Source organism: Oncorhynchus mykiss, chromosome 16 (genome assembly GCF_013265735.2).
Source record: "Oncorhynchus mykiss isolate Arlee chromosome 16, USDA_OmykA_1.1, whole genome shotgun sequence".
NCBI lineage: Eukaryota > Metazoa > Chordata > Actinopteri > Salmoniformes > Salmonidae > Oncorhynchus > Oncorhynchus mykiss.
In genome coordinates this window covers 62,920,560-63,064,738 of record NC_048580.1, presented here as the reverse complement: position 1 = coordinate 63,064,738, position 144,179 = coordinate 62,920,560, and the positions used below count along the sequence as shown (strand labels likewise).

Genomic DNA, 144,179 nt, shown 5'->3' with positions numbered 1-144,179 from the left:
GATATTACTGCATGGTCGGAACTAGAAGCACAATGACTTCGCTACACTCGCATTAACATCTGCTAACCATGTGTATGTGACCAATATAATTTGATTTGGCTAATGTTAGCTAGTCAGCTAACTTGCTAAATAGCAAGTTTTGTAAATTAACTTTGTGATGAAAAAAATGCACAATCGTTTGTCTCTACAGTACTAACATATTACTCTCAATTGATTATGATGTTATATTTACTTACATTTGCTTCCCCGTAATGTTTTGTCAGCCATCTTTGCTGAAGAATGTCACCAGGGACGGATGGCTCGCGTCAAATTCGTCATTGGACCCACTTGATATGATTGGACATGTAAAAACCTTGGGACCCAAATGCATAATGAGTGCTCTAACTCCCCCTTGCGGTGGTCTGGAGCAATGAAGCCATGACGCTGGATACCTCTAAGTCCCGCGGTGTAAGCTCGCAACTTTTAAAGGAGGAACCACTGTACTTGTCAAATTCAGTGTTACCAAAACGTCCTAACAAGGGGTGAGACACTATATTTAAATCCTCTAGTAGTTTAAGAATTTCATTATCTAGCTCTCTCTCTATAAGACGTGGGACATCTGGAATCAGGTACAAAAAGAGACCCAGCAGTCCTGTGAGTTGGATTTTCAGAACCCATGATTAAGAGAGACCATAGAGACGTGTGGGTGGTGAGGTTACTTAGTTAGTCTTATCTACTGCACTGTATGATTTTCATACACTTTGGAAAAGTGAAGTTTTTGAACAGTTCTCTAAAACCGGTTCCTTGCAGTTTGTCCAGGCAGGCTGTATGGTGGGTCTGCTCTCCTGGTGAATTTATGATCCTAATCAATGACACAGCCAGAGGGGAATCTATATTGGCATCTTGTCCCCTAGAAAAATATCACATTTGAGTGGCTAATTTATAACCAGCTGCCAACATCGCACACCGGAGTCCTAATTTTCCCAAACAAACCCAGCCAGATAGCATCCACTCAGGTGGCAAGTCACACAGCTCTGCTCTGCAGTCAATCTGCATTGGACCACAACCCCATTCCCCTCCCCCCGAATCAAGTGTGTTAGCCGTGGGCAGGACCAACAGCCTGCTATTACCTACCCCTGCAGGCAGGCAGGCAGGCAGGCAGGCAGGCAGGCAGGCAGGCAGGCAGGCAGGCAGGCATAGTTTTAAAAAAAAATGTTTTATTTATTTACAGAGTAGATCAGCTTTAATACTGCAGAAAGATTGTAGCTTCCATCAATGTAATTTTATGCATAATTTCCAAACCCCATGTATATTTTTGCAAATATATATAAACTCAGCAAAAAAGAAACATCCTCTCACTGTCAACTGTGTTTATTTTCAGCAAACTTAACATGTGTAAATATTTGTATGCACATAACAAGATTCAACAACTGAGACATAAACTGAACAAGTTCCACAGACATGTGACTAACAGAAATGGAATAATGTGTCCCTGAACAAAGGGGGGTAACAGTCAGTATCTGGTGTGGCCACCAGCTGCATTAAGTACTGCAATGCAACTCCTCCTCATGGACTGCACCAGATTTGCCAGTTTTTGCTGTGAGATGTTACCCCACTCTTCCTCCAAGGCACCTGCAAGTTCCCGGACATTTCTGGGAGGGAATGGCCCTAGCCCTCACACTCCGATCCAACAGGTCCTAGACATGCTCAATGGGATTGAGATCCGGGATCTTAGCTGGCCATGGCAGAACACTGAATTTCTTGTCCTGCAGGAAATCACGCACAGAACAAGCAGTATGGCTGGTGGCATTGTCATGCTGGAGGGTCATGTCAGGATGAGCCTGCAGGAAGGGTACCACGTGAGGGAGGAGGATGTCTTCCCTGTAACGCACAGCATTGAGATTGCCTGCAATGACAACAAGCTCAGTCCTCCAAATCGATCCCGCCTCGGTGTAACGCGTATTCCCTCGACGATAAACGCAAATTCGACCATCACCCCTGGTGAGACAAAACCATGACTCGTCAGTGAAGAGCACTTTTTGCCAGTCCTGTCTGGTCCAGCGATGGTGGGTTTGTGCCCATAGGCGACGTTGTTGCCGGTGATGTCTGGTTAGGACCTGCCTTACAACAGGCCTACAAGCCCTAAGTCCAGCCTCTCTCAGCCTATTGCGGACGGTCTGAGCACTGATGGATGGAATGTGCGTTCCTGGTGTAACTCGGGCAGTTGTTGTTGCCATCCTGTACCTGTCCCACTGGTGTGATGTTCAGATGTACCAATCCTGTGCAGGTGTTATTACACATGGTCTGCCACTGCGAGGATGATATGCTGTCCGTCCTGTCTTAGACGTCTCACAGTACGGACATTGCAATGTATTGCCCTGGACACATTTGCAGTCCTCACGCCTCCTTGCATCATGCCTAAGGCAAGTTCACGCAGATGAGCAGGGACCCTGGACATCTTTCTTTTGGTGTTTTTCAAAGTCAGTAGAAAGACCTCTTTAGTGTCCTAAGTTTTCATAACTGTGACCTTATTTGCCTAACGTCTGTAAGCTGTTAGTGTTTTAACGACCGTTCCACAGGTGCTTGTACAATAATTGTTTATGGTTCATTGAACAAACGTGGGAAGCAGTGTTTCAAACCTTTACAATGAAGATCTGTGAAGTTATTTGGATTTTAACTAATTATCTTTGAAAGACAGTGTCCTGAAAAAGGGATGTTTATTTTTTTGCTCTGTTTACACACACATAAATATATATAGTCGGAAGTCGGAAGTTTACATACAGCGTAGACAAACACATTTAAACTCAGTTTTTCACAATTCCTGACATTTAATCCTAGCATAATGTTCATGTCTTAGGTCAGTTTGGATCACCACTTTATTTTAAGAATGTCAAAAATACTTATTTTCCACCATAATTTGCAAATAAATTCAGTAAAAATCCTACAATGTGATTTTCTGGATTTTTTTTCTCATTTAGTCTGTCATAGTACACAACTCCGAGATCGCATAGCAGTTCAGACGTCTTTTGTCCTCGTCTTGTCGTGTCCTGTATATATATATATTTACAACTTTTTTTCACATACATTTTATTTTTCATCAACTCATCTTCAAAACACTCTCCTGCAACCCGCCTCACCAATTTATATTTATAAAAAAGTATTATTTACCTCAGATCTGTAATCCTCCAAGAAGCTAGCCAGAAACTCCAAGAAGCTAGCCAGAAACTAGCCAGAAGCTAGCCAGGAGCTAGCCCAGAAGCTAATCCAGAAGCTAATCAGAAGCTAGTTAGCTTCTTTACTGGCAAATCGTTAGTATTCAGCTAACCACGGTTTGTGGTCATCAGCTATCCTTTAGCTCGAAAATCTATCGAAAATCTATCGCCAGTTTTGTACGGCGCAGCGCGGCTCAGAACGGAACATACCGGACCAATTTTTCTCTCCATGTCCCTGGATTTCAACTGCTCTCTGGACATTCATACCCGGATCTCACAGCTAGCTAGCTGCTATCCGTGTGACAATCGGCTTTCGTCGATTCCGGAGCAAACATCAATTATTCCGGTGCTAGCCAGCTCCGTCAATCACTCCTGAGTTCCATCATTCACTCCTGGGCTGCAGTCACCTATCCGGACCCGTTTTACTGCCTACGCGGAGCCCCACCGGGCCTTCACAACTGGACTGCCGACGTTATCTACCTGAAGGAGATCCGGCTGGCTCCTCTGTCGCGACGTTACCTGAACGCCCATCTGCGGCCCGCTAACCGTTAGCTGTCTTACCGGCTGCTATCTGAATAGACAATCGGACAATTTATTTATTTTTATTATTATTATGTTTTCTTCTCGGGCCTCTATAACTATATCTATTGTTCTTATTTTTGTTGTTGTTGTGTGATTTGGATTAATCCCCTCTACCACACGGAACCCCACTAATCTACTGACCGAACGCAAGAGGTGGCTAACAACATACCTCCATCCTATGCTAGCTTGCTACCGATGGCCTGGCTAGCTGTCTAAATCGCCGTGACCCTCAACCAACCTCTCCACTCACTGGACCCTTTTGATCACTCGACTAAGCATGCCTCTCCTTAATGTCAATATGTCTTGTCCATTGCTGTTCTGGTTAGTGTTTATTGGCTTATTTCACTGTAGAGCCTCTAGTCCTGCTCACTATACCTTATCCAACCTATTAGTTCCACCACCCACACATGCAATGACATCTCCTGGTTTCAATGATGTTTCTAGAGACAATATCTCTCTCTTCATCACTCAATACCTAGGTTTACCCCCACTGTATTCACATCCTACCTTACCTTTGTCTGTACATTATACCTTGATGCTATTTTACGAACCAGAAGGAGAAAGTTGAAATGGAAGAAGTCAACAGCTCCAATGGACACGTTGTTATCTGTGTTCTATGAGAAATGGAAATAAGATTGTGTATGGTGTGATCATAGAACAGAGGCCATGTGTCTCTGAGTTTGTAAACCTCACTGTGAATGTTAATTATGTTTATTTTTTGTTCATGTTTTATTATCATTGTTTGTCCATTTACAAGTAATTTACAAGTTTATGTAATGTTGAAAAGTATGGTATCAGTTGTTCAAAAAGGGGGGACTGATAGGTTTATTATTTCTGAACTTTAAATGTTATTAATCAATTAGTTGTAATAGAGACCTGAGGGGTGCCATAACCGAGGGGCTACACCAGAGGTTAATGGTTATCTGTAGGAAGAAGGTACACTACCGTACAAAACTTTGGGGTCACTTAGAAAAGTCCTTGTTTTTGGGAGAAAACCTCATTTTTTTGTCCATTAAAATAACATCAAATCGATCAGAAACACAGTGTAGACATTGTTAATGTTGTAAATTACTATTGTAGCTGGAAACGGCTGATTGTTTATGGAAAACCTACATAGGCGTACAGAGGCCCATTATCATCAACCATCAGTCCTGTGTTCCAATGGCACGTTGTGTTAGCTAATCCAAGTTAATAATTTTAAAAGGCTAATTGATCATTAGAAAACCCTTTTGCAATTATGTTAGTACAGCAATAAAACTGGCCTTCTTTAGACTAGTTGAGTATCTGGAGCATCAGCATTTGTGGGTTCGATTACAGGCTCAAAATGGGCAGAAACAAATACCTTTCTTCTGAAACTCATCAGTCTATTCTTGTTCTGAGAAATGAGGGCTATTCCATGCGAGAAATTGGCAAGAAACTGATGATCACCTACAACGCTGTGAACTACTCCCTTCACAGAACAGCGCAAACTGTCTCTAACCAGAATAGAAAGAGGAGTGGGAGGCCCCGGTGCACAACTGAGCAAGAAGACAAGTACATTAGAGTGTCTAGTTTGAGAAACAGACACCTCACAAGTCCTCAATTGGCAGCTTTATTAAATAGTACTCGCAAAACACCAGTCTCAACATCAAACAGGCAACTGGGAGAGTTGGCAGAGTTGCAAAGAAAAAGCCATATCCCAGACAGGCCAATAAAAAGAAAAGATTAAGTAGGGCAAAATTGTCACGTTCTGACCTTAGTTCCTTTGTTATGTCTTTGTTTTAGTTGGTCAGGGCGTGAGTTGGGGTGGGTAGTCTATGTTCTTTTTTCTATGTTGTGTTTATGTGTTTGGCCTGGTATGGTTCTCAATCAGAGGCAGGTGTCGTTCGTTGTCTCTGATTGAGAATCATACTTAGGCAGCCTGTTTTCCCCATTTTAGGTGTGGATGATTATTTTCTGTTTAGTGTTTTCTGCACCTTACAGGACTGTTTTTTTTTTTTTTTTTCGTTTATTCACGTTGTTATTTTGTATTTCAGTGTTAAGTAAATAAAAAATCATGAACACGTACGAAGCTGCGGTCCACACCTTCTTCATACGACGACCATTTCAAAAATAACACAGACACTGGACAGAGGAAGATTGAAAAAAAGTGTTATGGACAGACAAATCTAAGTTTAAGGTGTTTGGATCCCAAAGCAGAACATTCATGAGACGCAAAAAAAAATGAAAAGATGCTGGAGGAGTGCTTGATGCCATCTGTCAAGCATGGTGGAGGCAATGTGATGGTCTGGGGGTGCTTTGGTGATTTAAAGTGGGAGATTTGTACAGGCTAAAAGGGAAGAAGCAGTCAGCTGGTATTCTGTCTATAATGAAGTGGCCATCAACCCTTTTGAGCTGTTGTGGGAGCAGCTTGACCGTATGGTACTAAAGAAGTGCCCATCAAGCCAATCCAACTTGTGGGAGGTGCTTCAGGAAGCATGGAATGAAATCTCTTCAGATTACCTCAACAAATTGACAGCTAGAATGCCAAAGGTCTGCAAGGCTGTAATTGCTGCTAATGGAGGATTCTTTGACGAAAGCAAAGTTTAAGGACACAATTATTATTTCAATTAAAAATCATTATTCATAACCTTGTCAACGTCTTGACTATATTTCCAATTCATGTTGCAACTCATTTCATATATGTTCTCATGGAAACCAAAGAAATGTCTAAATGACCCCAAACTTTTGAATGGTAGTGTATATGGTGGGTGCAATTAAGCTTGGAATGTACTGTGTGTAGGGAAAGTGATCACATGTGGCAGGCATTGATAAGGGGAGAGAGCAATGGATTAGTGATGAAGGGGGTCAAGGATAGGTCAGGTCACATTAAGGGAGAAGAAACGTTTATTACCTGTGTTCTGCCTAGCAATAAATACAATGTTTAGAGAGAAGGAGGAGACTCCACCCAAAGTGGGGTACATATACCGCAACTATTGTAAAAATGCATTTGTTTAATGCAGCTGTATTTATCCTCTGGGCAGAATTAACTTGGTTTGAGCTTTCATAGTGTCCGGTGAGTTTTTATTCTGAGAATTACAACCTAACCGTTTGAATGTGCAGACTGGAACAGCGGGAACGTTTCCCTTGTCAGCGTCATTATTAGTCCCGTGTCCCTTAAAGTATTGCTCTGTGCTACCCAGTGGGGCGAGGTAGCACAGAGCAATACTGAACCCCTCCCCCTTTCTCCTCCTCCCTTCCCCATGGGCTAGGCCGGTCTTCTGTGCCTTGAACCTCACGCGCCCACTGCTGTTTCTGGAGATACAGCTGGAGAACTGCAAGGCAATCCCATTGTGCACCACTCGGGTGCCATGACCAATATGACCAAAATATATTGTCCTGCTAATAACAGGGTTAATAATATGTCTGTGAGAATATCCAACGGGCTTTTATATAATTAAGAATAATAATAACTTGAAAAAAATATTATAAACATTTTGGACATGATTTCGTTTTCAAATAACTTAAACTGAGCGAGAAAAAGGCCATTCTTGAAAATGGGGTGAGACATTCTTAATTATTTGTAAATAATGCCAGGTTGTTATATTGAGTTATTTATTTATTTTCTTAGAGGGAGCAAAACAATGTAATGGGTCTCACAGTCAAGGGTATAGTACCAACCACTATACCATCACTGTGAGCTACCAAACCTTGCTTGTAGATGGTATTCATGTTGGCACAGTGATGTGTACAAGCTGGCTAAACGCTAGAGCTGCTAGCCAGTTCAGCTTTACTCAGTTGGTACGTTTCAATTCATTCAAAAAGGGCCCTTTTTCCGTGACATTGGAATATCTCAATTGCAGGCTCCTCACGTCTTCTCTCCACTTGCCACGCCTACTTCTCAAAACCCCTTGGATGAGAAAAATAGAGGACTCTATCCCTCCAACGGTTACATTGAAGGTACTGCTGAGATTTAATCTCAGGATTTGCCTGTTTCTTAGACAAGTGATTTAACTGAAAAAGCCACAGCACAAAAATATGTAAATCCTTGTCAGTGCCATGACCAGGATTTTAAGGATTTTAAGACAACTAACCACTATACAGTCACAGCTTGCTTGTGGAGTCTATTCATGTTGGCACAGTGATGTGTACAAGCTGGCTAAACGCTGGAATGGTTAGCCAGTTCAGCTTTACTCAGTTGGTACGTTTCAATCCATTCAAAAATTGCAATTTTTACTTGACATTGGATAATCTTAATTGCATGCTTCTCATGTCTTCTCCCCACTGGCTTCGCTTACTTATCAAAACAGAAAAACAGAGAGCCCTCTCATCATACTTTCTCCGCCAATGACTACACTGAAGTACTTGGAAAGGCACGGCTGGGATTTGAACTCAGGATCTCCTGTTTGCAAGACAGGTACTTCAACTATGCCACAGCACCCACAGATGTAATCACACACTATTTCTTATTCATTTGGGTATTTTGAGGACAGTAACAGTATCAACTAAGTGTCATACTGAAAATTCGTAAGAATCTCTGAAACAGCAGATGAACCAGTTAATGTAACTCACTAATGTACCATGAGCTGGGGGATTTTGTCAAATGCCAGAGTTTGTGTATCTCAGCTTACACAGTAAGTTTTAAGTAGTTAAAAATACAAACCTATTGCCATGTCTTTGTTCATTTCAGTGCCGTGAACAGGATTCAAACCTGGGTTTCTGCTGCCACAAGGTAGAGTACTAACCACTATACGATCACTTCACGCTACAAAATGATAGAGGTCCCTCCGACATTCTCCACCAATTGGTACAATGAAGTGCTTGTAAAGGTTTGCAGAGATTCAAACTCCGGATGTCCTGTTTGCTAGACAGGTACTTTAACCAACTAAGCACAACACTAATAGATGTCATTTCTATTGCGGATATTGAAATCTAAACCTACAGTGCCTTGCGAAAGTATTCGGCCCCCTTGAACTTTGCGACCTTTTGCCACATTTCAGGCTTCAAACATAAAGATATAAAACTGTATTTTTTTGTGAAGAATCAACAACAAGTGGGACACAATCATGAAGTGGAACGACATTTATTGGATATTTCAAACTTTTTTAACAAATCAAAAACTGAAAGATTGGGCATGCAAAATTATTCAGCCCCCTTAAGTTGTAGCGCCACCTTTTGCTGCGATTACAGCTGTAAGTCGCTTGGGGTATGTCTCTATCAGTTTTGCCCATCGAGAGACTGACATTTTTTCCCATTCCTCCTTGCAAAACAGCTCAAGCTCAGTGAGGTTGGATGGAGAGCATGTGGCGAAATCTGCACAGAGCCTTCACCGTGCACTGCCACTTTAAGAGCGCATGAGCAGTAAGGAAGAAGAATATAAAGAGAGCTCGTTCAGCTCTTTGGGGAGGGGCTCTTTGGTGGCGCGACAGTTTGATTGTGTGTGCTGTGCTGCAGAAGTTTTGTTTGTTTTCAGCGTGTGTAGTTTATAGAGTATTTAACTCAATCATCGGTGTAATCGCTCTAGGTCGTGGTTGTTTTTGTTTGGGACCACGCCCGTTATGGATCGCATGGATTAGTAGCAACATTGTTGCGAAGCTTTAACATACAAACCATCGGACAGTCAGACAGTACACCTGCACGCCTGAAGACCACAGCTAAGACCTCTCTTGTTCTCTTTCTCTTTTTCTCTTCCCTCTATCGTTCCAGTGCTTTACCCTGAAACAGACTCTCTATTTTTCCAATGCACTTCCCATTGAAGTGCATTAGAGCTGGACTATTATTGCCCTGCCTGAAGTATTTGGACATTTTAGTTAAAAGGGAGGTTGCTTGCCAATTGTGTATTGTTATGTGAACTGTATTGAGATGTACTAATGACATGTGGCCGAGAAGACTGGACATTTTTAAGGCCTTTGTTGTGTCGATGAACACCCCCCACATTCATACCCTCTGCACTCATCTACTAGAAAATAATACAGATTATTGCAAATCCTATGTTGATGACTGGGTTCGTTCTTGTATGAAGTTGCTGTTGAATTGCTCTGCCATTATTAGTATTAGTATTATTGTATGAGGTATTCTTGTTTGGGTTACCCCTGTGCTGTGATGTGGGTTTTATATGGTGTGTATTCTCTTTTCTCTCCACTGGCTATCTGGTAAACAGGCTACACTCTAGGCAGTCTCTTCTGCTGATGTGTGTGGGTCTGGTAGTGGTTCTCTCTATTCTACTCTTTTCCTTTCGGCATGGTTAATACCTGCCTGGCGCCCGAACAAAAGCTTTCTTTACCCCTCTCTAATAAATACCGCTACAGAATTGGCGCCCAAACAGGGACTTGAAGAGAAACACCCATGACACCATCCACACAAGGTTGAATCATGTCTTTTGTTGGAACCCCATACTGTGTCAATGTGGACACACCTGATGGTAATCATGTTCGGGATTCTTTCATTGTGGAAGGACTTAATGAACTAATGGAGTTGGATAGCACTGACCCTAATCCCCAGGTTTCTGGCTCACCTATAACATCTCCACCATTACCCTCCCCTCAAACCCTTCCGGTTACCCTGTCCAGAGAGACTGGGAGAGGTGTCTCTGTGATCCCTGGACAACTGGAACATCAATGGACACACACCAATCATAGTTTGACATTGCAGGAGAATGCCATTCGCAAACTCAGTGAATGTGTGGAGGCTCATCAGACAGATATGCAGAGGAGGTTGGATTACCTTCCCTGTCAAATGGAGGAAAACTAACAACAAATTGTTCAGAGACAGAAATATTTACAAGATTCTCTGAAGCAGGATATTCAAGGAAAACTGCACCGGTTCAAAACACAAATGGAAACTAACCATCATCAAGTCATACTCTTTCTTGAGGACGAACAAAAACGGAGAGCAGAGGAGTCAGCCTCTGTTGTGAAGGGAGTGTGTTCTTATCTGAAGGAAGTTATGGAGGACATGAAGAACTCTCTCACAGGGGAACTACGATTTTTGATTGAACAGACTCAAAAGGACATCGTTAATGAGATGGAAAAAGCACAGAAGGCCACAGACCTTCAACTGGAAGGGCTGCACCAGGAGGTAATGCAGTGCTTTTCCCTTCTGGACAAATCTTCTGCACCGCCCTCAGGTTTTACCTCTGCCACTGGCTTGGCCAGTAAGGTAATAGGAACAGGTAGTACTACAAAAACCCCTCTGAAGGTACTGTTAAACAACAGAACTCCCGCTGCCACTGTCATGCCTCCTCTAGAGCGCTCCCTCCCTATCAAACTACTTTTCCCCACTTTTGGCAGCCCAGAAGATGATGTTGATCCACTGTTTTTCTTATCTAAGTGTAATGATTTTCTTTCTATCCGGCCCCTTACTGACTTGGAGGTTCTGGCCACCCTCCGCAGTGTTCTCCATGGTACAGCAAGAGACTGGTGGGAGATAGCCTGTGAACATGTGTCAACCTGGGAGGAGTTTCAAAAAATATTCCTCTTAGCCTTCCTCTCAGAGGACTATGGGGATGAACTGGCGGAACGTGTTCGTAACAGAGTCCAGGGTGAAGCAGAGCCAATACGGGACTTTGCCTTCTCCTATCGAGTTCTATGTAGAAGATGGAAGGCTGACATTACTGAGCAGGAGATGGTCAAACTCCTTCTTAAGAACATGGTTCCCCGCCTTGCTAGTCAACTTCGAGAACGTGTGCAAAATGTGGATGATCTGGTGCGGCTTGGGACTCAGTTTGAGAAGGACTGGAAGCGCCACCTCCAAACTAAAAACCCGGTTCCCTCATCCCAGTATACCAATAACTCTCCTGGGGCTAAACCGTCTCAGATATTTGTACCCAAGATCCAGGACAAAAGTCCAGTTATGTGTTGGAGGTGTAAAGTCCAACATCCTCCAGATTCTTGCCCGCTCTATGTCCAGCGTCAGGATTCAGGAAAAGGTCGGAAAGGACCGAAGACTGAAAGTCTAGACAGGCGTGGTGGCTTGCATACAATTGGGTCAGCCTTAATGCCCACCATGAAGCCTTTAGACAGCACAGCTAGCGGTCTTATTCCTATTCCGCAACAACTATTGATTCCTCTGACTGTTAGGAACTGGAGAGGGAAGGCCATAATCGACACAGGGGCATCTTACACCCTGATGCAAGAGGCCCTGTGGCAGAACATGGCATTACCTCATGAGGAGCTACGAACATGGGAGGAGGGACCATTGTACTTGGCCAATGGAGAACCTACCACTCCCTTGGGCTGGATTAGTATAATAATACAACTGCATGGTGAGACTATTAACCTTCCTGTGGCAATTCTTGCAGATTCAAGCCTTGCATTTGCTGTAGTCCTTGGCCTAGACTTCCTGTTCTTCAGTGGACTGACCATCTCGATGTCCGAACCCTCCTATCGGCTGCACTCTGACTATTCTCAGCCTCATCCATTTCAACCTGGTAATGCACTGATTTCAGGTTGGAGCCTGCTACATTATGCAGAGTCCGGACAAGGTCAAGTCAGAGACAGAGAAAATATAAAGAGACAAAGACAAAAACATGTTCCATCAGTGAAGTCTGAGAACCCAACTATCACCCTGATTACCGCCGTACCCCCCCTTCTATCAGAGAGCAAAAGCAAACCTGATGCTGATTTCTACATCAAACAAGCGGTGCAACAGGCATGTCTGTCGGATGATGAAAGGTGGCAGCTATCCCAGATGTTGGACGTGAACAGTGAGGTCTGTACTCTTACACTCGGCCGTACAACCGTCTTCAAACACAAAATCTATACCCGGCATGAGGTCCCTATTAAGCAGCGTCCCTACAGGCTGTCCCCCGCCAAACTGGCCATTCTCAATGAACAGCTCAAAAACATGTTGGAGAATGGAATTGTGGAACCTTCTTTTTCCGGATGGGCTTCTCCGGTTGTCCTGATTCCTAAGAAAGATGGTGGATATCGATTCTGTGTGGACTACAGGAAGCCGAATGCCATAACAGAAAGTGATGCCTACCCTCTACCAAACATATATGACATACTGGAATCTCTGGCAGGAGCATCCATCTTTAGTAATCTGGATCTGAACAGTGGCTATTGGCAGGTGTCAATGGATCCCGCTAGTCAGGACAAGACTGCCTTTGTCACCCCTGCTGGTTTGTACTCCTTCAAAGTCATGCCTTTTGGTTTGAAGAATGCTCCAGCAACCTTCCAAAGGTTGATGGAGACTGTCCTGGGAGATCTGAGGGGTAGAAATTGTCTTGTGTATCTGGATGACATCATAATCTACTCCTCCTCTGTCGCGGAACATCTGCAAGACATTCAGTCCGTCTTCGACAGACTAAAGGCTGCAGGTTTGACCTTGAACTTGAAGAAGTGTCGTTTTTGTCTGCCAGAACTCAAGTTCCTTGGTCATGTGGTTAATGCTGAAGGTATCCATGCAGATCCAGACAAAGTTGCAGCCGTGCAGGAATTCCCAATTCTCACATCCCTCAAGGCTGTTCAGCGGTTTCTGGGTATGGCTGGATGGTACCACAGGTTTGTGCCTGACTTTTCAAAGGTAGCCGAACCCCTCAATCACCTTAAGAAGAAAGGTGTGAAATTCCAATGGACCCCTGCATGCCAAGGTGCATTTGAAGCACTCAAAAACAGTCTAATTACTCCTCCAGTGCTTGGACATCCTAACCTGAATGCTCATTTCATTGTGTACACGGATGCAAGTCAAACAGGACTTGGAGCAGTCTTGGCTCAACAAACAGGACTTGGAACAGAAGAAGTTCTTGCCTATGCAAGTTGCACCCTTAATTCAGCCGAGAGGAATTATTCAACGACTGAAAGGGAATGCCTCGCTGTGGTCTGGGCTTTGGAGAAATGGAGCTACTACTTGGAGGCAAAGATCTTCACCGTTGTCACAGACCACGCTGCTCTGCAGTGGGTTCTGGCATCAGGCAAGACCAACAGCCGTCTTATTCGCTGGTCTATCAGACTGCAGAAGTTTGACTTCATCATTGAGTATCGCAAAGGAAAACTGAACGTTGTACCAGATGCCCTTTCTCGGATTACAGAGACTGCCAATGTTTGTCCTCCCTTGTGCAGTACCTATACTACCGCTAAATGTCTGGATGATTCCTTTCCTCTGGATGATGAGAGTGTATGGAGAGCACAGCAGAAGGATGCTGCCATCATGGCGATCCACAAGAGTCTGTCTGAAGAAGACTCCAAGAGTCGCTTCAATGATAAGTATAGCATAATTCAGGATAAAGTGTATCGAAAAACTCCAAGAGGAGATGGAATACACAGCACCCATTATCGCGTCTTCATTCCCTCTACATTGTGTGACCAGATAATCCAAGCTTATCATGCCAATCCCATGAGTGGCCATCTTGGAGTTTTTAAAACTTATCGAAGACTACAAGATGTGGTTTACTGGCCAGGCATGTGGGTTGATACCTGGAAGTTTGTACAGCAGTGTGAAGTCTGCCAGAAATACAAACCAGACATTGGCAGACCTGCTGGGAAAATGCAGCAGACCTTGGTGAACCATCCAAATGAAATGTTGGGAATTGACCTCATGGGACCTTTTCCTCCCAGCCGGGGGACACGGAATGAATTTTTATTGGTGGTAGTGGACTACTACACACACTGGGTGGAGTTGTTTCCCCTCCGCAAAGCCACTGCATCAGCCATTGCTCTAATTCTGCGAAGGGCGGTTTTTACCAGATTCGGAATTCCGGACCAAATCCTCTCTGACCGAGGTCCGCAGTTCATATCAGGAATATACAAAGAGCTCTGTACCTACTGGGGTGTAATTGCCAAGCTGACCACAGCCTACCATCCTCAGACCAACCTGACCGAGAGGGTAAACCGAACCCTGAAGGGGATGATTGCTTCATTCGTGGGGGATCAGCACACAAGGTGGGATCAGCATCTTCCAGAATTTCGCTTTGCACTGAACTCTGCCGTGCAGGAGACTTCTGGGGTCACTCCCGCCGAACTCCACCTGGGAAGACCACTAAAAGGACCGATGGACAGGGTCTTGCAAAGTTCGAATGTTTCACCTGACTGCCCAGCGTTTGATGCCGTACAACACCACCACACCTTGCTAGCCAGAGTGGAGGCCAGCAAAACCAAAGCCAAACAACGACAGCTGAGAAACTATGACAAACATAGACGAGACGTGTGTTTTCCACCCCAGTCTCGTGTCTGGGTACGTTCACATCATCTGTCAAAGGCATCTAAGAAGTTCACTGCCAAGCTAGCTTCGAGATGGAAAGGTCCATACCGTGTAGTGCAGCAGTTGGGACCAGTGAACTACTTGGTCTGTTTGGAGGACACTGGGGAAGATGTCAGGACAGTGCATGTTGTTGACCTAAAGCCCTGCTACCCTACGGCAGAAGAGCTGGATCGCAGGCAAAAGCAACACCTGCAGGACCTCTTCGTGGAGGACTCTGATGAGGAGGACTTCCCTGGTTTTGTGTAGCAGGAACATGAACCTGTCAAAGCCTGCATCCTCTGTTTCTACAGGCATTGTTTTTTCATGGGGGGAGGAGTGTGGCGAAATCTGCACAGAGCCTTCACCGTGCACTGCCACTTTAAGAGCGCATGAGCAGTAAGGAAGAAGAATATAAAGAGAGCTCGTTCAGCTCTTTGGGGAGGGGCTTTTTGGTGGCGCGACAGTTTGATTGTGTGTGCTGTGCTGCAGAAGTTTTGTTTGTTTTCAGCGTGTGTAGTTTATAGAGTATTTAACTCAATCATCGGTGTAATCGCTCTAGGTCGTGGTTGTTTTTGTTTGGAACCACGCCCGTTATGGATCGCATGGATTCGTAGCAACATTGTTGCGAAGCTTTAACATACAAACCATCGGACAGTCAGACAGTACACCTGCACGCCTGAAGACCACAGCTAAGACCTCTCTTGTTCTCTTTCTCTTTTTCTCTTCCCTCTATCGTTCCAGTGCTTTACCCTGAAACAGACTCTATTTTTCCAATGCACTTCCCATTGAAGTGCATTAGAGCTGGACTATTATTGCCCTGCCTGAAGTATTTGGACATTTTAGTTAAAAGGGAGGTTGCTTGCCAATTGTGTATTGTTATGTGAACTGTATTGAGATGTACTAATGACATGTGGCCGAGAAGACTGGACATTTTTAAGGCCTTTGTTGTGTCGATGAACACCCCCCACATTCATACCCTCTGCACTCATCTACTAGAAAATAATACAGATTATTGCAAATCCTATGTTGATGACTGGGTTCGTTCTTGTATGAAGTTGCTGTTGAATTGCTCTGCCATTATTAGTATTATTGTATGAGGTATTCTTGTTTGGGTTACCCCTGTGCTGTGATGTGGGTTTTATATGGTGTGTATTCTCTTTTCTCTCCACTGGCTATCTGGTAAACAGGCTACACTCTAGGCAGTCTCTTCTGCTGATGTGTGTGGGTCTGGTAGTGGTTCTCTCTATTCTACTCTTTTCCTTTCGGCATGGTTAATACCTGCCTGGCGCCCGAACAAAAGCTTTCTTTACCCCTCTCTAATAAATACCGCTACAAGCATTTGTGAACAACAGTTTTCAGTTCTTTCCACAGATTCTCGATTGGATTCAGGTCTGGACTTTGACTTGGCCATTCTAACACCTGGATATGTTTATTTTTGAACCATTCCATTGTAGATTTTGCTTTATGTTTTGAATCATTGTCTTGTTGGAAGACAAATCTCCGTCCCAGTCTCAGGTCGTTTGCAGACTCATCAGGTTTTCTTCCAGAATGGTCCTGTATTTGGCTCCATCCATCTTCCCATCAATTTTAACCATCTCCCCTGTCCCTGCTGAAGAAAAGCAGGCCCAAACCATGATGCTGCCACCACCATGTTTGACAGTGGGGATGGTGTGTTGCTTTTACGCCAAACATAACGTTTTGTATTGTTGCCAAAAAGTTCAATTTTGGTTTCATCTGACCAGAGCACCTTCTTCCACATGTTTGGTGTGTCTCCCAGGTGGCTTGTGGCAAACTTTAACCAACACTTTTTATGGATATCTTTAAGAAATGGCTTTCTTCTTGCCACTCTTCCATAAAGGCCAGATTTGTGCAATATACGACTGATTGTTGTCCTATGGACAGAGTCTCCCACCTCAGCTGTAGATCTCTGCAGTTCATCCAGAGTGATCATGGGCCTCTTGGCTGCATCTCTGATCAGTCTTCTCCTTGTATGAGCTGAAAGTTTAGAGGGACGGCCAGGTCTTGGTAGATTTGCAGTGGTCAGATACTCCTTCCATTTCAATGTATCGCTTGCACAGTGCTCCTTGGGATGTTTAAAGCTTGGGAAATCTTTTTGTATCCAAATCCGGCTTTGAACTTCTTCACAACAGTATCTCGGACCTGCCTGGTGTGTTCCTTGTTCTTCATGATGCTCTCTGCGCTTTTAACGGACCTCTGAGACTATCACAGTGCAGGTGCATTTATACAGAGACTTGATTACACACAGGTGGGTTGTATTTATCATCATTAGTCATTTAGGTCAACTTTGGATCATTCAGAGATCCTCACTGAACTTCTGGAGAGAGTTTGCTGCACTGAAAGTAAAGGGGCTGAATAATTTTGCACGTCCAATTTTTCAGTTTATTTGTTAAAAAAAAGTTTGAAATATCCAATAAATGTCGTTCCACTTCATGATTGTGTCCCACTTGTTGTCGATTCTTCACAAAAAAATACACTTTTGTATCTTTATGTTTGAAGCCTGAAATGTGGCAAAAGGTCGCAAAGTTCAAGGGGGCCGAATACTTTCGCAAGGCACTGTACCTTAGCCAAAAATTCCCTGTCTTACGTCTCAGTTAGGATCACCACTTTATTTTAAGAATGTGAAATATCAGAATAATAGTAGAGAGAATGATTTGTTTCAGCTTTTATTTATTTCATCACATTCCCAGTGGGTCAGATATTTACATACACTGAATTAGTTTTTAGTAGCATTGCCTTTAAATTGTTTAACTTGTGTCAAATGTTTTGGGTAGCCTTCCACAAGCTTCCCACAATAAGGAGGGTGAATTTTGGCCCATTCCTCCTGGCAGAGCTGCCGTGACTGAGTCAGGTTTGTAGCCATCCTTGCTCGCACACGCTTTTTCAGTTCTGCCCCCAAATTTTCTATGGGATTGAGGTCAGGGCTTTGTGATGGCCACTCCAATGCCTTGACTTTGTTGTCTTTAAGCCATTTTGCCACAACTTTGGAAGTATGCTTGGGGTCATTGTCCATTTGGAAGACCCATTTGCGACCAAGCTTTAACTTCTTGACTGATGTCTTGATGTTGCTTCAATATATCCACATAATTTTCCTACCTCATGATGCCCTCTATTTTGTGAAGTGCACCAGTTCCTCCTGCAGCAAAGCACCCCCACAACATGATGCTGCCACCCCTGTGCTTCACGGTTGGGATGGTGTTTTTATTTATTTATTTTATTTCACCTTTATTTAACCAGGTAGGCTAGTTGAGAAGAAGTTCTCATTTACAACTGCGACCTGGCCAAGATAAAGCATAGCAATTCGACACATACAACAACACAGAGTTTCACGTGGAATAAACAAAACATACAGTCAATAACACAGTAGAACAAAAGAAAACGAAAAGTCTATATACAGTGAGTGCAAATGAGGTAACTTAAGGAAATAAATAGGCCATGGTGGCGAAGTACTAACAATATAGCAATTAAACACTGGAATGGCAGATCTGCAGAAGATTAATGTGCAAGTAGAGATACTGGGGTGCAAAGGAGCAAGATAAATAAATAAATACAGTGTGGGGATGAGGTAGATAGATGGGCTGTTTACAGATGGGCTATGTACAGGTGCAGTGATCTGTGAGCTGCTCTGACAGCTGGTGCTTAAAGCTAGTGAGGGAGATGCGAGTCTCCAGCTTCAGAGATTTTTGCAGTTCGTTCCAGTCATGGGCAGCAGAGAACTGGAAGGAATGACAACCAAAGGAGGAATTGGCTTTGGGGATGACCAGTGAGATATACCTGCTGGAGCGCGTGCTACGAGTGGGTGCTGCTATGGTGACCAGTGGGCTGAGATAAGGCGGGGCTTTACCTAGCAGAGACTTGTAGATAACCTGTAGCCAGTGGGTTTGGCGACGAGTATGAAGCAAGGGCCAACCAACGAGAGTGTACAGGTCGCAATGGTGGGTAGTGTATGGGGCTTTGGTGACAAAAAGGATGTCACTGTGATAGACTGCATCCAGTTTGTTGGGTAGAGTGTTTGAGGCTATTTTATAGATGACATCACCGAAGTCGAGGATCGGTAGGATGGTCAGTTTTACGAGGGTATGTTTGGCAGCATGAGTGAAGGATGCTTTGTTGCGATATAGGAAGCCGATTCTAGATTTAATTTTGGATTGGAGATGCTTAATGAGTCTGGAAGGAGAGTTTAGTCTAACCAGACACCCAGGTATTTGTAGTTGTCCACGTATTCTAAGTCAGAGCCATCCAGAGTAGTGATGTTGGATGGGCGAGCAGGTGCGGGCAGTGATCGATTGAATAGCATGCATTTAGTTTTACTTGCGTTTAAGAGCAGTTGGAGGCCACGGGAGGAGAGTTGTATGGCATTGAAGCTCGTCTGGAGGTTAGTTAATACAGTGTCCAAAGAGGGGCCAGATGTATACAGAATGGTGTCGTCTGCGTAGAGGTGGATCAGTGAATCACCAGCAGCAAGAGCAACATCATTGATGTATACAGAAAAGAGAGTCGGCCCAAGAATTGAACCCTGTGGCACACCCATAGAGACTGCCAGACGTCCAGACAACAGGCCCTCTGATTTGACACACTGAACTCTATCAGAGAAGTAGTTGGTAAACCAGGTGAGGCAATCATTTGAGAAACCAAGGCTGTTGAGTCTGCCAATAAGAATGTTGTGATTGACAGAGTCGAAAGCCTTGGCCAGGTCGATGAATACGGCTGCACAGTAATGTCTCTTATTGATGGCGGTTATGATGTCGTTTAGGACCTTGAGTCCAGATTATGCAGCTCTTTCAGAACATCAGCTGTCTGGTGGTTCTTCGGCTTTCAAGCCGCCCCCTTTTTCCTCCAAACATAACGATACTCATTATGGCCAATCTGTTCCATTATTGTTTCATCAAATCAGAGGACATTTCTCCAAAAAGTACGGTCTTTGTCCCCATGTGCAGTTGCAAACTGTAGTCTGGCTTTTTTATGGCAGTTCTGGAGCTGTGGCTTCTTCCTTGCTGAGCGGCCTTTCAGGTTATGTCAATATAGGACTCGTTTTACTGTGGATATAGATACTTTTGTACCCGTTTCCTCCAGCATCTTCACAAGGTCCTTTGGTGTTTTTCTGGGATTATTTTGCACTTTTCGCACCAAAGTACATTCATCTCTTGGAGACAAAACACATCTCCTTCCTGAGTGGTATGATGGCTGCGTGGTCCCATGGTGCTTATACTTGCATACTATTGTTTGTACAGGTGAACATTGTACCTTCAGATGTTTGGAAATTGCTCCCAATGATGAACCAGACTTGTGGTCTACAATTTATTTTCTGAGATATTGGCTTTTTTGTTTTGAGTTTCCCATGATGTCAAGCAAAGTGGCACTGAGTTTGAAGGTAGGCCTTGAAATCCATCTACAGATACACCTCCAATAGGCTAATTGACATCATTTGAGTCAATCAGAAGCTTCTAAAGCCATGACATAATTTTCTGGAATTTTCCAAGCTGTTTAAAATGCACAGTCAATTTAGTGTTTGTAAACTTCTGACTCACTGGAATTGTGATGCAGTGAATTATAAGTGAAATAATCTGTCTGTAAACAATTGTTGGAAAAATGACTTGTGTCGTTCAAAAAGTAGATGTCCTAACCGAACTATAGTTTGTTAACAAACATTTGTGGAGTGGTTTAAAAACAAGTTTTAATGACTCCAACCTAAGTGTATGTAAACTTCCGACTTCAACTGTACATTTGACCAACTCTGTATGTTTTACATTTGTTATCTTGTTGTTACTAGTCCCACCCTTCAGCTCCATGCAACCCCTCCCATCTACGTATTAACACCATCCATATTGGATATCTAATTGCCATATATTTTTCAACTGTGCTGTGATGCTTTCTATTCTCATAGTTTCTACAGATTGTAAATTAAAGATAAAAATCTTTGCTAAAATCAATTGACTATGACTTTTCAAATCACCCAGTATTACTATCTGCAGCGTTAGCTCTAGGTAAATGTTGCAATTCTTCAGCCATTCCTGGACCTGTGACCAAAAATGAGCTACATATGGTCAGTACCAAAATAAATTATCTAATGACTCTGCCTCATCGCAGCAAAATCTGCAGACCTGGGAAGATTCTATGCCCCATATCCCCCATATATATACTTGTGTGTATATATATATCATTCTATTGGTTGTAATCATTTCAATTGAAAAATTAAAACTTTTGAATCCGGCGTTGTTTTGCGTGTCAATTCATAAACCATGTGACATGGAATTGGAATACATCGAAAATCTCTTCCCAACTATTTTGCAATTTATATTGTGCAGCTGTCAATTTTTGGTAATTAAATTAAACTGATATATATTTTTATTTATCACAATTTTCTTTCACCAAATTTGGTCTTTAATGCAGGGCCGAAAGACAAGTTCCTTACACCCCTTATTAATTAGTATATTTGAGTTTAACCACAATATTTGTTGTATTATTTGTTCTGTCTTTTCAGGTAGAATAAACTGAAATTGCAACTAACTTTCTATCGCTTGTTTAAAAAAATAACGATATGTTGGAGATTATTTTGTTTTCAAATAACCAAAGTGAGCGGTTGTAATCTGAATAAAGGAAAAAAAGGCAGTTCTTGAACATGGGGTGAGAAATCCTTACTAATTTATGAGAGAACCATTTTGGATTTAAGTATAACTTTTGTATGACTGATGCCTTTAGTGAGAGGTCTAATGCTTTAATATTTAATCATTTCTGACCTCCGAATTCATATTCATTATAAAAATAGGCCCTTCTGATTTTGTCTGGCTTGCCATTCCAAATAAAATGTCATATTTTTTGCTCATATAATTTAAAAAGCAGGTCGCTGGCTGTAGGCAAAGAAACAGGGTGATTTCTTCACAAAGACAGGTATTTTCCATTCAATGGTAGCAAGATTTTAACTAACTTTGTTAACTTTCTATAAAAATGTATTTGAGTGAGATCATTTCTTACTTTCTGGATATGAATACCGAGTATGTCCACATCTCCATCTGACCCTTTTATTGGTAAACTACACAGTAATGTAAAAGTAGCATTTTTTTGTGATCCAATATGTAATATAGCACAGTTATCATAATTTTGTTTTTAATCCAGAGAGGTTAGAAAATGTATCTAGATCACCTTTGAGGCTGCGAAGGGATTTTAATTGTGAATTTAAAAGAAAACATGAATCATCAGCGTACAATGACACCTTTGTTTTAAACCATGGATTTCTAATATCTTAATATTATTGTTGGATCTCATTTTAACAGCTAACATTTCAATGACAATAAATAGATATGCCGATAGTGGACAACCTTGTTTTACTCCTCGACAATTTAAAACTTTCTGAGATATAGCCATTATTTACAGTTTTACACCTAGAGCTACTATACATAACTTTAACCCATTGTATAAAAGATCATCCAAAATTGAAATATTCCAGGCATTTATATATAAACTCAAGTCGTACTTCATCAAAAGCCTTTTCAAAGTCAGCTATGAAAACCAGGCCAGGTTTCCCTGATATTTCATAGTGTTCTATTGTTTCCAGTACTTGTTTTATATTATCTCCAAAGTATCGTCCATGTAAAAAAAATCTGATTAGGATGAATAATATCTGACAAAACTGTTTTAATTCTATGCGCTAAGTATTTAGCTAGAATTTAAGGCCTCCAATTCTTTTAAATGGACTGGATCTTTATATATACACCACTTGGATCCTGTTTCAGTAATAATGAAATCAGACTATCTTGTTGAGTGTCCAATAATCTACCATTTATACAGGAGTGGTTAAAACATGCTAATAATGGTCTTCCACTGGTATGCCATCCAGCCCTGGAGTTCCCCGGACTTAAAGGCTTTAATTGCAAGCAGTTCCTCTGTAAATAGAAGGCCAGCATCCCAGAGTCGCCTCTTCACTGTTGATGTTGAGACTGGTGTTTTGCGGGTACTATTTAATGAAGCTGCCAGTAAAGGACTTGTGAGGCGTCTGTTTCTCAAACTACACACTAATGTACTTGTCCTCTTGCTCAGTTGTCCACTCCGGTTAAATCCAGTTGGCACTGTTCTGTGAAGGGAGTAATTTCTCAGAACATGAATAGAGTGACGAGTTTCAGAAGAAAGGTAATTGTTTCTGGCCATTTTGAGCCTGTAATCAAACCCACTAATGCTGATACTCCAGATACTCAGCTAGTTTAAAGAAGGCCAATTGTATTGATTATTTTTTTCTGCTGTGATAACATAATTTCAAAAGGTTTTTTAATGATCAATTAGCCTTTTAAAATGATTAACTTGGATTAGCTAACACAACATGCCATTGGACACAGGAGTGATGGTTGCTGATAAATGGGCCTCTGTAGATATTCCATAAAACAAGTCTGTTTCCAGCTACAATAGTCATTTACAACAATAACAATGTCTACACTGTATTTGTGATCAATTTGATGCCATTTTAAAATGGACCAAAAAAAGTGATTTTCTTTCAAATACAAGGACATTTCTAAGTGACCCCAAACTTTTGAACGGTAGTGTATTACCTAAACTAACCTGTACCCCTGCACATTGACTCTGTACCGGTACCCCCTGTATATAGCATCCTTATTGTTATTTTGTTGCTTTTTTATTTTTTACTTTCGTTTATTTAGTAAATATTTTTCTAAACTCTTATTTTTCTTAAAACTGCATTGTTGGTTAAGGGCTTCTATGTAAGCATTTCACGGTAAGGGTTGTATTCGGCACGTGACAAATAAAATTTGATTTGGATTTGGTTACTCTCTAGGTTTTTTCCTTGGTTCCGGCCTGCCTATTGAGTTTTTCCTAGCCACCGTGCTTCTATATCTGCATTGATTGCTGTTCGGGGTTTTAAGCTGGGTTTCTGAATAGCACTTTGTGACATCTGCTGATGTAAAAAGTGCTTCATAAAGAGTGGATTCTGAAAGTATTCAGACCCCTTGACTTTATCCATTTTGTTACGTTACAGCCTTATTCTAAAATGGATTACATCGTGATCAATCTACACCCAATACCCCATAATTACAAATAAAACGAATGTGAGAATAAATAAACATCACATTTACCTCAGTATTTAGATCCTTTATTCAGTACTTTGTTGAAGCACCTTTGGCAGCGATTAGAGCCTTGAGTCTTGTGTATGACTCTACAAGCATAGCATACCTGTATTTTGGGAGTTTCTCCCATTCTTCTCAGTAGATCCTCTCAAGCTCTGTCAGGTTGGAAGGAGGCATTGCTGCACAGCTACTGTCAGGTCTCTCCAGAGATGTTCAATAGGGTTCTGGCTGGGCCACTCAAGGACATTGAGACTTGTCCCGAAGCCACTCCTGCATTATCTTGCCTGTGTACTTAGGGTCGTTGTCCTGTTGGAAGGGGAACCCTTCACCCAGTCTGAGGTCTTGAGTGCTCTGGAGCAGGTTATCATCAAGTATCTCTCTGTACTTTGCTCCGTTCATCTTACCCTTGATCCTGACTAGTCTCCCAGTAACTGCCACTCAAAAACACCCCCACAGCATGATGCTGCCACTACCATGCTTCACCGTAGATGGTACCAGGTTGGCATTCAGTCTAAACAAGCTCAATCTTGCTTCTCATGGTCTGAGAGTCATTTTAGGTGCCTTTTGGCAAACTCCAAGCTGGCTGTCATGTTTCTTTAACTGAGGAGTGAATTCTGTCTGGCCACTCTACCATAAAGGCCTAATGGTTGTCCTTCTGGAAGGTTATCCCATCTTCACAAAGGAACTTTGAGTGACCATGGGGTTTTTGGTCACCTCCCTGACCAATGGTCAGAATGCTCTAGGAAGAGTGTTGGTGATTCCAAACTTCTATTTAAGAATGATGGTGGCCACGGTGTTCTTGGGGACCTTCAATGCTGCAGACATTTTTTGGTACCCTTCCCCAGATCTGTGCCTCGACACAATCGTGTCTCGGAGCGCTACAGGTAATTCCTTTGACCTCATTGCTTGGTTTTTGCTCTGACGTGCACTATCAACTGGGGGACCTTATATAGACAGGTGTGTGCTTTTTCAAATCATGTCCACCACAGGTGGACTCCAATCAAGTTGTAGAAACAGGATACACATAAGCTCAATTTCAAGTCTCATTGAAAAGGGTCTGAATACTTATGTAAGATTTTTCAAAAATCATGTTTCACTTTTTAATTATGAGGTAGTGTGTGTAGATTGATAAGGGGAAACACTTATTTAATCCATTATAGAATAAGGCTGTAACGTAAGAAAATGTGGAAAAAGTCAAGGGGTCTGAATACTTTCCTTAGGCACTGTACATTTGATTGACTAATCTTACACAGTTTAAACAGCACCTCTGAAAGTACAGTGAAAGCCTTGAAAGAAGCTTTACAGATTGTCTTTACTTGACTACTGTAACACCACACTTCAAAACCCAATGTTGGGACATAAACTGTGGACATAGCTCCCCCTACCGGTCAGAACTGATTACTACAACTACTGATCATCCCAGTGTGGGACTAAATGGGATGTTCAGATCTTTGAATAATGTGATTAAGCACATTTTCTGGATGTGGAAGCTGCTCAAAATAACCTGAGAAGAGGTTTGACCTGACCGGTGGTGTGTGCCATTTCCTATAATCTGGTCAGGCTTAGAAGCACACAGCATGACCACACTCTCACCTATTTCAGTAGTCTAACGATCTTGTGCTTCGTTAGGGTGTCAAGCGAAACCCCCTGTTATCCTGTCAAAATACTCTTTAACCTTCTATGGAGAGACTGGGGATAATTGGCTCATGCTGCTGTACTGTACATGCTGCTGTATGGAGAAAACAAGATAACGACAGAGAAACATCCACTACCTTAAACTGTCAATAAATCATATGGACGTCTTGTACTAAAAGCCAGCTTACATCAGTATTAATAGCATGTCATCTGTCAGGTTGAGATGGAGCGAGAAGGGACGTGTTCATTATTGCTCCCATGTTGCAACACACCTCAGGCAAACTAGTAGCTAACTAAGACAACCTGGCCTGGGAATGGAGGGAGAGCAGACAACTCAACCTAACATGTCTAGTCATTAGGCAGCATCTAGATAATATGTTTAGTCATTAAGCAGCATCTAGATAACATGTGGTCATTAAGCAGCATGTAGATAACATGTGGTCATTAAGCAGCATCTAGATAACATGTGTAGTCATTAAGCAGCATCTAGATAACATGTGTAGTCATTAAGCAGAATCTAGATAACATGTGTAGTCATTAAGCAGCATCTAGATAACATGCATAGACCCAGCATCTACAGGCATAACCGGTCTGGGGCAATTTTAGAAAATCTAGAATTGCAACATACAGAGTAGGTAGGGTTTTTTATATTCCTTTGCAGGAAACTGACAAAAACATATCTGAACATAAAACAACTTCTGCCTTCCATAAATATTATCAAAGAAACTGGATTTATGCCAATCCCAGAGTAATGCCTGGGGTTGTCCTCTTAAAAGCAATCATATCATTGGTCGGATTATGTGACTTGGGTCACAGGATAGGAAACTTTAGCAGTTTAAGATTGCTCAGAGAGAGAGAGCGAGCGTGTGTGTGTACAATCAAAGTCAAATGTATCATGTTAACTTTCAGAAAGTGATGTATCTTTGAACATTAAACATCTTTGAACAAACCTGCATTATACATTACTACCAGACTCCAAATCGACCCCTCACCCCTATTGCTAGGCACTTCACGTTGATCTGAGAGGGTTGGATAGGAATAACTAAAGCCAAGAATGAATCACATGACAAGCCATGTTTGTATTATGTATAACTCCAAGCCAATTTCTTTCAAATAAAAAATACCACATTACCACCATCGTGTTATTCAGCAATGCCCAGTGTAACACGAGTTTACAGAAAAGCCTTCATCCCAGCAACAAATAAAATGAAATTTAAACTCAACAAGACCTCAACCCCCCCCGCCACCCAGACATTCATTGGTGCCTTGCCTCCATCATAAAGTGATTCACATGAAGAAGAAAAAAATACTCTGATATCACCTTATTAAAGATCCTGCTTATAAACTGTTTTCAACTACTATCACAATTATAATTCAATAATCAGAACTACATATTGTTATAATATTACCTGCTATAATACAAAAAAAATAAAATCTTGCAATAATGCTTATAAGTAGTTTATAAAGCAAACATTCAAATTGTGTTACCAGAACATCAGTTATCAGCATATGTGAAAGCACATTGAAAGGTGAACTAAACAGTAACTCCAATATTGCTTTGCTAGAGGCTACTCTCTTCACAGGAGTTCCTTTCAACCTGCTTTTCTATCCCTAGTCCTCAAAACCTCTCAAATAAAATGCAGTTACATGGAATCTGTTTTCTTGGAAAAAAGTAAATGTAACTACATAGACACACAAGGGCCAGAATTTGTCCACTATCCTTTAGCCACGACTCAATGTTCCATGTACCTTATCTGTAGTTACTGTGTAGAGCTGAGGAGGAACATGTTGGCATATGGAAAAGCCTCATTGTCAAAACAATTTCAGTATCATTACATGGTATAATGGCAAATTCATGTGTGATCGCCAGTTCCCAGTTTCACCCGGTTTGTCAGACATCACAGACACTGCATTTTGGATTGGCTCAAATCAAATAGTGTGCTCCAGTGTAGAGGAGTGGTAGTGGTGTGAAGAGGGAGGGGGGTCTGCAGAGTGGTGTCGTCCACAGAGAATGGAATTAGTCATTAGTGGTCAAGAACACACAGGTGACACATGCAAGGAAGAAACAGAAACGAGTGGTTTTCCTCCACAAGCGTTCCTCTCTGCAGTCTCCTGTCCTTTCATACGCTCTGAATCCAGGACACACGCTCTGTTCATCTTCCTGCCCATTCACCAACACTCAGGAGCGTGTGTGTTGGGTTCAGAGTAGCTCATTCTCGTCTTCAATGTCCTCAGAACCAGATGGGCCCTGTCGGACCTCCTCGTACCACTTATTGGTCAGAGTTTTCATCTGGATCCGACCATGCAGGAGGTCCTGGAACACACACAGAAAACAAACTCAAACTCACAGCAACAGAATACATCTGAGAAAGTCAAGGGAGATATAGGCATCTTTCAAACTAATATGACTGGGTGCTTATGAATCCAATATGAACGTGTGCATGCACGTGTATACACCAATTCAACATGGTGTCAGGGAGAGTGGCACAGCTAAAACCAAGGTGGGATTACATGTCTCACACACTTGCTGTTGAAATGGCCGTTACCTCCTGTGTGAGTCGTCGTGTGAAGAATGGGTTGAGGTATTTAGCGTCCAGCCACATGAAGCCCTTCAGGTCCCGTCTCTGGAAGATCTGAGCCTCATACTCCTCCTCTGTCAACTCAGACAGGTGCTCCAACTCTAAGGCATTACCCTGGGGACAGGGGGAGGGAAGAGAAGGGAGGGGGGGGGGGCAAGAAAGAGGGGGAAAGCAGATGGATGAATGAACTAGTGAGAAAGAGATTGAGGGAAGAAGAAAGGCTGACGAAATCGTCCTCTGGTCTGTGACTGATGCTTGCGTGAGTAAGGACTTTGAAGTGTTCCTCTCACTGAGACAACAGGAAGGGACTGAGGCCATATTAAGAGGCAGCACCACAACACAGACAACAGGAATGGACTGACGCCATATTAAGAGGCAGCACCACAACACAGACAACAGGAAGGGACTGACGCCATATTAAGAGGCAGCACCACAACACAGACAACAGGAAGGGACTGACGCCATATTAAGAGGCAGCACCACAACACAGACAACAGGAATGGACTGACGCCATATTAAGAGGCAGCACCACAACACAGACAACAGGAAGGGACTGACGCCATATTAAGAGGCAGCACCACAACACAGACAACAGGAAGGGACTGACGCCATATTAAGAGGCAGCACCACAACACAGACAACAGTAATGGACTGACGCCATATTAAGAGGCAGCACCACAACACAGACAACAGGAAGGGACTGAGGCCATATTAAGAGGCAGCACCACAACACAGACAACAGGAATGGACTGACGCCATATTAAGAGGCAGCACCACAACACAGACAACAGGAAGGGACTGACGCCATATTAAGCGGCAGCACCACAACACAGACAACAGGAAGGGACTGACGCCATATGAGAGGAGAGGCAACACCAGAACACTGAAATGACAGGACTCTACACACTCACGCTCCAACACATCATGCTGAAACAGGAAAGGGCCTTCCCCAAACTGTTGCCACAAAGTTGGAAACACAGAATCGTCTGTAATGTCATTGTATGCTGTAGTGTTACGATTTCCTTTCACTGGAACTAAGAGGCCTAGCCCAAACCATGAAAAATAGCACCAGAACATTATTCCTCCTCCACCAAACTTTACAGTTGGCACTATGCAGTCGGGCAGGTAGCGTTCTCCTGGCATTCGCCAAACCTAGACTCCTCTATCGGACTGCCAGATGGTGAAGTGCGAGTCATCACTCCAGAGAAAGCGTTTCCATTCCTACAGTCTAATGGCAGCGAGCTTTACACCAATCCAGATGAAGCTTTGGATTGCGCACGGTGATCTTAGGCTTGTGTGTGGCTGCTCAGACATGGAAATCCATTTCATGATGCTCCCGACGAACAGTTCTTGTGCTGACGTTGCTTCCAGAGGCAGTTTGGAACTCGGTAGTGAGTGTTGCAACCAAGGACAGAATTTTTATGCGCTTCAACACTCTGCAGTCCCGTTCTGTCAGCTTGTGTGGCCTACCAGTTCGTTGCTGAGCCGTTGTTGCTCCTAGATGTTTCCACTTCACAATAACAGCACTTACAGTTGACCGGGGCAGCTCAAGCAGGGCAGAAAGTTTTCAAACTGACTTGTTGGAAAGGTGGCATCCACTGACTGTGTCACGTTGAAAATCACTGAGCTCTTTAGTAAGGGGATTCAACTGCCAATGTTTGTCTTTGGAGGTTGTACGGCTGAGTGCTCGGTTTTATACACGGGTGTGGCTGAAATAGCCGACGCCACTAATTTGAAGGTGTGTCCACATACACTATATGTACAACAGTATCTACCTCTACCACTCCAGTATCCCTGCACATTGTAAATATGATACTGGAACTGACCCTGTAGATAGCTTCTTACTTTCTCCTGTTCTTATTTGTGTTTTTGTTTTACCTTATGTTATTTTTAGTATTACATTGGTACTGATTACTGTATTGTTGGGTTTATAATTAGAAAGAAAGTAATACAGAGGCAACACCACAAGATACCTCTTTACCAGAAAGAGATTGCTGGTGTGTTCATTAACATCTGTCTACTTGTGTATGTCTACATGAACTAGGGTAAATCACTGCCAGGATCTTTTTTTTTACCATTTTCTCAGTCTTGCTGAGGTTGATGTCCTTCTTGCTCTTGCGTCGGGATTGGCTCTCCTCGTTGTCCATGATGCGAATGAGGGGCATGGTCCCACTGCCGAGGAGGAGGATGGTGAAGAGGACAATGATGATGGTGGTGGTGCCAATCAACTGGCGCTTCTCTATTGGCTCTAGACCAAGATGAAGGCTCAGGGCATAGGGGATGGCACCTCTCAGACCTAACAGAGGAAAGGAGTGAGGGATGGAGCGAGACAAGGGGAGGGAGGGACAGTAGAGCCAAACCGAGGGAGGTGTATTAGAGTAGTGAAGAAATGCTCTACTTACCACTAAACCACATGATGAACATCATCTTGGGCGTGATCTTGTGATCTCTGAAGAAGTTGAGCAGGTAGGAGAGAGGGAAAATGTTCACGGCCCGACCTACTAATACCAACACCTGGAAAGAGGTAGAATACAAAGCTCAGCACAAACAGTAACCTTTGCCCCTCACCCTACCGTCTACCCCACATCCTGGTTAAACCCCTAACCTCTACCCCTAGTTTCATGTCCTCATCCTGGATCAACCCTAGCTTCATGTCCACATCCTGGATCAACCCTAGCTTCATGTCCACATCCTGGATCAACCCTAGCTTCATGTCCTCATCCTGGTTAAAACCCTAACCTCTACCCCTAGCTTCATGTCCTCATCCTGGATCAACCCTAGCTTCATGTCCACATCCTGGATCAACCCTAGCTTCATGTCCTCATCCTGGTTAAAACCCTAACCTCTACCCCTAGCTTCATGTCCTCATCCTGGTTAAACCCCTAACCTCTACCCCTAGCTTCATGTCCTCATCCTGGATCAACCCTAGCTTCATGTCCACATCCTGGATCAACCCTAGCTTCATGTCCTCATCCTGGTTAAAACCCTAACCTCTACCCCTAGCTTAATGTCCTCATCCTGGTTAAACCCCTAACCTCTACCCCTAGCTTCATGTCCTCATCCTGGTTAAAACCCTAACCTCTACCCCTAGCTTCATGTCCTCATCCTGGATCAACCCTAGCTTCATGTCCACATCCTGGTTCAACCCTAGCTTCATGTCCTCATCCTGGTTAAACCCCAACCCTACCCTTATGTCCACATCTCGGCTCAACCCGTTGTAGTATAGAATGCTAACACTAGGTGGAAATGTTCCCTCATCACTGAGCGAATTTCAGGTCTGCTGAGTGCAAACTTGAAAGTTGTGAAAATTCTGTTGTGTGTTTACTGTGAACACTGAGGCTGTACCCGCTTTAAATTTATTTTAACAGTGGCCAAGTAGGCTTCTGTAGCCATTTGATCATAATGTAGGTCTACCAGAGTGGCCAACCATCAAAAACAACAGAAAATGCATCCCATAACATTTTAACATGGAAATAGCTGTTCAGCCTACAGTAGCAGCCAATTTGTGCAGTTCAATGTAGGCCTACACTCCATGAGACTTAAATGCAGGGCTTGACATTAACCCGTTAACCTTCAGACAAGCAGGTGACTGAAAATGTTGTGTTTGATGCAAGAAACCACTTTACAAAATAAAATACATCATTATTCCCATACCATTATTACAGAGAATCATTATGCTACCCTCTGACCATTGGCTACTTAGCTTATTCAAGCCTCTCAAAATATAACACTGCCCCTTTAAGACAAAAAAAAGCTTTTTTACCTAAGTCACTTTTCAAAGAGGTCTAGAAATGCACACGTTTTGTGCTCTTGTAGGAAGCAATAACTCCCCCATTGCTGACAACAAATTACCCATAACTGGGTTAATAACCCACTAACGAGCAAAGGATATGAACAAATGTACATATGTTCACATGTCCCAACATGAGGCTCTCGCTTGGATCTCAAAACAAGCGCATCTACTCACGACCGCTCATGCTGTAAAAAAACAGTCTAGTTCAAAGTGAATGGCACAGAAACATATATGGCAACGGTGAATTTGCATATAGGCCTACTGCAGCTCTGATTGGTTATGGCGCACCGGGCCTGACGTGTGCCTGTCAATGCAATAAAATCCTACTCTGATGAGTTCTGTCAACAACAATATCTCTTGCATAGTTATTTTTGCACACTAAGTATTGCATAGTCAGTTTCGGTATGTTGCATTGAAAGTGGCTAATATTGTGTTGATTCGATCACAATTCCCACAGTAAAGGGAAACGTTGATAGTGTTAACGGGGAAAAGTTACATTTTGTGTTTCTCTGTGTGGGAACATTGCTAGCTATACCTGGTCACTACAGGTTGGTAGTAATGCCTGGTCACTACAGGTTGGTAGTAATGCCTGGTCACTACAGGTTGGTAGTAATGCCTGGTCACTACAGGTTGGTAGTAATGCTAGGCTATACCTGGTCACTACAGGTTGGTAGTAATGCCTGGTCACTACAGGTTGGTAGTAATGCTAGGCTATACCTGGTCACTACAGGTTGGTAGTAATGCTAGGCTATACCTGGTCACTACAGGTTGGTAGTAATGCCTGGTCACTACAGGTTGGTAGTAATGCTAGGCTATACCTGGTCACTACAGGTTGGTAGTAATGCTAGGCTATACCTGGTCACTACAGGCTGGGAGTACTTACGATACACCAGATGACGAAGGAAAGCTCAAACTTGTGAGGGAAGCTGAAGATGGAGAGACCCAGGAAAGCAAACACACAAGTCTCTGTGGAGAAGAAAACAAACTTGTGACACTGTCTTGTGTGTGTATTTCGTATTTGTAATATTTTATGTACACGCTGCTATTTCCCTGTTTTGCCTTCTTGCCAGGCTGCCCTCGAAAAATAGTTTAACCTCAATGGGTCTTACCTGGTTAAAAATAAATAACACAAGTCATTGTTTTTTACAACAGGATATGGGGGAAAGGACTTGTGAGGCAGAAAGACAAGTGCTAACCACACATGAAGGCCACCGAGCGGAGGGTCTGCTGCATTAGGATCTGAGTGACAGGGGACAGGTTGTGATGGGTGTAGTGTGACATCACGATCCCCGAAAACAGGATAGACATGATACCTGCACAGAGAGATAGAGGGGTGAACGAGAAGGTAGCAAATGCATATAAAGATTCATGACATTCCATTGTGTGCTTGATATTACATTGACATGAGAGGACTCACCAGAGAGTTTAATGCCCTCTGCCAGGCCGTAGGGCAGGTAGGCAAAGATGATCATCATGCCAAACTCTAAAGACGGAGTCTTCCTCAGGTCAAAGTGTTTCAGGAACTGGCACAGGGGTCAAGGGTAAAACAGTAACAGGCTCGTGTTTACAAGGTGTATGAATATGTTAAATGGGAATATTATCAACATACTACACAAAACACTCAATCACACACAGAGAAGATACAATGGCAGATATGAGTCCGGTGAGGGTTCCGAGGGCAGCGGAACCGAAGAACATCTTGAGGAAGTATCCCAACGCCTGGAGGAATGTCTCCCAGCCCGTTACCATGGAGTTATCATCCCGGGCAAAGCCCTCGGCCGTACTGAACGACACAATGACATAAAGAGGGAAAAGAATACATCAAGGTGATGTTAGGTATAGAGCGTTTCATTTGGTTTAGTTAGTCAATAATTACTTGGGAAATATAATACATTATAATAGATTACCTTGGGGAGGGAATACGTAACCCATTTGACCTAAAAGACTCAGGCTGCAAGTGTATATGATTTTTATTTTGCAGTTTTTTTTTCCACTCCATATGCGATTCGCAATGCAGATAACACCGGCAGAATTGTTTTTATTTAATTACCATAGTGAATTGTTTTAATGTTTGCTTATGTGTCAATTAAATACCATAAGGGATGGGTTGCCAATTGGCGATTTGACACGAAAATAAAAAATGTCATTCATTCATTCATGCACTAATATGATGTCACCCAAGAGGGCAGTCACGTTGCATCACCAAAACAAAATGTTTAACCTTCTCTCAATCTACAATGTGCACAAGTATGTGTGTCTTCCTGCCCGTCTGTGTGAGAACCTGTTCTCCCAACACAGGGTTATCAGATTGCTCTGTACACATCGGAGACGTGACAAGTATTTTCCTGTGACCTAGCCAGTCAAAGATGACACAAGGAACACAGTAGATCTGATGTATGAATTCAAACAAGGTCATTCTCTGAGAACTCTAAAACTAACCTGTAGTACTGAGTGATTAGTGCTTTTGGAGGTCGGTTCGGTTTTAGTTCCATCATTAAAAAATACATAGATTTTATTTATTTATTTTTACATGAAATGCACTCCGCATTATATGGGTTGAACGTTGTAACACAGAATTTAAAAACTGAATACAAGGCCCATGATGGTAGTGACAGCCCATTACTGCTTATCACTTATTGACATTACCTTACCAAAATATTTCAGGTTTTTATTTCATTTGTTTTATTTGATGACTTTATTATTTAATTCCAAGTCATCTCATCTCTACAGAGCTGCTGCCTACGCTGTATGACAAAATCACTATTTTGTAGTTCTTCAAAGTAAATAAGGCATATTTTTATGACTGCTGGATACCAACTATCACTCACTCTTAGATCATGCATTTTCAGGTAGAGATACAGTAGCAACTGCTCTCTATCCCTCTTATGTCTCATCACTCTCAGTGTCTGCAACACCCGAAGCTACAACCTAGTGTAGTAGGCATAAAAGAAACAAAGACCATACAAAGTTGGTCATTGTAGTCAATTACCACATTTTCTACACTAAACTACATAGAATATTGGCCTGTTGGAAACTACAACACCCTACTACATCGCACAGTTCAGGCTTGATCAGATTTAACTCTAAAGAAACAGTGCAAAGTGCACATTGAACTGCAAACGTCAAGCAGTAGGGCATTCAAGGAGTTCATCTGATGTTAATCCGTGATGTCATCGTCCTCCCAAGTCAAGGCGTGGTCTGCTGCGCTCTAGGAAGGTGTTCCCATAAGTGGGTAACACCCGCTATCAGTGGCCAACTGTGCATGGGTTCATTTAATGTATACAGGCGAGGCAACACGCGAGAGCACCATGACAGAGAGATTGTCAGTAGAATAGCCTTACTGAAGAGCTCAGTGACTTTCAACATGGCACCGTCATAGGAAGCCAGCTTTCCAATAAGTCAGTTCGTCAAATTTCTGCCCTGCTAGAGCTGCCCTGGTCAACTGTAAGCAATGTTATTGTGAAGTGGAATATCTAGGAGCAACAGCTGCTCAGCCGCAAAGTTGTAGGCCACAAAAGCTAACAGAACAGGACCACTGAGGGCTGAAGCATAACTACCTTCGGAAGCAACGTCAGCACACAAAATGTTCTTCGGGACCTTCATGAAATGGGTTTCCATGGCCGAGCAGCCTCACACAAGCCTCAGATCACCATGCGCAATGAAAAGCGTTAGCTGGTGTAAAGCTCGCTGCCATGGGACTCTGTAGGAGTGGAAACGCTTTCTCTGGAGTGATGATTCACACCTCAATATCTGGCAGTCCGATAGAGGAATCTGGGTTTGGCGGATGCCAGGAGAAAGCTACCTGCCCCAATCCATTGTGCCAACTGTAAAGCTTGGTGGAGGAAAGGCTGTTTTTCATGGTTCGGGCTAGGCCCCTTAGTTCCAGTAAAGAGACAACTTAACGCTACAGCATTCCATGACATTCTAGATTATTCTGTGTTTCCAACTTAGTGGCAACAGTTTGGGGAGGGCCCTTTCCTGTTTCAGCATGACAATGCCCCAGTGCACAAAGCAAAGTTCATACAGAAATGGTTTGTTGAGATCGGTGTGGAAAAACCTGACTGGCCTGCACAGAGCCCTGACCTCAAACCCGTCGCACACTTTTGGGACGAATTTGAACGCTGGCTGCGAGTCAGGCCTAATCACCCAATATCAGTGGCCGACCTCACTAATGCTTTAGTGGCTGAATAGAAGCAAGTCCCTGCAATAATGTTCCAACATCTAGTGTAAATCCTTCCCAGAACAGAAGAGGCTGTTATAGCCGCAAAAGGGGGGTACCAACTCCAAGGCATGGTAGCTCAACTGACATTTAGAATTACAACAAAGGGACAAAGGGCGAGTGCACGGACTAAGAAATACACACATTATACTGGCGTTCACCAGAAGATGTACATGTAGTGCCTTGATAAAATCTAGTGCCTTGATAAAATCTAGTGCCTTGATAAAATCTAGTGCCTTGATAAAACAGTATGAGGAGGAAGAGGAAAGAGGGGGTGAGGAGGAGGAGTACGTACTTGGTGAGTACGATAGAGACAGCATCGTTGAGGATGCTCTCTCCAAACACCAGCATGTTGAGGACAGGGTCCACGTTGAGGGCATTGAAGATGGCGATGGTTGCTACGGGGTCCACAGCCGAGATCAGAGAACCAAAAGCAAAGCTTTAGGAGGGAGAGGGACAAGAATTTGTTGGACAAAGCTTTGGACTTGCAATTATTTTACAGGCTGTTTAAATCATGGTTAAAAACAGTAGGAAAAGGGTAGATAACACAGTCAGTGAAAACATATAGATAGAAAGGCAGAGAGTGACTCACGAAAACAGACTGACTACTGAAAATACACACACTCCACAGCATGTGACTACAGAGACATTGGGTGAACCTTCAAACACACCACTTCCTCATTCTAAAGCTGACGCCCTCCTTTGGAAATATGCTCAATCCATATGCTCAGCCCAGGCTTCTCAAAATGTCTGCTTCACCTGTTTCACCAACTACTTCTCAGACAGAGTTCAGTGTGTCATATCGTGCCTGTTGTCTGGACTTCTGGCATTCTCTATGGGGGTGCCACAGGGCTCAATTCTCGGGCCGACTCTTTTCTCTGTGTGTGTGTGTGTGTGTGTGTGTGTGTATATATATATATTCTATATATATGGTGTTCTCTGGCAAATGCCAAACGTCCTGCACTGTGTTGGGCTGTAAGCACAACCCCCACCTGTGGACGTCGGGCCCTCATACCACCCTCATGGAGTCTGTTTCTGACCGTTTGAGCAGACACATGCACATTTGTGGCCTGCTGGAGGTCATTTTGCAGGGCTCTGGCAGTGCTCCTCCTTGCACAAAGACGGAGGTAGCGGTCCTGCTGCTGGGTTGTTGCCCTCCTACACGTCTCCTGATGTACTGGCCTGTCTCCTGGTAGCGCCTCCATGCTCTGGACACTACGCTGACAGACACAGCAAACCTTCTTGCCACAGCTCGCATTGATGTGCCATCCTGGATGAGCTGCACTACCTGAGCCACTTGTGTGGGTTGTAGACTGCGTCTCATGCTACCACACTAGAGTGAAAGCACCGCCAGCATTCAAAAGTGACCAAAACATCAGCCAGGAAGCATAGGAACTGAGAAGTGGTCTGTGGTCACCACCTGCAGAACCACTCCTTTATTGGGGGTGTCTTGCTAAATGCCTATAATTTCCACCTGTTGTCTATTCCATTTGCACAACAGCATGTGAAATGTATTGTCAATCAGTGTTGCTTCCTAAGTGGACAGTTTGATTTCACAGAAGTGTGATTGACTTGGAGTTACATTGAGTTGTTTAACCTGTTAGAGCTCTAGGGGCGCTATTTCATTTTTGGATAAAAAACGTTCCCGTTTTAAGCGCGATATTTTGTCACGAAAAGATGCTCGACTATGCATTCTTGACAGTTTTGGAAAGAAAACACTCTGAAGTTTCAGAATCTGCAAAGATTTTGTCTGTAAGTGCCCCAGAACTCATTCTACAGGCAAAACCAAGATGATGCATCACCCAGGAATTAGCAGAATTTCTGAAGCTCTGTTTTCCATTCTCTCCTTATATGGCTGTGATTGCGCAACGAATGAGCCTACACTTTCTGTCGTTCGCCCAAGGTCTTAGCAGCATTGTGACGTATTTGTAGGCATATCATTGGAAGATTGACCATAAGAGACTACATTTTCCAAGTGTCCGCCTGGTGTCCTGCGTCGAATTCGGTGCGCAATTGCCAGCTGCTTCTACTTTACCATTTGATTCAGGGGAGAAAGCATGTGTCCAAGAACGATGTATCAATGAAGAGATATGTGAAAAACACCTTGATGATTGATTCTAAACAACGTTTGCCATGTTTTCAGTCGATATTATGGAGTTAATTTGGAAAAAAGTTCGCGTTTTGAGGACTGAATTTTCGGATTTTTTTTGGTAGCCAAATGTGATGTATAAAACGGAGCTATTTCTAATACACAAGGAATCTTTTTGGAAAAACTGAGCATCTGCTATCTAACTGAGAGTATCCTCATTGAAAACATCAGAAGTTCTTCAAAGGTAAATGATTTTATTTGAAGGCTTTTATGTTTTTGTTAATGTTGCTTGCTGGATGCTAACGCTAATGCTAACGCTAAATGCTAACGCGAAATGCTAACGCTAGCTAGCTACTTTTACACAAATGATTGTTTTCCTATGGTTGAGAAGCATATTTTGAAAATCTGAGATGACAGTGTTGTTTACAAAAGGCTAAGCTTGAGAGATGGCATATTTATTTCATTTCATTTGCGATTTTCATAAATAGTTAACGTTGTGTTATGCTAATGAGCTTGCTGATAGATTTACACAATCCTGGATACAGGGGTTTTTTCATAGCTAAACGTGACGCAGAAAACGGAGCGATTTGTCCTAAACAAATAATCTTTCAGGAAAAACTGAACATTTGCTATCTGAGAGTCTCCTCATTGAAAACATCTGAAGTTCTTCAAAGGTAAATGATTTTATTTGAATGCTTTTCTGTTTTTTTGTGTAAATGTTGCCAGCTGAATGCTAATGCTAAATGCTACGTTAGCCATCAATACTGTTACACAAATGCTTGTTTTGCAATGGTTGAGAAGCATATTTTGAAAATCTGAGATGACAGTGTTGTTAACAAAAGGCTAAGCTTGAGAGCTAGCATATTTATTTCATTTCAATTGCGATTTTCATGAATAGTTAACGTTGCGTTATGGTAATGAGCTTGAGTCTGTATTCACGATCCCGGATCCGGGATGGGGAGATCAGAAAGGTTAAGTGTTCCCTTTATTTTTTGAGCAGTGAGATAGATATATATATGGTATGAAACTATAAAATCAGGATAACACCCAACCCTAGTAGCTACACAGGTAAACTCCCCACCTGTCTGTCAGTCAGTCATGCTGATCTCCTCACCAGTCAGTCATGCTGATCTCCTCACCAGTCAGTCATGCTGATCTCCCCACCAGTCAGTCATGCTGATCTCCCCACCAGTCAGTCATGCTGATCTCCCCACCAGTCAGTCATGCTGATCTCCCCACCAGTCAGTCATGCTGATCTCCCCACCAGTCAGTCATGCTGATCTCCCCACCAGTCAGTCATGCTGATCTCCCCACCAGTCAGTCATGCTGATCTCCCCACCAGTCAGTCATGCTGATCTCCCCACCAGTCAGTCATGCTGATCTCCCCACCAGTCAGTCATGCTGATCTCCCCACCAGTCAGTCATGCTGATCTCCCCACCAGTCAGTCATGCTGATCTCCCCACCAGTCAGTCATGCTGATCTCCTCACCTGTCAGTCATACTCATCTTGTAGATCACATCAGCCTGTGAGAAAGACAGGACACATCACACATTTACAATAGAAACCATTTTGTGGGATTTTTTCAGTGTTGCAGCATTGCACAACAGTTTGCAACACTGAGGACTTCATGTCTCAAGTGATTGCTCACATGCCCTACTGTTTCGTGGTTATTTTGTAAAAGGTTTGTCAGTTTCTCACACATATTCCTAGACTGACAATGCAATCGCACTTGTGTCAATGCCAGTGAAATGTTTGGTAACATATGAAAAATGTTACCAAAACCATGTTACTATTGAGGACACCTTTGGAAACATGTGTTCTAATTCATACTTTTAAGTGCCATCTCCTCTGGGAATACATTGTACATCTTGAATGTGTGTGTGTTTTTTTTTTTACACAAATCAATTCATTGCAAATCAATTTAATTCTTGAACAGCGATTTCCAAGCCGGTCTCCCCAAGCCATTCTATAACAGTGATTTCCAAGACATTCTACATTAAAGTCCAAAACTAGACAACTAACTAAACTAACTACTCATCAGTAAAGCCCTGGTGGTGGATTAGCTAAAACAGATGTGGAATGGGGAAATAGAGAGTTCTAGAAGCCCATCGGTCCCAGGAATTGCAGGGGACCCAACAACCCTAGAGAGTTCCAGAAGCCTCACCTGTCCCAGGAATGGTGGGGGACTCCACAACCCTATAGAGTGCTAGAAGCCTCACCTGTCCTAGGAAGTAGATCCCTCCACCTACGATGAAGGCAGAGATGGCTGTCCCAATGACAGCAAACAGTGTGATGGAACCAATGTTCTGGAAGAAGTTACCCTGGCAACCAGAACACATGGAGGTGGAAAGATGAGCACCAAATATCCCAATACACCAAGAGGAAACACACGTAGACACACGCTCGTAAACACACAGAAACACACACGTACGCAAGTACACACAAACCTTATGTAGAGAGTATCCTGATTCGAAGATGATGGGCGGCAGAAGCAGCAGGAAGAACATGTTGGGACGAAACATCTCCTCTTCCTATCAGGAGACATGGTGGTTAACAACCTCGTTTCATCTTTAGCAATGATTTTTTGCAACAAAATAATTCAGGTGACTGCAGTCAGTGGGAGCGAGGAGTGGAAAGGATGAGAGAAAATGAAAAGAGAAGGAGAGATGAGACAGGAAAGAGGGCCTACATAAGTTAGCAACAGACCTCGATTTGTCAAAACACATCTTTCACTTCAACTTCAAGAGAGCTTCACACACACACACACACACTAATGAATCATAGTGAGGCTCCCCTTAGAGGCACAAGACTGAGTTTGACCTAGCCTAGCACCACCATGACGCACATGATAAGCCCCTCAGGGGCACACACGTCTATAAACCTACTCATGCATACATAACGTACATACTCAGATTTATGGTACTTTATCTGACTCACACTGTACCCTGACCTGTGACCTCTTTCTCATCATTTATGCGGGGGGGAAACATCCGGTTTTCCAGGGATACAGCATCTTCAACCAAGCTTCCGTTTCCCCTGAAAACCGGATGTGGGGATTCCGCTCAGGCGTTTCTTGTACACCTGCTACGTTAGGTTAATGGGATATAATGAAATCATTGTTGGCTCTCAGCTAAATTGTCTGGGCTCCTGGATCAGGAGTAGGCGTCATGTGCTGTTGCATTACGTTGTGTGTGGGGATTGTAAATCGCCCCACTATATCGATGCCGACTATGAATATCAACATGCGTGACAGTAAGTGATTCAGGTGTAACTAAGTGTGTACAATCATATTATTGTTATGCATAGTCAACCTAAATACCATATCCAGTGGGGCACAGAAGTTTAAAATAAATGATACAAATACTGAGCTATATTGCTTGCTAAAAAAATCAAATACAAATTATAATACAAATCACTCAGAGAGAAACTAAGAAGTAGGATCCCCTGTTTTCAATACTCCAGAACCCTCCCCTTGTGAGGATAACGATACAGAGTTTCTATCATGTTTTATGAGATTGGAGAAAACTTTGGGAGGGATATTAGACCATTCAACCATACAGAATCTTTCCAGATCCTTGATAATCTTCATCTGTACTTATGGACTGCCCTCTTCAAACCACAGGTTTTCAATAGGGTTCAAGTCCGGAGATGGAGATCGCAAAATGTTGATTTTGTGGTTAATTAACTATTTCTTTGTGGATTTTGACGTGTGCTTAGGGTTATTATCTTGCTGGAAGATAACTTGAGGCCAAGTTTCAGCCTCCTGGCAGAGGCAACCAGGTTTTGGGATAAAAATGTCCTGGTACTTGGTAAATTTCATGATGCCATTGACCTTAACAAGGAACCCAGGCCCAGTGGAAGCAAAACAGCCCCATAAAGATCCACCACCATATTTTACAGTAGGGATGAGGTATTTTCTGCCAAACAGCTCTTTTTCCTGTCATCTGAACATAAACTCCAGGCGGTGCGAAACGTCATTGGCACTTGGATTGGAAACAGTGCTAATGGTCATATGACAAGAAATTAGAGATATACTCAAACCCACCGCACACCAGAGGAGGGCTTGGCCTCAAAAGAACAATGCATATGCAGAAAATAGCTCATCCCTACTGTAAAATCTGGTGGTGGATCTTTGACGTTGTAATTTGTTTTTACTAGGCTAACCTGTCTGCTTTGTGCTGACAGGGCAGTTTGGACATGCAAAGCAGATTTCTGAGCAAACAGGTCTATCTAATCCCGACCATAGAGCAGGTTGATTAGTCATAAGGCTTGACTACTAAGGTACATTGTGTCACCACTCTACATAAGAGGAAGTAGATAGACTGACGCTTTATATTCTTATCCAGAATATAAAGCGTCAGTCTTAGGAACTGTTTCTAGTTCAGTTAATTAGTTAAATCTTCTAATGCAATTTTAGTTTCACATTTTTAATGTCACATGCACAAGTACAGTGAAATGCCTTCCTTGCAAACTCAGCAAGGAAGGCATTTTTTTTGTCAGCAATGCTAAAAAAAATGTTTTATATATATATATATATAAAACATTTTTTTTTATATATATATATATTAGACACACACACACAAAGTAAGCATACTATATACAGGAAATATTTTAAAAGTCAGTTCCAATACCATATTACATGTGCAGGGATACTGGAGTGATGGAGGTAGGTATGTATAGGGGGTAAGGTGACGAGAAAACAGGATATAAGATAAACAGAGTAGAAGCAGCTTGTATGCGAGTGGGTGTGCAGAGTCCGTATAAAATGTACAGTGCCTTTGGAAAGTATTCAGACCCCTTGACTTTTTCCACTTTGTTACGTTACAGCCTCATTCTAAAATGGATTACATTTAAAAAATCTCAATCTACACACAATACCCCATAATGACAAAGCTAAACCAGGTTTTTAGAAACATTTGCAAATTTATAATAAATAAAAAAACGGAAATATTCAGACCCTTTACTCTGTACATTGTTGAAGCACTTTTGGCAGCGTATACAGCCTCGAGTCTTCTCAGGTATGACACAAGCTTGGTACACCTGTATTTGGGGAGTTTCTCCCATTCTTCTCTGCAGATCCTCTCAAGATCTGTCACGTTGGATGGGGAGCATTGCTGCACAAATATTTAAACAGATCTCTCCAGAGATGTTAGATCGGGTTCAAGTCCGGGCTCTGGCTGGGCCTCTCAAGGACATTGAGACTTGCTCCAAAGCCACTCCTGCATTGTCTTGGATGTGTGCTCTGTCAGAGTGACCATCGGGTTCTTGGTCACCTCCCTGACCAAGGCCCTTCTCCCCCGATTGCTCACTTTGGCCGGGCAGCCAGCTCTCGGAAGAGTCTTGGTGGTTCCAAACTTCCTCCATTTAAGAATAATGGAGGCCACTGTGTTCTTGTGGACATTCAATGCTGTAGACATTTTTTGGTACCCTTCCCCAGACCTGTGCCGACACAATCCTTCCTCCGACCTCATGGCTTGGTTCTTGCACTGTCAACTGTGGGTTCTTTTATAGACAGGTACGTGCCTTTCCAAATCATATCCAATTAATGGAATTTACCACAGTTGGACTCAAATCAAGTTGTAGAAACATCTCAAGGATGATCAATGGAAACAGGATGCAGCTATGAGTCTCATAGGATCTGAATACTTAGGTAAATAAGGAATTTCTGTTATTTATTTTTAATACATTTAATAACATTTCTAAAAATCTGTTTTCGATTTGTCATTAAGGGGTATTGTGTAGACTGAAAATATTTAATCAATTTTAGAATAAGGCAACAAAATGTGAAAAAGGGAAGGGGTCTGAATACTTTCCAAATGCACTGTGTGCATAGAGACAGCGCAAATACTGAAATAAAAGGTCAATGAAGTTACAAGTTAAACTCAGTCTGTGTAGCCATTTTGTTATCTATTTATCAGTCGTATTGCTTATGAATAGAAGCTGTTCAAGAGCCGGTTGGTGTCAGACTTGATACACCGGTTTCTGAAAAACAAAGAATATTGCAATTCCGAGAGTCCCGTTGGTAGCAAATCCACGATATGAGGTCATCCATCTTATTATTACATGACTATAAGTACATTTTCTCTTGGGTAGCCCAGAAATTGGGTTGGAATTGCAGAGAGCCCAGGGCAGATGAGTCGAAGTAGAAGGCAGAATTGGGCTAGGTAACATCCGATCTGATGGTCAAGAGTTCTTGTCCTACCGAGTGGAGCAGCTGTCTAAGGCAGTGCATGTCGGTGCAAGAGGCATCATTACAGTCCCTGGTTCGAATCCAAACTGTGTCACATCCGGCCGAGATTGGGAGTCCCATAGGGCGGCGCACAATTGGCTCAGCGTTGTCCGGGTTTGGCCGCCATTGTAAATAAGGGAGGAGGAAAGGACATAAGGGAAGAGACAACATGTTGGAGTGGAGGAGGAAAGGACATAAGGGAAGAGACAATATGTTGGAGTGGAGGAGGAAAGGACATAAGGGAAGAGACAACATGTTGGAGTGGAGGAGGAAAGGACATAAGGGAAGAGACAACATGTTGGAGTGGAGGAGGAAAGGACATAAGGGAAGAGACAACATGTTGGAGTGGAGGAGGAAAGGACATAAGGGAAGAGACAACATGTTGGAGTGGAGGAGGAAAGGACATAAGGGAAGAGACAACATGTTGGAGTGGAGGAGGAAAGGACATAAGGGAAGAGACAACATGTTGGAGTGGAGGAGGAAAGGACATAAGGGAAGAGACAACATGTTGGAGTGGAGGAGGAAAGGATGCGGTAAAAAAAGGACTGCCGGGCAGAAGAAACGACATGGGAGGAGCAGTAGAAATGGGAGGAGCAGTAGAAATGGGAGGAGCAGTAGAAATGGGAGAGGAGGCAGCGAGTGAAAGGATAATAGGAAGGAAGCACATAAGGGAAAAGTAGACATGTTGGAGAAGAGAGATAGAGGGATGAATGGAAAAGGATGAGAGCATAGCCAGGGAAGACAGGATGTCATTGCTTGAGGGGTTGGTAGAGTGTGGCCTTGGCAGTTAGCAGCATGGTCCTGGGGGGGGTAGTGCCAAAGAAACAGCTCAGTGTGAGGTTAGCACTGTGGATATGGGGATTTGAACCAGTACGCATGGATCACAACTACAGTAAGTGAGAAACGGCATCCCAAAGACCCCTATCTGGCAATCAAATCCACGCAAAGTCTGCCACCAGTACCAGCTCTGGAGGACCAGGAGCCACATGGGGAAAGAGAAAGAGGAGGAAAGACAGAAGAGGGACAGAGATGAGCAGGAACAGCAAATAGAGGGGCCAGGGAGTGAGAGGGCAGACAGAGAAAAGAGAGGTGAATAAAAAGATAGAGAGCGTGAGAGACTCATGAAATAACTCTCAGATACTGAAGGTTGAGTCACCGTCACACAGTAAACAACAAGACCGTGCGTATATCAGACATGGAATGGTTTAGGTTGGCTCCAGATTGGGTTAAACAAATTGAGGGGCTGTCTTGAAGCATGAATCACTTTTTATGACACACGGGTACTGGGAACCTGGGGCAGGCGCACGGGTACTGGGAACCTGGGGCAGACGCACGGGTACTGGGAACCTGGGGCACGGGTACTGGGAACCTGGGGCACGGGTACTGGGAACCTGGGGCACGGGTACTGGGAACCTGGGGCAGACACACGGGTACTGGGAACCTGGGGCAGACACACGGGTACTGGGAACCTGGGGCAGACACACGGGTACTGGGAACCTGGGCTAGACACACGGGTACTGGGAACCTGGGGCAGACACACGGGTACTGGGAACCTGGGGCAGACACACGGGTACTGGGAACCTGGGGCAGACACACGGGTACTGGGAACCTGGGGCAGACACACGGGTACTGGGAACCTGGGGCAGACACAGATTCATACTCCAATAGACACTAAGAAAGTTGTAAAAACAAGACAACATCTCAAACATTCACATATTCTGTGCATGATTAATCAGTCTACTCCTAGAATAAAAGGCCCTTTTAAGGGACTCTATTCAACAAGCAGGAATTAAACATTTACAGCAAAGTGTGTAGTGTACCTTCCAATTAGCTAGCTCATGAAACTCAATGATCTTTATGAAGCCTCCCATCAGGATCCCTGGAAGAGAAAGACAACCACAAGATATCATTAAGAGTTCACCAACACATTAAAAAAAACACTCATCTCCATGACAGTTTTAAAGGTCTCACATTATCAAAGCTAAGAAAAGGCCACATCTCCTTGAAATGGAAATACCAACTCCTAAAGACCATCAGTGTGTGGATGTTAATGTATTATCTTTAAAAGAATAAGAAAGCTATTGTCTAATAACATTTATTTGTGGAAGTCCCCTTGGGCACAGGGGAAAGGGGTTAGTTTGTTTGTGTGTGGTGTGTGTGCGACATGCATTATAAACTGGGTGGTTCGATCCCTGAATGCTGACTGGCTGACAGCCGTGGTATATCAGAGTACATACCACAGGTATGACAACATTTATTTTTACTGCTCTAATTACGTTGGTAACCAGTTTATAATAGCGATAAGGCACCTCAGAGTTTGTGGTATATGGCCAATATACCACAGCTAAGGGCTGAATCCAGGCACGCCGCGTTGTGTCGTGCATAAGAACAGCCCATAGCCGTGGTATATTGGGCATATACCAAACCCCCCACAGGCCTTATTGCTTAATTATGCAACACTATTTCCTCTCCAGAAAAACTTCAATCTGGGAAATGACCTCACAGTTGACTATCTTCTCCATCTAGATGTGTTCTCTGTGTAATATCTTACACAAGCATCTATTCTACTCTGTCAACCTGCAAGGCTATTTCTGTTTCAGATGCCGTGCCCTTGCAAAGATCTAAAATGGAGATATCTGACATACAGCCCAACCCAATTGGGGTTGGGAGACAGAAATAATGGTGTAATAAATTAATAAAAACTAATTGTAAGACAAGAAAAAAGATTTAGGTCCAATCCAATGAGTGCTCAAACAGTATGAACCTAAAGTAGTACGACAGATTGCACATCACACGTGGTACTTACCTAAGGACACAACAGCCACACTCTCCGGTAGAAAATGTAGTTTGAACTTAATAAGCAGGTGCACCAATATGATGCAGATACCTGAGAAAACCGATACAATGGGACAGTGTCAATGTGGGAATGAAACATAGTTAAGATCACACGTTAAAAATGGACAAAATGTGTGTATTTGAGAGCATCCAAACAATTTGACTTAAAGAAAACCAAAAATGCATTTAAGCTATAATAACTTAAATGCATTTTTGGTTAATTTCACTATTTTATTTCAAATGGAACCAATCCATGTGGTTAGACCAACATAAACTAATCTGCAATAATCAACTTAGCTGAACATCCAAATAGTGTCCAACCACCGAAGTCCAGACTCCCAAGTCAGACTGTTCACAGCATCAAACGTCTAACCTCTTTCTCCCAAAGTGCTGGGAATCCACATACTGAATTGTGCTGATCAACACTGCTTCCATTTGTGTGTTGTGAAAACAAAAAGTTGAAAACTGTCAGGGTACAACACTTGCATCAATCTGTGGACCAAACACTTTGGTTTTCCCTTTTACTAATGAGCTAGACTAATGATTGTGGGTCTTGAGTCATTTCCTGAAAGCTGTAGTGTAGCCAATAGACTAACGAGTATTTAGGAATAAGGAAGCACTCAATCCATTTAAACACCTCACTTAAAGATTGACTTTCACCAAAGATGAATTGGCAGCTCAAGGAAGTGTTAAGCATTGTGTAGGCTAGCTTTCCTGACAGAGCCTCATATACAATACAATTGTTTTGTAGATGCAACGTGAGAGTATTTGGTTTTGTTGAATTAATTATATTGATATTTTTTTTAATTGTGCTCGGCCGACATTGCAACTAAACCTTTATGTACTTGTGACCCACTGAGTTAACACAACAAATATGCTATATCTAGTCTAAGAACCAGTCTAGGATCCAGTCCTAAGCCTTGACAAAATGATTCAGCCACAACCTCTGACTGACCCACCATTTGGGAAACACTGGTCGTCTGATTTAGAATATATCTTCGAACTCTGGAGGCTGCACTAATCGATACTAATGCAGAGGACTGGAATTCCTAAGAGGCAGAACATGTAGGCTTATGTCCTCTTTAGAGTGTCTGAAGTGCTGCCACATCATTCCCCATCATCCATTCCTTGCTTCCTCCAAAACACTACTAATGGGTGATTCGAATGAAACTAGAACAAAAAGGACCATGATTTTATGGATTGTCACAATTTAATCCATACAGCATTATGCTCCCACTTCAATTAATTACTTCTAAATTATGCTTTAAGATACAAATGTCAAACATATGTCAACAATCCTTCCTCCAAAGGCCAATCTATGGATTAAATGTAGTGAAGGGATCCCCCTAATCGGAGGGAGTGGTAGAGTTTTAGTGTTGCAATGATGGGGTATGGATAGAGCCATGAACATGGAATATAGGCAATACAATTTAGTACTTTCTTCTCTCTACATTTTTTTAAATATTTTTTTTATTCAAAATCCATAGGCGCTTTAATAAAAATAATAATAAAAATATGCAGAAGACCGACACTACTGACCAATGACCAGTAGGCTGAAGAATATGGTCATCCCACTAGACTGTTCCTCCTCCTGGGCCTTGACCCCAGCACCTGGCAGGATGGGCTTCGGGGTTGGCTTAGGGGTTGCCTTGACACCCACAGTGGTAGCGTGGAGGGTGTCATTACTGGAGTTATCTGTGTCATTTAACAGGCTGGAACAAGGAGACAGAATAAGAGTTATCATTTTGAGACACGTGGGTAAATAGGCTATCAAATGACATCCTATGGCTAAAACAGAAGTGCACCTGGCTCTGGTCAGGCATAGTGCAGCCTGCTTTATGCCTGTGTACATGGGTGTCATTTGAGAGTAATTTGTCAATGTGTGTTTTTATCCTGTGTGATAAGAATGTGTCTCAATGCAAAGGAATATCGTTACTGGCATTACATTTTAGGTAACCTCATCCCCAGACTTGAGGAGGAAGCATACAAGACTACATTTTAGCTAGGCTACCAAGAGTATGCAATGGGTCACCTTGGCCTACCAAACATGACCGTAGCCGAATAAACTCCGTTGTGAAGGAAGTGTCTGATGAACTCGAGCTACATCACCATGGAGTGGAGTTTAGTCAGCTACCCCTATCCTAGCTCTACAAACGTCATTCACGAATAACGACAGCTGTTTCACCAGTTGCAGTCAAGGGCAACGCATTAAAAAGCTATAATCAAACCTGGTTGATTGCTCTGCGTGGCCGTCTTGTTGAGGGTTGGCAGCAGCTATATTTCCTTCGTTTCTCGAGGATTTTTTGTTGTCATCAGGAATAATTGTATGATCCTGTTCCAATCCAACATCGTCTCTGTCGTGCAAATCTAACAACGCTTTTTGTCTCTCAACTCGTTCTGTCGTGAACAAATTTGGCCACGTCAACAAAAGACAAATAACAAGATGATACGCGGAGCCTTTCATTCTTCAAATAATGCTTTTAAAACAGCAAAGCGATGGTTTTAAGAGAAAATACTTGCACATCCATTTCTGTTTCATCGCATGTTGGCCACATCACAACTCTGCTTCCTGTTTGAACTAGCAGGGAGTTGTAGTTTTTACGTGCCACTAGGAAGGTCTTCAAATTGACTAGATCATTTTATGTGCTGATTTATGGATATAAAATATAAACTCGCTAAAAATAGTAATATCAACAACCACACTGTACTATCTTCACATCGACTTGAATATTTAGAGTGGTTTATGGGCTTTGCCTTCAGGTAATTTCCTATAATTTCCCTCGAATCCCGGAGCTGACAAGGTAAAATATCTGTCGTTCTGCCCCTGTTAACCCACTGTTCCTAGGCCATCATTGGAAATTAGAATTAGTTCTTAACTGACTTGCCTAGTTAAATAAAGGTAAAATAAGATTTAAATAAATAAATTGCAATAAGATATGACTTTTCACGGGATTTGTAGTTTCTGAAGAAAGAGCCGTCCTGCATTATATAGCGACTGGACTGGAAAGAGTAGGCCTAGTCTATTCGAGACTAGTGGCATTGGGGTGAATGTCAGATTCGAAACATCAATAAATTTTCAATAGTCAGTAAAATAACTATTGAAATTAACATGTTTGATAGACCTACAAACAATGAAAGGCAATCTTCAGCCCAGCCCCACACTGCCCATTGTTCCACATTCAATGGGTCTTACATTAAATTAAACCAGATGCTCACTGCTTCTTTGTACCATCAGGCCTGCCATTTAAATCAGGATGCTGTTGGTTTCCAGTCAAATTATGGTAGCCAACATTTGAATGCCTGGTTTGTGCTGAGCCATGCCTAAGGCAGAAGTTATGAATGTAGGTGGTGACTGACTGTGGCTTAGGGTGATCACGCACACACCAACACTACTACTTTTTCTCCCTTTACCATTTCCTCTTTGGCATGGCCCAGGGCACATCTCTCCCATAGTTCCCCATCCCCCGGCATTTCTCTCAAAATGATCTATTTAAAGCGTACTCTGAGGGATAGGCTGGTCTGACCTTGTGCTCAACATGTTCACATTGTCTACACGACACATGCCAAAATGCACATTTCTACAAACTTGCAAGCGGAAATATTCACTTCCATGCATTATCTAAAGGACCATCACAGACCCATGCACACATTGGCACATAAACAGATACACAAATGTGCACAAACACATATGCTACATGCATGCATGCACACACACACACACACACACACACACACACACACACATGAACAACACACACACAGTCACATGTTTTCTCTCTCACACAGACACACACACACACACACATACACACACAATAAATATATTAGGATTGAGTACCACAAGAGCACACCATGGCTTTATGTTTTATTTTATATCTTATAGAAAATGTATTGCGTAATGAAACATATTGGGGAATAAAGATACAATATAAAACCTAATAAAGTATACATTTTGCATCCATCCTGGCAATATTGTTAATATTTTGTTATTTCATTTTGGTCTAGGGCTATAATGGCTCCTCCATCTTGGCATAAAATAAGTGGAGTAAAGTACTTAAGTAAAAATACTTTGTGAAGTACTACTTAAAGGGCAACTCCGCCACATGTTAATTATCTCCAACACCAAACCAGTGTCTACATACAGTGCTTTCGGAAAGTATTCAGACCCCTTCACTTTTTCCACATTTTGTTAAGTTACAGCCTTTTTCTAAAATGGATTAAATGAAAACAAATTCTCTGCAATCTGCACACAATACCCCATAATGACGAAGAGAAAACAGGGTTTTAGAAATGTTTGCCAAACAATTCAGACCCTTTGGTATGGGACTCGAAATTGCACTCAGGTGCATCATGTTGCCAATGATCATCCTTGAGTTGTTTCTACAACTTGATTGGAATCCACCTGTGGTAAATTCAATTGATTGGACATGATTTGGAAAGACACACAGCTATCTACAGTTGAAGTCAGAAGTTTATATACACCTTAGCCAAATACATTTAAACTCAGTTTTTCACAAATCCTGACATTTTATCCTAGTAAAAATCCCCTGTCTTAGGTCAGTTAGGATCGCCACTTTATTTTAAAAATGTGAAAAGTCATAATAATAGTGGAGAGAATGATTTAATTCAGCATTTATTTATTTCATCACATTCAAAGTGGGTCAGAAGTTGACATACACTCAATTAGTATTTGGGAGCATTCTCTTTAAATTATTTAACTTGGGTCAAACATTTCGGGTAGCCTTCCACAAGCGTCCCACAATACGTTCCTTACAGAGCTGCCGTAACTGAGTCAGGTTTGTAGGCCTCCTTGCTCGCACACGCTTTTTCAGTTCTGCCCACACATTTTCTATAGGATTGAGGTCAGGGCTTTGTGATGGCCACTTCAATACCTTGACTTTGTTGTCCTTATGCCATTTTGCCATAACTTTGTAAGTATGCTTGGGGTCATTGTCCATTTGGAAGACCCATTTGCAACCAAGCTTTAACTTCCTGACTGATGTTTTGAGATGTTGCTTCAGTATATCCACATCATTTTCCTTTACTGATGATGCCATTTAGTTTGTGAAGTGCACCAGTCCCTCCTGCAGCAAAGCACCCCCACAACATAATGATGCCACACCCGTGCTTCACGGTTGGGATGGTGTTCTTTGGCTTGCAAGTCTCCCCCTTTTTCCTCCAAACATAATGATGGTCATTATGGCCAAACTGTTGTATTTTTGTTTCATCAGACCAGAGGATATTTCTCCAAAAAGTACGACCTTTGTCCACATGTGCAGTTGCAATCCATAGTCTGGCTTTTTTATGGCGGTTTTGGAGCAGTGGCTTCTTCCTTGCTGAGCAGCCTTTCAGGTTATATCGATATAGGACTCTTTACTGTGGATATAGATACTTTTGTACCTGTTTCCTCCAGTATCCTAACAAGGTCCTTTGCTATTGTTCTGGGATTGTTTTGCACTTTTCGCACCAAAGTTAATCTGTAGGAGACAGTGCGCGTCTGCTTCCCGAGCGCTATGACGGCTCTGTGGTCCCATGGTGTTTATACTTGCGTACTACTGTTTGTACAGATGAACGTGGTACCTTCAAGCATTTGGAAATTTCTCCCAAGGATGAACCAGACTTGTGGAGGTCTACCATTTTTTTCTGAGGTCTTGGCTGATTTCTTTTGATTTCCCCATGATGTCAAGCAAAGAGGCACTGAGTTTGAAGGTAGGCCTTGAAATACATCCACAGCTACACCTCCAATTGACTCAAATTATATCAAAAGCTTCTAAAGCCATGACATCATTTTCTGGAATTTTCCAAGCTGTTTAAAGTCACAGTCAATTTAGTGTATGTAAACTTCTGACCCACTGGAATTGTGATACAGTGGATTATAAGTGAAATAATCTGTCTGTAAATAATTGTTGGGAAAATTACTTGTGTCATGCACAAAGTAGATGTCCTAACCAACTTGCCAAAACTATAGTTTTTGTTTGTTAACAAGAAATTTGTGGAGTAGTTGAAAAATGAGTTTTAATGACTCCAACCTAAGTGTATGTAAACAAGTGTATGTAAACTTCCGACTTCAACTGCATATAATGTCCCACAGTTGACAGTGCATGTCAGAGCAAAAACCAAGCCATGAAGTCGAAGGAATTGTCTGTAGAGCTCCGAGACAGGATTGTGTCGAGGCACAGATCTGGGGAAGGGTACCAAAAAAAGTTCTGCATCATTGAAGTTCCCCAAGAACAAAGTGGACTCCATCATTCTTAAATGGAAGAAGTTTGGAACCACCAAGACTCTTCCTAGAGCTGGCCACCCGGCCAAACTGAGAAATTGGGGGAGAAGGGCCTTGGTCAGAGAGGTGACTAAGAACCCAATGCTCACTCTGACAGAGCTATAGAGTTCCTCTGTGGAGATGGGAGAACCTTCCAGAAATACAACCATCTCTGCAGCACTACACCAATCGGACGGAAGCAACTCCTCAGTAAAAACCTCATGACAGCCCGCTTGGAGTTTGCCAAAGGCACCAAAAGACTCCCAGACCATGAGAAACAAGATTCTCTGGTCTGATGAAACTAAGATTGAACTCTTTGGCCTGAATGCCAAGTGTCACATCTGGAGGAAACCTGGCACCATCCCTACGGTGAAGCATGGTGGTGGCAGCATCAACAGGACAACGACACTAAACACACAGCCAAGACAACGCAGGAGTTGCTTTGGTATAAGTCTCTGAATGTCGTTGAATGGCCCAGCCAGAGCCCGAACTTTAACCCGATCGAACATCTCTGGAGAGAAAATAGCTGTGCAGCCACTCTCCCCATCCAACCTGACAGAGCTTGAGTTGATATGAAGAGAAGAATGGGAGAAACTCTCCAAATACAGGTGTGCCAAGCTTGTAGCGTCATACCCTAGAAGACTTGTGGTTGTAATCACTGCCAAAGGTTCTTCAACAAAGTATTAAGTAAACTGTATATGTTATATATGTCAGTTTGTTATATCTGGAGTACTTCTCCTGTCCTATTCGGTGTCCTGTGTGAATTTAAGTGTGCTCTCTCTAATTCTCTCTTTCTTTCTCTCTCTCGGAGGACCTGAGCCCTAGGACCATGCCTCAGGACTACCTGACATGATGACTCCTTGCTGTCCCCAGTCCACCTGGCCGTGCTGCTGCTCCAGTTTCAACTGTTCTGCCTTATTCTTATTGGCCCATGCTGGTCATTTATGAACATTTGAACATCTTGGCCATGTTGCGGCACAGCCAGAAGAGGACTGGCCACCCCACATAGCCTGGTTCCTCTCTAGGTTTCTTCCTAGGTTTTGGCCTTTCTAGGGAGTTTTTCCTAGCCACCGTGCTTCTACACCTGTATTGCTTGCTGTTTGGGGTTTTAGGCTGGGTTTCTGTACAGCACTTTGAGATATCAGCTGATGTACGAAGGGCTATATAAATAAATTTGATTTGATATATATCAGTTTATATATATATATATATATCAGTTCAGTTTATATATATATTAGCTAAAATTCAAAAGATCTGTTTTTGCTTTGTCATTATGGGGTAGATTGATGAGGGAAAAGCTATTTAATCAATTCTAGAATAAGGCTGTAAACTAACAAAATGTGAAAAAATTCAAGGGGTCTGAATACTTTCCAAAGGCAACGTATTCCAGTGTGTTTCTATGATCTGTGGTTAAAATGATAAGGCCTAAAAAATCCTTTGTGATTTTTGTGACATCAGTGATTTCTAAAACTTGTAACGAGTTTCTAGCCATAGGATATTTTCTTGTCAACGCAAATCTTAGTGTTTAAAAATCACTGTTTTTAAAATATTTTTGATGATGTCATCAGATAACTTTTTAACTCTACATTTTTTTTAAATGAAACGTAGAAATGCTCAGTTTTCACATATTTAGACAGTAGTTTGTTGCAGATAACGAATATGAAGTTGAAAAGTGCCCTTTCATTTTTTTTCGGTATCTGTACTTTACTTTCCTATTCATATTTTTTTTGCAACTTTTACTTTTACTCCACTACATTCCTAAAGAACATATGTACTTTTTACCCGCATACATTTTCCCTGACACCAAAAAGTATACGTTACATTTCGAATGCTCAGACAGGACAGAATGATGGTCCGATTCATGCGCCTATCAATATATCTCGTCATCCCTACTTCCTCAGATCAGGCGGAATCATTAATCACAAACAGTAGTGGTGCGTGGGTCAAATCACCAGGGAAGGCAAGCCAGGAAAAAAGCCATATTACAACCTATGTGTTGGGATAATTGCGTTGTTTGCTCTATAACCTGTTAGTTCCTACTGTATGCCTTGACACCGTGATATATACGCCTAAGGCCGAGACAATAAGAAGACAATGGCAGAATAAATTCAACCACACCTTTGTTTAATCACAAAACCGGAGACATATTTCCGGTTAAGTCCATAAAACATATAGCATGTGTAACAAAGTTACATGACCTACAGCATGGTCAAGCAAGTTTATGTTTCCGACATTTTCGGACTACTAAACAACTATTGACTTTGTTACCGCAAGTTGCAAAGAAAACAGGCGACGCCTCCACTATATTCTAGCACCATTTCAACATAATTTAATCACCTATGCTTAGTCTAATACAGTGACATCTAAAATATACCAAAAACGATATAGTCCAATTAATGTAAGCTAAATATGATGTCACAACGGAGCTAACTCGGTTTAGCTCAATGCTGATGAGCTATTATTTTATTTAAAAAAATACATAAACAGAAGCCATTCAACAGTCATTTTCTATGAAGGTATCTTTACTTTTACTCAAGAATGACAATTGAGTACATTTTCCACCACTGCATAAAGTCAATCAGTATCAGTGACGTAGTGAAAGAGTTTGCACACACTCCCTATGGGGAAACGAGACGCCTCCTCATAAAGGCATGGCACATTTTTTTGTGGAAGGTAGACGCTAGTAGCTTTCCGTCCATAGTAGGCTACCACCGCCCGAGCGGCCGAGTTCCCCAGCGTCTGACTAGGCTAATGATGTCCTTCCACTGAATACGACACCGACAGTTCTGACTGCATTGTCGCGATTAGCTGTTCCACATTGGGACTTCTTCTAAACTGAATCAAAGCTGGCTTTAGCTGTCTTACCTTTCGATTCTGTCTTTCTATTCGCTAGACTTCCTACTCGCCTGGCCACTCATCTTTCCCGCAGATCCTCTGCTGCAGTCGACAAATAAAACCGATTATTCGCGGATTGCGTTTACATCTGGACACGCTCAGGATATTTGAGGCCTACTGTTAGCCTATCTCTATTGTAAAGAAGAAAACGTGTCTACGTGTTTTTGCGACTATATAATGCCGACACATCTGCGATTTCGGAGAAGGTCATTCCTTGGGCTTATATTCCTCTTCTCACTGTCCACCACCGCATTGTACTTCATCTATTCAGCGCCTGGTATCGGTAAGTCAGTCCCCATTGATCTGTAATACACTGAAATCACCCTTTATGTGATTATAATGAGATCCTCACGTCTGTGTGTTGAAGATCATGTACAGCTCGCGCTGGCAACTAGGCTTGGTAAGCCGCGCGCCTCTGCTTAGGCTGCTTGGAAGTCTCCAGACAATTTTATGGCTCATGATTCCGGGACCCGACTGGATGCTAGCAATGCACCTGCGTGATGATGGCGAAGTCATTGTTGATTTTCTGCCTCTGAGGATAATCAGCACGGCTTTAGGGTTCCTGCTCTTTTGCAGATGAGCAAAGTAGCATATTGGATCAATCTACTTCTATAATTGGAGATTGTATTATCCTCACTAACGTTGGAAACATAAGGTTAAGAGTGCAACATGCATGGTTGAATATAATATAATTAATGTAATGGAACACTTTGTTATAGAGGATTGATTTTTAGTTTGGGTACCAGTCTGTTTAGCTTTCATTCCTTCCACTCCTGTCATTTGCCAAGTCTTTGGCAATGATTTGGCAAAAAACAGGAGTGGCGAGTGGAATGATAGCTGAACAGTCTGGTACCCAGGCTAGATTACAGTAACTGGGCTGCTCCCACTCCTACAGAACTTTACAGTAACTGGGCTGCTCCCACTCCCACGGGACTTTACAGTAACTGGGCTGCTCCCACTCCCACGGGACTTTACAGTAACTGGGCTGCTCCCACTCCCACGGGACTTTACAGTAACTGGGCTGCTCCCACTCCCACAGGACTTTACAGTAACTGGGCTTCTCCCACTTCCACGGGACTTTACAGTAACTGGGCTGCTCCAACTCCCACAGGACTTTACAGTAACTGGGCTGCTCCCTCTCCCACAGGACTTTACAGTAACTGGGCTGCTCCCACTCCCACAGGACTTTACAGTAACTGGGCTGCTCCCACAGGACTTTACAGTAACTGGGCTACTCCCACAGTACTTTACAGTAGCGTAATTGGGAGGCTCCCACTCCTAGAGGACTGTACTGTAATGTAGCTGCTCCCACTCCTAGAGGACTGTGCAGTAACGTAGCTGGGCTGCTCCCACTCCTAGAGGACTGTACAGTAATGTAGCTGCTCCCACTCCTAGAGGACTGTGCAGTAATGTAGATGCTCCCACTCCTAGAGGACTGTGCAGTAACGTAGCTTGGCTGCTCCCACTCCTAGAGGACTGTACAGTAATGTAGATGCTCCCACTCCTAGAGGACTGTGCAGTAACGTAGCTGGGCTGCTCCCACTCCTAGAGGACTGTGCAGTAACATAGCTGGGCTGCTCCCACTCCTAGAGGACTGTGCAGTAACGTAGCTGGGCTGCTCCCACTCCTAGAGGACTGTGCAGTAACGTAGCTTATCCCACTCCTAGGGGACTGTTCAGTAATGTAGCTGGGCTGCTCCCACTCCTAGATGACTGTGCAGTAACGTAGCTGGGCTGCTCCCACTCCTAGAGGACTGTGCAGTAACGTAGCTTATCCCACTCCTAGGGGACTGTTCAGTAATGTAGCTGCTCCCACTCCTAGAGGACTGTACAGTAATGTAGATGCTCCCACTCCTAAAGGACTGTACAGTAATGTAGCTGGGCTGCTCCCACTCCTAGAGGACTGTGCAGTAACGTAGCTGGGCTGCTCCCACTCCTAGAGGACTGTACAGTAATGTAGATGCTCCCACTCCTAGAGGACTGTACAGTAATGTAGCTGCTCCCACTCCTAGAGGACTGTACAGTAATGTAGCTGGGCTGCTCCCACTCCTAGAGGACTGTACAGTAACTGGGCTGCTCCCACTCCCACAGGACTTTACAGTAGCTTAATTGGGTGGCTCCCACTCCCAGAGGACTGTACAGTAATGTAGCTGCTCCCACTCCTAGAGGACTGTACTGTAACGTAGCTGGGCTGCTCCCACTCCTAGAGGACTGTACAGTAATGTAGCTGCTCCCACTCCTAGAGGACTGTACAGTAATGTAGATGCTCCCACTCCTACTCCTAGAGGACTGTGCAGTAACGTAGCTGGGCTGCTCCCACTCCTAGAGGACTGTGCAGTAATGTAGCTGCTCCCACTCCCACAGGACTTTACAGTAGCTTAATTGGGTGGCTCCCACTCCTAGAGGACTGTGCAGTAATGTAGCTGCTCCCACTCCTAGAGGACTGTACAGTAACTGGGCTGCTCCCACTCCCACAGGACTTTACTGTAACTGGGCTGCTCCCACTCCCACAGGACTTTACAGTAGCTTAATTGGGTGGCTCCCACTCCTAGAGGACTGTACAGTAATGTAGCTGGGCTGCTCCCACTCCTAGAGGACTGTGCAGTAACGTAGCTTCTCCCACTCCTAGAGGACTGTACAGTAATGTAGATGCTCCCACTCCTAGAGGACTGTGCAGTAACGTAGCTGGGCTGCTCCCACTCCTAGAGGACTGTACAGTAATGTAGATGCTCCCACTCCTAGAGGACTGTGCAGTAATGTAGCTGCTCCCACTCCTAGAGGACTGTACAGTAATGTAGCTGCTCCCACTCCTAGAGGACTGTACAGTAATGTAGCTGCTCCTACTCCTAGAGGACTGTACAGTAATGTAGATGCACCCACTCCTAGAGGACTGTACAGGAATGTAGATGCTCCCACTCCTAGAGGACTGTACAGTAATGTAGATGCTCCCACTCCTAGAGGACTGTACAGTAATGTAGATGCTCCCACTCCTAGAGGACTGCACAGTAATGTAGCTGCTCCCACTCCTAGAGGACTGTGCAGTAATGTAGATGCTCCCAATCCTAGTGGACTGTGCAGTAACGTAGCTGGGCTGCTCCCACTCCTAGAGAACTGTACAGTAATGTAGATGCTCCCACTCCTAAAGGACTGTGCAGTAATGTAGATGCTCCCACTCCTAAAGGACTGTGCAGTAATGTAGATGCTCCCACTCCTAGAGGACTGTGGAGTAATGTAACTGGGCTGCTCCTACTCCTAGAGGGCCAGTTTATCAGCTGAGGTGTCCAGCTGTAGTCATGAGTTTCTATGTGTGGCCCAAAGGTCAGCTGTTTTTATTACTGTATTATGACTCTTATCCTGTTGTGTTGGATGATTCTTGGCAATTTATGGCCTGTCTTAAGCTGCCTGTGAGAGTCACTGTGAGAGTCTAGAACAGCAACCTGTTAATGCCACAACATGCAAGGCTACTGTTTAGAAAATATAGTTATTTCTTGATTAGACTCAATTAGTGGTGTGATTATTTAATGAATGATCAGAACAGTTTGACTTCCACAGCACAGCGAGTGAAGAGATACAGTGGTGGAAAAAGTCCCCAATTGTCTTACTTGAGTAAAAGTAAAGATGCCTTAATAGAAAATGACTAAACTGAAAGTCACCCAGTAAAATACTACTTGAGTAAAAGTATTTGATTTTAAATATATTTATGGATCAAAAGTACATGTAATTGTGAAAAATATACTTAAGTATCAAAAGTAAAAGTATACATTTCATATTACTTATATTAAGCAAACCAGATTACACAATTTAACTTTTTTATTTTTTAATGTACGGATAGCCAGGAGCATGCTCCAACACTCTGACATCATTTTCAAATGAAGCATGTGTTTAGTGATTCCACCAGATCAGAGGCAGTAGGGATGACTGGGGATGTTCTCTTGAAAAGTGTGTGAATTAGACCATTTCTTGTCCTGCTAAGCATTCAACATGTAACAAGTACTTTTGAGTGTCAGAGAAATGTGTGGAGTAAAAAGTACATCCTTTTCTTTAGGAATGTAGTGAAGTAAAAGTTCTCAAAAATATATACCCTAAAAATGACTTAAGTAGTACTTTCAAGTATTTTTACTGAAGTACTTTACACCACTGGGTAGGTATATGACTGAGTAAGCTAATCACCAGGGTGGGCGTGTCTCAGTAAACTAGTAGGTACTACTGTGCTGAGAAGGATGAAGTTGATCTTAATCTAAGGTCCGTTTTGTGTTTGAGGAGGGTTGATCAAGCCGTTTACTTCAACTCTGAGCATATAGCACTCCAGCCTCATTCTGTTGAGAAGCTTGGACATGAATCAATGTGCAGCTTTACATTCCGCATGAAATCTGACTCAAATGACAACTGTTTCGAGTAACAATTCCTATGATAAAGAACAAGTTAGTAGTTATTTAGTTGAAGTGAGATAACCGATCACATGGTTTGTACTATCCAACCGGCAGGGAAGAAGGGTTACTATAGGGCATATGTTTCGTACAGTAGGTCATGAATGGTTTCACGATTAGTCAAAGATGGCCTTGCTAAAACTAACAACGTGGTAATATATTCTACGTTTTTTTTCTTCTTCCCCCTAGCACTACACAGCTGATTCAAATAATCAACTAATCATCGAGCTTTGATCAAGTAAATCAGCTGTGTAGTGTTAGGGCAGAAACCAAAACGTGCACCCCTCTGGGTCCTGAGGATCTAGTTTAGGAAAAGATTGGGTAGGGTTAAAGTAAGGATTTCAGACAGCACCATATTTCCCTCTGTCCTGGACTCCTTTTAAATCATTCTTTCATATGCGTATAATGCATTATAAATGTATTAAATAAGAGACCATAGTCAGAACATCACTTCTGTTTCAACATACAGTCATCAACGTACATTGTAGTCTAAACTGTTCTGACTGGTCTCTTGATCAGAAGCTACAGTGCTCATGTGCTATTTATTCAATAAGCTCATATTCATTGAAGCCCAGATATTGTGCTTCAACCACTTCACTGTAGAACATCCTGCTTTTATAATGCTGCTGTACTTCTTCACTGGGACTAAAGGCACACACCTACCTAATGCCGTCCTCCCCTTACTCATGGACAGACGTATAATAGAAGTATAAAGCATTATAAGCATATGAAATAATGATTATTAGTCATATGAGCTATTATAAGGATGGAGTCCTAGTTCAGCAGGTGTATTTGTTGGTAAACATTTTGATGTCCAACACCTGCTCCAACCCATTGGATGTCCAGTTCCTCCCTTGTAAGTCACATGTTGGGACTTTACAAATCATCAAAGGGTAAGCTGATCTCCCTAAGTCATCAGAATGGCTATTGACCCACCTGTGCTTTTTACCTATTCAAGATGACTTAATCAATAATTGAATCAATGTTCGTATGGGGGAACACGTCAACTGATTGGAATTGGCTTTGCAGGTCATGGGTTTTTTACCCTGACTCTTGTCTACACTTTTTTAAATGTCAGCCAGTTTACTCTTTGAACAATTTACAGCCATTCTAAAACCATAATTTGGCTTCATTCATTTACCACCATTTTTAAAAAAAACTTCATTTATTGATGATCTCATTTGTTAGTGCAAACAGTTTTCATTCCCTCTGTTATCCTGTCTTTCCCTCTGTTATCCTGTCTTTCCCTCTGTTATCCTGTCTTTCCCTCTGTTATCCTGTCTTTCCCTCCTTCCCTCTGTTATCCTGTCTTTCCCTCCTTCCCTCTGTTACCCTGTCTTTCCCTCTGTTACCCTGTCTTTCCCTCTGTTACCCTGTCTTTCCCTCTGTTACCCTGTCTTTCCCTCTGTTATCCTGTCTTTCCCTCCTTCCCTCTGTTATCCTGTCTTTCCCTCCTTCCCTCTGTTACCCTGTCTTTCCCTCTGTTATCCTGTCTTTCCCTCCTTCCCTCTGTTATCCTGTCTTTCCCTCTGTTATCCTGTCTTTCCCTCTGTTATCCTGTCTTTCCCTCCTTCCCTCTGTTATCCTGTCTTTCCCTCCTTCCCTCTGTTACCCTGTCTTTCCCTCTGTTACCCTGTCTTTCCCTCTGTTACCCTGTCTTTCCCTCTGTTACCCTGTCTTTCCCTCTGTTACCCTGTCTTTCCCTCTGTTATCCTGTCTTTCCCTCCTTCCCTCTGTTATCCTGTCTTTCCCTCCTTCCCTCTGTTACCCTGTCTTTCCCTCTGTTATCCTGTCTTTCCCTCCTTCCCTCTGTTATCCTGTCTTTCCCTCCTTCCCTCTGTTACCCTGTCTTTCCCTCTGTTACCCTGTCTTTCCCTCCTTCCCTCTGTTACCCTGTCTTTCCCTCCTTCCCTCTGTTACCCTGTCTTTCCCTCTGTTACCCTGTCTTTCCCTCTGTTATCCTGTCTTTCCCTCCTTCCCTCTGTTACCCTGTCTTTCCCTCTGTTACCCTGTCTTTCCCTCTGTTATCCTGTCTTTCCCTCCTTCCCTCTGTTACCCTGTCTTTCCCTCTGTTACCCTGTCTTTCCCTCTGTTATCCTGTCTTTCCCTCCTTCCCTCTGTTACCCTGTCTTTCCCTCTGTTACCCTGTCTTTCCCTCTGTTACCCTGTCTTTCCCTCTGTTATCCTGTCTTTCCCTCCATCCCTCTGTTACCCTGTCTTTCCCTCTGTTACCCTGTCTTTCCCTCTGTTACCCTGTCTTTCCCTCCTTCCCTCTGTTACCCTGTCTTTCCCTCCTTCCCTCTGTTACCCTGTCTTTCCCTCTGTTACCCTGTCTTTCCCTCTGTTACCCTGTCTTTCCCTCTGTTACCCTGTCTTTCCCTCTGTTACCCTGTCTTTCCCTCTGTTATCCTGTCCTTCCCTCTGTTATCCTGTCCTTCCCTCTGTTATCCTGTCCTTCCCTCTGTTATCCTGTCCTTCCCTCTGTTATCCTGTCCTTCCCTCTGTTATCCTGTCCTTCCCTCTGTTATCCTGTCCTTCCCTCTGTTATCCTGTCCTTCCCTCTGTTATCCTGTCCTTCCCTCTGTTATCCTGTCCTTCCCTCTGTTATCCTGTCCTTCCCTCTGTTATCCTGTCCTTCCCTCTGTTATCCTGTCCTTCCCTCTGTTATCCTGTCCTTCCCTCTGTTATCCTGTCTTTCCCTCTGTTATCCTGTCTTTCCCTCCTTCCCTCTGTTATCCTGTCCTTCCCTCTGTTATCCCGTCTTTCCCTCTGTTATCCTGTCTTTCCCTCCTTCCCTCTGTTATCCTGTCTTTCACTCTGTTATCCTGTCTTTCCCTCCTTCCCTCTGTTATCCTGTCCTTCCCTCTGTTATCCCGTCTTTCCCTCTGTTATCCTGTCTTTCCCTCCTTCCTTATGTTACCCTGTCTTTCCCTCTGTTATCCTGTCTTTCCCTCCTTCCTTATGTTACCCTGTCTTTCCCTCTGTTATCCTGTCTTTCCCTCTGTTATTCTGTCTTTCCCTCTGTTACCCTGTCTTTCCCTCTCTCTCTCTCTGGTTGTCCTGGGTGTTGATTGTAGTGTTTTAATGGCTGCGTGACCCTGAATGTAAGATGGGTCCAGAAACAGAACTAGCAGCAGGCCATTAATAATGGATGGTAACTAGGAGCAGGACTGCTGCTACTAAAAGCTACAGTTTAGACCCCAACACTTGGGGCCTCAGAGGGGTGATACAGGAGAAGAGGTCAGAGTACAGTAGTTCTGGGGGTGGGGAATACAATGGGGTTAGGGAAGAAGGGTGGAAATTGACTAGGAAAGGGAGGAATGACATGGGGTTAAGAGGAAGAATGATTGAGAGAGAGATGTTTGATACAGGGACATCCTACATATAGCCTAACTCTCTCTCACTCACATGCACACACACATTTAAACAAAACAAATATATTTCATTTACACATTTTATAATTGGTAGATTTTTTTATCTACCACTTACACCCACCCCTGTATCTACCACTTACACCCACCCCTGTATCTACCACTTACACCCACCCCTGTATCTACCACTTACACCCTCCCCTGTATCTACCACTTACACCCTCCCCTGTATCTACCACTTACACCCTCCCCTGTATCTACCACTTACACCCTCCCCTGTATCTACCACTTACACCCTCCCCTGTATCTACCCCAATATCTACCACTTACCCCCTCCCCTGTATCTACCCCAATATCTACCACTTACACCCTCCCCTTGTATCTACCACTTACACCCTCCCCTGTATCTACCACTTACACCCTCCCCTGTATCTACCACTTACACCCTCCCCTGTATCTACCACGTACACCCTGCCTATATCTACCACTTACACCCTCCCCTGTATCTACCACTTACACCCTCCCCTGTATCTACCACTTACACCCTCCCCTGTATCTACCACTTACACCCTCCCCTGTATCTACCACTTACACCCTCCCCTGTATCTACCACGTACACCCCCCCCCTGTATCTACCACTTACACCCTCCCCTATATCTTCCACTTACACCCTCCTGTCTTTCCCCTCCCCTGTAAGTGGTAGATATAGGGGAGGGTGTAAGTGGTAGATATAGGGGAGGGTGTAAGTGGTAGATATAGGGGAGGGTGTAAGTGGTAGATATAGGGGAGGGTGTAAGTGGTAGATATAGGGGAGGGTGTAAGTGGTAGATATAGGGAGGGTGTAAGTGGTAGATATAGGGAGGGTGTAAGTGGTAGATATAGGGAGGGTGTAAGTGGTAGATATAGGGAGGGTGTAAGTGGTAGATATAGGGCAGGGTGTACGTGGTAGATACAGGGGAGGGTGTAAGTGGTAGATACAGGGGAGGGTGTAAGTGGTAGATACAAGGGGAGGGTGTAAGTGGGAGAGACAGGGAAGGGGGTAAGTGGTAGATATTGGGGTAGATACAGGGGAGGGTGTAAGTGGTAGATACAAGGGGAGGGTGTAAGTGGGAGAGACAGGGAAGGGGGTAAGTGGTAGATATTGGGGTAGATACAGGGGAGGGTGTAAGTGGTAGATATAGGGGAGGGGGTAAGTGGTAGATATTGGGGTAGATACAGGGGAGGGTGTAAGGGGTAGATACAGGGGAGGGTGTAAGGGGTAGATACAGGGGAGGGTGTAAGGGGTAGATACAGGGGAGGGTGTAAGTGCTAGATACAGGGGAGGGTGTAAGTGCTAGATACAGGGGAGGGTGTAAGTGCTAGATACAGGGGAGGGTGTAAGTGCTAGATACAGGGGAGGGTGTAAGGGGTAGGTACAGGGGAGGTAGTCAAAGTATGAGGAACGTAGTGGGTGCAGAGAGCAGGGGGAAGAGAGAGGAGGAGAGGGACGGGACGGTGGGAGAATTCTGGGATGAGTAGGTGAAGAGATACCAGAGGAGAATGAAACAAATAGATGACTAGAGAGAGGAGAGATGAGGGGGAGGGATAGACCGATCGGGAGTACCCTCGTTCTCTGTTACACTCCAGGGGAGCGTTCCGAAACACCAGTATGTTTTACCCAGCATGCCCCTCTCCCTTAGGCCCAGTCCCTAGTTTCTGCGTCACTGGACTGTAGTCATAAAAACACGTATAGACCCCCTCCAACAAGCACAACAAACTGTGACACACACACACACACACACATACCCACATGGACTCAGCTTCTCTGTGGCCCTGGAGCATGGATGCTGTGATGCAGTTGGGAGGCCGGGGATGCAGGCCACAGCTGGGCTTGATGACTGCAGTTTACTTAATTAAAACATGAGAGGATCCCGTCGGAGCTGGGGAAGGCACAAGCCCTATTTATAGAGACACCCACGCTCTGGCACACTCAGAGCAAGCGAGACGAGAAATCCAGGTGCTTCTTATGTGTCAGTGCTGTGTGTGTCAGTGCTGTGTGTGTCAGTGCTGTGTGTGTGGGGTTTGTTGTTTGTAGGTGAAACCCCCAGGTGTACTGAATAAAGGGGATGTTCTACTACTACATGGTCTGTGCCACTGTTAGTTCCATCGTGCATTCAGTCACAGGGACAGCCAAGTTCCTGCCCTAAAGCCATCTCTAGTCTACAACCCATTCAACATTTTGGTTACGTTTGATTTTACAGCCTGCTAACTAGCTAGCTTGCGAGCTTGCGTTTTATAGATTTCACAGTAAATTGGAAATCCAATTTGTATGTAATAATTTGTTTATTTGGGCATCATCATGTCATTAAAATCAATGTTTATAAAACACTGACCACAATGCATGGTCATGTTCTCAAAGCTAAAATTGCAGCATTGGAGGTATTACTTTAAACATATTGATGCAGCTAAACTGTCAACTTCCTTATTCTGCTCCCTTTTATATGGGTGTTGAGGAAGTAAGTTCACTCTGTACCAGGAACAAGTAGATCACAGTACGTTTGTGTAAGACATTCTGTGTCTGGTTATTCATTTGTAATTGCCCTATGGGTTTAACCTTTGGCCTCTAATGGATAGGGCTAAATGGAAATGTTTCTTAAAGAAGACACCAGCATATGCATAACCATGGGAGCACATGAAAGAGAACAGTTTGGAGGTTATGGGAAAAGTATTAGACTAAAGTTTAGAACACAAGGTCACCTGACACAAGACTGAATCCAAACATGACACTGTTGATTGTAACATAAAAAATGACCGGGCCGAACACCTCTCTAAAGTGTGCACAGTTTCTAAGTCATTTCAATGCACTTTTATGACTCACCGAACAGTCTTCAACTACAAGGTGCTTTTAATAAAAAAAATGTTTTGCTCTCCTAGCTGTGCCATTGAGGAACTAGAGCCAGCACACTTTTAGTTGTTTTGTTTGGTACACATGTAGGCTCGGCCCTAATTTACGTGTTTTCTGTTACATGGAACTGCATGGCAAATGGTCCAGGAACAAAGGTCAATGCCCAAGGACTAGTCAGCCCTTCTCCCTCTGAGGGGCCAAAATGTATCTATGTTACAGTATCCAGAGGACTATTGAATGACTGATAGATACTGAAACAGGTTCACTGAGGAAAACTCTGATCTCTGTGGTAACTGTTCTCTGATGCTATCCATATGGATGGATGGATGATCTCTGTGGTAACTGTTCACTGAGCAGAACTCTGATGCTATCTATATGGTTGGCTGATCTCTGTGGTAACTGTTCACTGAGCAGAACTCTGATGCTATCTATATGGATGGCTGATCTCTGTGGTAACTGTTCACTGAGGACAACTCTGATGCTATCTATATGGATGGCTGATCTCTGTGGTAACTGTTCACTGAGCAGAACTCTGATGCTATCTATATGGATGGCTGATCTCTGTGGTAACTGTTCACTGAGGACAACTCTGATGCTATCTATATGGATGGCTGATCTCTGTGGTAACTGTTCACTGAGGAGAACTCTGATGCTATCTATATGGATGGCTGATCTCTGTGGTAACTTGTGTCTGGACAGCTCTAAAACAGGTTTTCTTGTCATTTCAGGAATTCTGTCTTATTTACATAAGTCTCATCCCCACACAAGCCTTTAACTGCTGTGACATCCTGTTTAGGTTGGGCCTTGGTCGTCAGGTTATTCTGGTAACTCGGTATCGTTTGATTGACCAATGGTTGGTTTTGGGTTGAAAGGTTACATCTTCAGATGTTATAAATGGAATGAAATGCCTTTGTTCTCTCTCGTATCCAGTCCATGGAAGAAGGTTATGTGATCAATTCTCATTTTCTAGGCCTCCGGTCTAGTAAGCGTCTCTTTGTTCATTTTTATTTTTACCTTTATTTAACTAGGCAAGTCAGTTAAGAACAAATTCTTATTTTCAATGACTGCCTAGGGACAGCGGGTTAACTGCCTGTTCAGAATGACAGATTTCATGCTTTGTCTGTGGGTTAACTGCCTGTTCAGAACGACAGATTTCATGCTTTGTCTTGTAAGTTAACCTTAGGATCTGTATGCGTAGAATAAAGCCTTGTAATGCATTGTAACTTAAGTTTATGCCTTGTATGTGAATCCATTCATTTTACGAAGTAATTCAATACATTTGTATTTAGACATTTATTCATTGCCTATTACTGTAACTCAACTATGGTGTTCTTGCCTATTGCTAAATAATCTTTCTGGAGTCAGATAAACATTTTAATAGGCTAATTGCTTAGTCTTATTAGGAGTCGCATGTGATGCATTGATACATATTATGCCCGCGACACACAACCCTGCATCCTCTCCATCACACAATTAATGTTTACACAATCCAAAAATGGCCCATTTTCTAAATCGCAATCTGGGTCAGGTGGGCATCATATGAAAGCTTGTTCTATTGCCAACATGACTAGCTAAGTTATCAAATAAGATCTTACGGTGTTTCATGAGGCAATTCAGAGAAATGTAATTTTGGTGCACATAGAAAGGACTCATGAGTGCATTCAGGCATTTTCTTCACAATACACAAACAGGCTCATTCTGTTCAGAACAACCCAGGGTATGACTCCATGTCGACTTGCAACTGCACATCAAACCTCGTGATCATAAACGTTGACATTTGTGTATGACATGAGTTTCATGACTTGGAAAAGTGAAGTGCACATTTGGACTCGTTGAGATTTAGAATAAATTCCCACGTCTCATCTTTCATAATACATTGTCCTCTTCATTTACAGCATTCCCCTCACTCGGACAACCAAAACGTTCCCCACTTACCAGGAGGGATGGGGCAACTTCTTGTCACACGAGTTGCTCAGGTTCAGAACCTCAGTCAGCATAAAACCCACACAGCACAGTGAAGCACAGAGCCTGAGCTCTGACATCATGTGTAGCATTACTATTCAGCCACTGCGTTCAGACTTAGGTGCTTATTAGTGCCCAAATCTGCCATTTTCAACCCATGTACGAGTGTAAAGGCTACATGCTTTGAACCAGCAAAACAGTGCTTTAGCTTAGTTAAGTGTCAATGACTGACTGTACCCTGACACACACGCACACCTCATAAAAATGACATTGCATACATCGCCAGGGTGTTGACTGCTAAAGCTTATCCTGCGACGGCAGGCTGATGCCCATGGTTTTATGGCATACATTGCCAAGGTGTTGACTGCTAAAGCTTATCCTGCTACGCCAGGCTGATGCCCATGGTTTTATGGCATACATCTCGATGGTATAGTTCCAATCCTGATATCATGTGATTCTGTTAATTACAGAGAGAGAGTGGGTGTGAACTGCCAGTTAGTTCATGTTGCCTGCTGTGGTAACTATGGCGGTGTGTTATTATGGTCGGTCAGTCACCCACACACAGCGACCAGTGGTAGCAGTCCTCTTTTCTCAGACCCCGGTGACCCGGGATACCCAAAGAGAGAGACTGAGGCTAAAATGTGTTACTAGAGAGTGGACAGACAGACAATGCCTATGCACAGTGTTGCAGGGTTGGCTCTAATGTTTATTTAATAATAATAATGTTTCATTGTCACACACTGGACAGGTGCAGTGAAATGTGTTGTTTTACAGGGTCAACCATCGTAGTACGGCGCCCCTGGAGCAAATGAGGGTTTCCTTGTTTAAGGGCACATCGACAGATTTTTCACCTTGTCGGCTTGGGTATTTGAACCAGCGACCGTTTGGTTAATGCCCTGCTGACGTTGCTATGCTCCACACACTAGCTGCATCTGTAATGTGTAGATAACAGGTTATAGCCTTGCTGGTCGGGTATGCCCCCCCCCCCCCCCCCCCCAAAAGAAGTTATTTCACGGTTTGACTGGCCTCTCCCGGTTTGACTGTGTCTTTGTCTCCATGCCAACCTCTTACGTCACCGTTTCCTTGCTGCATGCCACCTTTGAACCTTTGAAATCTGTTGTCTGGTTTTGGCAGGCTCTGCTTGTTTTCTCGATAAATGACTCTACAGCTATGGACAATTTGTGAGTTGGCTGGGTTTCAGCTAAAATCTGTTCATGCAGGGCCTAAATCGACTGCTTCTTTAAAGGTTTTGGAATCCGGTTTCCTGACTGTAAAACCCTGAGGCTTGCAAAATCCATCCAAGTAAAGGAAATGACTAGCAGAAATATTCTGTCTGTGATGCAAAGTTTTAAAATGTTTCATTATCTGTTGTGAATTTGAGTTGTGTAGTTTCCTTGATGACTCAGGGTCAGTTTGTACCCCTCTTCCTGCATAGCTTGCCTCTCCAGGCTTTTTAGTGACCCCGCCCGAGTTTCCTGCAAGGCAGCTCAAAAAATACCTGTGTTTCTTAGAAATGCTTTTCATTTGTGTGTGTGTGTGCTTTTATTTGTCCTGTGTGCCAGACTGGTCTCCTAGACTACATGTAACATAGGAAGCGTTAATCCAGGACACTGAAATTAGTATGCTATGTTGTATAACATGGAAGGTTACTTAATGCCTGTTCGAAAGCTTTAGCATTTTAGATAATTATCAACTTTGCAATGACTTACTACTTTTTAGCTATTTTGCAACTACTTAGCATTAGCTAACCCTATCCTTAACCCTTCCCCTAACCTTAACCCTACTCCTAACCTTAACCCCTTAGCCCCACAAATTCGTAACATATCAAACATTTAGCAAATTCGTAACATATCATACGAAATGGAGTTTCTCAAAATTACGTACAGAATAATACGAAATGCTCTGAGACTACGTTGTGTGTGTGTGTAGGCGTGTACGTGTGTGTGCGTGCGTGTGTGTGTACATAGCAAGCCACTTCCTTCCAAGCTGCCATTTTGGCTTAACAATGGAAGGCAGCAATGCAGCATCCTGCTCATAGCATCATTTGAATCCTGATTTGTGTAAACTCAAAAGGGGTGTGTGTGTGTGTGTGTGTGTCAGTCAGCGCTCATGTCATGAGCATGGTGGTGTGTAGCAGGGTGCTTTGCATTTTGGCAAACGCGAATGGAGGCAAAAACCATGTCTGGCTGTCAGTCTGTCTTGTTGACCTCCAGTCCGTGTGTAGCTGGTTGGTAGGGACTAGAGAATGACCATTGAGGGTAATGTCTAACTCATTAACTTTGTTGGTCAGTGAGGCAGCACTTTAGAGCCAACTAACTACAAACAACTATTTGGGATTTATAATGCCTAATTTAATTAATCTGCTTAACAATACCATTCAGTCCATCCAAATCCAGTCCGTTTCATCCATAGTCTGAACGGTCTCCTTTCGTGTCACATCTGAGGTGAAAGAATTGGACAGGTGATTGTACACAGTGTACAAAACATTATGAACGCCTGCTCTGTCCATCAACTGACCAGCTAAATCCAGGTGAAAGATCCCTTATTGATGTCACTTGTTAAATCCACTTCAATCAGTGTCGATGAAGGGGAGGAGACAGGTTCAAGAAGGATTTTCAAGAAGGGGGTGTAACTCAATATTTAGGAAGGTGTTCTTAATGTTTTGCACACTGTATATTTCATCCACCATATTTCTTTAATGTGTTTTTCCATCAGTCAAGGTGAAGACGATGAGGAGAGGAAGCCTCCAACCATTAAGATGCCTCATCCTATATAGTGTATAAAGTCCTTTATTCTCCATGATGTTAACACACTATCCCAGATGAATAATGATACTGCTATTTTCTCTTGACACTTTTTTTAGACCCGGCTGCCTGTGTGGTTGCCATAATGGTGAGGACCGGGTTTGGACCTAGGTTAACATACTGTGTACCTTGACGTGTGTTTTTATTGCATATTTAGGTATTTCTGGGTCTGTAGGATGTGCTCTTACAGTGGCTCCACTTTAGAGCAGGACTGTGCATCTCCAGTCTTTGAGGCCAATAGTGAGGCAAATGTATTTTCTTTGATCAATTCAGTTGGCTTCTTAGGGAAAATGTCCAGTCACTAGTTAATTCACTAGTTAATTCACTAGTTAATTCACTAGTTAAGTCACTAGTTCATTTGAACCCTAATTGTAACCCTAAACCAAACCCCTAAGCTTAAATTAACCTTTGTCCTTCTGGGGACCTGGACAATTGAGAATTTTCCTTGTTTTACTATCCTTGTGGGGACTTTTGAGGAAGTCACACACCCACAGTGCAGACTTTCCATAGATTGAATGTCTCCTCTTTAGACCATGATACCTACTGTCTGTCTCTGACGCATGTCATTTTCTTGTGTTTTTTAAATGTATTTTTATTTTACCTCTATTTAACTAGGCAAGTCAGTTAAGAACAAATTAAGGTCCCCAAGACCTTGATCAGACCGAAACACTTCCTTTGTATATCTTTGTCGTCACAGTAACAGCAAACATTTTTCTTCCAGCCGCAGTGCTTTGTGTGTGTGTGTGTGTGTGTGTGTGACTGCAGGTTCCTCCCCAAGAGAACCAAATGGAAAAGACAGAGTTATTCTGTGCCTGGTGCATACGTCCAAACCCACTTAATCAGTCCCCATGCGTTTGGAATAAGTTAATGCTCTGCTGTGAAGGGAGTTGAATATATGTTTGGAATTAAATTGATTACGCCAAGTGTGGTTAGATCTGATTTCTCATTTTGCATATTAGTAGGCCTATTCATTCATATCTGCCAAATGGCCATTTCAAAAGAACAAGCAATTTGTCAAAGTGACATGGCCACACATGGGTAATCAAACCGTGAAAGCTCTATGAATTGAGTACTTTTCATTTGTTCCATGGAAACCAGTTGACTGCCCTCTAGAGTGTTAGGTCGGTGGGCCTATGTCTTTCTGCCCTAACTGCTATTGGACCCATTGTTTTAAGCGTGTGTAAGGTGAGGCCCAAGGACATGTGATGCTATATTAACAAAGGAATTTGGTTAAACACTATAATGTGAGTTCATTGCACCTATCGAGTCTCTCTCAACCACCAGAAATCCTTTTATAGCCTTTCATTGACCGTGTGTTCCTTCCTTTACGAAAGCACGCACACATACACACATTCACACTATCTCTACTGCAATTTCTCTTTCTCTCACTCACAACTTAATGAGCATAATCTTGTGTGGTTACCATGGGACACAGTACTCTCTCTCGAGAGGCTATTAAGCAGGGCTAAAATAGTTGAGAAACTCACTTCCTCACTGATATGGCAAGGACAACTTATCTAGTTATCTATAGCAATCTGTTGGCACATTATCAATGATGCCCCTCCCCCCACTCATTGTAGGCTAATAAAGATGATGTATGTGGAAACTTCTGTCTAATTTACTGTGGGCCAATAAAGTGGCTGATAGATCAATGATGTCACGGACTCCTCCTAGATACACACTAACAGTCACACCTCTCATAAATAAATGGACCCTTCCATCATGTTGTGAGAACTTCAGAAATACAAACTAGTGTCTGCAGGTTTTTGTTTTTTCCTCTCAACTAATCCCTAAACAACCAGGTGAGTGAAGTTCCTTACTAATTAATGACTAATTTATCAATCAAGTACAAGGGAGGAGCGACAACCCACGGACACTTGGCCCTCCGTGGAAAGAGTTTGACACCTGTGTACTATTGCATGGCAGCTTCCTCACTGAAAGTATAGGCAGCACCTCTAGTTCACCATTGTCATATTGTTTCAGCACAACATCCTGTCTCTATCCACCTCTGACGTAGATTAGTTCCCCCTAGTGACTACACTAGCAAAACCACATGATCCTACTCCAAAACATGTCAACTTCTTCTGTCACTCAGATTCAGATTTATTTCATTTAGATGTGTTGTCCTCTAATCTTGGGTGGGTTGTTTTATTAGGTGTGTGAGGATGGGGGTAGTTTGGAGTAAGGGAGATGGACACTAATCATCAGTGTAACCTGAGGGACACGAGAATAATCTCTTTGTTTTCCGCGGCCCGTCCCTCCCCTTGTTATTGATACTGCTGCCGTGGTTACGCTGGTCTTGTGCTGCTGGCACACAGCAGCTGGTGGTAATGGAATCACTTGTTAATGTCAACAACATGACCACAACATGAACAGCCCAGTTATCTCATCTCATAGGGACCAGGGGGATGATGATGATGATGATGATGATGACATTGTTTGTTATGCTGGTGAGGACAATGTTGTTACGACAAATACTGTAATGATGGTGAAGACAATTTTAACAAGGTACCCGTTCCACTTTGCCATTGCAACAGATCCTGTTGTTGACCATGCCGTCTCAGTCATCTGCTGTTCAGGAACTCCTGTGTTTTCCTGTTGTCTGTTCCCCATGGTACCATGTATAAAGAGAGTCTTGTTAGAGCTGTCCTGTAAATCCTCTAGAGGGGAGTTGTTAATAATTTGGGAGTAGCTAGCTGGTCATGCCCAGACCTGGTCGTGCTCTGACCCAACCCCAAGTGAATTAGGGCTAATTATGAAAGGTTGTTGTGGCAGTGCTGGTTTGGCTTGCTCAGATAAGAACCTGTCATAGTAGACTAGATGTAGTTTGGGAAACCGGTATCTTTCTGCAATTCTACCCATTTATTCTATTCAGGGTTATGTTAACATAACCTTCTAGCTAATAAGCTAACTCCAAATATATTTTAGCTATTAGCAGCTTTTTAGCTGGTTAAACAAAGGTTAGCCATGTGTTGGCAAAAACGTCAAGCAAGCTAACCAGCAGCCAGTACTGGTACTTGCTGCGACTGGTACTTGCTGCGACTGGTACTTGCTGCGACTGGTACTTGCTGCGACTGGTACTTGCTGGTGGTTTTACAACGCCAACGTCAGATACTCAGTGAGTGTAATAAACTCAATATTAGTTGAGAAATATAGTTGACATCATTAGAAAGAAGATATTCCATTATTTTCTACTGTAAGTATGTAATTCACAATTTGTTTATTCTGTTGCTAGTGATATTCATTTTCGAGGACCCCCTGCAATACCCCCACAGACACATAGATGGCCGTGGACCCCATGTTGAATACCCCTGATTTAGAACAATCTTTAGGGAAATGAATAAGGATTAAGACTGCTTAGGGACTGATGCCCTTTTGAGCTATTTACATCAGCTGTTACATCAAATGTAGTATACCCAGCTCAATCATAAATGATTTAAAGTCAGTTCTAGTCTGGAGCTGTGGATGTATTTTTGCATTTAGTAGTGGTCATGTATTTTTGCATTTAGTAGTGGTCATGTATTTTTGCATTTAGTAGTGGTCATGTATTTTTACATTTAGTAGTGGTCATGTATTTTTGCATTTAGTAGTGGTCATGTATTTTTGCATTTAGTGGTGGTCATGTATTTTTGCATTTAGTAGTGGTCATGTATTTTTGCATTTAGTAGTGGTCATGTATTTTTGCATTTAGCAGTGGTCATGTATTTTTGCATTTAGCAGTGGTCATGTATTTTTGCAGACGCTCTTATGCAGAGCAACTTACAATTGGTGGATTCATTATTTATGTAGCTAGTTAGCTGAAGTTTTTTTTTATAGGCTTGTAGTAGCTTCTGCAGCATTTATCTAACTTCTGGTCCTGTTTTCAGTCTAGCAGTATAGGGTTTTTCTGTATCTTGCGGTTGTATGTCTGTACTTGCTAGCTTCTTCCGCTCTTTATGTAGTGTTAGTGGAGTGTGCTGTGGCCTATTTGTTCAGTGAACAGTAGCAACCCTCAGCTGTGAGGAGACCTCGCCCTTCTTCTGCTGAGAAAGAGCGGGAGATGTAGAGAACGAGGAGGGTGTGTGTATGTTTTTTTTTTTGTTTTTTTTTTGTGTGTTTGCTTGTGTGCGCGTGTGTGTGTTTTGTAATGTGTGTGTGTGTGTGTGGCTTTTCTGAGCCATAGTGAGCTACTGCAATAACACTACTGCTCTGGACAGCTGCCAAATAAAAGTGCAGTGTAGACTCTGCCTGCAGAGGAGGGGGGTTGGACAGTGGGATAAGGGGTGAGGCTGAGGATGCTGTAGGAATGAATCACTGCTCTGTAGCGTGGTCTGACAGGGAAACTCACCTCCCTGAGACGATGAGACTGAATGCTGCCTGGGAGGGGCACAAATAGAATTCATATGTGTGTGTGTGTGTGTGTGTGTGTGTCAGTTGCAGGGTATTGGGTTAACCAGCTTTAGGGGATTACAGTGTGCAGACAGTGTCATTTAGGGATGAGCAGGGTGTGCCTGTGAAACAGATGAAGAAGGGATTGGGAGGTGGAGGGATGGATGGAGGAATGGAGGGGACAGGCAGGAAAGAATAGTTGTGAAAGTGTTTCTGTGAGGTGGGAGAGACGTGGGCTTATCTCTTTTTAAAATCCTACCTAATAGTATCCACCCATTTTTCTATCTTTGCTCTCTCTCTCACCCTTCTTCACCTGAGAAATAAACTGGGCTCTGTCCTCTTCTCGTAGGATATCGCTTCACTAACCCACTCTGAAAGAAACAATGAGCGTCTTGTTCTACCGTCTGCCTGCTCTGTTTACCACAGCAAGGATACAGCCAACAGTGGAAGAGAGGAGCGAAAGAGTAAAGAGAAAGGCAACAGTTTTCTGTCCCTCAGTTCATTGTCCAGTGTTATTCTACAGTAAAAGTGAGAATGTGTTCCTGGTACTCTAGTTTTGTATTTATGTTATTCTCTTCATCTGGTCCCCATGTTTCTCTGCAATGTTGTGTGGCTCAGCTCTGTGTGCAGGATGACTCAGGAGGTGCACACACACACACACACACACACACACACACACACACACACACACACACACACACACACACACACACACAGGGGACAGAAGAGCAGATGGAGGAGCAGAGTGGCCGGTGTGAGACAGAACATGAACTCTAGCCGGCCCCCTGCTCTCCCTGCTGGCTTATGTCCTCAATAGTATGTGTGCCATATTGTGTGTGCTCACTTCTCTTCCCATCCCTCCTGAACCAGCCAGCTTTTTACCATCAGAATAGCCTCAATTCGTTGGTGCATGGACTCTACAAGGTGTCGAAAGCTTTCCACAGGGATGCTGGCCCATGTTGACTACAATGCTTCCCACAGTCGTGTCAAGTTGGCTGGATGTCCTTTGGGTGGTGGACCACTCTCGATACACACGGGAAACTGAAAAACCCAGCAGCATTGCAGTTCTTGACACAAACGGGTGCACCTGGGATCTACTACCATACCATGTTCAAAGGCACTTTCAGCTTCTGAATGGCACACATACACAATCCATGTCTCAATTCTCTCCAGGCCTAAAAATCCTTCTTTAACCTGTCTCCTCCCCTTCATCTACACTGATTGAAGTGGATTTAGCAGGTGACATCAATACAGGATCATAGCTTTTACCTGGATTTACCTGGTCAGTCTGTCATGGAAAGAGCAGGTGTTCCTAATATTTTGTACACTGTGTAGCTCTTCCCCCCCCACATCTCCTTTAAGCGTTCTTAATTAAATGCAAACCTGCCAGTGAGGTTACTTATGATAAAAACCAACTCCACGCTTAGATACTGTAGCTAGATGTCACTTTCATTTGCCTATCACACTTTTGCATTATGTCAATTCTACATTGCAGAAGTTGTGTTAGAAGTTCTGTTGTCACGCCCACGTACTTCGTAATTCATAGAACACTGATGTGCAATGTTCCAAACTGATTTTTGGATATGTATGCAATTTGTCATCTGGGCTGTTCAGTGACCTATAGTGTTAACACTGTATCATTTCAACACCCCCCCCCCTTAGGGCTAGTACACCTGCTGACACTGACATGGATAAAGAATGTGAATGACCGTTTTTAGATAATGATTGTGTTTGTATTTCTTCCCATACGGGGGTGTTGTGCGTGTGTTGCTCACTATTGTCAGTGAATGATTCATATCTACCAGTAAGGACGATTGATGGGTTTCTGGGGAAGTACTGTCCCTAGTTTCTTAGTACAGATGACTCACTGCTGCTCACAGGTTAGTTTCATTATTTATTTGTGTCTCGTGTTTAGGGCTTTTGGGTTGACTCTGATGATTGTCCTAATTAGTGCCAGAGCTAATTTGGTGACTAATGGTATGGCATTAATGTTGTTGATCTTACTCGGTAGCTGTTCGGATTGAAGGGATCCCTAAAACGCATCTCTCGCTTACCGTTTCTGTTTGACAATAGCCTACATTTAATGAGGAGTTGATGAGGATGTTGCATGAATAGTGTGTAGTCCCTGGCTTGTATCAGGCTTGGCCTGGTGCTGAATTGGGAGAGGGGGTGGAGAGGTACGGAAGAGGAAGCTTTGTGTGTTGACTCTAGCAGGAAGTGGGCACGGTGCCAAATAGCACTGTGGTAAGTGATGTCATCATGGAACACAGACTGGAGAGCAGTTCCTCTCAAAGGGAGAATGAACAGATTTCTCTCTTTCATCTCAATCCCTCTAAGATGAGAGAGCAAGGGATGCGGAAGAGAGGAATTTGTTAGTGCGGGAAATCATAAGATTGAAATGTGGCTGGAAGGGGAAACTCCACAGACATCCGGCCCTTTATTCAGCGTAAAGTGTGTGAGTGTGGTCATGAATCAGATATTTATTTGTGTCTGACAGAGAGAGGAATTCATTCCCGCTTCTAGCAGCCGTGTGTGTGTGTGTGTGTGTGTGTGTGTGTGTGGAGGTGTCTACAGAGTGGCCCCTTGGGAAAGACAAACACATGCAGCTGATAATTTAAGGTTATGTAATCTCCGGCAACCAGATGGATGGGGAGCGCGAAGGATGGAGGGAAGAGGAGATGAAGAAAGAAAGAGAGAGGGGTAAGAGGGAGAGAGATATGATGGAGAAAGAAATTACAAAGGGGGGGAGAGGGAGGAGAGAGAGGGGTAAGAGGGAGATGAGAGAGAGAGAGAGGAGGGAGATGAGAGAGAGAGAGAGAGAGAGAGAGGGGTAAGAGGGAGAGAGATACAAGGGGGTAAGAGGGAGATTTTATTTTTTGTTGTTGAAAGGAATGCGGGTCAATACAGCACAAAGAAGAGATGAGAGAAATAGAGCGAGTGATCAAGATGAAAGAGTGAGAGAAATAACACGGAGGGGGGAGAGGGGGAGATGGGGAGGAGGGCATGGGAGAGAGGGGGGACATGAAAGGAAGGGCATGAGAGAGCGAGAGAGGGCATGGGAGAGGGATAGTACAAAACTAGGGTAGAGATAGGAAAAAAGAAGGAATGTGACAAATAACCACTTTTTTGTAGACCAGTTAAATATTGAAAGTGCATGCAAAGCCAGTCATTCTATGCTTTCTGGAAGTGTTTGTGCATGTGTAAATATTGATGACCGTATAATCAGTAAAACAGAAACAGTTACATAGATGTAGGGCTTCCATATGCAGTGCCTTTTTTTTTTTACACATTTTGTTACGTTACAGCCTTATTCTAAAATTGCTGAGTTAAAAAAAAAATATATATATACACACAATACCCAATAATGATAAATAATAATGACAATAATGACAAAGTGAAAAGTTTTTGGGTATAAATAGAAATACCTTATTTCCTATGAGACTTCAAATTGAGCTCAGGTGCATCCTGTTATCAGTGATCGTCCATTTTTCAACAACTTGATTGGAGTCCACCTGTGGTAAATTAAATTGATTGGACATGATTTGGAAAGGCATAACTGTCTGTATAAGGTCCCACTGAGACAGGATTGAGTCGAGGTACAGATCTTGGGAAGGGTACCAAAAAATGTCTGCAGCGTTGAATGTCCCCAAGAACACAGTGGCCTCCGTTCTTAAATGGAAGAAGTTTGGAACCACCAAGACTCTTCCTAAAGCTGGCCGCCCGGCCAAACTGAGCAATTGGGGGTGGTAGCTTGGCAAGATGGAAGCAAGACAGCAAGCTTGGAGTTTGCCAAAAGACTCTCAGACCATGAGAAATTAATGATGAAACCAAGATTGAACTCTTTGGCTTGAATGCCAAGCGTCACGTCTGGAGGAAACCTGGCACCATCCCTACGGTGAAGCATGGTGGTGGCAGCACCATGCTGTGGGGATGTCAGGATAGAGGGAAAGGTGAACGGAGCAAAGTACAGTGATCCTTGATGAAAACCTGCTCCAGAGCACTCAGGACCTCAGACTGGGGCGACGGTTCACCTTCCAACAGGATAACAACCCTATCGCACAACCAAGACAATGCAGGAGTGGCTTTGGGACACGTCTCTGAATGTCCTTGAGGGGCCCAGCTAGAGCCCGGACTTGAACCCAATCGAACATCTCTGGAGAGACCTGAAAATAACTGTGCAGCAACCCTCCCCTTCAACCTGACAGAGCTTGAGAGGATCTGCAGAGAAGAATGGGAGAAACTCTCAATACAGGTGTGCCAAGCTTGTAGCATCACATCCAAGAAGACTTGAGGCTGTAATCACTGCCAAAGGCGCTTCAACAAAGTATTGAGTAAAGGGTCTGAATACTTATATCCTTTTTTTTTTTTTTTTTGCAAACATTTTGCTTTGTCATTGTGTGTAAAAATAAAAAATAAATAAATAATAATAATAATAATAATAATAATAATAATAATAATAATAATAATAATAATAATAATTAAAAAAAAATCAATTTTAGAATAAGGCTGTAAAGTAACAATATGTGGAAAATGTCAAGGGGTCTGAATACTTTCCGAATATACCGTACAGTCGTGGCCAAAAGTTTTGAGAATGACACATTCATTTCCACAGTTTCAAAAGGGGTCAAATGCTTTTATTGACAATTACATGAAGTTGATGCAAAGAGTCAATATTTGCAGTGTTAACCCTTCTTTTTCAAACCTCTGCAATCCGCCCTGGCATGCTGTCAATTAACTTCTGGGCCACATCCTGACTGATGGCAGCCCATTCTTGCATAATCGATGCTTGGAGTTTGTCAGAATTTGTGGGGTTTTATTTGTCCACCTGCCTCTTGAGGATTGACCACAAGTTCTCAATGGGATTAAGGTCTGGGGAGTTTCCTGGCCATGGAACCAAAATATTGATTTTGTTCCCCGAGCCACTTAGTTATCACTTCTGCGTTATGGCAAGGTGCTCCATCATGCTGGAAAAGGCATTGTTTGTCACCAAACTGTTCCTGGATGGTTGGGAGAAGTTGCTCTCGGAGGATGTGTTGGTACCATTCTTTATTCATGGCTGTGTTCTTAGGCAAAATTGTGAGGGAGCCCAATCCCTTGGCTGAGAAGCAACCCCACACATGAATGGTGTCAGGATGCTTTACTGTTGGCATGACACAGGACTGATGGTAGTGCTCACCTGGTCTTCTCCGGACAAGCTTTTTTCCAGATGCCCCAAACAATCAAAGGGGATTCATCAGAGAAAATTACTTTACCTCAGTCCTCAGCGGTCCAATCCCTGTACCTTTTGCAGAATATCAGTCTGTCCCTGATGTTTTTCCGGGAGAGAAGTGGCTTCTTTGCTGCCCTTCTTGACACCAGGCCATCCTCCAAAAGTCTTCACCTCACTGTGCGTGCAGATGCACTCACACCTGCCTGCTGCCATTCCTGTGCAAGCTCTGTAGTGGTGGTGCCCCGATCCCGCAGCTGAATCAACTTTAGGAGACGGTCCTGGCGCTTGCTGGACTTTCTTGGGCGCCCTGAAACCTTCTTCACAACAATTGAACCACTCTCCTTGAAGTTCCTGATGATCCAATAAATGGTTGATTTAGGTGCAATCTTACTGGCAGCAGTATCCTTGCCTGTGAAGCCCTTTTTGTGCAAAGCAATGATGACGGCACATGTTTCCTGACCATGATTGACAGAGGAAGAACAATGATTCCAAGCACCACCCTCCTTTTGAATCTTCCAGTCTGTTATTCGAACTCAATCAGCATGACAGAGTGATCTCCAGCCTTGTCCTCGTCAACACTCACACCTGTGTTAACGAGCGAATCAAAACTTTTGGCCACGACTGTATATTGTACTTGTTTGCTTTCGGCTAACTGTATCTAAGGAATGCGTTTCTCTCAAACAATGGCTCTGATTTCCTTAGAAATGCCAGTCTGCAGACTGTATACAGAAACCCACAAGTGCACAAATATGTAAAGTGTGTGTGCTTGTGTGCGCACACTGGTCAGGAAAGAGTGTATTTTAAGTCTGTATGAATGGCAACCCTTCTAGGCCCACATAACAAAACACAGCCATCTTGATGGTAAGTTTGACCTACAGGTAAGAGATACATCTTCCATGTACACAAGTCGTCCTTCTGCAGACAGTGTGTGTGTCTTGATCTATTATGCTCTTACAGTATTGTGCAGTTTTGTGCTTTTGAGGTTTTGAAAGTGTGTGTGTGTGTGTGTGTGTGTGTGTGTATTTCTTGAGTTAGAAAATATGTATTTAACTAAGTGTCACTCCAGTCACAATACAAAACACAGATTTTAGTTTTTAAGTACCACTCAGAGTTTTGAGACAATCCTAGTCAAACATGGTTCAGGGCTTTCTTTGACGTTATCTATAATACATCATCTTTACATTGGTATCATTATAATACATCAGGTAATCTCTCTCTCATACATATATATATCTCATCTACTGTACATATGTGTTTCTCTCAGATAGATAGATATATCTATCTCACACACACACACACACACACACACAGTTGAAGTCGGAAGTTTACATACACCTTAGCCAAATACATTTAAACTCAGTTTTACACTTCCAGACATTTAATCCTAAAAATCCTAGGCCGTCATTGAAAATAAGAATGTGTTCTTAACTGACTTGCCTGGTTAAATGAAGGTATATAAAAAAAATATATATATCAAAATATAAATATTAAAATCTGCAAATCGGCGCCCAAAAATACAGATTTCCGATTGTTATGGCCATTCCGATTAATCGGTCGACATTTGTACCGGTTTCCTCCAGCATCTTCAAGGTCCTTTGCTGTTGTTCTGGGATTGATTTATACTTTTTGCACCAAACTCAATCTCTTGGAGACAGAACGCGTCTCCTTCCTGAGTGATATGACGGCTGCCTGGTCCCATGGTGTTTATACTTGCGCACTATTGTTTGTACAGATGAACGTGGTACCTTCAGGCGTTTGGAAATTGCTCCCAAGGACGAACCAGACTTGTGGAGATCTACAATTTTTATTCTGTGGTCTTGGCTGACTCCTTTTGATTTTCCCATGATGTCAAGCAAAGAGGCACTAGGTTTGAAGGTAGGCCTTGAAATACATCCCCAGGTACACCACCTTCAGAAGCTTCTAAAGCCATGACATCATTTTCTGGAATTTTCCAAGCTGTTTAAAGGCACAGTCAACTTCGTGTATGTAAACTTTTGACCCACTGGAATTGTGAGACAGTGAAATATTCTGTCTGTAAACAATTGTTGGAAAAATGACTTGTCTCACGCACAAAGTAGACGTCTTGCCAAAACTATAGTTTGTTAACAAGAAATGTGTGGAGTGGTTGAAAAATTAGTTTTAATGACTCCAACCCAAGTGTATGTAAACTTCCGACTTCGTGTGTGTGTGTGTGTGTGTGTGTGTGTGTGTGTATATCTATCGAAACACATGTACAGTAGATTACATTACATTAAAGCACTTGTGAAGAAACGTCTCTGTTGGAGGATGAGGTGGCAGGCGTTGGCGCAGGCATTTATTGTTACCTGATAAAAGTTGACAATTTATTATTTTCATCTAGACCATTAAAATAATTGTTTTAGTTGCCGAGAAAGATCATCCCTAATGTTGTTGTATGACATACACAGTAAAGCAAGGCTTGACCCTGTTTCAATGGATCCATTGTTACAGAAAGTACAGATCGGTTTATGTAAGGGAGGGTTTGTGTATCGACCAGTCTTGATAGCGAGAGGGGCCCCTTCACATCTAAATTTAGCAAAATGAAGTGTGGGTGCGTGTGTGTGTGTGTGTGTGTGTGTGTGAAGCATGTCGATCTCGGACTGCCTTCAGGCTTCTCGGCATCACTTACTGTGGTCAAGCTGGGCTAGCGGTTCCAGAGAGGACATCCAATAATAGTTTAGCATCAACGGGAACCTTTCACCTGCAACAGCACCTCCTAATGATGCTAGAACACTACTCTATGGTCCATCATCGACATACTCTCTGATCTATAGCAGCAATCATCATTGACATACTCTCTGATCTATAGCAGCAATCATCATTGACATACTCTCTGATCTATAGCAGCAATCATCATTGACATACTCTGATCTATAGCAGCAATCATCATTGACATACTCTCTGATCTATAGCAGCAATCATCATTGACATACTCTCTGATCTATAGCAGCAATCATCATTGACATACTCTCTGATCTATAGCAGCAATCATCATTGACATACTCTCTGATCTATAGCAGCAATCATCATCGATATACTCTCTGATCTATAGCAGCAATCATCATCGACATACTCTCTGATCTATAGCAGCAATCATAATCGACATACTCTCTGATCTATAGCAGCAATCATCATTGACATACTCTCTGATCTATAGCAGCAATCATCATCGACATACTCTCTGATCTATAGCAGCAATCATCATTGACATACTCTCTGATCTATAGCAGCAATCATCATTGACATACTCTCTGATCTATAGCAGCAATCATCATTGACATACTCTCTGATCTATAGCAGCAATCATCATTGACATACTCTCTGATCTATAGCAGCAATCATCATTGACATACTCTCTGATCTATAGCAGCAATCATCATTGACATACTCTCTGATCTATAGCAGCAATCATCATCGACATACTCTGATCTATAGCAGCAATCATCATCGACATACTCTCTGATCTATAGCAGCAATCATCATTGACATACTCTCTGATCTATAGCAGCAATCATCATTGACATACTCTCTGATCTATAGCAGCAATCATCATTGACATACTCTCTGATCTATAGCAGCAATCATCATCGACATACTCTCTGATCTATAGCAGCAATCATCATTGACATACTCTCTGATCTATAGCAGCAATCATAATCGACATACTCTCTGATCTATAGCAGCAATCATCATCGACATACTCTCTGATCTATAGCAGCAATCAATCTTCATAATTGTTCGTTTTTTGTTGTAATTATTTGCGGTCCAATTGAATCGCTTAATGGTTTAAAGGCCCAGTGTAGTCAAACTTTGATGTTTCTGTGTTTTTTATATATATATATATATACTTCCGCACTAAGGTTGTAATAATAGTGTGGAAATTATGATAATGCCTTTTTGGTGTTAGAGCTGTTTGAAAACACTGCCTGAAATTTCAGCCTGTTTTGGTAATTGGTAGACCAATAAGAGTTCCAAACCTCTCTGCCAATAACAGCTATCTCTCTTTCTTTGTATTTTGTGTTTGTAGGTCCTCAGGCTCTGTTGCAGGTATGTGGGAAGTGCTGATATTGGCTGATGGTAAAAAATGACAGTTTTTCAGAGTGACAGCTTTAAAGCCTTAGTCTTGTATGTGTGTGTGTTCCTATTGTAAACCTGGCCTTTCAGCTCTTATCAGACAGCCAGCAGGATCATCTCCTATTGCTGTGTGTGTGTGTGTGTGTGTGAGTGCTATTGGTCAATATTGCCTTCATAGCAGTATTTTGTGGCCGTGTTCTTGTAAGCCAGTTAACATTCTTTCAGTCATTTAATCTCTGCAGATGACCAAGGAGAATTCACATGTATTAGATGGAAATACAGCCGAGCAGATATTAAACGTCACATCATGCAGCATCTGCAGGGCCCATATTCACAAAGCATCTCAGAGTAGTGATGATCTAGGATCAGGTCATCCTTCTCCATATAATCATAATCATTATGATCGAAAAGACCAAACTGATACTAGCCTTCCATCAAATGATTGAAATGACCAAACCCTGCATAGCCAGCAGTAGGATGCCAGTTGGGATGGCTGCTAGCTTACCAGAGCCCTCTTCCTTTACAGCTTCACATTCATCACTGATGGTTGTCATGGTGGAACGTTGAAACATGACAGAAAATGTACAGAGGGGGAGAGAGAAGAGGATAGGATAAAGGGAAGCGAGGTAGGGGTGAGCTTGGCATGAGAACAGTGTGTTTTTACAGAGCTCTGGAGAACAAGGTCGACCAAGGTCTCCCATCAAGCTTAGAAGGGTTCAGTGCTGGCCATGTGAGAAGGGTTTTACTGGACAGGTCTCAGATGGACTCATCCAAAAGATTTACTGTCTTTGTTGCTTACCCAGAAGGAGCATTACTCAGATGATTCGATCATTATGGACTCCCCACACACACACACACAGACCGTGACTTGTCTGTGAGCTCCGAGATGGGCTCAGGCATAACATGAGTTGGCATCGACACAGAGTGACGAGTGGGTGCCTGCATGTGGAAAGTGTGTGAGTTGGAGTATTTCAGTGCCTGTAGGCTATATCAAATACTGTCAGCCTCTGTCATTTCTCACCATATGGAGGGAGTGGGTGTATCAGAAGGACTGGGATAAGGCTGTGTGTCTTTGAATGAAATGTTTCACTAGATAAAGCCTTTCCAATTGGTACATACGTACACACACACATGCTTCTATATAGACGGTGTACACCCAAACACAATACACTTCATGCTCACACATAATGCATGTTCTCACACCTGTGTGTGTGTGTGTGTGTGTGTGTGTGTGTGTGTGTGTGTGTGTGTGTGTGTGTGTGTGTGTGTACACACACACACACACACACACACACACACACACACACACACACACACACACACAGGAAATGCTACATTGATGTGGATACGTATGCAGAGTATTTTATTGGAATCTCAGCTATGTTTATGTGTTCTGCAGAAATAAGAGGAGAACATTACAGACCACCAATAACTGAATTAGTCTCTCTAGTTCTGCAACCAAGGCCTTTGGCCCTTTTGACCATTGGTCTCTACCAATGTGAATGTCATGGTAATAGAATTACTGATAAATCACATTTCATGGAGTTACACACATACACAATCCATGCTCACGATAGCATGCATGTAAGGCAGTGTACACACACATACACACACACACACACACACACACAAAGAAAGCGAGTGTTTTGCGGAATGCTGCTGGGAATGGGATATTGGTTGATGAGATTAATCAAGAGATATGAAACGCACACTGAGACAAAGCTCCTCTTGGCTCAAAGGCTCATTGTCCTCGACTTTATCAGGTTGGCCTTGTGACTCAGCTAACGAGTGACACACACACACACACACACACACACACACACACCGTACATACACTAATACACAGCGATGCGGACATAGACACAGCTTTGTAGGAATCAGTCAGTTGTAGTGGTCCTACCCTTCCCTTCCACTGTTGTAGTCTCTCAGGCAACAGTCTAATGAACAATGGGCAGTGCTCCACTTAGCACCACTCTGCTAATTACTGGCTATGACATGGATACATGTAGACCATGGGTATATTGTTTACTAAAGGAGTATTACATGTATAGACAGCTGTCCAGCAGATATTATTATAAATACTGAACATATGGTCTTTGTAATGCCGTGGTTGATTGTGCTATTAATCTACATTGAGTGTAACATGATGTACAAAGCATGCTCTTTCCATGACAGACTGACCAGGTGACTCCAGTGAAAGATATGTCTTATTGATGTCACCTGTTAAATCTACTTCAATCAGTGTAGATGAAGGGGAGGAGACTGGTTAAAGAAGGATTTTTATGCCTTGAAACAATTGAGACATAGATTGTGTATGTGTGCCATTCAGAGGGTTTAAAAATATTTAAGTGCCTTTGGATGGGGTGTGGTAGTAGGTGCCAGGTGCAACAGTTTGAGTGTGTCGAGAACTGCAACACTGCTGGGGTTTTCACATGTGTATCAAGAATGGTCCACCACCCAAAGGACATCCAGTCAACTTGACACAACGGTGTGAAGCATTGGAGTCAACATGGACCAGCATCCCTGAGGAACGTTTTAGACACCTTGTGGAGTCAATGCCTCAGCGTATTGAGTCTATTCTGAGGGCAAAACGGGGTGCAACTCCATATTAGGAAAGGTGTTCCTAATGTATTATTGTGTGTGTGTGTGAGTGCTGGGTATAGCAGTTGAACCACATCCTTTATGCATGTACTTTCCAGACTACACAAACAAGTCAGCCCACTCATGTGGTTCCCACGCCCAGACAGATGGACAGACCTGTTTAAAACCACTAACCAAACATTTACAGTGGAAGAAGAAGCCAGTGCTCTCATTTGGGTGACCAGAGCTGTGTTCAAATACATGTGTATTAGAGTATCTGTGTATTTGAGTACTTTCAATTGGGTCAAACCATTTCAAGTAGCCTTCCACAAACTTCCCACAATAAGTTGGGGGAATTTTGACCCATTCCTCCTGACAGAGCTGGTGTAACTGAGTCAGGTTTGTAGGCCTCCTTGCTTGCACAAGGATGAACCAGACTTATGGAGGTCTACAGGTCTTTTTTTTCTGAGGTCTTGGCTGATTTCTTTTGATTTTCCCATGATGTCAAGCAAAGAGGCACTGAGTTTGAAGGTAGGCATTGAAATACATCCACAGGTACACCTCAACTGACTCAAATTATGTCAATTAGCCCATCAGAAGCTTCTAAAGCCATGACAATTTCTGGAATTTTCCAAGCTGTTAAAAGGCACTGTCAACTTAGTGTATGTAAACTTCTGACCCACTGGAATTGTGATGCAGTGAATTATAAGTGAAATAATCAGTAAGTATCTGGTGTGGTGACCAGATGCATTAAGTACTGCAGTGCATCTCCTCCTCATGGACTGCACCAGATTTGCCAGTTCTTGTTGTGAGATGTTACCTGCAAGATCCCTGCCATTTCTGGGGGAATGGCCTTCACCCTCCGATCCAACAGGTCCCAGACGTGTTCAATGGGATTGAGATCCGGGCTCTTCGCTGGACATGGCAGAACACTGACATTCCTGGCTTGCAGGAAATCACACACAAAACGAGCAGTATGGCTGGTGGCATTGTCATACTGGAGAGTCATGTCAGGATGAACCTGCAAGAAGGGTACCACATGAGTGAGGAGGATGTCTTCCCTGTAACACACAGCGTTGAGATTGCCTGCAATGACAACAAGCTCAGTTTGATGATTCTGTGACACACCACCCCAGACCATGACGGACCCTCCACCTCCAAATTGATCCCGCTCCAGAGTACAGGCCTCGTGTAGCGCTCATTCCTTTGACTATAAACGCGAATCCGACCATCACCCCTAGTAAGACAAAACCGTGACTTGTCAGTGAAGGGCACTTTTTGCCAGTCCTATCTAGTCCAGCGACAGTGGGTTTGTGCCCATAGGCAACATTGTTGCCGGTGATGTCTGGTGAGGACCTGCCTTACAACAGGCCTACAATCCCTCAGTCCAGCCTCTCTCAGCCTATTGCGGACAGTAATTGCAATGTATTGCCCTTGCCACATTTGCAGTCCTCATTCCTCCTTGCAGCATGCCTAAGGCACGTTCACGCAGATGAGCAGGGACTCCTGGGCATCTTTCTTTTGGTGTTTTTCAGAGTCAGTAGAAAGGCCTCTTTAAGGCCACAGTTATGAAAACTTAGGACACTAATTGCCTACCATTTGTAAGCTGTTAGTGTCTTAACTTCTTGACGCAACCCATCCCGTTAGCGGGATAATTTTCATCAACAACCGCTGAATTGCAGAGCGCCACATTCAAAAAATATTATTAAACATATTTCTATTCATGAAATCACAAGTGCAGTATAGCAAAACACAGCTTAGCTTTTTGTTACTCCACCTGTCGTGTCAGATTTTGAAAATATGCTTTACAGCGAAAGCAATCCAAGCGTTTAAGTTTATCGATCACTAGACAACATTATGAACACCTAGCATCAAAGTAGCTTGGTCACGAAAATCAGAAAAGCAATAAAATGAATCGCTTACCTTTGATCTTCGGATGTTTTCACTCACGAGACTCCCATTTACACAATAAATGTTCCTTTTGTTCCATAAAGATTATTTGTATATCCATAATACCTCTGTTTGTTTGGCGCGTTATGTTCGGATATCCACAGGCTCGAGCGGTCACGACAACTCAGACGAAAATTCCAAATAGTATCCGTAATGTCCACAGAAACATGTCAAACATTTTTTATAATCAATCCTCAGGTTGTTTTTAAAATATATAATCGATAATATATCAACCGGCACTGTCTCTTTTTCAGTAGGATAGGGAGAGACGATGGCTGCCCAAGCATGCGAACACCTGACGCGATGTTATCTTTCTCGCTCATTTTTCAAAATAAAAGCCTGAAACTGTCTAAAACTGACACCTTGAGGAAGCGATAGGAAAAGGAATCTGGTTGATATCTATTTAAATGGAGCGAAGGCAGACTATGGAACATGGAGCTTTCAAAATAGAAGCCACTTCCTGGTTTGATTTTCTGAGAAATAGGCCGTTTACTTTGGGAACGTTATTTTTCCAAACATAAAAATAGTACCCCCTAGCTGAAAGAGGTTAACAACCGTTCTACAGGTGCATGTTCATTAATTGTTTATGGTTCATTGAACATTCTGTTCATTCTGTGAAGTTGTTTGGATTTTTATGAATTATCTTTGAAAGACAGGGTCCTGAAAAGGGGATGTTTATTTGAGGTAGTTTAGGTTTAGGAGTTTAGGTAGCGCACATGAAGACATCTCTGTTGAGATAATTTCCTTACTAATTTCTAGTCAGATGTAAAATGTTCCTGTTTTAGGGCCTCCCGGGTGTCGCAGTGGTCTAAGGCACTGCATCGCAGTGCTAGCTGTGCCACCAGAGACTCTGGGTTTGAGTCCCGGCTCTGTCGCAGCCGGCCACGACCGGGAGGTCCATGGAGTGACGCACAATTGGCCTAGCGTTTTCCGGGTTAGGGAGGATTTGGCTGGTAGGGATATCCTTGTCTCATTGCGCACTAGCGACTCCTGTGGCGGGTGCACACTGACCAGGTCGCTAGGTGTTCGGTGTTCCTTCCGACACATTGGAGCGGCTGGCTTCCGGGTTGGATGCGCGCTGTGTTAAGAAGCAGTGCAGCTTGGTTGAGTTGTGTTTCGGAGGAAGCATGGCTCTTGACCTTTATAGGTCGACTGGTTGGGGTGGGGATGTGTCTGATGGTGGTCTGGGTGTAGGACCACTTGGTGTGGATCCTCTTGGTGCACTTATTTTCCACCATAATTTGCAAATAAATTCATAAAAAATCCTACAATGTCATTTTCTGGATTTTTTTTCTTCTCATTTTGTCTGTCATAGTTGAAGTGTACCTATGATGAAAATTACAGGCCTCGTCTTTTTAAGTGGGAGAACTTGCACAATTGGTGGCTGACTAAATACTTTTTTGCCCCACTGTATATATTTTGTTGACAAGCTTGAAATGGGCTTGATCTAATTTGACACAACAAGCAAAATCGCATATCAAAGTTTAGCTCTCTTAATAAATCAGTAGGGGGAGAGAGAGTTCTGCCTTTATATTTACGTACCACATAGGAGTTTTGCCTTTGGAGGATATTCTTTTTATGGTGCATCCTCACTGGGCGCCCCTATTTTCATTTGGGTTAGTTTCATATTAGACACATCCATGCAGGATTTGAAATAAACATTCCAGTCTGAATACACCCTTTATGAAGATGATTGCTCATTCAATGTTGGATTGTATACCGATGTTACAGTTCCCTGACAGAGTTAGCAGTGTCTGTTTTTTCTTCATTGTAGTTCTCACTTACAGTAGTTAATCCTTCCTGTTAGTGGTGTGGTTTCTAAATGTCTCATCAATCTTTTTTGGCAGAAAATATACCAAATTGCAGGTAATTTTGACAGAGCAGGACCGTATGACTGTATCAATGAACTAACGTTTCACTCCTCTCTCCCTCCTCCTCTCTCCGTAGTAAATGAGTACCTGTTTATGGTGCAGGCCACAGGGATTCACATCAAGGACAACGTGAAGAATATCGGTGTTCAGGTTCTAGAGCAGGTGGTCAGAGGTGGTTACAATATCAATGGGACAGGTAAGACACAGCTAACACAGGTTCTTAATGTTAGGGCACAAGTCTGCCAACACAGGTTCTCGATATAATATGTTTCTTAACACTTCTACATTATTGTGGATGCTACCATGATTACGGTTAGTCCTGAATGAATCGTGAAAAATGATGAGTGAGACAGACACACGAATATCATACCCATAACACATGATAACCTCTCACATTACAATAACATAGGAGTAGAGATGCATGATATATCAGTGAACATATCGGAATCGGACGATATTAGCTAAAAGTACCAACATCCATATCGGCTGATGTCTAGTTTAACGCCAAAGTGCAAAACCAATGTCAAAGCTGACGTGCATACCTATATAACGTAATGACGCAACATAAAATTTAGCACTATACGTGCAACACAACATTCCTATCCTAGCCCAAAATGTCTGCTGTGTGGATCGAGCAGTCATTTGAAAGAGTAAGAACATTTCAGCGTGACAACTCAAAGATGAAATCCATTAAAGCCAAGATAATGGAATTCATTGCCCTTTTACAATCAACCGTTCTCTGTCGTGGGTGATGTTGGCTTTCACACACTGGTCGAGCGGTACACACTACAAAGTGCGCTATTTGTCAGATGTTGCCCTACACAGTAATAGCGTCACTACTATTAGCTTCACGACATACATGCTATGGAATGCCGTTTGGGTCTTTGCGTGTTAAAATAAGATACAGTAGCACTGTCAAAGCTGTACAAAAAGCCACAAACGATGTGTTTTCAGCCACAAATGATGTGTTTTCAGCCACAAATGATGTGTTTTCAATACCGCGTTGTATAAAAGCATAATTTGTTAGACTGCAACTTCTGGGGTAGCTAGCTTTAGCCTTGGTACCTAGCTAGAACCAATACAACCAGCCTGAAAACAATGACCAGTAGAAACTGCAGTCATTTTCATTATACTTAGCAATGATTTTGGAAACCTTGTGAGTAAGTATTAGCTAGGTTGCCACTTGTTGTTCTCCTATTGAAATTGAACTTAAGTTCATGAAAATAAATAGCTAGCCAGCTACTTAACCCTTTTGCCCAGAGCTAACATTATAAGCAGCCAGCTAGCTTCATCTTGCTAGTGAGGCTCGACCGGTCTATGTGTTCTGAAGCTAGCCACAATAAGGATTAGGAAGAATAGTCTAATTTGCGGTTTGCCTTCAAAATTAAAGTGTCATTGACAGTGCTGCAAATGAATACAAATAGTAGAATTATGCCATACTTTTATTTTAAAGGATAAGCGCAAAGTCCACTGTTGTGGCTAATCCTTATTGTAGCTAGCTTCACATAGATGGGTCCAACCACCATTCATCAAATAAGAACTGTCTTATAAATGTAGGGTTGTTTTAGATGATGACACCTAGCTACAGTATATAGTTAGCTAGCTTGTCGCTTTGATTGTCGCTTTGCTATGTTTTTGGGGAAGAACATTGTTTGCATCCATGAGCTAGGTGCGCGAGACAACTTTACCAGCATCATTGTGACATATGAAATACGAGTGATAGTGTAGTCAATGTGTAATAACTATGTAAAAAGTTAATAAATGCGTTAAATTATTATGTGACGTGCAGTCATATTCAGGTCCTGACATGTTAAATAGTATATATTTTTTGCCACTTAAAGACCCAAACGGCGTTCCGTAGCCATGACCCAAACGGCGTTCCGTAGCCATGACCCAAACGGCGTTCCGTAGCCATGACCCAAACGGCGTTCCGTAGCCATGACCCAAACGGCGTTCCGTAGCCAAGACCCAAACGGCGTTCCGTAGCCAAGACCCAAACGGCGTTCCATAGAAATCCTGTTTGAGAATGAAACGACTGAACAAATGAACAACGAAACAGTACAGCAAGTATGTGACAGAAATAGTTTTTTTTTTTTTCTGGTAATGGGGACATACGTAAATGCCATAAAAATTACTTTTTGGTGTGTGCGTGTGTGTGTGTAACCTTAACTAGGCAAGTCAGTTAAGAACAAATTCTTATTTATAATGCCGGCCAAACCCGGACAATGCTAGCCCAATTGTTTGCCGCCCTATGGGACTACCAATCACAGCCGGATGTGATACAGCCTGGATTCAAACCAGGGACTGTAGTGACGCCTCTTCCACTGAAATGCAGTGTCTTAGACTGCTGCGTCCGTGTGTGTGTTAACTATTTAACTGTACTGGAATGCTTAAAAGGCAGCAATTTTAATATCAGTGCATCGCTCCATAGGAGGTTAGCATTTTTTGGGGGGGTATGATATTTGTGCATCTAACTTTCTCACTCATCATTATTCATTCAGGATTCTTCATAATAGCATCCACATTAATGTAGAAGTGTTTAGAAACATATATTCTTTACAATAAAGTGACTACATTATTTTGCATTAATTTCTGTTGGGCACAAAATGATCTGAAACACAACCAAAACAAACAGCAAATGGGTCATTTAAAAAGTTATAGTCAATCGATCAATAATATAATTATTCTCTTAGCGAAACATTTTATCTTTAATTTACAATCTGTAGAAACTAAGAATAGAAAAATTAAGCACAGTTGGAAAAATATATGCCAAATAGAAACTGTACGGTGTTCAGAGATAGATGGGAGGGGTTGAGGGGAGCTGAAGGGTGGGGCTAAAAAACAACATAACTCATGTAAAATATACTGTGTCCGTAATGTCAAATATACGGTGTCCGTAATGTCAAATATACGGTGTCCGTAATGTCAAATATACGGTGTCCGCAATGTCAAATATACGGTGCCCGTGAAATGTATAGAAGTTCAGAACTTTTGTGAAACCGCACAGTTGAAAAGGATATGGCAAATTGAAATCAAAACTGGATGGTGTTCAGAGATAAATGGGAGGGGTTGGGGGGAGCTGAAGGGTGGGACTAAAAACAAACAGGCCCAACCTCTACTATTGTAAAGTGTACTGTGTCCATAAAATGTATGTATAAGCTAGAAGTAGAAGCCTAAGTGTTGTTGTCCATAAGTTTACTCCAATTAGGGGAGGGGTGGTAGGGTTAGGGGAAAATAATAAAGGAAAATATTTATTTACTAACAAATATTAATGGGGATTGGAAATGATGCAGACAATTGAATTGATGGAACCCACAATCTATCTGCAATATTAAAGCTGTTCTACCTTCTAAAAAAAAACAGAAAAACAGCAAATGCATCCATTAAGTTTGTAGAGTCACAAGCTTGTTGTAATCATTGTGAATATGGGACCAAATACTAAACTTTTGACTACTTTAATTCACGTATACAGTACCAGTTAAATGTTTGGAGACACCTACTCATTCCAGGGTTTTTCTGTATTTTTACTATTTTCTACATTGCAGAATAGTAGTGAAGACATTAAACTATCACATAACACATATGGAATCATGTAGTAAAAATATATTTAATATTTTTCAAAGCAGCCACTCTTTGCCTTGATAACAGCTTTGCACACTCTTTGCATTCACTCAACCAGCTTCACCTGGAATGCTTTTCCAACTGTCTTGAGTAGTAGTAGTTCCCACATATGCTGAGCACTTGTTGGCTGCTTTTCCTTCACTCAGCGGTCCAACACATCACAAACCATATCAATTGAGTTGAGGTTGGGTGATTGTGGAGTCCAGGTCATCTGATCACTCATCACTCTCCTTCTTAGTCAAATAGCCCTTACACAGCCTGGCGATGAGTTTTTGGTCATTGTCCTGTTTAAAAACAAATGATAGTCACACTAAGCGCAAACCTGACGGGATGGCGTTTCGCTGTAGAGTGCTGTGGTAGCCATGCTAAGTGTGCCTTGAATTCTAAATAAAGGCCGTGTCATCAGCAAAGCACCCCCACACCATCACACCTGCAGACATGCAGAGATCATCCATTCACCAACTCTCAAATGTGGACTAATCAGGCCAAAGGACAGATTTCCACTGGTCTAATGTCCATTGTGTGTGTTTCTTGTCTCAAGCAAGTCTCTTTTTATGGGTGTCCTTTAGTAGGGATTTCTTTACAGCAATTCGACCATGAAGGCCTGATACTCAGTCTCCTCTGAACAGTTGATGTTGAGATGTGTCTGTTACTTGAACTCTGAAGCATTTATTTGGGCTGCAATTTCTGAGGCTGGTAACTCTAAAGAACTTATCCTCTGCAGCAGAGGTAACTCTGGGTCTTCCTTTCCTGTGGCGGTCCTCATGAGAGCCAGTTTCATCATAGCACATGATGGTTTTAGCGACTGCGCTTGAGGAAAGATTAAACGTTCCGGATTGACTGACCTTCATGTCTTAAATTTACAGTCCATCATTACTTTTTCTTTGCTTATTTGAGCTGTTCTTGCCATAATAAGGACTTGGTCTTTTACCAAATAGGGCTGTCTTCTGTATACCACCCCTACCTTGCCAGAACACAACTGATTGGTTCAAACACATTAAGAAGGAAAGAAATTCCACAAATGAACTTTTAACAAGGCACACATGTTAATTGAAATGCATTCCAGGTGACTACCTCATGAAGCTGGTTGAGAGAAAGCTTTGCACATTATTGGCCGTCATCAAGGCAAAGGGTGGCTACTTTGAAGAATCTCAAATATAAAATCTACTTTGATTTGTTTACTACATGATTCCATATGTGTTATTTCATAGTTTTGATGTCTTCACTACAATGTATAAAACATTAAAATAAAGAAAAACCCTGAAATGAGTCGGTGTTTCCAAATGCTTGACTGGTACTGTAAGTGAATTTGTCCCAATGCTTTTGGTCCCCTAAAATGGGGAGACTCTGTACAATTTTTGAGATGTGTAACTTCTAAACAGTTCACCCGATATGGATGAATAGACCCTCAAATTAAAGCTGGCAGTCTGCACTTTGACTTCATAGTCATTGTATCATTTCAAATCCAAAGTGCTGGAATACAGAGCAAAAACCCAATACCTTTGGAGCTCATTGTAGTAGTCTAAGGTGTCATAATTAATGAGTTCTCTCTGGCTGCGTCTAGGCCCCCTAGTCCTTTTTATAGTTCACTACTTTTGACCACAGCACAAGGTGAATAGTGTGCTGTTTTTGTACACAGTCTGTGTGTCTGGACGATTAACACTGAGCAACATACTGGCAGTAGTGGAAATGTATTTAGGTTAGGCCATTGATTTCTCCTTCTGTCTGGGACCAGATTATGCCTATGACTTCAACCTGAGTGAGAGTGATGTGCCGCCCACCACATACCTCCCCGACAGCTTCACCTATTTGTCCTCACAGATCTGCCCAGAGAGACTGCCCTCCATGAGTGAGTGTACACACACACACACACACACACACACACACACACACACACACACACACACACACACACACACACACACATGTTTGTTTTACTATCCTTGTGGGGACCAAACTGTTGATTCCCATTCAAAAATCTGATTTTCCATAACCTTAACCCCAAATCCCTAACCTTAAACCTAACCCTTAATTCTTACCCTATTGTAAACCTAAGCCTACAATATCTTTTTTCCTTGTGGGGACTGGCAAAATGTCCCCACTTGTTTCCTTGTTTTACTATCCTTGTGAGGACTTCTGTTCCCCACAAGGATAGTAAAACCATAAACACACACTCTAGAATATTGGCCTTAAACCATTAGCTAGTCACATGGAACACATGTTTGATTTATTTCAAGCACTACTTTCAAAGAGTTCACTTCACAATGAGATTGGTATTTTATACCTATAGAGTTCTATTCTGGGCTTTGTGCTCCCCTAGCTAGTTAAGTGAAAGACTGTTACCTCAGTTCTTGAATGTCAGTTTATTGAGTTTTACGAGTGTATATGTGGTTGCGTGCTGTCCTGTTCATTCAGTGTTGACCTCTCACTCTCTCTCTCTCTCTCACTCACTCACTCACTCACTCAGAGGGGAGGCTGGAGGTGAATATGAGTGAGATGGCTCTGGAGGATGTGGAGAGGGTTCTGTTGAATGCTGAGCCTAGCATGACCCTGGGGGGCTACTGGAAGCCCAGGGACTGTGTCCCACGCTGGAAGGTGAGTTAATGATTGGTGCAGTCCATCACACGCACTGTCATACTACACATGCATGTAGCCTGTATAGGACTCTGATGGAGGCACTGTACTGTACAGTCTGGATCAACACATCAGCCCTGGATAATGTATTTATTAGTCTTTTTTAAAATTGAACTGGAAATATATATTGCACTTCAAGAGTGTGCAGCCAGGACTACATTCCTCCCATGTCTAACTTCTTCTCAAGTAAATGAAGGCACACAAACACATTCGCAAAACAGAGCAGCCAAACAGTGACACTAAATTCCAGCTAGATGTGTGTGAACCAGACACTGTTTCTGCAGGAAGACAGCTGATTGACAGAGGGGGTTTGATGGTTGACATCTCCATTTCCCTACTCAGGCTCAAAGGAAACATAAAGACATGTTCTGGAACTTTGGCAATTATTATTTTTGTTATTATTTTTTACCTCCTGCTTTGGGATGGATGTGTCAATGTGTAGTTCATACATGCATCATCTCTGAGAATAATTACGGTCTTACCTCACTTAGCCACGTAACCCTAGTTTGAAAGTGACCGTTTTTCTGGAACTTGTGCTGCACCATTTTCCATACAAGTTCCCCCACATAGGCCAGCCCTCTAGCAATTTGAGTTCTAGCCAATGAGCTTCAGCCCCTTGCCATTTGAGTGACAGCTAACCACTATATGCACACACAGCAGAGCGAGAAAGAGAGCAATGACGTGGTGCACATCTCTGCACAAGTACGCAATTTACTGGGATCAGTTTTGGCTTGTGAGCACTTCATTCAGAACTACTGGCTAAGAAGTATACAAAAGTACTGGAGAATCTCTTTAAAGCTGCTGCTGTTACTAAGATGACTCTTCTAAAAACCAAAACCAGGGAAAGCATTTAGTTGGCCCTCTCCAGAGTGACCTTCAATCCACCTATCCCTGTGCTATGATCAGTAAATGCCATATCTGATTGTGTGACATTTATATTTTTGAAAGGCCTGTTGAAATACTTAAATGCCTTCTTCCTTACTTCTGTAGTGGTTGTGCCTTATCTGATGTGTAATAATGTTGTTCCCCTCCCTATCCCTAGGTGGCGATACTGGTCCCATTCCGAAACCGCCATGAGCACCTGCCCATCTTACTCAGACACCTGATACCAGCACTACAAAGACAGAGGCTACAGTTCGCCTTCTATGTTGTAGAGCAGGTAAACACGCATGCACACACTGCTTGGGTATGTGTGGCTCACTGGATAACCACAGAACTGCTTGGGTATGTGTGGCTCACTGGATAACCACAGAACTGCTTGGGTATGTGTGGCTCACTGGATAACCACAGAACTGCTTGGGTATGTGTGGCTCACTGGATAACCACAGAACTGCTTGGGTATGTGTGGCTCACTGGATAACCACAGAACTGCTTGGGTATGTGTGGCTCACTGGATAACCACAGAACTGCTTGGGTATGTGTGGCTCACTGGATAACCACAGAACTGCTTGGGTATGTGTGGCTCACTGGATAACCACAGAACTGCTTGGGTATGTGTGGCTCACTGGATAACCACAGAACTGCTTGGGTATGTGTGGCTCACTGGATACCCAAGCAGTTCTGTGGTTATGTGTGGCTCACTGGATAACCACAGAACTGCTTGGGTATGTGTGGCTCACTGGATAACCACAGAACTGCTTGGGTATGTGTGGCTCACTGGATAACCACAGAACTGCTTGGGTATGTGTGGCTCACTGGATAACCACAGAACTGCTTGGGTATGTGTGGCTCACTGGATAACCACAGAACTGCTTGGGTATGTGTGGCTCACTGGATAACCACAGAACTGCTTGGGTATGTGTGGCTCACTGGATAACCACAGAACTGTGTGGCTCACTGGATAACCTCTTTCTCTCCTCCCTCCCTCGGACCACTCCTCCCTCTCCTCCTAGGTTGGTAGTGAGCCCTTCAATAGGGCCATGTTGTTTAACGTTGGCTTCCGGGAGGCTATGCGGGACCTGGACTGGGACTGTATGGTGTTCCACGATGTAGACCACATGCTGGAGAACGACAGGAACTACTACGGCTGTGGAGACATGCCTCGCCACTTCGCTGTCAAACTCAACAAGTACTCCTACATGTGAGTCTCTCACAAACTTTCAGACACGCGTGTGTGTATTGTCACGTGCTAACACACACATACACAATTTTTCCATTAGTTGGAGTTGTTTCTCCTAACCATTTCTTAGATGTGTGTGTGTAATGCTAACTCTGTGTGTGTGTGTGTGTGTGTCCTCTAGGCTTCCGTACAATGAGTTCTTTGGTGGCGTCAGTGGTCTAACAGTGGAACAGTTCACCAAGATCAATGGTTTTCCCAATGCATTCTGGGGCTGGGGAGGGGAAGACGACGACCTTTGGAACAGGTGAGGAGAACGCCCTCCATATCCATATCCTCCCTTTTATTACTTCCTGTACTCATACAGAACATAAACAACACACACACACACACACACCATGTCCCCTGTGACAGGTTTACAGTGCGAGGCTGTCGATAGTGTTGACATTGTTTAATTGCAATTCAGCCTTTTTCTCCCCAATTTCGTGGTATCCAATTGTTAGCAATTACTATCTTGTCATCGCTACAACTCCCGTGAAGGTTGAAAACCATGTGTTTCCGAAACCCAACCCAACTCGCATTGCTTCTTAACACGGCGCGCATCCAACCCGGAAGCCAGTGTTTCCTCCAATGTGTCGGAGGAAACACCGTGCACCTGGCGACCTTGGTTAGCATGCACTGCGCCCGGCCCGCCACAGGAGTTGCTGGTGCGCGATGAGAGAAGGACATCCCTACCGGCCAAACCCTCCCTAACCTGGACGACGCTAGGCCAATTGTGCGTCGCCCCACGGACCTCCCGGTCGCGGCCGGCTGCGACAGAGCCTGGGCGCGAACCCAGAGTCTCTGGTGGCACAGCTAGCGCTGCGATGCAGTGCCCTAGACCACTGCGCCACCCGGAAGGCCCTGCAATTCAAAGTCGGGGTTACGAACCCTAGTGGGGTCGCGGGAGAATTTCAGTTCGGTCACAGCACATATTGTATGAGACAATTTAAATACGTTTTTGAGAAAGATACAATGTCAAATCAAATTGAATTTGTCACATACACATGGTTAGCAGATGTTAATGCGAGTGTAGTGAAATTCTTGTGCTTCTAGTTCCGACAATGCAGTAATAACCAACGAGTAATCTAACCTAACAATTTCACAACTACCTTATGCACACAAGTGTAAAGGAATGACTAAGAATATGTACATAAAAAAATATATGAATGAGTGATGGCCGAGCGGCATAGGCAAGATGCAGTAGATGATTATAGAGTACAATATATACATATGAGATGAGTAATGTAGGGTATGTAAACATTATATGAAGTGGCATTGTTTAAAGTGGCTAGTGATACATTTATTACATCAATTTTTCCATTATTAAAGTGGCTGTAGTTGAGTCGGTGTGTTGGCAGAAGCCACTCAATGTTAGTGGTGGCTGTTTAACAGTCTGATGGCCTTGAGATAGAAGCTGTTTTTCAGTCTCTCGGTCCCTGTTTTGATGCACCTGTACTGACCTCGCCTTCTGGATGATAGCGGGGTGAACAGGCAGTGGCTCGGGTGGTTGTTGTCCTTGATGATCTTTTTGGACTTCCTGTGACATCGGGTGGTGTAGGTGTCCTGGAGGGCAGGTAGTTTGCCCCCGGTGATGTGTTGTGCAGACCTCACTACCCTCTGGAGAGCCTTACGGAAATGGGCGGAGCAGTTGCCGTACCAGGCGGTGATACAGCCCGATAGGATGCTCTCGATTGTGCATCTGTAAAAGTTTTTTTTTTGGTGACGAGCCAAATTCCTTCAGCCTCCTGAGGTTGAAGAGGCGCTGCTGCGCCTTCTTCACCACGCTGTCTGTGTGGTTGGACCATTTCAGTTTGTCTGTGATGTGTACTGTACGCCGAGGAACTTAACTTTCTACCCTCTCCACTACTGTCCCGTCGATGTGGATAGGGGGGTGCTCCCTCTGATGTTTCCTGAAGTCCACGATCATCTCCTTTGTTTTTGTTGACATTGAGTGTGAGGTTATTTTCCTGACACCTCATTCCGAGGGCCCTCACCTCCTCCCTGAGGCCGTCTCGTCGTTGTTGGTAATCAAGCCTACCACTGTAGTGTTGTCTGCAAACTTGATGATTGAGTTGGAGGCGTGCATGGCCACGCAGTCGTGGGTTAACAGGGAGTACAGGAGAGGGCTGACAACACACCCTTGTGGGGCCCCAGTGTTGAGGATCAGCGGGGTGGAGATGTTGTTACCTACCCTCACCACCTGGGGGCGGCCCGCCAGGAAGTCCAGGACCCAGTTGCACAGGGCGGGGTCGAGACCCAGGGTCTCCAGCTTGATGACTAGTTTGGAGGGTACTATGGAGTTAAATGCTGAGCTGTAGTCGAGGAACAGCATTCTCACATGTTATTGAGTAAATGTATTTATTGGTTTCTTTTCATTTTAATAAGAGAGAACCTTCAATTCATTGCTTTTTTATTTGTTGATGTAAAAATCGAAATTGCAGATTTATTTTTAAGGTTGTGCATTAGATTTGAGGTGGGTTGGGGTCGCACTAAATTCTTGGGAGAAAAAGTGGGTCCCCAGAGGAAGTTTGAATACCACTGCCTTAACCTTTACATTAACCATTCAGAATGAGTGCCTAAACTTAATGTTTAACCCTATCCAAAACATTAAACTTCTAATTTTGACATTTGGGACAACTTAGAAATGTGTTGTGTAGTGAGACTGTGAGAACTAGTTGGACACACAGCAGGCATTCTTCCTCCATTTGTCTTTGCCATACAGCATTGTTATCCCCCCACACACACACACGACTCAGAGTCCACTCCCACTGAAGCAGATGTGTCTACTGCGCCCCAAGCTTTACACAATCACTGACAACAGTATGTACTGTACAGTTTGTGCTGTGTCTTTTAATTGTTTATACCATGCCGTTGTGAGTGTGTGACTCTGTAGTGTTACTGTGTGTCTGACAGGGTGCAGTACGCTAACTACACGGTCAGTCGGCCGCAGGGAGAGTTGGGTCGTTACATGTCAATCCCACACCACCACCGTGGCGAGGTGCAGTTCCTGGGAAGGTTAGTCTCTCACACACACACACGCACGTGCGCACACACACACGCACGTGCACACACACACGCACGCGCACACGCACGCGCGCACACACACACACACGCCACTCTCTAGTACACTAACACACATCCCCGGTGATACTTGGGGATTTGGATAAAGAGGGTGTTTGTGAGAGGAATGCAGCCCCGGCCCATGTGAGCCAGTCACATGAAGAGTCCGAGTTAGTGGCTTTCAGGGATTTCTCCACTCCTCCAAAGATTTTGCATGTGACTTGCTTGGGAGCTACATTCCAAGCATATCCTCTCTACTCTCATTCCTAAATACTTAACATCTTTTACAAGTCAGCAGTTGGTCGACCACGTCAAATTGAGCCGTCGTAAACCTGGGGTATTTCCCAATAGTCTACCATGACTTCCTTCTGGTCTCTTCTACTTCATCTTCTCTGGGACTCGAACTGACCTTGGAACAGCGTCTAGGCTCGAGGACGGCAGACTTTATTCTGCTCTGTCTGATCCCTGTCTTTCTTCTGTCCTCCCAGGTACACTCTTCTAAGGCGCTCTAAGGAGAGACAGAGTCTGGATGGGCTCAACAACCTGCGGTACTCCCCCCTATTGTCCCGGAGGCCTCTCTACACCAACATATCAGTCAGCCTGAGCAGGAAGCTAGCCCCTATAGCAGACTATAACTGACCAGGAAGCAGCGGGCCACACAGCCCTCCGGGGAAACAAAGTCATTATGGACGTCAGCCATATCTCACCAGTCACAGCACTCCTTAGGACTTTTTAGTTAATTTACTTTGATTCAGTTTTTTTAAGCAAAAAAAGACATGCAGAACGGTGTCACGAGGATTGATCAATCAACATGTAAGGAGAAAGCCGCACTCGTTTTGTGCTGTGGTCCATCAATCGCTTCTATCATCCGGGCTTCTCCACTCTTCTGTCTCCACCTGCCCTCCACACCATTTTGGGCCTTTAGCATTCATTCTTTCATTAATGTGTTCAGTAAGTCATTAATTCACTCATGGAGACAATGGCAACTGTAAACATAAGGGAAACAGGAACACGTTCCCTCTATAGGGCTGTGGTGTGGAGGGGACAGTAGTGTAGTTTGTGTATGTGGCTGAAGGAGTTAGGTTGTACACACAAATCTGCTGACACAGTCCCTAGGCTTTGATTTTATTTTGACCTTGAATATTTGATCTGAATATTTTTCATTGACTTATTAAACCTGTGAAAAACAGACAGACACAGAGTAGGTCCTCACAGCTGGCTCTGTGTAGGACATGGAGGGAGAGAGAGACGCTGTGGACAAAGGTATAACATTAGCTTGAGACTGACTTGTGTGCAGAGTGGCTGACTGGTCACAGTAGACACACCTTTAGCTAAATAAACATACTAGCCTAGCAAATTGAAAATATTTGACAGTACAGTGTGAGTGAGAGAGGGATAGCTATGTATGTGTGAGTGAGAGAGGGATAGCTATGTATGTGCGAGTGAGAGAGGGATAGCTATGTATGTGTGAGAGAGAGGGATAGCTATGTATGTGTGAGTGAGAGAGGGATAGCTATGTATGTGTGTGAGAGAGAGAGGGATAGCTATGTATGTGTGTGAGAGAGAGAGGGATAGCTATGTATGTGTGTGAGAGAGAGAGGGATAGCTATGCATGTGTGTGAGAGAGAGAGGGATAGCTATGCATGTGTGTGAGAGAGAGCGGGATAGCTATGTATGTGTGAGAGAGGGATAGCTATGTATGTGTGAGAGAGGGATAGCTATGTATGTGTGAGAGAGGGATAGCTATGTATGTGAGAGAGAGAGAGGGATAGCTATGCATGTGTGTGAGAGAGCGAGGGATAGCTATGTATGTGTGTGAGAGAGAGAGGGATAGCTATGTATGTGTGTGAGAGAGAGAGATAGCTATGTATGTGTGTGAGAGAGAGAGATAGCTATGTATGTGTGTGAGAGAGAGAGATAGCTATGTATGTGTGAGAGAGAGGCATAGCTATGTATGTGTGAGAGAGAGAGATAGCTATGCACATGGGCTTGTCAGCATCCTGTTTTCACTGCTTTGAGGGATTTCTGATGACAGACACATGTTTAGTGAGTCTCCTAAACTGAAATGTTCACTGTTCACATCATGTCATGCAGTTTAAGCCTGTCTCCCAATTCACACTCTTTTCCCTATAGGCCTGTGTGTTCCAAAATAATGTGTAACACTGTATAGGAATAGGATGATGTTTGAGAAGCAGTCTAAAACTAGAGACCCTGTTCTATCCCCTTTACCCTAAACAGAAATGTTTATTCATCTATAGGGTCATTTGCGATGGAGCCTGCAGAGGCACTTTCACTAGTGTCTATTTAAAGAGACACTGCACTGTGTTTGCAGCTGCTTTGTGTAATGTCATTCTGACGTTGGTTAGACACCGTGGCAACGCTTTCCAGCCCCCCCCCCCCCCCCCCCATCCTGCTGGACTATGATGACGGTGCCCTTAGGCACTGCTCAAAGGTCAGAAAGTAACTGCAGACACAGATTAAGTCATTAGCAAGTGGTTAATCTTTAGCCAGTGTGTATGTCTGTGTGTGGGAAAAGTCTGAATACTGGCGTTTGTGTTTGGGTGGTATGCTACATGAGACCTCACAAACTAAGGTACATTCACCACTCCAAATATCTCCAGCCCTTCGTCTTCTCGTCTGTGCAGATATGTCTATTTTTGTATTTGTCGTTTTTAAGGATCCCCATTAGCTGCTGCTATGACAACTCTTCCTGGGGTCCAAACAAATGAAGGCAAAAATAAAACGGTACATCATACAACATTATTACAGTAGAACATTTATAATCCCATCATACGTGTGTGTGTGTGGAGTGTATGTGCGGAGTGCATGTGCTAGCGTGTGTGTGTGTGTGTGTAGAGTGCATGTGCTAGTGTGTGTAGGGTGTGTGTGTGGAGTGCATGTGCTAGCGTGTGTGTGTAGAGTGCATGTGCTAGCGTGTGTGTGTGTGTAGAGTGCCTGTGCTAGCGTGTGTGTGTGTAGAGTGCATGTGCTAGCGTGTGTGTGTGTGCTAGTGTGTGTAGAGTGCATGTGCTAGCGTGTGTGTGTGTGTGTAGAGTGCATGTGCTAGCGTGTGTGTGTGTGGCAGTGTTTGAGTGAATTGGTTTTGTCACAGTACTGAAGTAACATCAAATGTGGTCCTACTGTTGTCTCTGTTCAATGGCCTATATTCCAACACACCGGCCCCTCCATGTCTTGGTGTCTCCATAGCTTTAATATACTGATAGTTCATTTCACACACATCGCCTTGTCAAATCATTGACTTTCTTCAGATTTATCATTGGGGAAAAAACGTTTTTTTGTGTTCCCATGATATGACGGAGGCGGGACCTCCTTTTATTTATTTAATCTTTTAAAGATGACTTCCTGTGATTGATTGATTGATTTTGTTGTGGTGGTGATGATGATGATTCAGTAAACTTGCTGTGAGACAGGCTGTGTTAGAAGCACTGAAACTTGTGGTTGTGAGATTGAAAGTTCAACCTGTGTGGAAAGATGTTCCAAATTAACCCCTGCCCCTAAACTCTATGCACTTAGATCTGAAACAATTAGCAAAATGGTAAGGGCTCCACCATGCCTTTTTAAAATGCTAGTTGGAATGTCTGTCATATTGCTTATACCTGTCCAATCCACTTGGATCTACACACATGCATAGAGATTAGGATCTAGAGGTTCATTTTGGATTTTATATGTTCGTTAAATCAGCTGAACCGGCAATGTAGACGTAGGCCATTTTGTGTGACAACCACAGGAAGAGGAAGACGCCTAATTATAAAGTCACTTCCTCCTGCTAAGCACCTTCTGTTTCTTCATCGATAATCAATGGTGCTGATCTGCTTGCCCTTCGATTGGGGGAGCCACTCACTACGTGCTGCCTGGGAACCAATCCTGTGTGTAGATAGCTACAGGAAGTACCCCTCTTATTGGTTCATCCTTCCTCTTTTTAATGTCACCCAACTAGAAGCATGTGTTTACTTACCTACTGTGGCCAATCACGTTGGAGGTGCTTAGTGGAGAGTTGTTGACATTAGCTGCTAGTTTCTCTAAAGTCTTCCTCTTCGAGTGTGTTTGATTGAAATGGTGGAGCCTGTCAATGCCAGGGGCCCAGGTGTCATTTACAAGAGGTTGTTGTTTTTTGTTTGTAAATATTTCGGTTTTGTTTGTTTTCAAGCTCTGCTCTGCTCAGAGCCTGAGTTTATAGGCTGGAGTGTTATGATTCGAGCCCTAAGGTTTCCACTACTGCTGGAGGAGAGGAATACAACCCAGTAGTAGTGCTAACCTGAGGCCTGGGTGTGAATCACCCTGCTGTCTGTCACTTCTAGGTTAACCCCAGACCTTCAAGGTAAGTCCCAGTCCAGACCCGAGGCCTGCAGCCTCTGGTTCTGTTCCTTTGCCTTGAACCAGTGAGTGACCTAGACCTGGGAAACCAAGTAAACATGTACTGTAGTATACTGTCTTGTCAGTGACATTGGTTGGTCTTTACAGTGCTGCAGCTCTCGAGGATTAGGACTGGGGACACCTTGGTTTAGGCATGGTCTTACGTCAGATAGCCCAACGATCGTTAGAATAACGCCATCTGCCGGAAGACAATGGGGTTTAGATTGTTGTTCTAACTGATCCTGTGTCAGTGTGGTAAGCCCAGAGCTCAGCCAGGGTGTGCTGCAACACCCCGGTCTTGTCAGGCTCCTCTCTGACTGAGCAGAGCCATGATCTGATCCATTCTGTGCCAGTCCAAATGAAGGGCTCAGTGCTGCTCCTCCCTGGTATGACTAGCCACTGTTATTATTCTGTCTAGATGTACATGTAGCAGACTGGATAATCATGGAGGCTAGTCGTCTCAGAGATGAGCACTGACGCCCTGACAGACTGGCAAGCCTTAATAAAAACCTAATTTATTTCACTGTTTTCACACGCTTACATTTTTTTTATGAGCAAATCTATTTAAATTGATGGATAAGGTGCATATAAGATAAATGTCCACTCTGTAAATATTATTATGTCTAGTGTTATTGAAAAGAGAAATTAAAGGTCTTAAATCCCTACAAATGCTTAACGAACAAGGGGTTCCGCTGAGTTCCTTCTGGTGCCATGGACCTACTTACCCTCATCAAGCGCTACATAATCACTTTCACATTATTGGTTCCAAACTCATTGTAGATAAGGAATAATGTAAGGGTTAGTCCATCAGCATTAGAACCCATCAGCATTCTGGAATAGTTCCCATTGTCATGAAGAAGATGATGTGGGTCATCTCAGTAGTCTAAAGTGGTAAGGTGTAGGTGTAGCTTATATGCAGTGCTTGACATGGGGAGGAGCTCACCAGAGCTGAGTACCGGCACCTCAAATGTTCTCCTGCTTGAGCTCCTGTTCCTCTTATAGAATATCAGCTCAAAAGTATTGTGGAGCTCCTGCACCTAAATATAAACGGTACCGGCACCCAAAACGAGTACTGAAATCTATTTCAGTCCAAGTCAAGTACTGCTTATAGGGTATAGGGAGAACTACATCAGCCAGAAACACCATTATGTTTATAGTAATGGGACAAGAAGGCGAAACCATGTTCCAACTGCTACCAACTCCAGATTATACACCCCCAAAATGTGTTTTTGTATAAAGGCAAATTAAAAGATGAATAAATACATGACTATATTACTAATATATCTTTCTCTGATTGTAAGGACTTTATTTCTCCTTGAATTGAAGCCATTTGAAGCCACTTGTAAAACTCGATGTCAGCCTTATGTCTGTCTGTCTGCATTATCTTTTGTATGATGATTTTTTTTACCATCGTTATTGTCAAAGTACACCAATAAAATTAACTTTAAACGATGTCCATGTGCTCTGAAATTATTATAATTAATGGAGCCATGTTGGCTCAGAAAAGGGCTAGAAATGGGAGGAGTAAGGAGAAGAGGAGCGGTCAGAGCTAGTCACACCAGTACTGTAGGAAAACTAGACCAAATCATGTGTCCTGTTAACAGAACTCTCTCCACTGCACAGCTGTTCTGTATCAGATCAGTGACTGGGACAAAGGTTTTGGTTGTTTAATTTTGTGTGTGTGTGTCATCTGTCACAGCAGGGAGCAGAAAGAGAGTCTGAGAGGAGGGTCACAGCTGCATTTAGTGGGTGACATTTAGAACATCAACAACAGCACATCAGGTTAGCCCACTGCAGTCACCCGCCTTTTCATTTGGCTCCATTCAATCGTCTAAAACCACTAGGAGACATGCCACAGAATTGTACTGTGTCATATGGCCATATTTGCTCATTCATATACACTCTGTGCAGTGACACACAATTCTTTTGACAGTTTATTAGAAAAACGTGTTTGAATGTGAAAGGGTATACCTAATCTGTTGCACAACTGAATGCGTTCAATGGGTCTTCCACATTTAACTTAATCAAAGTCCATTTCATCGGTGCCTGGGGAATGTGCGTAATGCATATGTACACTCAACCAAAATATAAACGCAACATGTAAAGTGTTGTTCACAGGTTTTAATGAGCTGAAATAAAAGATCCCAGAAATGTTCAATATGGACAAAAAGCTAACATCCCTGTTAGTGGGCATTTCTCCTTTACCAAGATAATCCATCCACCTGACAGGTATGGCATATCAAGAAGCTGATTAAACAGCATGATCATTACACAGTTGCACCTTGTACTGGGGACAATAAAAGGCCACTCTAAAATGTGCAGTTTTGTGTCACAAAACAATGCTACAGATGTCAAGTTTTGAGGGAGTGTGCAATTGGTATACTGACTGCAGGAATGTCTACCAGAGCTGTTGCCAGAGAATTTGATGTTAATTTCTCTGTCATAAGCCATCTCCAACGTCGTTTTAGAGACTTTAGCAGTAAGTACAAACGTCCTTACAACCGCAGACCACGTGTATGGCGTCATGTGGGCGAGCGGTTTGCTGAGGTCAACGTTGTGGAACAGATGGTGGTGGTGGGGTTATGGTATGGACAGGTATTTCCAGCAAATTCGCACAGCCATTGAAGAGGAGTTTGACAACATTCCACAGGCCACAATCAACAGCCTGACCAGCTCTATGTGAAGGAGATGTGTTGTGCTGTATGAGGCAAATGGTGGTCACACCAGACACTGACTGGTTTTCTGATCCACGCCCCAACTGTTTTGTAACGATCTGTGACCATCAGATGCATATCTGTATTCCCAGTCATGTGACGTTCATAGATTAAGGCCTAATTAATTTATTTCAATTTACTTCTTGTATGAACTGTAACTCAGTCAAATCTTTGACGTTGCATGTTGCGTTTTATATTTTTGTTCAGTATATGTATGTACGTGCGTTCGTGCCTCTCTCCAGTAGTCTTTATGCCACTAATGAACGACTTGGCCTTCAGTGCTGATGAATGGCAATTCCTGATTCTATGGGTAGCACTCTGTTCCTATTCTGTGTGTATGTTTTGGTGTGTTTCAGTCACTTCCCTTCATATCAGCACACAAAGTGACAAGCCTCAGAGCTGCTCTCTCTCCATCCTGTGTCTGTTCTCTAGGTCATCCATGGTTGGGTCCCTCTGTGCCTCGCTGCGTCCCCAGGGAGGGAGAGGGTGAAGTTTGCTGGAGCGGGCACCCAGCTGTTCCCTGCCCATGGGGCCCTGCTCACTCTGTGTGTTTGCTCTATCCTGCTGTGTGTTTGCTCTATCCTGCTGTGTGTTTTCTATTAGGGTGTGTGTGTGCATGCATGCATGCATACAGTTGAAGTCGGAAGTTTACATACACCTTAGCCAAATACATTTAAACACAGTTTTTCACAATTCCTGACATTTAATCCTAAAATTCCCTGTCTAGGTCAGTTAAAGTGATGATCCTATTTTAAGAATGTGAAATGGCAGAATAATAGAGTGATTTATTTTGGCTTTTATTTATTTCATCACATTCCCAGTGGGTCAGAAGTTAGCAGTGCCTTTAAATTGTTTAACTTGGGTCAAGTGTTTCGGTTAGCCTTCCACAAGCTTCCCATAATAATTTGGGTGAATTTTGGCCCATTCCTCCTGACAGAGCTGGTGTAACTGAGGCAGGTTTGTAGGCATCCTTGCTCATACACGCTTTCTCAGTTCTGCCCACAAATGTTCTATAGGATTGAGGTCAGGGCTTTGTGATGGCCACTCCAACACCTTTACTTTGTTGTCCTTAAGCCATTTTGCCACAACTTTGGAAGTATGCTTGGGGTCATTGTCCATTTTGTAGACCCATTTGCGATCAAGCTTCAACTTCCTGACTGATGTCTTGAGATGTTGCTTCATTATCCACAAAATTTTCTACCCTCATGATGTCATCTATTTTGTGAAGTGCACCAGTCCCTCCTGCAGCAAAGCACCCCCATAACATGATAATGCCACCCCTGTGCTTCACGGTTGGGATGGTGTTCTTTGGCTTGCAAGCCTCCCCCTTTGTCCTCCAAACATAATGATGGTCATTATGGCCAAACAGTTCTATTTTTGTTTCATCAGACCAGAGGACATTTTTCCAAAAAGTACAATCTTTGTCCCCATGTGCAGTTCCAAACTGTAGTCTGGCTTTTTTATGGCGGTTTTGGAGCAGTGGCTTCTTCCTTGCTGAGTGGCCTATCAGGTTATGTCGATATAGGACTCGTTTAACTGTGGATATAGATACTTTTGTACCTGTTTCCTCCAGAATCTTCACAAGGTCCTTTGCTGTTGTTCTAGGATTGATTTGCACTTTTCGCACCAAAGCACGTTCATCTGTAGGAGACAGAACGCGTCTCCTTCCTGAGCGGTATGACGGCTGCGTGGTCCCATGGTGTTTATACTTGCGTACAATTGTTTGTACAGATGAACGTGGTACCTTCAGGCGTTTGGAAATTGTTCCCAAGGATGAACCAGACTTGTGGAGGTCTACAATTTCTTTTTTAGGTCTTGGCTGATTTCTTTTGATTTTCCCATGATGTCAAGGAAAGAGGCACTGAGTTTGAAGGTAGGTCTTGAAATACATCCACAGGTACACCTCCATTTGACTCAAAATGATGTCAATTATCCTATCATTATAAGTGAAATAATCTGTCTGTTAACAGATGTTGGAAGAATGACTTGTGTCATGCACAAAGTAGATGTCCTAACTGACTTGCCAAAACTGTAGTTTGTTAACAAGAAATTTGTGGAGTGGTTGAAAAACAAGTTTTAATGATTCCAACCTAAGTGCATGTAAACTTCTGACTTCAATTGTGTGTGTGTGTGTGTGTGTGTATATATATATATATATATATATTGTGTGTGCGTGCATTCCATCAGTAATTCCACAGCCTTGTTGTGACTCCTGCCTGCATATCTGTCAGGGACACGAGTGACGCCTGTTCATCCATCTGCTCTTCAAACACTCTCCTCTCTTCCTCCCCCTCTTCCTCCCTCTCACCCTTCCATCTCTAACACTGCCAACCACAGCAGTGTTTCCCATCTCTCTACTCTCACCCGTCCTCCCCCTCCTTTCGCTGCCACCCTTTCATTCTCCTCTGGAGCCTCCCCATCCTGGTGACAGTGCTGAGTCACATCCTGTCCTCCTGTTTACCCTGTAGTCTGACAGTCTAGTCCACCTGGCATGGAAAACATTTTGTTCTGTTTAGTGAATGGTATGCAATGTGCAGTCCCTGATAAGGAGGAAGGGTTTAACATACTGTTCTTGTGTATTGGAAATACTACTGAAATACTGAAGAATAAACCACAACTTATGTCATTATCAGAGGATTTGATGCCTCCTGCTGGTTATTCTTAGATCTGCATCAGAACATGAGAAATCAAATCAAATCAGAGTTTATTGGTTGTATACGTAGATTTGCAAGTGTTACAGCAGGTGCAGTGAAATGCTTATGTTACTAGCTCCAACAGTGCAGTAGAATGTCTTATGTTAGTAGCTCCAACAGGGCAGTAGAATGTCTTATGTTAGTAGCTCCAACAGGGCAGTAGAATGTCTTTCAAACACATTACAAATACACAAATAATCAATAAATCAAGAACTGTCACAACTAGTCCAATTAATAATCCAAAGATACTGTATATTAGCGTGAGCAGTTACAGTATATAAATATGTGATGTTTGTATAGACAGCATGTCATTTGGAAAAGAAAATGGTATGTACAATAGTAGGTATATTAGGATGGGCTATATGGAGAATACAGTATATACATACACAGTGAGTAAGCAACAGTATATAAACAGTATATGAAGTTACCAGTGTTCAATGTCTCACATGGGACATTAGTTTCAAGATGCAGAGCTGAGTATCAGGCAGGTAGCCGGCTAGTGGTGGCTGTTCAACAGTGTGATGGCCTGGTGATAGAAGCTGTTTCTCAGTCTCTCAGTCCGGGCTATGATGTACCTGTACCTTCTCCGTTAGACAGTATCAGAGTTAACAGACCGTGGCTCGGGTGACATGACAAATTTCTTCAGCCGCCTGAAGTTGAAGAGGCGCTGTTCCGCCTTCTTCACCACAGTGTCGGTGTGGTGGCACCATTTCAGGTCCTCAATGATGTGCAAGCCAAGGAACTTGAAGCTTTTTAACCTCTAGACTGTGGCCCGTGGATGTGGATGGGGACGTGCTACCTCTTCTGTTTCATGTAGTCCACGATCAGCTCCTCTGCTTTGTTGACGTTGATGGAGAGATTATTTTCCTGGAAATACTTTGCCAGGGCTCTAACCTCCTCCCTGGTGGCTGTCTTGTTGTTCTGGTCATCAGGCCTACCACTGTCGTGTCGTCAGCAAACTTGATGATTTAGTTAGAGTCGTGATCGGCCAGACCGTCATGGGAGTACAGGAGGGGGATGAGCAAGCACTGTGTTGAGGCTCAGTATGGCAGAAGTGTTGTTGCCTGTCCTCACCACCTGATGTTGGCCTGTCAAGAAGTCTAGGACTCAGTTGTACAGGGATGACTTCAGACCCAGGGCCATGAGCTTAGTGACGAGCTTGGAGGGCACTATGGTGTTGAAAACTGAGCTGTAGTCAATGAGCAGCGTTCTCACACAGGTATTCCTCTTGTCCAGGTGGGACAGGGCGGTGTGCAGTGCTTAAGCGATTTAATCATACATGGATCTGTTGGGGTGGTATGCAAATTGTAGGGGGTCTAGGGTGTCATTTAAGATGAAGGTTGTATGGTCCTTGACTCTCAAAGCGCTTCATGATGACAAAGGTGAGTTCTACAGGGTGATAGTCATTTAGTTCAGTTACCTTAGCTTGCATGGGTAATGTGAGGTTTTTTTGTATGAGTAGGCCCAGTGACCTAGTATGAGTGCCAGTCGGTTTGTGCCATCATGTCAACTGCCCGTCACTCATTGTTTGGCTTGACAATGAGCAATGGAGATGGAGATGCACAAACAGATCTGGGACCAGGCTACTAGTTCACCTTAGTATCAAAACTCTTCAGCATAATACTATTCCGTCTTAGACATCAGAATGACCAAAGAAGAAAACACAAAACTTTAAGGAGAAATACATTTCTTTTTTTACAATAAAAAAAAACTAAATGTTTACAAATATTATAGCACCTTTCATGTTGACATAGGCTCCAGTCTTTTTAAAGGAAGAGTCCACACAGAGAGTGGAGTGTGTTTGCCAGTGGAAACCCATAGCTGCTCATTAGTCTTACATCATTCACTTTGTTTTTGTTATTGGTTTTACACATATCTCTAATACGTAAAGTATAACAATGCAACCATCTTTTCTTCATATAAGTTAAAAAGTCAGTTAAAAATCCAAATAAAATGTCAAAACAACAAAAATATCAGAAAAACAACAACAAAAATATCCCTTTAGGGAAAATATTGCCCAACTATACAATCAAGGGTGCATGTCTATAGTTTCAAATAGCCTCTTCTCCTCATCTCCTCTCCTTCCCTGATCTGAACAGTTAGGGTAGGTCAAAGCAATATGATGGAATCCTGCTCTGAATTTCTTCTCACCTTTCCCATCAGAGGAGATGAAGGAAAGCAGATGAAAATGTGAATCCTCTTCACACTACTGACACACACAAGTCTCTCTCCGTAGCTCGGCTGCTACTGGTCTCCCCTATGATTGGCTGAGCCCTTCCCGACACAGTCTTTGATCTCTCCCTTCAGCTCGGCTAGCTGTGTAGAGTGACTGGCCAGCGTTCCATTCACCTGTGACAGGTACGAGTCAGAATGTCTCTCCAGCTCTGCTCTGATCCTCTCCAGGTGGTCCGCCAGCTCCCCCAGGCTGCCACACTGTCCCTCCACCTGGGACACACGACTATCCACCTCCTTCACCTCCCTCTGAACCCCAAGGGCCGTGCTCCAGCAGCCCTGAAGCTCTCCGGCCAGCCTCCTCCTCAGGCCCACCAGTTCCCCCTTCAGCTGGGCTAGTCGGCGCTCCCCGGCCCCTAGGAGGGAGGCCTGGCGCCCCACCAGCTGGGTGATGCCCTGGACCTCGGTGGCTAGCTGGTTCTCCCTGTGTGTCCATGTGGCATTAGCTTGGCCCACTCCCTTAGTGAACAAGCTAACAGAGTCCCTCAGACCCTTCAGGGTGCGGTTGACAGAGTTGACATTGATCTTGAGGAGGGTGATCTCTCCCTGGACAGAGCCTTCCTCATCCTCCTGGGCGATACGGTTCAGAAGGGTCTGCAGCGTGGTGTTGAGATGGTCTAGCTGGTTGGCGTGGGAGTCCAGACGACCTGACACCTTCTTCTCCACCTCCTCACACTCCTCCTCCGCTAGGCCTGTCCCCGTGCCTCCTTCAGGGGTAGTTGCGAGGGAGCAGGAGGAGGTGCAGAGAAGCTCCAGGTCTGTGAGCTGTTTCTGGATGCCGTCCAGGTCTCCCTCCACCCTCCTCCTGACTGACTCGATCTCTGTCTCCAGGGCGGGCACCACCTGACCCTCCAGCAGAGCTGGGGCGGTGGCGTTTCTCAGCTCTTCCACGGCCACAAACACCCTGTTCTCCAGGGTCTTCAGCTTGTCCTCCAGGGTCTTGAAGCCGTCCAGGTCCCAAGGCACCCTGGCAACCCCTACTTCCCCAGACTCTGTGGCATTGAGCCGGGCATCCATGTTCTCCAGACGGGCCTCTAACAGGGTCTCGATGTGGATAGTCTGGTCAGTGAGAGCAGCCTGGAGCTGGCGCTGAGACTCTGTTAACCCCGTCACTGACTCCTCTAGCATCAACACCCGCTGGGACAGGCTGTTCACCTGCAATGACAGTGACATGTCAGGCATATAGTGTAGCAATAAGCCAGTCATGTACATGTTTAAGCCATTAGATATCATCCTAACCAACTTGCCCTCTAAATACACCTCTGCTGTTTTCAACCAAGATCTCAGCGATCACTGCCTCATTGCCTGCATCCGTAATGGGTCAGCGGTCAAACGACCTCCACTCATCACTGTAAAACGCTCCCTGAAACACTTCAGCGAGCAGGCCTTTCTAATCGACCTGGCCGGGGTATCCTGGAAGGATATTGATCTCATCCCGTCAGTAGAGGATGCCTGGATATTTTTTAAAAATGCCTTCCTAACCATCTTAAATAAACATGCCCCATTCAAGAAATTTAGAACCAGGAACAGATATAGCCCTTGGTTCTCCCCAGACCTGACTGCCCTTAACCAACACAAAAACATCCTATGGCGTTCTGCATTAGCATCGAACAGCCCCCGTCATATGCAGCTGTTCAGGGAAGCTAGAAACCATTATACACAGGCAGTTAGAAAAGCCAAGGCTAGCTTTTTCAAGCAGAAATTTGCTTCCTGCAACACTAACTCAAAAAAACACTGTAGAGACACTGTAAAGTCCATGGAGAATAAGAACACCTCCTCACAGCTGCCCACTGCACTGAAGATAGGAAACACTGTCACCACTGATAAATCCACCATAATTGAGAATTTCAATAAGCATTTTTCTACGGCTGGCCATGCTTTCCACCTGGCTACTCCTACCCCGGTCAACAGCACTGCACCCCCCACAACAACCCGCCCAAGCCTTCCCCATTCTCCTTCTCCCAAATCTGCTCAGCTGATGTTCTGAATGAGCTGCAAAATCTGGACCCCTTCAAATCAGCCGGGCTAGACAATCTGGACCCTTTCTTTCTAAAAGGATCTGCCAAAATTGTTGCCACCCCTATTACTAGCCTGTTCAACATCTCTTTCGTGTCGTCTGAGATTCCCAAAGATTGGAAAGCAGCTGCGGTCACCCCCCTCTTCAAAGGGGGTGACACTCTTGACCCAAACTGCTACAGACCCATATCTATCCTACCATGCCTTTCTAAGGTCTTCGAAAGCCAAGTCAACAAACAGATTACCGACCATTTTGAATCTCACCATACCTTCTCTGCTATGCAATCTGTTTTCAGAGCTGGTCATGGGTGCACCTCAGCCACGCTCAAGGTCCTAAATGATATCTTAACCACCATCGATAAGAAACATTACTGTGCAGCCGTATTCATTGATCTGGCCAAGGCTTTCGACTCTGTCAATCACCACATCCTCATCGGCAGACTCGACAGCCTTGGTTTCTCAAATGATTGCCTCGCCTGGTTCACCAACTACTTCTCTGATAGAGTTCAGTGTGTCAAATCGGAGGGTCTGCTGTCCGGACCTCTGGCAGTCTCTATGGGGGTGCCACAGGGTTCAATTCTTGGACCGACTCTCTTCTCTGTATACATCAATGAGGTCGCTCTTGCTGCTGGTGAGTCTCTGATCCACCTCTACGCAGACGACACCATTCTGTATACTTCTGGCCCTTCTTTGGACACTGTGTTAACAACCCTCCAGGCAAGCTTCAATGCCATACAACTCTCCTTCCGTGGCCTCCAATTGCTCTTAAATACAAGTAAAACTAAATGCATGCTCTTCAACCGATCGCTACCTGTACCTACCCGCCTGTCCAACATTACTACTCTGGACGGCTCTGACTTAGAATACGTGGACAACTACAAATACTTAGGTGTCTGGTTAGACTGTAAACTCTCCTTCCAGACCCATATCAAACATCTCCAATCCAAAGTTAAATCTAGAATTGGCTTCCTATTTCGCAACAAAGCATCCTTCACTCATGCTGCCAAACATACCCTTGTAAAACTGACCATCCTACCAATCCTCGACTTTGGCGATGTCATTTACAAAATAGCCTCCAATACCCTACTCAACAAATTGGATGCAGTCTATCACAGTGCAATCCGTTTTGTCACCAAAGCCCCATACACTACCCACCATTGCGACCTGTACGCTCTCGTTGGCTGGCCCTCGCTTCATACTCGTCGCCAAACCCACTGGCTCCATGTCATCTACAAGACCCTGCTAGGTAAAGTCCCCCCTTATCTCAGCTCGCTGGTCACCATTGCATCTCCCACCTGTAGCACACGCTCCAGCAGGTATATCTCTCTAGTCACCCCCAAAACCAATTCTTCATCTCCCTCACTAGCTTTACGCACCAACTGTCAGAGCAGCTCACAGATTACTGCACCTGTACATAGCCCACCTATAATTTAGCCCAAACAACTACCTCTTTCCCTACTGTATTTAATTTATTTATTTATTTTGCTCCTTTGCACCCCATTATTTGTATTTCTACTTTGCACATTCTCCCATTGCAAATCTACCATTCCAGTGTTTTACTTGCTATATTGTATTTACTTTGCCACCATGGCCTTTTTGCCTTTACCTCCCTTCTCTCACCTCATTTGCTCACATCGTATATAGACTTGTTTATACTGTATTATTGACTGTATGCTTGTTTTACTCCATGTGTAACTCTGTGTCGTTGTATGTGTCGAACTGCTTTGCTTTATCTTGGCCAGGTTGCAGTTGTAAATTAGAACTTGTTCTCAACTTGCCTACCTGGTTAAATAAAGGTGAAATAAAAAAATAAAAAAATAAAAATTTACAGATTGTGTGTTACAGATTGTGTGATAGAAATGTAAAGTACATTTTCGATTGAGCTGTCATATGCAGCATTTACTGTGAATGCATTCTCTGCTAAAGCGGGACGATTGCCTTTAAATTTCAGCTATATGGATTGAATAGAGCCCCAAAGTGAATTGGTACCTGTCCGCAGCAGCTCTCAGTGAGGGTCAGTCCCTGTATTTGGGCCTGCAGAGTACCCAGCTCCTCTCTCAGGCCAGTCTCTCTGCCGTCCAGTGACTGCTGAATCTGTTCCTGTCCGTTCATGTGTTCATTATGACACTGTCTCTGGACCTCTCCTATCCTCTCCTCACAGTGGTTCTCCAGGCCAGACAGACGCCTCTCGAAGCCGTCCAGGATCTCAGCGCGGACGCCAGCAAGCTTAGCATCCAGCAGCTCCATGATGGTGGGAGAGCCCGATCCAGGGATGGGCCTGCCGGTCGCAGCTTCCAACATCCTCTTCAGCTGCCAGTCATGGCCCAGAACCATACCCTAATGAATGAGAATGACAATGGTTTAGTTTTAGGTAGCACTTTCCTCAAACTCTTGACATTGTGTGGAAATAGGTCAGTGCGGAGTCAAAGATGTACAGAATCTCAGTGTGAGATTCAGGATTGTTCTGATTGGCATTGTGCCACAAGTTTGATTACTGATTTGGACATGACTTGTTTTTCTACATTTCCATAATCTAGCATAAACTATTCTAATCACAAAACCTTAGCACCCACCTGTATCTCCTCCAGCATGTGTCCCTTGGCTCTGAGCTCATCCTTCACCTCCGTCACCTTCCCAGCCAGATCCCCAAACCCCGGGAAACCCTCTCCCCCCTTCAGGCCGTCTGGAGTCCCGTCTGGGATAACCCCGAAGCCAACGGAAGAGTCAGAGAGACGGGGGGCACTGGAGAGCAGGGAGCCCAGCATCTTGGTGGTATCCTCCCGGAGAGAGAGGCGCAGACGGTCCTCCAGGCCAGCCACCACCCCGTTCAGAATGTCCAGACCCTGGGTTAGATGACGCAGGTCCACCTCCATACGGTCCAGACGCTCTCCACTAACACCAACCTTATAACCTAGAGAGAAAGAAAATGATGATTACATAGGGCAAGGAAAGGAAAGGGAAGAGTAAATCAGAGTTTGAAAATATAAATAGGTTAATATTCCACCCCTGTCTGGTCTGACCATAGTTGGGTTTGCCGTTCCCGGTGGGAAGTTGTCCAGTGGGAATGGGTCTACTATCAGGCTGATTTGGGAAGGGCCTCCCAGGCTCCAAATTAGCCCCCCCAGGGACAGGTTTGTGGTCCAAGGGGGGTCGGGGCTGCCCGTGAGGGTATCCCTTCGTTCCTGGGCGGTGGGGGGCACCACCCCTGAAGGGGGGCATCATATCGGGCAGGGAGGTGGGTCCATCGTAACAGTTCTCTCCAGAGTAGCCAGGACAGCACCTCCACTCCAGCTCAGTGATGGTTTTATAACCCACCTTGTATTTAGGCTTGTAGAAGGTCCGGTACCTGGAGTGGAGGATGGAGAGCAGGAGTGGAAGATGGAGAGGAGGAGAGAGCAGAAGTGGAGGATGGAGAGAGAAAGAGTGGAGGATGGAGAGGAGGAGAGAGCAGATGATAAGAGATTAGGAAGTGAGATGGGAGGAGAGGACAGGACAGGATAGATCAAAGGATTAGGGTGTGTATAATGAGATGGTGGAGGGTATAAACAGTAGATTAGGGGATAAAGAGATGGTGTAGTGTGGAGATTATACAGGCTCAGGTGAGGGATTGTTAACAGGTTTATTACCCTCACTACGCCTGTTATCTCACTAAAGGGTCTACACTACTCTTCTAATGAAGAACAGTAATCTCTACTCTCTTTCTTTCTCTCACGTTCCCTCCATCTCCCAAGTGGCACAGTGGTCCAAGGCACTGTATCTCAGTGCTAGAGCTGTCACTACAGACCCTGGTTCAAATTCCGGACTGTATCACAACCGGCCGTGATTGGGAGTCTCATAGGGCAGCGCAGAATTGGTCCAGTGTCGTCCGGGTTAGGGGAGGATTTGGCCAGGGTAGGTTGTCATTGAAAAACAAAATTGTCTTTCTGATTCCCTCCATTTTATTTGAAGTAGAAATCCTTTGACTATTTATCTCTTTGAGGTCACTACAGAGGACCTTTGAGAGGCTTCAGTCACACCAGAGAGAATATGACATCCCAGCTCACACCCTCATTACATGAATTACCATAATATATGTTTGTTTATAATCCACTGGGATGAAAATAAATGGTCAAACAACACTTTCAAACCCCTGTGGCCGGTTCAGAGTCACAGAGCCACTGACAAAACAAGACAGTTGGGTGTGCAGCTGGGGGGACAGTATGGCGTTAACTAGTAGTACACACTCACACCACCAGAGGGCAGCACAAAAAACACAAAGGAAAAGATTTTTAACCAATTTTTTTTTTTTAAATGATTAGTTCTCATAATATAATTTTAAAGTATGCAATAAGGTGTATGTAATAGAATATACTCGTCAAAAACGAATGTAGATATTATAACATGTCATTCTAAAGCTTCCAAAATCTTGTTTGCAATAGGAGTACCATCATGGCTGCACGATTGTTTCCAAACAGCGCCCCCTGTCAGTCATCCATGATTTATATATATCATTGGTCCAAATGCAAAGCACACTGACTGCATTGCCATGCTCGTCAAAAATACATGGAAAGTGTACAACAATGGTTGAGTCTCATTGTCAGTATCCTTTTCAGCCCCCTCTTACAGTTCGTATGAGTGTCAGAGGCTGCTGGGTCTGAATTCTCTACAGTAATTATATAGTTTCCAGTTTTATGTTTTAATTGTCCTTTCCCAACAATGCAATAGTTCCATAAAAAAAGAAGTGAGCTATTAAAAGTAAGTAAGCTATATACAGGGTCAGTGCCAATACCATATTTACCATATTTAATATACAGGGATACTGGAGTGGTGGGGTAAGGTAACTAGGCATCAGGATACAGTATGAATAACCGAGTAGCAGCAGCGTATGTGATGATTGCATGTGAGTATGTGTGCCTGTGTGTGTGTGCGCTGAGTCAGTGTAAATGTGTGCGCTGAGTATGTGTGCCTGTGTGTGTGTGCGCTGAGTCAGTGTAAATGTGTGCGCTGAGTCAGTGTAAATGTGTGCGCTGAGTCAGCGTAAATGTGTGCGCGTGAGCAAGTGAAGTGTACTTACATGACGACAGGACACTTCTGCCCCCAGATGCACTTGGTTGTGTACTCTGCTGTCACGTAAGTGTCCATACCGTCCTGCGTCGTACACGTGATGTTCTTCTGGACCACATACGCACAGTGGTTTCTAATAGAAAAAGAGAGAGAATATCAATAACGACAAAAACAACAACAGGATATCATCAAGTCCTCAAGCTAATGCTGTTTCTCCTGTAGAACTCTGTCCATAACAGCATTAGTGACGGTTGCCACTCCAGCACACACAGCAGCTCTTCACAATGGCCAAGGTTGGAATTCACTCATTCCGTACCACACTTTCTGAAAGTGCAGAGATGAAAATCAAGTTGAATTCTGGCCCATGTTAGACATTTCCAATGACACTGATTCCCGCATTTACTATACTTGAGGCCAAAATCCTACATGAAGACATATGTGTTGTTGAGACTCAGCCATCGACTGTCTCCAAGATGCTCTGCAGGCTCATTCTGTCACTTTGACGCCAGTGCAACTATAGTAACTGCTAAATGTTCCTAGGCCGGTCCACACAGGAAGCAGTGCTCCGGCTTCTATAGGACGTTAGATGTTGTTGGGGTTCCAAGGGATACTTATTATTAAGTGTGAAACGTAGCACTGCTCCACAGCAGTTCCAGGGCACACAGAAGTGTTTTGGAGGAAAATGAGGGAATACGTTTGAGGCAGAGAAGTGTGTGTATGCCAAGTTAACAGGTTCATGGGGCAAAGAGAGAGGACAGGCTGTCGGAAATTATGAGAAACCACTGCCTTATTGGTTTAGGCATCCCTTAGCTTTCTCTCTCTCTCGTGTGTGTGTGTGTGTGTGTGTGTGTGTGTGTGTGTGTGTGTGTGTGTGTGTGAACTCTCGCTCTCTCCATGTGTTGACTCTATTGATAGGGGACTGGAGCAGGAATGACTGGGCTCCTTTCATACAGAGCAGGAAACCTGTTGCCGGGGTGTGCGTCGTCAAGGAAGTGGTTAGCTGTGCTGTCGTGTGACCTGACCTGGTGAAGTATTATGGGATGTTCTTCGAGTCAATGGACTGCACTAACGCCACTTTCTAGTGGGAGAGATATATTGTGCCCTTGGAAAAGTCTGTGTCCATTTTCTCAAAATAACAAAAAGCAAGAAAGTACACATGCGAATCACTGTGCACACGTACACAGACAAAGGCAAACATGAACACACACATCCCCTCACACCCACACTCATGTAGAAGACCTCCTTTACAGTAAAATGCACAACATCACAACTGGTTTTAGAATCATACAGTAAAATGCACAACATCACAACTGGTTTTAGAATCATACAGTAAAATGCACAACATACAACTGGTTTTAGAATCATACAGTAAAATGCACAACATACAACTGGTTTTAGAATCATACAGTAAAATGCACAACATCACAACTGGTTTTAGAATCATACAGTAAAATGCACAACATACAACTGGTTTTAGAATCATACAGTAAAATGCACAACATCACAACTGGTTTTAGAATCATACAGTAAAATGCACAACATACAACTGGTTTTAGAATCATACAGTAAAATGCATAACATCACAACTGGTTTTAGAATCATACAGTAAAATGCACAACATACAACTGGTTTTAGAATCATACAGTAAAATGCACAACATCACAACTGGTTTTAGAATCATACAGTAAAATGCACAACATACAACTGGTTTTAGAATCATACAGTAAAATGCACAACATACAACTGGTTTTAGAATCATACAGTAAAATGCACAACATCACAACTGGTTTTAGAATCATACAGTAAAATGCACAACATCACAACTGGTTTTAGAATCATACAGTAAAATGCATAACATCACAACTGGTTTTAGAATCATACAGTAAAATGCACAACATACAACTGGTTTTAGAATCATACAGTAAAATGCACAACATACAACTGGTTTTAGAATCATACAGTAAAATGCACAACATCACAACTGGTTTTAGAATCATACAGTAAAATGCACAACATACAACTGGTTTTAGAATCATACAGTAAAATGCACAACATACAACTGGTTTTAGAATCATACAGTAAAATGCACAACATACAACTGGTTTTAGAATCATACAGTAAAATGCACAACATCACAACTGGTTTTAGAATCATACAGTAAAATGAACAACATCACAACTGGTTTTAGATTCATACAGTAAAATGCACAACATCACAACTGGTTTTAGAATCATACAGTAAAATGCACAACATACAACTGGTTTTAGAATCATACAGTAAAATGCACAACATACAACTGGTTTTAGAATCATACAGTAAAATGCTGAAGAGGATTTTATGCTGGTAGTTTCCTCCCTATAAAGGCTGGATATATTGACAGTATGAAACAGCTTTACTTCTTGTTATTGGTTAATTCATGAGAGTGCAAGGAGAAGGCCTGTTTTAGGGTTAAGAAGTTAAGGTGATTGACAGCTGATGGAAAGGGGACTGTGTTTGTGTGTGTGGTGTCAGATGGAGGAGGGAAAACAGACTACACTCCCAGATTTCTTTGTCAGGTGCACATCTGGGCTGAGTGAGCAACCTTCAGATTCTTATCACTGAGGCCTAAAGACCAGGAATCCAAATGGGCACAGCCACCAGAAAGCCTCTGCTCCCCTCCTCTCCTTCTTTCCCTGCTTGCTTTCATCCCTCTCTCCCCTCCTCCTTCTCCTTACTTCCTCCACTCTGATTAGCCTCCCTCTCCCTCATCCTTCTCCCATTCCCTTTTCCTCTACTTTCTCCTCAAACTTACTCTCTCCTTTCTCTCCAACTTGTCACCCCCCCCTTTTTTTTACCCCCTCTTCTCCTCCTCCCTTCTCTCCAGCCCCCCATTTCATGGGTCTGTCAATGTAATTTGGGTCTCTGTGTGTTATTCATTCCTAGCAGGTGTCTCAAAGACATACAGAGAGAGAGTGAGACAGAGAGATGGAGGGAGGGTAAAAAGTGAGAGTGGGGGAGCATGAAAGTGAGAGAGAGAAAGAGAGTGTGAGAGAGAGAGCTAAGATACTGTGAACTCAGTGTGTCTCTCTACAGACAGTGATTCGGGCCAGAGCACCTCAAGGCCAATCCATCTGCTTTGGAAAGCAGCAAATAGGGTCAATGAGAAACAGAGAACGTTAATGGAGATGAAGAGATAAACCTGAGAACAGCACCACACACACACACACACACACACACACACACACACACACTTACTAGAGATCTGACCTCCTCGCCTCACAACCACTGAGACCGCAAAGCAAGAGCCGTAAAGATTACAAGGGCTTCACAGCTGTGTGTGTGTGTGTGTGTGAGAGTGAGTGAGTGATTGGCTCAGCTGCTGTCCTGGTACTGAGAATTTGGACTTGGTCTATTGTGGTAAGACTGCGTTAATCCTGACTCTGGGGAACAGGGATGGACTGATCCAGGATCTGAGATGAGAGGATTAAACTGTGGTAAAACTGCGTTAATCCTGACTCTGGGGAACAGGGATGGACTGATCCAGGATCTGAGATGAGAGGATTAAATTGTGGTAAAACTGCGTTAATCCTGACTCTGGGGAACAGGGATGGACTGATCCAGGATCTGAGATGAGAGGATTAAATTGTGGTAAAACTGCGTTAATCCTGACTCTGGGGAACAGGGATGGACTGATCCAGGATCTGAGATGAGAGGATTAAACTTCACACTGTTCTCAGTCTTTCCATCTTCATCCTCAGAGATGTGTACACAACAGAGATCTGTCGATAACCCTACATGCTATTGCCTGAAAGACAGTTCTCTCGTCATTCTTTTCAACCATTCCACACTACCCAAAACAGATATCTCACCTTCCAAGCTCTCTCCTCAAAACAAACCTTCCTCTTCAACCTTACCCCACCCTGCCTCACCCTCTTTCTCTCTATGCCTCACCTCACACCACTCCCCCCAACCTCTCCCAAAAGACAGAGCACAGCCCCTTCCTCACCCTTTCTCCCAATACTTCTCTCTCTCTCTCTCTCTCTCTCTCTCTCTCTCTCTCTCAATTTAATTTAAGGGCTTTATTGGCATATGTTAACATTGCTAAAGCAAGTGAAGTAGATAATAAACAAAAGTGAAAAAAACAATACAAATTTAACAGTAAACATTACACTCACAAAAGTTCAAATGTCATATTAAGTACAGTGTTGTAACGATGTGCAAATAGTTAAAGTACAAAATGGAAAATAAATAAACATAAATATGGGTTGTATTTACAATGGTGTTTGTTCTTCACCGGTTGCCCTTTTCTCGTGGCAACAGGTCACATATTGTGCTACTGTGATGGCACACTGGTATTTCACCCAGTAGATATGGGAGTTTATCAAAATTGGGTTTGACGCTAGCCAATTGTGTGATTCAGCCTGTGAGTAAGTCATTTTTCTGGTGTAGGTCTGGTCCCACTGTAAATATTTCCAGTATATCCTTATAGTTCCTAAATCCCCTCTGAGTCTCCGAAGGGGAAAGGATAATTCCCTTTCAAACTCTCCTATGGAGCGCTTTGGCAAATATTATTGCAAGTAGTCCCTCAACCTCTCCCAAAACAACTCACCTCTCAATCCATCTCCCCCTTTTCTTAGTTCTCCTTCTTTCTCTGCTCCTCCTCCTCCTCCTCCTCCTCATTCTCTCTTTCTCAATTTATATTTAATTTCCTAACTTTCTCACAATCTCTCTCCTCCCCAAACACTATGCTCCAGGGATCATCAACTTTTCTGGAGTGGGTGGTTGGAGGACCTGAAACATAATTACTAATCATTTGTAAGAAGCCAAACAGATATGTTTGCCTATAACATACGTTCAAACCTTGCTAACATTTGTATACGATGACGTGTCACTCTATGATGCGTGGAAATACTTGGACAGATTTCTTAAATTGAAATCACTGCTGATTTCCTCCTGTTTTTACTGTCTTTTATGTCCAACATTGAAAATTCTACACCTTCTCTTGCTGTCTTCCATAGTTGTAGTGACAATGTGAAGTGTGATTTGAACATGTTGTTCTCAACAGCAAGGGTCCTGCCTATCTGTCCCTCAAACAGATTTATTTGTGGACCAGGGAAGAAACTTTCCAAAAAGTTTCAATGTATGATCAGTCTTGCATATGATCCCCAAAATCTCTTTCCTGATCTCTCTCTCTCTTTCCTTCGGTCTCTCTATCTCTCGGTCTCTCTTTCTCTCTCTTCTGAAACTCATCACGAGGGGCCGCAGTTGCCCCCCCCCCCCCTCATTTTAGAGGACATTTTGTGCAATTATAAACATTTTGCAATTTTATAACTAAATTCCTGGCCGTCCCTGTCTTAGAACAATGAAATGATGCAGGTGCAGTTTTTTATATGATATCTGAGTGAAACAATCAATAGGGGTCCCGCAGCAGGTTATTCAGTCATGATACGAGTTTACATTGCTGGCCACTAAACTAACTTAGCAATCTGAAAAATGTTAGCTGGCGTGGGCTAATCAGTGACTTACATAACGAGAGATAAATAGATGATGCACAACCAAATTTAGAAAAATTAAAGTAAGTTGAGCCCCCCCAATAAATATATCAAAGAGCCTTGAAAAGGGGTCCTGCGGACCACAGTTGCCCATCCCTGTCTTAGAACAATTAAACGATGCAGGTACTGTTTTTCCAGAACTCAGCTCAGAAGTATACAGTGCATTTCCTATAGCTTGTTTACTTTTGGAAGCACAGTAAGACTCAAATACTGGCAGTTCTTATGCTAGCCCATTTAAATACCTCTCTTTAGCCCAAGGTATTTCCTGATGCATTTAATCTACTTTAGGCTATAGCTACTAAAACTAAGGGATTGCAGTCCGAGAGTAAAATGACTGCCATCGTGGGAAAGTATGTCGTGTTTGCTACAGTATAATGCATGCCTGTCTGTCGGACATCTACTTCACATTATGAGTGAGCAAAGAGAAAGCAGTATAAAACTCATAGTGACAAGCTCAGCTGCTTATTGAGATATATTAAAGAGTATTAAAAAGTTATTTCTAACCTCTGGTTCTCCGTTATGGACCCATACAGCACACAACAGCAGAGTTGACTATAGCTGAATGCATCCATGTCAAAGCCTCTACAGCCCCATTCTCATCGACAGGGCTGTACTGGAGCAGATTGAGATATTCAAGTTCCTTGGTGTCCACATCACCAACAAACTATCATGGTCCAAACACACCAAGACAGTCGTGAAGAGGGCACAACAATGCCTATTTCCCCTCAGGAGACTGAAAAGATTTGGCATGGGTCCTCAGATCCTCCAAAAGTTCTACAGTTGCACCATCGAGAGCATCCTGACTGTTTGCATCACCGCCTGGAATGGCAACTGCTCTGCCTCCAACCGCAACACCCTACGTCCCAGTACATCACTGGGGCCAAGCTTCCTGCCATCCAGGATGTCTATACCAGGCACTGTCAGAGGAAGGCCCTAAAAATTGCAAAAGATACCAGCCACCTTAGTCATAAACTGTTCTCTCTGCTACAACACAGCAAGTGGTACCAGAGCACCAATTCTAGGTCCAAAAGGCTTTTTACTTTGTCTATCGTTTTTACTTCAGTTTATTTTAGTAAATACTTTCTTGACACTTATTTTTCTTTACTGCAATGTTGGTTGAGGGCGTGTAAGTAAGCATTTCACTGTAAAGTCTACACCTGTTGTATTCGTGGTATGTGACAAGTAAGATTTGTTTTGATTTGATCTTGGAGAATGTCAAGAATATCTATCACTGCTGTCATCTCTGCAAATCTAACAATATACTGTATACACAACTTGTAATTGTCAAGTTTATCAGATGGACGGACAGACAGACGGACGGACAGACAGACAGACCCAGTATAGCCTATGCCCCCTACCCACTGGTACCCATATCTGGGTCTGGCTCACATAACCATTTTCAGAGTCTATTGACAAGATGTTTGTGAGAATCAGCTGACTCTTAAGAACCCGCCCCTTTTTAAAAATGATTGCCTAAAATGACATACTGCTTCTAGCTCAGGCCCAAAAGCAAGGATATGCATATTCTTGGTACCATTTGAAAGGAAACACAAAACAGGTTATGGAAATGTGAAAGGAATGTAGGAGAATACAACCCAATAGATCTGGTAAAAGATAATACAAAGAAGAAAAAAACACTGTTCTTATGTATTTTTTTCTACCATCTTTGAAATGCAAGAGAAAGGCCATAATGTATTATTCCAGCCCAGCTGCAATTTAGATTCTGGCCACTAGATGGCAGCAGTGTATGTGTAAAGCTTTAGACTGATCCAATGAACCATATTATTTCTGTTCAAAATGTTGTATCAAGACTGCCCAAATGTGCCTAATTTGTTTATTAATAACTTTTCATGTTCAAAATTGCGCACTCTCCTCAAACAATAGCATCGTATTCTTTCACTGTAATAGCTACTGTAAACTGGACAGGGCAGTTAGATTAACAAGAATTTAAGCTTTCTGCCCATATCAGACGTGTCCATGTCCTGGGAAATGTTATTGTTACTTACAACCTCATGATAATTGCATTAGCCTACGTTAGCTCAACCGTCCCGTGGAAGGGACACCGATCCCGAAGAAGTTTTTCAACACTGTAATATTTGTTTACCATCAGTGAGTAGGGCCACCAACAAAACAGAACACGACCAAGGAAAAAGCAGTACCATCAGTGAGTAGGGCCACCAACAAAACAGAACACAACCAAGCAAAAAGCAGTACCATCAGTGAGTAGGGCCACCAACAAAACAGAACACAACCAAGCAAAAAGCAGTACCATCAGTGAGTAGGGCCACCAACAAAACAGAACACGACCAAGCAAAAAGCAGTACCATCAGTGAGTAGGGCCCCCAACAAAACAGAACACGACCAAGCAAAAAGCAGTACCATCAGTGAGTAGGGCCACCAACAAAACAGAACACAACCAAGCAAAAAGCAGTACCATCAGTGAGTAGGGCAACCAACAAAACAGAACACGACCAAGCAAAAAGCAGTACCATCAGTGAGTAGGGCCACCAACAAAACAGAACACGACCAAGCAAAAAGCAGTACCATCAGTGAGTAGGGCCACCAACAAAACAGAACACGACCAAGCAAAAAGCAGTACCATCAGTAAGTAGGGCCACCAACAAAACAGAACACGACCAAGCAAAAAGCAGTACCATCAGTGAGTAGGGCCACCAACAAAACAGAACACGACCAAGCAAAAAGCAGTACCATCAGTGAGTAGGGCCACCAACAAAACAAAACACGACCAAGCAAAAAGCAGTACCATCAGTGAGTAGGGCCACCAACAAAACAGAACACAACCAAGCAAAAAGTAGTACCATCAGTGAGTAGGGCCACCAACAAAACAGAACACAACCAAGCAAAAAGCAGTACCATCAGTGAGTAGGGCCACCAACAAAACAGAACACAACCAAGCAAAAAGCAGTACCATCAGTAAGTAGGGCCACCAACAAAACAGAACACGACCAAGCAAAAAGCAGTACCATCAGTGAGTAGGGCCACCAACAAAACAGAACACAACCAAGCAAAAAGCAGTACCATCAGTAAGTAGGGCCACCAACAAAACAGAACACGACCAAGCAAAAAGCAGTACCATCAGTGAGTAGGGCCACCAACAAAACAGAACACAACCAAGCAAAAAGCAGTACCATCAGTGAGTAGGGCCACCAACAAAACAGAACACAACCAAGCAAAAAGCAGTACCATCAGTGAGTAGGGCCACCAACAAAACAGAACACAACCAAGCAAAAAGCAGTACCATCAGTGAGTAGGGCTACCAACAAAACAGAACACAACCAAGCAAAAAGCAGTACCATCAGTGAGTAGGGCCACCAACAAAACAGAACACAACCAAGCAAAAAGCAGTACCATCAGTGAGTAGGGCCACCAACAAAACAGAACACATCCAAGCAAAAAGCAGTACCATCAGTGAGTAGGGCCACCAACAAAACAGAACACAACCAAGCAAAAAGCAGTACCATCAGTGAGTAGGGCTACCAACAAAACAGAACACGACCAAGCAAAAAGCAGTACCATCAGTGAGTAGGGCCACCAACAAAACAGAACACGACCAAGCAAAAAGCAGTACCATCAGTGAGTAGGGCCACCAACAAAACAGAACACAACCAAGCAAAAAGCAGTACCATCAGTGAGTAGGGCCACCAACAAAACAGAACACGACCAAGCAAAAAGCAGTACCATCAGTAAGTAGGGCCACCAACAAAACAGAACACGACCAAGCAAAAAGCAGTACCATCAGTGAGTAGGGCCACCAACAAAACAGAACACGACCAAGCAAAAAGCAGTACCATCAGTGAGTAGGGCCACCAACAAAACAGAACACGACCAAGCAAAAAGCAGTACCATCAGTGAGTAGGGCCACCAACAAAACAGAACACGACCAAGCAAAAAGCAGTACCATCAGTGAGTAGGGCCACCAACAAAACAGAACACGACCAAGCAAAAAGCAATACCATCAGTGAGTAGGGCCACCAACAAAACAGAACACGACCAAGCAAAAAGCAGTACCATCAGTGAGTAGGGCCACCAACAAAACAGAACACGACCAAGCAAAAAGCAGTACCATCAGTGAGTAGGGCCACCAACAAAACAGAACACGACCAAGCAAAAAGCAGTACCATCAGTGAGTAGGGCCACCAACAAAACAGAACACGACCAAGCAAAAAGCAGTACCATCATAAGCAGCATCCCATGATATTTTCACATGGAAATACCTCAAAACGCTAAACTTGCATTGAATTGGCTTGACTGGTTGGTTTGAGATGAATGACACAGGACCATACAGTCCCATGTGAATCTAGCTTGGGGCCGCACTCCATAAGTTTCCTGTGGAGCCCTCCCTCTGAATGCTGTGTCTGCAACCACTACATTTCTGGAGTTATGTTAAAATGAAGACAGAAACATGGCAGCAGTAGAATACACCACAAACAACATCCCAATGAGCTAAGTTGGAGTGCAAACAAACATTTTCCCCAATACTCCCCCTGTAGCCCTCTATGGTCTGTGTAAGTCCCCATGCAGTCCAGTTGTAGGCATTGTGATCATTGTCTACCTTGTTACTACCAATGAGGAGAGGGCCACATTCCCTCCCACCAGGAAATAGTCGGCATGAATGGGACTGAACGGCTGTCAAATCACATGCTCCATTGCAACAAGACAGTTAAAAGCAAAACAAGAAAAACGGCCAACGCACCAACGGGTGAAGACTAGATGGAGAACGTGTTAATTCCATGTAGTGACTAGTAGCCTACGGAAATAAATGTATTTTGTTATGTAGCTTTGTACATGTGTGTTATGTTATTACTGGTATTTCTAGGTGTTAGAAATTCCAGATAATCTCGCTCACACACACACACACACACACACACACACACACACACACACACACACAGGCTCATTGCAGCGCGTGTGATATTATTAAAGTAAAGTACCAGTCAAAAGTTTGGACACGCCTACTCATGATCTTAATTTTTACAATTTTCCACACTGTGGAATAATTGTGAAGACATCAAAACTATGAAATAACATGGAATCATGTGGTAATAAAAACTAAAAACAATTAAAATATGTTCTATATTTGAGATTCTTCAAAGTAGCCACCCTTTGCCTTGATGACAGCTTTGCACACTCTTGGCATTCCCTCAGCCAGCTTCATGAGGTAGTCACCTGGAATGCAGGTGTACCTTGTTAATTTGTTCCAACATCTAGTGGAAAGCCTTCCTAGAAGAGTGGAGGCTGTTATAGCAGTAAAGGGGGGACCAACTCCATATTAATGCCCATGATTTTGTAGTGAGATGTTTGACGAGCAGGTGCCCACATACTTTCGGTTATATAGTGCATATCCACTGCCCCAGACACCAACTGAAGTCATATATCTACGGTGGCTGTTTGCCTGTGACAGATCCCCAGGGTCCTGTATGACCTGGGTGAGTTAGACAGCCTATTAATACAACTGGAGGATAGATAGATGTCCACCTGTCTCTTTTTGTTTACCTTCAACTATGTCTCCACTGCAGCTAAAGGCAAAGAATTAAAGATTGCCACACTCAACTCTTTAGAGACTCATTGGCTGCAGGGGTTCAAGTGCCTATTCTGCTCCTATGCCACGGTTATAGACCATGAATCTGGAAATGCATATGTGTGTGTTCCTGTGTGTATATTTAAACCTATTGGCATCAGTGTCCCTGTTGTAAACCAAATAATCTGCCACTATAAAGGAGCACTAGGCCCTGTCTCGTGACAGCACAGTTGCAGTGGCATTTCAACCATTTTAGACTTCACTGTAAAACACCTACTGTCTCTATGGAGATGTAAGGCAAGGATGAGATGGAGGGATAGGGAGGAAGGGGGAGGTTGTGGGTGAGAGGGAGGGATAGGGAGGAAGGGGGAGGTTGAGGGTGAGATGGAGTGATAGGGAGGGAGGGATAGGGAGGAAGGGGGAGGTTGAGGGTGAGATGGAGTGATAGGGAGGGAGGTTGAGGGTGAGCGGGAGGAAGGGGGAGGTTGAGGGTGAGACGGAATGACAAGGAGGAAGGTGGTTGAAGAAGAGGGGGAGGGAGAGGTAGTGAGCGAGTGATTGATTGAGGGTGAGGGTAGAGAGACTGAGGAAAGGGAGAGAGAGTGAGTGAGATCTAGTGAGGAATGGTGTGGTGAATATATGGATTAGGGCAGGATAAAGACAACATTAGGAGAGACCTCTCTGGGTCAATTAATGTGAGGAAAGGATAAGGGTAAGGATAAGGGCGGGTGGGGAAAGAGTACTGATGTCACACCCTGATCTGTTTCACCTGTCTTTGTGCTTGTCTCCACCCCCCTCCAGGTCTCGCACATCTTCCCCATTATCCCCAGTGTATTTATACCTGGGTTCTCTGTTTGTCTGTTGCCAGTTCGTTTTGTTTCGTCAAGGCTACCAGCGGTTTTCCAGTGCTCCTATCTTTCTCTAGTTTCTGTTTTCCCGGTTTTGACCATTCTGCCTGCCCTGACCCTGAGCCTGCCTGCCGTTCTGTACCTTGTCACACCACCCTGGATTACTGACCTCTGCCTGCCCTGAGCCTGCCCCCCTGTTTTTGTAATAAACTTTTGTGACTTTGAAAGTGTCTGCATTAGTGTCTTCTCCTGAGCCTTGACAACTGAACTATCCTGCTCTAGTAGAAGTGTCGTTACTTCAATTACAGTAAAAAGTAGCTCATTTAAAAAGTACTCAGAGAAAAAGTAATTGAGTTACTTTTTAAAAAAATAAACAATTTGACCTTGATAATTAGCAAATATTTCTAAGGTTACCTGAACATTGTTACACATTATCTTTTCAATGCATTACATTGAAAAAGGAAGAGAGGAAACGAATGTACAGTAGGAACTACGTTTTCTTATATGAGTTGCAATAAGGTACATCTGTATGTAAAAGAAAACTAAGGATTTGTCAAAAATATGCAATTAACATTAAACATTCAAAGCAATTCAAATGTTTTAATAAATAAAAATGCAATGCAAAATGAGGTGCATAAACAATAAAATTGCCAGACTTCAATATACTTTAGACTCCAGAAATAAACATGTCTAATTCTTTCACCCATTCAATCCCTCGTTCACCCCTCTGTTTCTCCATGGGACCGGCTGACATTCACTCACTCACCCATTCACACTCTTTCCCTCACTGCACTCACTCCCTCTTTCCCTCACGCACTCCCTCACTCACTCACAAACTCCCTTTCACTCCCTCACCAGGGGTGGAAAGAATACTGAAATATCCTGCTCAAGTAGAAGTCAAATTACATACTTTGAAAAATACTGCAAAAAGTAATTGGAAAAGCTACTCAATTATTACTTTCCACCTCTGGGTATGGGTGAGGCGGGTGATAGAGGCGGGTTAAGAGTCGGAATAAAGACTACGTCGGGCTGGGTCAGGGTCTGTCTGCTTGGAGAATTAGGGTGAGAAGGGAGTAGGGTGAGGGAGGGGTGAGGGTGTAGGAGGGGTGAGGAAGGAGTAGGGTGTAGGAGGGGTGAGGGTGAGGGAGTGGTGAGTAAAGAGGAGGGTGAGGGAAGGGTGAGGGAGTGGTGAGTAGGGAGGAGGGAGGAGGGTGAGGTAAAGGGTGAGGGAGTGGTGAGTAGGGAGGAGGGAGGAGGGTGAGGTAAAGGGTGAGGGAGTGGTGAGTAAAGAGGGGGTGATGGAAGGGTGAGGGAGTGATGAGGAGGGTGAGGGTAAAGTCTAAGTAGGGCCAGACCAGGCTCTGTCTGCTGGGGCTGGTAGAGGAAAACAGCAGGGAGCTGTCCAGAGTGGTCCATCTCTCAGGGGAAGCCAAGCAGGAGAATGAGAGAAAGGAGACAGCAGAAAGACCCCAGGGACAAACAACCTAACAATTCCTATGTTTTTTTTAGGTTTTATAATAAAAAGAGGGAGAGAACCACAGGAAGTGGAGCGAGAGATTATCCCCCCAGAGCCAGCTATTTTATCACTTGGGTAAGTATTTGGTGGTGACTAGAAGAGATCAAAAGCTTTACTTGCGTCGGAGCACAAAGTATGTCCCCACATGTTTACCCCTTACTGTAAATCTACTGTAGCCTGGTATTGAATTACACTGAGGCTGGAATTCAATCAAATTCACCACAGTCATGTCTTCATGACCAAACTTTAGCCAGCATAGACACACTTCTTATTTTGACACAAGCCCCAAGACTCAACGTGAGGGAAGCCTGTCAGGTAGTAGTAGTAGTAGTAGTAGGTTTTCCCTTCACAAAATATATCATACCTCAATAAGGGTTTGATTGAATTGAGCTGTGAATTACTACATGACTAAAACAGAATCCAAAAGCAACAAGCCTTGGTACTGGTTTAGACTTCTATTAGCATCACTCCCATCTGGCTAGGGGTACCCAGCTGTATGTCTGCTTCTAATTGAGCTCCCACACACACACACACACACACACACACACACACACACACACACACACGTCCGTGTGCACGTGCACAAACACACAAAGCTCAGAAGATCAATACCCCTGACATCAGCTCAGCTCTCCTCTTATAATGAGCTCTTTGTCTCCATAATGCAGCATGTCATTGTTTCTTCATAACGTTTATCTTCAGTCACAGATGGTTTTAACTGCAGAGATAGGCTGACGGTGTGTGAGAGAGAGAGAAACAGAGTCAATTCAGCCAGTGTTATTGAAGCGATACAGTAACCGAAAGCATATTTGTATTACCCATCCGTGACATGGGTTAAGATATAAGATTCATGTGGAAAAGAGCTATAAGCCCATATTCTATTTGCCATGGAAATCCTTATTGCCTTGTAAATCACTTGGAGTGGTGCTGTATAAATGTATGACTAGTAAAGTTGAAGCTAGACGCAGTTTCAGGAGATGCACTTACTTGTGGCGGGTCATGGGTTTCCCTGGGGTGTACTGTGGGTTGACTCCAGCCTTGTACAGGTTGTATCTGTTGCCATGACTTCCTCCAAAGAACGGGTTCCCATGGCCTGTTCCATAGAAGGTTCCTTTGGTGTCCACCAGTGACAGGAATACTCCTAGAATAAAGGGCTGCAGAGCAGCTTGAGAAAACCTGGACCTCATTTTCTCTTTGTAGAGGCTGCCAAAATAGCACCCGTGGAAAATCACCAAAAAGGAGGACCAATATAAATGATTAAGGAATATCTAGAAAGGAGATTTTAAAAAAGAGCTGTGTGTCAGGTGCCTGCAGTGTTGTTGTCTTGTCTTCAGTCAGCCCTGAGGGAAACCTCTAGTCCAAACCTCTGCAGTGTTGTTGTCTTGTCTTCAGTCAGCCCTGAGGGAAACCTCTAGTCCAAACATCTGCAGTGTCAACAGCAATCTGACCTGTCCTGCATCTCTCTTCTTCAACACATCTCTCCCAGACAGCTGCCAGCAATAGGCAGAACAGAAGAAAACCTAGAGAATGAGATGGAGAAGGGAAGAGGGAAATAAGGAGGGAGAGAGCACAACCAAATGTAAAGTAAAGGACAGGTGAAAAAGGGGGAGACAGACAGAGGAGAGATAGAGATGGTCTCTAGGAATGCCACAGCTCCATACACAAACACGAGTGTGTGAGTGAGCGGGGGACGTGCTGACTAAGCTCCCCCAGCCTTCTGTATGCTGTGTGGGTGTGTGTGTGTGTGTGTGAGGTGTGTGGATCAGCGTGCTCCACTACTGACTCTGAGGGGGCAGGCTGACAGGCAGCAGTCATTTGCATATCCCTCCCAAACCCCAGCCCCTACCCCTGGCCTGACATGTTGCCCAGCCCAGACACAGGGGAACAACCCCTATTTTTTTCTCTCTCACTTCTCTCTTTCTCTCTCTCTCTTCTCTCTTCTCTCTCTCTCTTCTCTCTCTTCTCTCTCTCTCTCTCGCTCTCTCTCTCTCTCTCTCTCACTATCTCTCTCTCTCTCCAACCAGACTCAAATCGAAAAACAGAGCAATCCAGGCCAGCACCCACCTAACTTACCCTCTTTCCTCTTTACCCCTCCTTAACCCCTCCTTTCCTTTACCCCTCCTTAACCCCTCCTTCCCTTTACCCCTCCTTAACCCCTCCTTCCCTTTACCCCTCCTTAACCCCTCCTTCCCTTTACCCCTCCTTAACCCCTCATTCCCTTTACCCCTCCTTAACCCCTCCTTCCCTTTACCCCTCCTTAACCCCTCCTTCCCTTTACCCCTCCTTAACCCCTCCTTCCCTTTACCCCTCCTTAACTCCTCCTTCCCTTCACCCCTCCTTAACCCCTCCTTCCCTTTACCCCTCCTTAACCCCTCATTCCCTTTACCCCTCCTTAACCCCTCCTTCCCTTTACCCCTCCTTAACCCCTCATTCCCTTTACCCCTCCTTAACCCCTCATTCCCTTTACCCCTCCTTAACCCCTCCTTCCCTTTACCCCTCCTTAACCCCTCCTTCCCTTTACCCCTCCTTAACCCCTCATTCCCTTTACCCCTCCTTAACCCCTCATTCCCTTTACCCCTCCTTAACCCCTCATTCCCTTTACCCCTCCTTCCCCCTTTACCCCCTACCTCTCTCTCTTCTTCCCCACACACACCAGCTCTTGCAGCAGCAGGCTTTCCCCTCTCTCTCTCTTTCTCTTTCTCTCTCTCTCTCTCTCTCTCTCTCTCTCTCTCTCTCTCTCTCTCTCTACCCCTCCCTCATATCTACCTTCCACTTCCTTCTCTGTTTCTTTCTCTCGGTCCCCCACTCCCTCCTTCCTATACGCCCCCATCCCTCTCCGCCAGTCTCTCGCTAGCAGCTGGACATCAAAGGGGAGCCACTGTGCAGTGAGGGGTTTCCACGTGCGCCTCTACCCAGACACAAGGATGGACCCTCTATCAGCCTCCCTGTGTTCCCTCTACCACTTACCACTTACCCCACACCGCTCAGCCCCCAGTGGATGCATTCATATGGCCACCTCATCCATCTTCAACATGTCTACTTACAGTACATGACAAAACGACAGTGGAGTACATTAAACGGATGCACATACAATTAATTTGATGAACAGTGAAAGAAACAGTGTTCCCCATATGACCCTGTCTTTCATAAACCTGGTAAACCCAAACACTCAAGTGTTTGTTTCGCCTTGCTTTCTGTATATCTCTTATCAGTTAAACACCACCTTTCTTTCTGTATATCTCTTATCAGTTAAACACCACCTTTCTTTCTGTATATCTCTTATCAGTTAAACACCGCCTTGCTTTCTGTATATCTCCTATCAGTTAAACACCACCTTTCTTTCTGTATATCTCTTATCAGTTAAACACCGCCTTGCTTTCTGTATATCTCTTATCAGTTAAACACCGCCTTGCTTTCTGTATATCTCTTATCAGTTAAACACCACCTTTCTTTCTGTATATCTCCTATCAGTTAAACACCACCTTTCTTTCTGTATATCTCTTATCAGTTAAACACCACCTTTCTTTCTGTATATCTCTTATCAGTTAAACACCACCTTTCTTTCTGTATATCTCTTATCAGTTAAACACCGCCTTGCTTTCTGTATATCTCCGATCAGCTTAAAATATAGCAATGTCATTGGGACACACCTGGATAAATAACCAGTAAGTAGATGGTCACCTGTGCCTGGTTTAGGGCACTAAATGTCACTTCCCTTCCCTCCTCCCCAACTTATTGTTGACTGTGAGAAGAGAGTCGAGCCATCCTGAGAGTGGTGAAGGGAGAGAATGGTGTATGAGTGTTTGATGTGGGAGACCCTTCTTACCACTGTGCCTATAGTTTACACTGTCTTGTTTGCTCTTCATTTGTAAGCCATTGTAAAAGGAAAACAGCACCTCGCAGTATTCTAAACGATGCACACACATAAAGGTACACACACACACATTTTCTGTCCTCTGAATTGCACAAAGAATATCACTCAACATTTGCAATGGTATTTATCTCATAAAAGCGATGCACTGGTAGAGCTGTTTAGCAAACAAAAAATGTTACACACTGTGTTCGTCCAAAAAGCCTAAAGGGTTGGTATCTGCAGAACTGTTTCGTTGCAGCTTCATGCTGCCGCTGATCTAGATTCTGGAAGCTGATGAAGATTCCCTCTCTGTCTTCCCAATAACTGACACACACACACACACACACACACACACACACACACACACACACACACACACTGATTCTGTCTACGGAGGCAGTTGGTGAAGATTCACCCTTTGTCACCCCCATAACTGTCACCTCCAAGACAGATGTGAAAAGTGAAGAGGAAACTGGTTTTGACAGTGTCACCTCCAAGACAAGACAAATGTGAAAATTGAAGAGGAAACCGTTTCTAAACTGTGTATTTTCTGGCAGTGAGAGATCATTTGAGAAGTGTGTTTCGAAGCCATCTTTTTGGTGGATCACCGACAGGAGACTTTGATGGCTGTCTCCAACCAAGCCACTCCTAAACCAGATGCTATTAAGACCTAGCCTATCCAGTCAGAGACTATGTGGAGAAATTAGCTGTCCGCTAACTCACTAAATCACTTTTACGTGTGTTGATTCGGAGATGTTGATTATATTGACAATCTAAAGTAGATCAAATAATGGAAGAATACACATTTGACTATGTTCTGTAGCAGATCTTTCTGTTTTCTGGGAGCTTTCTGCTTTCTGGATGCTTTCTGCTTTCTGGGAGCTTTCTGCTTTCTGGGAGCTTTCTGCTTTCTGGGTGCTTTCTGCTTTCTGGGAGCTTTCTGCTTTCTGGGAGCTTTCTGCTTTCTGGGAGCTTTCTGCTTTCTGGGTGCTTTCTGCTTTCTGGGAGCTTTCTGGGAGCTTTCTGCTTTCTGGGTGCTTTCTGGGAGCTTTCTGCTTTCTGTTAGATTTCTGCTTTCTGGGAGCTTTCTTGCTTTGCTGTTTAGTCAGTGCAGGTGTGCACATGGAGTGATTTGTGCTGTCAGGTTCATGAACTTTAATCAAATTGGTAAGTTGTTATAAAACAAACTTCAAGAAACAAATGAAGGTGATAGGAATCCTGGGAATCCATAGTAATACTCCTGATTTTCTCTTGATTTGATGCGTCTTCTCTCTGGTCATTTCTCTGTGATTTGGTGTAGATCAGTCCAATATGGTACCCAGATTCCTCGTAGCTTCATAGTTTTAGAAAACGTTTGTGTGCCGTTCCAGATAAGCACTCTTATCTATCTGGACAAATAGCGTCCATACCTCCAAGGGAACTTAGGAGAGAAAAACAAACCAATTACATCCATGCATTGGCCTCCTATTGTTCACTTTGTGAATATGTCAAATGCTTTCCAAGGTTTCTCAGCACTACTCTAAAGTCTAGAGAGCTCCCTGAGCCCAACTGTCAGCTATGGTCCCACAACACAGTGTGAACAGTCCTGCGCTGAAAGAGCCACCAGAGACTGGCTTAATGAAACCACTTTAGAGAAACAGTACACCACTCAATTAGTTGCATTACTGTAACCCTTCTATGACCATCACTGCCTCCTATTATCAGCCTGTGCCTTTTCTGGACACACTTCTATTAGATTCAGACAGAAAAGAGACACACAGACAGAGACACACAGACAGAGACACACAGACAGAGACACACAGACAGAGACACACAGACAGAGACACACAGACAGAGACACACAGACACACAGACACACAGACAGAGACACATAGACAGAGACGGACGGACGGACGGACGGACAGACAGAGACACACACACAGAGACACACACACAGAGACACACACACAGAGACACACATACAGAGACACACACACAGAGACACAGAGACACACAGAGAGAGATTCCTGGGTTGTGACATCAGCCTTTTATTTCAGAGTTAGGACACTCGATCCATTCTCATAGTAGTGACCTGGGAAACGACCCTCTCTCCATAAAGAGAGGGAAGAAGAAAAAGGAGAGGATATTTATTTAAGTTATTATGGATTTCATAGGCATGTGGATTTCGCTCCAGCTCAGCAGCAGCTGCCAGAGTGGAGAATGGGCCTGGGTCACATGTGTACATAATCAGTTCTAATATATGGTGATATGTTGATTTCCCTTCGCCATGCTTCTGCCAATGGACATGGGGCCATTTGTGGTGTATGAGGGAAGAGAGGGAGAGTGTGTGTGCATGCGTGTTTGCACGTGTGATTGTTGGTTTTCAACGTAGCCTGAACTTCAGTTTTCATTGATTATTGTATCAACTAAAAAACTGTGAGGTAAAAGAAAGTATAAGGTCTGCCTCGTGTGACATACACTTAAGGTGATTTGACCTCACTCTCTTACTCTTTTAACCCTGGCCATTAACCCTTTACTCCTGGGAATTGGCCTCTACGGATAGGGCAAAATGTAAATGTTTCTTACAGAATAAATATGAAAATCATATGCATAATCATGGGAACAACTGAAAGGGGACCGTTTGGAAGTCAAATGGAACATTATTAGACCAAAGGTGAGTACACAACCATTCACCTGACACAAGACTGAATTCAAACATTACACTGCTGGGTTTTTTTTTGCGTTTTACATTTAATGAACTTTTCGCCGCATTTGTTGATAACAAAGTCTGAAAATACTCTGGATACATTCAGTAACATGATGACTATTCCTGAAAAATGTGGGGTAGGTGCAACACAAAAAAATGACGGGTTTGGGTGAGAGGACTAACTGGTGTCTCCAAGTTGCCACACACCTCTCCAAAGTGTGTACAGTTCCTAAGTCATTTCAATCCACTTTTATGACTGAAAGAAGAGTTCAACTATATAGTGCTTTTTTGAGCTCTCCTAGTTGTGCCGTTGAGGAACTAGAGCAAGCACAATTGTAGTTGTTTCGTTTGGAACATAACTCTGCATCCCCGCCATCACACAATTAATGTTGTTGTTTACGCAATCCCAAAATTGTCCATTACAAATCTCACTCTGGGCCAGGTGGGCATGATTTGAAGCTTGTTTTATTGTCAACATGTCTAGCTAAGTTATGAAATACGATCTTACAGTGTTAGGCTTTCACCTAATTTTGGTGAGCATAGAAAGGAGTCATGAGTGCATTCAGGTGTGTGTTCCACTGCAAATCTTCTTCACAATACACTAACAGGCTCATTCTGTTCAGAACAACCCAGGGTATGACGCCATGTCATCTTGTAACTGCACATTAAACATAGTGATCATAAACGTTGACAATGAATATGAATTGAGTTTTATGATTTGCACATTTGGACTCATGCGTGTTTGCATGAACGCGGTATTTATTATAATTCTCAACATTGTATCTTTCGAATTACATCCAGTCATCTTAAAGGAGAAGTTTACCAAAAATCCTGAAACTTCCAAGTGATTCCACGTATTGCAACTAGTTCAGTGGAATTTCCCCTCTTCCCTCTCTCTCTCTGGAGGGCAGAACTGAGACAGCTGCAAAAACAGGTCACATGACTTGTTAAGTTGCTTGACGCAGGCCTCACTCAGCTCCATTGTCAGTGAATGCATGATTTACAATTACACGAACTGTGGACAAATTCATTGTTTTATTGAAAGAGTACCGAATAGCCGAATTTAATATTTTGGTCCAAAGTACTATCAGTTTGGAGTCAGGAAATCTGTACTTTTCCACCTAAAATATTTGCTATTATTTTATGTAATTATTTAATGTAGCAGACCGACACAGCAGTGGAGATGGGTAACAACTGAGCATAAACGCTCTCGTAGGGGAAACCCTGCTACGCAGGAACGTCACAATATGCCCTTAAATGGAGATTGATGTCAGAAAAGCATGTGTTTTGGAGGGTAGAAGTAGTAAGGATATTGAAGGCATTTGATTTGATCTTCTGCATCTCTATACATATTTTACTGGAAAACAATAACATTTGGTGTCTCCTTCCCTTGATTTCCTGTATAAAGTGCAGCTAGAGACTGAACACCAGCCTGCTCTTGATACCATCTCTTTTTCCACTCGGCGAAACTAACTTTACTGCGATAGATATAACTCTATCAACTTTTGCACCAACTCCTTCTCCCACCAAATAAATCTGTGACGTCAAGCTCCATATAAGGGCATATTGTGGGCAGGCTTTCCCCCATGAGGGCACACATGCACAGTTACACATCTCGGCTACTGTGGCAGTTGGCTACATAAAATAATGACATAAAATATTAGCAAATATTTTA

The 144,179-nt window shown here is 43.4% G+C and overlaps 3 protein-coding genes across 4 annotated transcripts; 1 reads left to right on the top strand and 2 right to left on the bottom strand.

Moving 5' to 3' along the window:
- Positions 1–26,259: 26,259 nt before the first annotated feature.
- Positions 26,260–49,979, bottom strand: slc9a8 (solute carrier family 9 member 8). Its single transcript, XM_021566906.2, has 16 exons — positions 49,604–49,979; positions 48,915–49,087; positions 47,347–47,427; positions 46,361–46,419; positions 40,759–40,842; positions 40,531–40,632; positions 39,800–39,834; positions 36,517–36,660; positions 33,647–33,785; positions 33,420–33,525; positions 33,199–33,315; positions 32,886–32,968; positions 30,612–30,723; positions 30,285–30,505; positions 28,177–28,323; positions 26,260–27,944 (listed from the first exon to the last, which is right to left on the bottom strand). Exons 1-16 carry the CDS (start codon positions 49,837–49,839, stop codon positions 27,831–27,833), a joined length of 1,953 nt encoding a protein of 650 aa, XP_021422581.2. The 5' UTR covers positions 49,840–49,979; the 3' UTR covers positions 26,260–27,830.
- A 6,260-nt stretch (positions 49,980–56,239) lies between these two features.
- Positions 56,240–104,774, top strand: b4galt5 (UDP-Gal:betaGlcNAc beta 1,4- galactosyltransferase, polypeptide 5). Of its 2 annotated transcripts, none has more exons than XM_036947533.1 (9): positions 56,240–56,812; positions 92,123–92,242; positions 97,403–97,516; positions 98,135–98,262; positions 99,344–99,460; positions 100,194–100,381; positions 100,542–100,664; positions 103,313–103,414; positions 103,948–104,774. In XM_036947533.1, the coding sequence occupies exons 1-9, from the start codon at positions 56,707–56,709 to the stop codon at positions 104,096–104,098; spliced, it is 1,149 nt and encodes a 382-aa protein (XP_036803428.1). In that variant the 5' UTR covers positions 56,240–56,706; the 3' UTR covers positions 104,099–104,774. The 2 variants fall into 2 exon arrangements, with proteins under 2 accessions (XP_036803428.1, XP_036803429.1); XM_036947534.1 differs by lacking the exon at positions 56,240–56,812 and adding an exon at positions 73,760–73,778.
- An 8,460-nt stretch (positions 104,775–113,234) lies between these two features.
- LOC110492516 (EMILIN-3) lies at positions 113,235–137,740 on the bottom strand. Its single transcript, XM_036947531.1, has 6 exons — positions 136,953–137,740; positions 122,542–122,664; positions 120,509–120,834; positions 120,062–120,399; positions 119,478–119,825; positions 113,235–116,627 (listed from the first exon to the last, which is right to left on the bottom strand). Exons 1-6 carry the CDS (start codon positions 137,150–137,152, stop codon positions 115,485–115,487), a joined length of 2,478 nt encoding a protein of 825 aa, XP_036803426.1. The 5' UTR covers positions 137,153–137,740; the 3' UTR covers positions 113,235–115,484.
- Between the last annotated feature and the right edge of the window lie 6,439 nt (positions 137,741–144,179).

Excerpts from the sequence above, each read along its gene's own strand:
- slc9a8 (XM_021566906.2), bottom strand. The coding sequence starts at position 49,839 with ATGAAAGGCTCCGCGTATCATCTTGTTATTTGTCTTTTGTTGACGTGG. Across the intron at positions 49,088-49,603 it reads CACGCAGAGCAATCAACCAG|CCTGTTAAATGACACAGATA; the intron begins GTTTGATTATAG and ends TCCTTGTTCCAG. Across the intron at positions 32,969-33,198 it reads CTCGGTGGCCTTCATGTGTG|AGACTTGTGTGTTTGCTTTC; the intron begins GTTAGCACTTGT and ends TCTTCTCCACAG.
- b4galt5 (XM_036947533.1), top strand. The coding sequence starts at position 56,707 with ATGCCGACACATCTGCGATTTCGGAGAAGGTCATTCCTTGGGCTTATA. Across the intron at positions 97,517-98,134 it reads AGAGAGACTGCCCTCCATGA|AGGGGAGGCTGGAGGTGAAT; the intron begins GTGAGTGTACAC and ends TCACTCACTCAG. Across the intron at positions 99,461-100,193 it reads CCTTCTATGTTGTAGAGCAG|GTTGGTAGTGAGCCCTTCAA; the intron begins GTAAACACGCAT and ends CTCTCCTCCTAG.
- LOC110492516 (XM_036947531.1), bottom strand. The coding sequence starts at position 137,152 with ATGAGGTCCAGGTTTTCTCAAGCTGCTCTGCAGCCCTTTATTCTAGGA. Across the intron at positions 120,835-122,541 it reads CAGAAGTGTCCTGTCGTCAT|GTACCGGACCTTCTACAAGC; the intron begins GTAAGTACACTT and ends CCTCCACTCCAG. Across the intron at positions 120,400-120,508 it reads GAACGGCAAACCCAACTATG|GTTATAAGGTTGGTGTTAGT; the intron begins GTCAGACCAGAC and ends CTTTCTCTCTAG.